Source organism: Coloeus monedula, assembly GCF_965178545.1.
Source record: "Coloeus monedula genome assembly, chromosome: 5".
Taxonomy (NCBI): Eukaryota; Metazoa; Chordata; class Aves; order Passeriformes; family Corvidae; genus Coloeus; species Coloeus monedula.
In genome coordinates, this window is record NC_138785.1 from 60170067 (window position 1) to 60283134 (window position 113068).

General features: G+C 38.4%; 3 protein-coding genes across 4 annotated transcripts in view; 1 reads left to right on the forward strand and 2 right to left on the reverse strand.

Moving 5' to 3' along the window:
- Positions 1-11913, reverse strand: part of LOC309572791 (ADP-ribosyl cyclase/cyclic ADP-ribose hydrolase 2-like) — a 15802-nt gene extending 3889 nt beyond the window's left edge. The window contains exons 1-8 of the mRNA XM_082281257.1: positions 11729-11913; positions 7981-8110; positions 6834-6969; positions 6267-6349; positions 5600-5676; positions 3026-3118; positions 1498-1584; positions 951-1010 (exon numbers count right to left, since the gene is read on the reverse strand). Coding sequence (XP_082137383.1) covers positions 951-1010; positions 1498-1584; positions 3026-3118; positions 5600-5676; positions 6267-6349; positions 6834-6969; positions 7981-8110; positions 11729-11895 — 833 coding nt within the window. The 5' untranslated portion in view covers positions 11896-11913. The remainder of the gene's footprint in view (positions 1-950; positions 1011-1497; positions 1585-3025; positions 3119-5599; positions 5677-6266; positions 6350-6833; positions 6970-7980; positions 8111-11728) is intronic.
- Positions 11914-16449: 4536 nt separating this feature from the next.
- On the forward strand, positions 16450-50389 carry FBXL5 (F-box and leucine rich repeat protein 5). 2 transcript variants are annotated; one of them, XM_082282351.1, is made up of 11 exons: positions 16450-16600; positions 27856-28071; positions 29859-29954; positions 30748-30931; positions 33188-33370; positions 35729-35854; positions 36352-36500; positions 36685-36767; positions 38469-39191; positions 41997-42145; positions 49742-50389. In XM_082282351.1, the coding sequence occupies exons 1-11, from the start codon at positions 16463-16465 to the stop codon at positions 49816-49818; spliced, it is 2124 nt and encodes a 707-aa protein (XP_082138477.1). In that variant the 5' UTR covers positions 16450-16462; the 3' UTR covers positions 49819-50389. The 2 variants fall into 2 exon arrangements, with proteins under 2 accessions (XP_082138477.1, XP_082138478.1); XM_082282352.1 differs by lacking the exon at positions 33188-33370.
- A 2526-nt stretch (positions 50390-52915) lies between these two features.
- CC2D2A (coiled-coil and C2 domain containing 2A) lies at positions 52916-106351 on the reverse strand (the record flags this gene model as incomplete). Its single annotated transcript, XM_082281998.1, has 34 exons — positions 52916-53362; positions 54352-54529; positions 54981-55039; positions 55657-55779; positions 57558-57692; positions 59140-59253; positions 60043-60132; positions 61570-61773; positions 63638-63814; positions 66376-66474; positions 67729-67825; positions 67945-68054; positions 69426-69531; positions 70891-71058; positions 72785-72876; positions 74681-74773; positions 78130-78333; positions 79290-79428; positions 81448-81595; positions 82700-82856; positions 84055-84232; positions 85150-85382; positions 87403-87559; positions 87980-88120; positions 90947-91047; positions 93105-93314; positions 95160-95291; positions 96496-96632; positions 97991-98141; positions 98315-98491; positions 99283-99384; positions 101160-101261; positions 101766-101854; positions 106174-106351. 34 exons carry the CDS (start codon positions 106349-106351, stop codon positions 53174-53176), a joined length of 4770 nt encoding a protein of 1589 aa, XP_082138124.1. The 3' UTR covers positions 52916-53173.
- Positions 106352-113068: the final 6717 nt, after the last annotated feature.

Consider the following 113068-nt stretch of genomic DNA (forward strand, 5'->3'; position numbering starts at 1 on the left):
CATTACCAGGGACAGCAAATCAAGACTTTCATAGCAAAGTTATCATTGCAATATCACATAGGTATTAACAAACAAAAATTTGCGTGTGCTTGAATAGGGAAGAAAGGACAGTAAGAAATACAGCATGCATTATCCATAAAAATAATATAAATAGGAATCAGTGTTTATATATCTATATATGCTACAAAATTCCAAACAGTGAGTAAGTTCTCATTCAAATGTTCAAGTATCTTATGTGTACCTATATATGCAACAGCATATAGATTAAGAAACAAAGTCAGAATTGAAAACAGTAATCTTTACTGTGAATTCACCGAAATACATAATAAATTAATTTAATGCTCCTTATATAATAAAGATAAATGTGGATAAGTAGGGACTTTGGGACTAATGCCTGCTAATTAAGAAGTTGTGTCTTGGACGTTATCTGCATTCTTTGTAGATAACTCACTGGCCCAAGCTAAATACATTAAGATATAGAGATTAAGTTTTGCACAAAATAGAAGATTAAAAGGAAACTTCCTCAAAATTTAGAATTGAAAATTCCAGTAGCTGGAGAAATGTCCTTTAAATCTGTTGCCATTTGATCTATAGTTTGATTATTCAAGAAATGATATTAATGAAAGCAACTTCAAATTTGTAATAGATTTTATATCAGAACAGTGATATGTACAAACTTCACATCAACAATGATATACAGTGTTACTGTGTGATCAATGAGAACCCATTAACACCTAATTTTGAACAGCAGGTGCTCGCAGACAGCTGTGCAATTTGTGACTAGAAACTGCTAACTCAATCCACAGTAAGTAACAAATTCAAGAACACTGTGTATTGCATATGGCTGATATATAACAGGTGGCAGAGGTGGGATCTGTTGAACTGTTGCCTTCTGCATAATCTATTCAGTTGTTATGACACTGAGGACAGGTTGAACTTCTCTTACTTACGATGCAAGGGCACACTTAGAATTATCAGGATTATCCAGGCAGAGTAAGAACATTACAGACCTGTGAAAATACCATTTTATTTAGTACCTTTCAGGCGGACAACTGACAAAAAAAACTCAACCAAAACCATGAAAAAATGAAACAAATTCACAGTATTATCATGTTTAAACCTTCACTTCATTAAATTTATCTTACAATCTATGGGAATGACTAGAGCTGTGAAACCCATTGTGAATAACTGGTAATTCTGCAGACATTCAATAGTGTTTTTAACTGTTGTTTAGATTTTGAATCCAAATATATGAGGCCATCTTCTGTCCGACATTGTGTAAGTACAATGTTCCACTCAATCATACAGTAAGATGTAGTGTTTTGCTCAATTCATAACCAAAAAATGCCAAGTCTGAAAAATGTGACATCATCCCTCCAACATATCAGTCCTTCCTGAAGACACGACACTAATGGCACTTCAGTATTGAACAGTAAGAATCAAGATAGATAAGGTTCTTCTGCAAACACAACATATTCATTAAAGGTTTTCACTTACTTGTTATTGTCAGTGCAAATGACATCATAACCAAGAGTTTTCAGCCTGGTTTCTAATATCTTTACACTACGAATTCCACAGGAATCTCTGTGAGGAAGGATTTCAATATTAGTGCAAGTCTTTTGTTATATAATTTCACTGAATTTGATGGAATCAGTAAAGTAAATCCCCATTACATTGCCTCTTCTGTATTCCATAACACCTCCAGAAGAAGAGTGTACATTGCTATTTATGCTTCATTTGCTTACATTACAGTTGTTTCACAACTTATCCTTAGTTTACAGAATCTGGAAGATCAGCTTCAGCCAGTGTAGTATTTTCAGATTCTATTAACCAATAATCCCACATTTAATATTTGACTAGACAGAAAAAGACCAATTTTGTAAGTGTTTTGTTTGTAATATTCTTTGGCAACTATTTAGGTAGTGGTAAAGTTGATGTTACCTGTCCTTACAGAGTAAGTTTGTTATAAAAAATGAGAATTATACTTGTTTTTAGAAGCTTGTTCTCTCTCTGGAATGTTGAATAACAGAAAAACAAAACACAAAGAGAGAGAAAAAACCCAGAAACAGTCCTAAACACAGCTCCTGTTTCTAGCACTGATTTTTTAATTTGTAGTCCAAATAGCAAAGAAAGTTTAGCATATTGCAGAACCCACTGAGACCTCTAAACTTGTACCAACATAAAGTATTAAGGCCAGTGCTACTTATCTGCTGGGCAGTAAATACCCATGACTAAAGAAGCATAAGGAGACAAACAAAATAATTGTAGAAAAAAATTAATAAAAATACACAAATATTCCCATGCATCCATTAACTGAAAGATAAATTAACATTCAGTGCTTATCTTAACTTCTTTTTGTAATAAGGCCAACTTTTGCAAAGATGAGCTGTATGGCTTTTTTTCCTCCCAGAGGGTATGATTCTTTGATTTAGAGAGACAGGCTGAGAAATGCGAATCTGAACTATGCTATGTAGACTCCACAGCATTGTGGCAAAATACACAACAGACTATTCTGTTTGGACTGATCAGTTTTGTTACATTTGTTTATTACTTATTTTTTGTTTGCTTTAATTAAATTACCAGCAAATTTAAGACACTTTTAAAGCCTACAATTTATTACTGGATTAATTATTGAGAGAAAAGAACCCCCTGTTGGTATTTGTCTGCTTCTACAAATTTTTAAGCAGTTAAGATGGGTGAAAATGAAAAGAATGCATATGGCAAGGTGAAAGAAATATCACTCATCAGCACTTAATCTGAAATTCAGATTGACTCTTAGTAAAACTGTTCATGCTCTCTCTTCATTCAAGGTCTGAGATCCACACACACATCTAACCAAGAGCTGGCTCCAGATCTAATATTAGAATTTATTTCTATGGCAGGTTGTATCTTCTTTGTTTATGAAAGCACCTAAAACACTTTAATTTAAGTAGTATGCAAATATAATCAAACAGAAAGATACAGTGAAATTTTAAAGACAGGTCCAAAAGGGAGAAACTAATTGTTTTTTGAAGATGTAACTTACATATCTGGTCCTTCAATATCATCCACAACCCAAATGACAACTTGTGAGATTCTGTCTTTCTGGAGATTAGGTATTTCATAATCTGCAAAAAAACTGATTCAAGAAAAAAAAATTAGAACTATAAAGAACACGAAAATTAAATTTAATGAATTCACCTAAAAGTGAACCAGAATGAACTTTTAAAAATGCAAAAACAAAACAAAGAGCATATGATACTTCTTCATAATATCTAATCTAAGAAGATATGAAATCCAAAGGCTGATTTTAATGTCTGTAGATTGATTTTTTTGCTGAGATGCTGGCATTTCAAAGCCAGAGATTTCTAACCCTTTCAGCAAGATGAAATGTAATGATTTCCAACCTTTTAGGTTTTTTTCCTCAGAAAGCTTATAAGGGCGGTGTCCTCACTGAATGCCTAGCCCAAGTCTGGGCCTAGGTCTCTCCTCTAATTTGCTATTTGCCTATCAAGTGTCTTCTTAAATGTCTATATCAGCACTACAGCATCTCTTAGCCCTTTTAAATCTTCTGAGATCTCCACAGAGAAGAAGGGACTGTCAGTTGCCACTTCCTGGATGAGACCAGCAGTGACAATGTGGGTTTGTCCTCCCAGTGCCTTCAGGTGAACTACCAGGGCTCTGACATGGAAGCACAGGACATGTATTGCTTGCCAGTGTCTGTTGGTTCATGAAGTCAGCAAGTTATTTTAAATTTCTGGAGAAGTGGAACAGGAGGATGCAGATACCAAGAGTTGCTTTCTCTGGTCAAATCTGGTACAGTGGTGGCTGACCAGAGACCAGTAGCAGCAACAGCAGGTTTACCATCTGTCCAAGGTGTCCAAGCCTGTCCAACACACAGTGAAAATACGACAAAAAATAAAGATTCCAACTCATTTACTCATTCATGCATATGTCATTGCCAGAAAAAAAGAAGCTTGCTCCCAAATTTGGAGAAATCTTTAACTAGAGGAGTCAGAAACCGTGGAGGAACAATGTACAGCTGACTTCAGTAAAATCCATTTTTGAACTGGCGACTATTATTAAAGAAATCTGCCAACTAAATTCATACTGTGTGAATGAGAAAAGTTATTTTTCCATGAAATGAGAAATAAATCTTAATCAAAATAATATCATGTGACTTAATGATGATTTAAGTGTACAAACTTTATAACTGGATAAACTTTGAAAGTGGCTTTGAAGTACTTGAAAACAGACCAGAGAGATGGTTAGGAAGACAGGCAGATCTCTCAGATTACCTTCTGCTATTAATTATTCAACTTCCAGCCTCTTTCTAACAGGAGCTCTTTAAACAAATTCAGTCATAAATGGACCAGAAGATACACAGCAAAGAAAACAGACAGAGTAACTGACTTTGTTTTCTCCTTGGCAGGCTGTGTTTCAGTGCTGATTTCACTGGTTAAAATACCACCAGACTGGCAACCCAGGGAACTGGTGGAATTAATTTGTGTGTAAGATGTTTCTGAAAAAAGGAATCTGTAAATTAACAGAAATAAGGAATCCATTTCTGAAATAAGGAATCCATACTAGATTCTGGGTATTGGCCTGCTGACAGGTATTACCATCTGCAGAAGATTTGATCCCAGCTGACCACCTGATCAACCCAAGGAGACTGTATGTCTTTGCGATTAGCTGAAAGCTGTGTACAGAGATGGACGTTTTGGGGGACAGAGTAAGAACTTAGTAGGTGTTTTGGAAAAGACAGTTCTTGTTTCTCTCCTATCCAGGGATAAAATGGCCTTTTCAATGGTCATTTTTAGTCCTCAGTGAACACACAGGAGGAGGATCTCTTCTATGGGTTTTTAAAAGATGTAACTTTTTGATCTGCCTTGGACAGGACAGTTGCTGAGGTAATGAAAGATGTATTTTTTACCACAGGTAAGTAGTCACTACAGACACATAGTAAAAGTTCTAAAGGGTGTACTTTTACAATAAATTTTGAATGTAAGCTTAGATGAATTTCTGCATGGTGTACATTCGTGAATCAGGAAAAATACACCTGTACTTAATCTAAAAGGAGCTAAGGAGAAGAGGAAGCTCATCTTTGCTATTGTTCTCCTCAACAAGCTTTTTTTATTGCTTCCTGAAACCATAACAGGTTTCAAACTACTTCCAGTCTTGGTCATGGAGAAATACTTTCCCTTTAGAATTTACCAAGTTTGCTCCTAGGCCTGACAAAAGGTATACTCCTTGTAACAATATCCTCTACTTGGACATGTCCCTGAAGAGAAATTTTGTTAACACTCAGCTTTTTGAAGACATACACATTTTGCCACAGTATATTGACTGACTTAAAGGCAGCTTTCAAAGAGCATTCACCCTGCTTGCCACAGCAGTTTTTAAAATGCAGGAGTTGAAAGGATTGTTTCCATCCACTACACATTAATTCCTTCAGCTAGGGACAATTAACAGTTGTCCCCACAACTCGGCAGACTTTGATGCAACAGTTTCTTTCAGCTACACTTCCCATGCTTTGTGCAGCAGAAGACCCAAACAACTGGCTGATTTTCTTTTTTCTAGTCATCAGACTCTGTACAGATAAATCAGCCAGTTTTCTTACCCGGGCTGTGGATAAGCTCCTCCGTCTGCAGAACCATTCAACAAGACATGTATCACCCCAGAGCTGTGTTGTGCATACTGCAATAGATAACAGTGCTTTTCAGATCTCACAGATTTGTCACATGACTTGGTATTTTATTGCAAACAACACTGACCAAGGAAAGAATTTTGCCACGAAGAATATCAGAACTGCAAAAATGATACTAGACTAGCACCCTAGCAGGTCATTGCAGTAAAAAGGACAGGAACTAAACAGACCATGGTTAAAGTCAATGATTCTACATTCTCATATCTATAAGTAGTTTCTTCAGCACAAGAAGAAAGCATTTTGGCATTCTGTGTTGAGTTTGATCTGTGAGTAAAGCGTTTCCAGCAAGGCTGTCAAATGTCACTTAGGACCTGCAATCAGTAGACACAATGTGCTTACTGTGCTTAGTATATGCTTTATATTAACAAAGCTAACAGAATTTTAACACATTATCTAGCTAAGGTTAAAGTTATGTTCTTCTTACTACAACATTGTTGCCAGTCTAAAACAGTGTATTTGTACCAGAGGAAATAATCCAGCAGAGTTACAGGTTTAAATCTGTTTTGAACTGACAATGTTTTCCTGAACCACCCCGGACACACTCGCAGATGTATGAACTCAGCAGTAATACACTATTTACAGTGATTGAGGCCATCCTCCAGAAAGATTCCACCGCATTGTTTTCACATTCCATCGTGGTAGGGCAGGATTCATAGTCCAGTCCTGTAGGAAGGCATGTGATTTGTGGTATCAAAGAGATGATAACGACTATAAAAAGTGACTTTAGAAAGCAACTAAATATATTTGTGCATTTCTCACTGAACCCACAAGATCGTTTGACATAGCATGGAAAGCTGACTGTTGTATTTTTTTCAATAACTTTCCATCCTTCGTAGTTTACACAGTGACATTCTGTGGATTCAGTAATTTGGCTGAAGTGGTTCTAACTCTGTTCCTGCGATGCCGAGAGCTCCAGGTTCGGGTAACTGAGAAAGAGGTTTATCTCCACTACAGCACCATTTAGATTTCACTGTGTGCTCCCCTGACTGCAGTGTTAAATATTCACACAACACAAGCGAGAACGAGACAAGGAAGCTATCCCTGATTTTTCATGGGGTAAGAGGAAATTTAGTTTCTCCAGAACAAAGCAGTCGGTCTCCATTGTGGTTTTACAGACAAATGTTTAACACAGCACTCATTGTCTTACCAGGGCTGTCTGCCTGCCCACACCAGTTTAGAAAATCTCCAAAGAAGCCAAACAGAGTATCACCCAGAGACATGTAGCGACGTCCTCTGTCAGCAAAGCGATTGACTAGTAGCTGATTATTTTCCCAGAAGAGAGACTAGGAAAAAAAACATAGAGAAGAAATGTACCAACATCTGGGTGTGGACACAATGAGATTATGGGGTACTGAAAACAGTTTAAAACATGTCTTGGTCTTTCTTTCAAAATCAAGCTAATAATCAGAAATGTTAGCTATCTTTTTAAAGGAACAAAGTTGTTTATTTTAGAGAGGCATAAATTCTGATCACAAGTGACTTGAGGGACAGTACTAGTTTGATGAGAAGGGATACAGACCTGTTTTAAATATGGTTAGGCCTAGCTTTGTCTGTCTCAGCAGACAGATTTAGGGGAAGGAGAAAAAAGGAAGATATTTATAAGCCAGATATACGTTACCAGAAATCTCTCACGTTGCTCTGTTGGCTTATGGTGTGAAGAAAATCATATGTCTAGATGTTATTTCTGTGTTTGTGGAACTCCTCATGAATTAAGCTGACAGTAGTATTTGTTGGTTTAGCTTGTATCATTTAGAAATGAGGATTAATTGTGCTAGAGGAAAAACTGCTTTAAAGCACAACACGCCTTTTGCACTGACACACTTCTTTGTAACTGCCAGCACATCAAACCCTTACTGCCTTCTGGCATAGAACAATGTCCTCTCTCATTTCTGCTTTTGCTTGTTCAGTATGTCAATGTTTAACATGTAATTGTCATGAGACTTAGCTGTGAGGAATAAAAGCAAAAGATGATAGCAGGCACAGCATTTGCAGCCAGAGCATCTAACTTAAGGAACAGTAGGAAGTTCAGGGACCATGGCACAGCTCCAAGCACAGAAGGAAAAATGGGGGATCTCTGTAATATGAAAAGAGAGACATTGCTGAGAAGTTACTGCATGAAATAAATGGAGCCAAACACATTGAAACACGCTATCAATCCTGAGTCTAGTTTATAAACTACAGACGGGTCAAAAAGAATGACTCACAAGTCAGCCACAGAATGACTCGTCAATTTTGAACTGTGTCATGTAAAATCTGTTGTACATCACAGGGCAGTTAACATAAAAAATTATTACCTTGTTAGGTGGAATTGTGTGCAATGACAGGTTGATAAATAATTCATAATCCTTAGGCAGAATGCTGCAAGGATCCTTGTTAATAAATGCATTTTTAAATGCTTCCCATATCTGTGAACAATTCTTCTCACTGTAATCATTGAAACAAACAAATAGCAAAATGGTTTTTTCAAAGCTGAACAACAAAATTATTTGCTCTTAACTCCTTCATATACCCAAATTAAAATCCGTATAAGATTAAGGCAGAAAACTGAAGTCAGGGTGGTAAAAAACTTGTAGCTCAGGAAGAGCATAGAGATCTTGTCTTCTGAGTCATAACTGCAGCAGATAAGGAAGAAGTAGCAAGGAAAATATTAACATTTACAGTGTGGAATTAGGAAAACATTATGATTCAACAAAAATCTTAGTAGGTATGGTATACACAGTGAGTTTGCTATCCAGCACTGTAGAAATACTGAAGAAAAAGCTTTCTTTGAAATTTTCTAGATTCAAAAAGCCATTTCAAATAAACTATAGCTAAATATCCAACAGTGCTGGAAGGCAATATTACTCTTAAAATGTCAGATTCAAGTGTAGGATGAGTTGTGGATACAAAAATGCTGCTAGCAAGGATTTTCTTGCTATTTTCTAAGCCCGTGAGAGACTTTTCTCTCTCACAGAAGAGGTAGCAGAGCTATGTAAACAACCAAACACCTGCAGCCTTGAAAAGTCTTGTTTATGGTACAGTAGAAAAATATTTTGACAATGGATGTTTTAGGATTCTAGCCAATCACCCCCAAGGGATGGCTGATCCTTTGTCCAATTAGACTATGAAGAAAAAAGTCTATAAAAAAGTTTGTAAAATAATTAAATAAATCAATCTTGCTGCACAATTCCTTCCTGCTGGATCTTCTTCTCCCTGCGGCTGTGGGACATGGTAATATACCCTAGGGCATTATTTTTTTTTAATAATCAGTTGCTAAAAAGTTTCAGTGGTAGAATAATGATTGTGACACAGATGCTTTCTTAACATGAGTAGCTCTCATTGCAAAGCTCTAGCTTGAGCAATAGTAGTCCTGATAAGTAAACCAAACTTTGCCATTACAGTGTTTTGCTCATTTAGCATCATCCATAGACAGCACGGTTTCTGCTGGTACAGGTGCTCTAGGGAGCTGCTTTGTGACACTGAATGTCACAGACACTTTAAAGGATCTCTTGCGATGAGCTATGCAGGAAACAGACTACAGACTTTCTTACAGTAAACTCTGGTCATGCTTCCGTATCTACTGTAAGCAGATGTGGATCCTGACCTGAAAATTTTCAGTGATGCAATATGATCCTTGATCAGCCCTTTCAAGGTTTGGATAGATTTACTTAATAAAAGGATTTGCACGCAATTTCTGATTTCAAGCAGTTATACTTTAGCTTCTGACAATTGTGTATACTTAGGGCTCATTTTGCTAAAGAGCTTTCTACTTGAAGCACTTATGTTAGTATTTGTAAGTTATGATCAACTGAACTTTTAACATCTTTCTTGACACTTGAAGCCATCAGTAATTTTCTGGTTAATTTGCATATTGCTTTTTTTTTTCATGACTTCTCATTCAGGATTGAACAGCTTGTAAATCAAAAGGATTATTCTGCTCTGATAGTCAAAACTTCTTAGCTGGCAAAAACACTTTTTGAAACTACAGGGTGGGGAAGGACTGCAGTTCAGGACAACTCCTTCTAATCTTAGTAGACACTTGTCAGATTAATGTCATACTAGTTAGTTAAAAAAATTGTTTTCGAAACTTCCATGATATCCTACAAATAAACAAATACGGAGGAAAAGCACTACAGGAACATTTGTGTTATTTAGGGTACTCCTGTTAGGAAATGTCAAATATAATCTTCATTCAAATTCCTCACTTCTACATGACCATAGCATTTTGTAAAATGCCTCTTTTAACTGCCATTTTGCATATTCTGTTTCAACACATAGGAAAGTTTTTCTTATGTTCCTATAAACATCTTTATGTTTTAACTATGCTGCAGTGTAAGGACAAGTTTTGCTAGCTTCCTTTATGTTAGCAAAGTATTTTTAGAAAATTTGCACATAAATTCAGGAGCAAAACCTATCCAGGTGGTCATGTCTCTCTAAAAGCTAGCCAGGGGGCAACTAAGAAACACCCAATGAACAGAAAGGACTATAAATAATTAGAATATCTGTTTTGCACTTGTGCAATATGAAATTTCCATTTTGTTTGGATTACATTATTTGCTTATAGATCTAAGGGAAAGAGAAATATGCCCACATTATATGAAATCAATTGTGTAGCTCTTCTTTTAATAATGCCATTTCTGGTCTAAATTCAGGAAAGTGGTCCTAATGTCCTGCCTGGCTTCATGCTATCCTGAGCAAGAATATTCTGATGAACGTGTTAAAACTTCTCAATTTTAAAATCATACTGTGAAAATGTCACCAGAATTAATTAGATCACAAAACTATCATAAACACAAGCCATATATAAATGCTTTCCAGAATATTGCATTTACATGTCTAAAAGTCCAAATCAGTTAAGGATAGAGTTAAAATTTCTACAGTAACTGTCCTTTATGTTGCTCATTTTAGCATTTTCTGTATTATTATTCATGTCCTGTTTCAGATATAAATGAAGTGACATCTGTTAAGTCCTACAGGAGCTCTACCTATCTAGAGACTACTGCAAAAGCAGATTACCTACACAACTGTTAACTAAGTTCACGTATTTTATATTACATATTATATTGTAGAAATGTAGAAATCTACACTTAAAAGTTTACTTCCACCTTCCATTGTGACATGTTTATAAATCTGTCAAGATTTAACTGTTCCACTGAAATTCAAGCACTGTGTTATCGGCATTAGGATGATCTTTTCCCTTCATAAGAAGATTGAAAGAGAACACTTCTGAAAAGTTAAGAGTGTTATTGTGCAGAAATATATTGTTTTGCCATTGTTAAAAGCAAAAAAAATTGCTTTAAGCCCTTTATCTTCCTCTTCTGCAACAGGAACTGAAAATGGGAAGTTGGGGAAATGAGGTGATATCTGCAACATAAGCTAATCCTGTTTAAGACAGCAACTCAATGCTACAGGAACCCAGGCAGGGCACCTCTGCAAATACCTCTTCACACTATTAGGACAACTTTTTAGTGGCAGAATAAAGGGCTGAACTCCACGACATTGTCCTTCTTGCTTTCTTCCTTTTTACTGAAGCCCTTACAATGCAAGGAAGACAGAAAAGTGCTCACTTCAGTGAAGTGTGTCATCTACCCCCAATTCTGTGTAATTAGCACAGCCAATGAAAGCTCACAGGTAATCCTACTTGAGCAGTTGATTACTACTTGATTTTTCAGGTGGATGAGCTAAACAGTCTCCTTCAGTACCACAGGACAGCTATAAAGTGAGGTGTTCCCCTTCGTACATGCCCTCACATACAGGCAGGAAAAGCAAAGCTGCTCTTCCCAGGAATGCTGTCAGATTTGGTACTTCTCCTTACAAAAGGTAAGGGGGGGAGGGGCAAGAAATGTGAAATAAAAACCTGAAGGATTAAAAATCTTGCCTTAGTTACACTGCTTTACTTAAAATATTACATCCACCAAAGTTATTTTGTTATTTCCAGACAGCTAAAAGAATGTTGGCTTCAACAGGATCACTTTCATGGCTAGAAGCATAACATCAGGCTTCTGATTAATAACCATTTTGTACAGAACATAAAAAACTAATCCAGACACAAACAAAACTTACCCAACAGCAGGGTTCACAATTCTAATATAATCATAGCATCTTCCAATCACAATATTTTCCAGGTTTTTAGTAGTACCTTCACCTTTCCATTTCCTTCCCTGCACTCCTGAGAAGCTGTTCATAAACAGAACAGAGACAAATAAAAGAGGGAAAAAAAGGCTCATCATGAATTCTTGACAATCCAAATTCTTAAAAGAAAGAAAAAAAAAAAGTAGAGTTCAATGATACAATTTAAATGGAAACCTGCAGTTTCATATTTTCAGTACTAGCTACAGCTCAGTACACAAAAGACACAGGCGGAAAAATAAACCTTGCTGAGAACTATAACCCAGCTATTTCCTGGAATGATTGCAGCACAGGGATACATCACTTCCTCATGTCTAAACTATTCCCCACTTCAGAAAAACAAGCGACTTTTAAGGCCACCTGGTGATAACTGAGGAGAATTGCAGTATATTTCTTGAAGGAAAAAAAAATCCTTACCACTTGAATACTTCGGATGCCTTTGGTTCGCTTAATACTCATTGCTGTGCTACACCTTCCTAAGCCATAAACAAATGCTAGCGAGAAAAAAAAAAAAAAAAAAAATCTAAAATATGCAGGTACAGCAGTGATAGCGTAAATATCCAAGTCGTCAAGTTATCTTGTATCACACATGGGGTAACATTAGCCAGCTCTTTTTCCATCTCTCCCCTGGATCGTGACAGTGACATTTTGGTGTGATGATATGTGCATCATATCTCCGTGAAAAAAACTGCCTTGCAGTCATGAATCAATCTTAACGAGAAACATAAGGATTAAGACTTGCATCCTGTGCAACAAACAAATGTCTTCAACTTCTGCTGTCATTCTCCTCCAGGTTCTCTTCCCTAAGTACTCTGTTAGAACATCAAATGGCAACAATCAATCTAATCTTCAGAATAAATACTCTCTGGTATGCACTGCTGCAAATACAACCACATTATTTTTTTCCCTTCAAAAAATAAAAAATAATGTTTCAACCTCCAAGTATTTTGTTTATGGACTCACACCTCTGAGGAGCATGCTGGTTCTTTTCTTTCTTTCTATTAAGTATCTGTGCCTCAGTGAATATAAAACTCTTTATTTTTTTGTGTATTTATTTATCTCATGTCATGTTTCCATTGATGCACTGGTGCTCAGTGGGTGGATTTTACTGAGGGAAAAATCTTGCTAGTCATTGAGTAAATTGCTGATGATGGATGCTGTAAATGTGACAGAAAAATAACCAAATGATTTGCTACGTGCAGCAGAGTCTTCATGAAAGCCAGATTTACTCAGAAATGGATATGCAATTTTGTGCCTGATATGGTAGAGACACAGGAAATTATGTACTTTACTCCTTTTGCTTCTCTAATGCTTTTTCTTCTTATTTCTCTTCCTAGCCTCTCTATGTCCATGCTGATAGGGCACCAGCACATTAATCAAATGGTTTCAAGCCACTACCTTGGATTCAGGATTAGAGAGTGCAATAGTCCATGGAAGAACATTTTCTTTTATTTTCAACTTTGCTGCAATGAAATTTTGCTCAGTAATTTCAGCGTCTAACAGAAATGAGAGGCATCACTGTTGTGGTCTTCTATACAGAAGCGTGCAGAAACTGTCACTGATTTTTGCATCAAAGCTAAAACTTTTGCTTAAAATACACAATATAAGAAGTCATAAAGACAGATACTGAGTATATCTCCAAGTACACACTAGGTTAAGACACAGTATCTTGGGGAAGAAGATGTGGGTTTCCAAAAAGATAGACAATCTGTCATAACATCCCAGAGGAATTGGATACAAGAGTTGCTGGGATCTGCATTTCAACCCTTGTCGAGCTTCCTCTCCTCACTGGCAACTTCTAGAAACACAACATCAGGCCAGAAGGGCCTCTGATCTGACTCAGCACAGCCATTTTTAATTCATGTTCCTAGTGTTTTCTAAATACTTCACATGATGGCTAAACTAACAACCGCCAGGGTTCCACTAGTTTGACAGCCTTGAGAGTAAAACCTTAGCTCTGGCCTGAACTTGTCTACTTTTAGCTTCCAGTTACTGAATCTCATGATATTTTTTTCTGTTCCATTAATGAAGAAACCATCCTCAGAATTTTCTCCCAATATAAATTCATGAAAAAATTACCAATTCTACCCTCAAACTGGTCCATGAAAATTCAATATTTTAATCCCATTATCAGGTAATTTCTCTTGTAGTATTGTAATTCACTGCCACGAACTGGCTGCCCATCTTGCCTCCCAAGGTCTGTCAATTCATGGTGGATACAGATCACTGTTCCTTGCTCTCTGTCCCTCTCTCTCCTAAAAGATGCTATCGCCCATGAAGGAGAGTCAGAAAATTGGCAGCATATCTGCTCTGGAGATACTGTAGTTCACAAACTGAATATTAACATAACCAACCATGAAATTCAGCATATGTTTACATTCTGAAGCCCCAGAAGATGAGGAACCAACATGTTCTCTATTTCTATCAGACGGGAGTGGTGAGTTCCAGCAGCAGGAAGGTGTAACAGGTAGGAACGTTAATCCTCTGTTACTACGCAAGCACGAATTTCTGGCAGAATAACCTCAATTCTATATGACTATGTGCTTTAGGCCTGGAAACAGGACCTTGAAACAGCTCATGTTCACAAGCTCCTCTGTAAGCAATGAACTTCAAACATTGTTTCTCAAGGGTTTGTAGTGCAAAAGTCTGCCTACAGCAGTAACACAAGGTCTTGCCTGCTCCCTTGTGCGCCAGGGCACACTCTCTGTGAAAGACAGGCTGAAGCCCAAACCCAGAGCTCTGCTTATTAGCCAAGCAGTAAATACAACCATGTGCTGGCTAGCCAGCTGCAAAACACCTGTGCTTCACCTGCTTCACCTTCCTTTCTTCCCTCGTGAGTAACTGCTTTTTTTTTCCCACCCTGAAGTTGTAAGAATTTAACCTTTCAAGGTTTGTACATATTTGCAAATACAGATAAGTTGGTCAGTGTGTTCAAAAGTTCTTTGAGGTGGAAATGATTCATGGAAAAGGAAACACCAAATACTGGAATTGCTTAAGCCTCATTTCCTTAGATAAAGAGGTAAAATGATTACTGTGGACAGTGTCAGCTAGATAACACTTGTAACATGATCTCTTCTGCTCAGTTCACTATTTACTACTTTTACCAGCATTTTATTCCCAAGCGTTAGTATGTCGAGAACTAAAAACTCACGTGACCTTGCTCAGAATTTCAACATGTTTACAATGAATTGCTTGCACCTATGAACTAGCTAGCTGTAGTACATTTAATATCTGCAACATAGATTTTGTACAGTAATAGTTTTCAGTCAGAAAGGCCTGTTGCATCTATTGGGTGTTTGACAATGTATTTTGGTGACATTTACTGAACATCATGATGCTGGTCAACAGTTTTACTATACTACATGTTGGCTGACTGTTACACTTTTTGCCAAATTGATGTGCATCCTCAATTCTTCCCAGTGTTCCTGTTTACTTTAAAGTGTTCCACAAGCAGATCAGTATGACAGGCAGGCGTTTCTGGTCCATTTGCCTTGGATATTAAACAAACACAACTTTACTTGTTCGGCACAAATGCTGCAAAAGGTTGGGTGCAGATTCCCTGCTGCAGCCCAGTTTAGGACCCATCATTCATCTTCCCTCACAAACACCAATTCATCGGCCCACATCTGCATTATTCCTGATGTTGTCACTTCCTCAGCATATTTCAAGTGTTTTCTTTACTTCATGTAAATGCACATTTTCAGTGCAGTCTCTGTAACCACTGTGTTTTATAGCATAGTATGCTTTTTTCAGCACCTAGCTTCCCATGGTTTCCTTGCTGGGTAAGCAGGAGATCTCTGTCTCTCTTGCTGCAAAATACAAATAAAATTGTCCTTTAGAAATGTGGTCTCAATATCAGCAAAATGGTACTGTAAATTTTATACCGCCGTATACACAAAAAAGCTTTCTTTCCTAGGACCTTTCTTGAGAAGGTCACACCGCAAATCCTGTGCCCAGTTCTGGACCCCTCAATTCAGGAAGGACATTGAGCTGCTGGAACATGTCCAGAGAAAGACAACAGAGCTCAAGCCCTGTGAGGAGTAGCTGAGGGAGCTTGGAGGAGACTCAAGGAGGACCTTACTGCTCTCTACAAACACCCGAGAGGAGGCTGTAGCCCCGTGAGGGACAGTCTTTTCTCCCAGGCAAACAACAATAGGACAAAAGGACACAGTCTTTAACTGCTCCAGGGAAAGTGTAGGTTGCACATTAGGAAGAAGCTCCCCACAGGAAGGGTGGTTAGACATTGGAATGGGTTGCCCAGGGAAGTGGTGGAGTCACGACTCCTGGAGTGTTTAAGGAAAGACTGGGAGTGGCACTCGGTGCCACGATCTAGCAGACAATGTGCTCAGTCACAGGTTAAACTCCATGACCTCAGAGGTCTTTTCCAATCTAACTGATTCTGTAAATTGCTTTCTACATCCACAAGCTACTACCTTAGCGTTGCCAAAGCATCGGCTTTCAAGTCGTGCAATACGGCAGCTCACTTGAACGGACCTAAGGCTGTAACTCGAAGGGGAAACTCCACGCACTCCCCGGAACTCCACAGCAGGAGCCGCCCGAGCCAAGGCGGGCGCGGGGCCGCCGCTGCCCGCGGGAAGGGGCGGGGCCAGGCGCGCATGCGCGGGGCGGCGGGCGCGGTCACGCGGGGCGGGCGCACGCGCGGTGCGGATGCTCGCGCCGCCGTTCGCGCCGCCGTTCGCGGCGCGGCTCCATGGGGAGAACATGGCTCCCTTCCCCGAGGAGGTGGACGTGTTCTCCGCCCCGCACTGGCGCATGAAGCAGCTCGTGGGCCTCTACTGCGACAAGGTAGCGGGCCGGGGCGGCCCCCGCGCCGCTGCCCCGGGGCGGGCGGGAGGGTTTGGGGAGTGCGCAGCTGTCAGCGCCCCGGCCCCGCCGTTAACTTCTGCGCTGCGCTGCCGCGGGGCTCCCGGGCCCCTCCCGGGCTGCCGCTGCCGCTCCCCGGCTGCGCCGAGCCGGGGCTGCCCTCGCTGCCGTGCCGGGCCGGCCGGCGGGCGCCGTGTTCCGCTCCGCCCGGCGCTGAGGGGCGGCGGTGCCGCGCAGGGAGCGCGCAGGGAGCGCGCCGCCCGCCCCGCCGCTCCGGGCAGCCCGGCAGAGCCGCCCGCGGGCCTGGCGCTCCCGGGGAGGGCGGCGCGGCCCGGCCGGGTTTGTCGATCAGCGGGGCTGGGCACGGGCGCGGGGCGTGCTGCCCGCTCACGGTCTGCCAGGGACCGTGCTTGCGGTTCTGTGCACAGCGTTCAGCTGGTGAGCGGCTTAAAGATACTCTAGGTATGTTCTTTTATTTTGCTCGTGGGCAAAAGTAGTTTTTATTCTTGCATCAGGGTAGTTAAGTAATCAAGGCTGGTGTGTCACCTGAAAGGCAAACTTCTCTGCAGCAGCTTTGAGTGTTGTGGGAGGGTTTTGGGCAAATACTTCACAGCCAGCACTCCTACTGAAAGAAGTTGTGCCTCCCATCTTCGGGCATAAATGCCTGTTTGGAGAACCAGATTGGCTACAGACATTTAAAAGAGGGGTGAAGTTACATGAGAGGCAGTTATAATAGCTTACTGTTGCTAGCAGCATGGGAAAGTTCATGCTTCCTTCCCGATTTCCACATGCTACCTTTCGCTGTTCTGGGATTCACCAGGTCCTTTTGTGAGCCTGTTCCATTTGCTAATAGTTAAAGAAGACCTAGAGTTGTTCTTCGCGTGCTTTGCTAACTGAACAGGCTGAGCACAGGATCTAGGGGGAGGAGAAGGGGAGACCTTGTGTAGTTTCTTTCACTTTGCCTTTCATCTGAGCGTACATTTGCCATCAGCTTAATCTGTGGCGGCAGAAAAATTTGTGATCTCATAACAGAGCGGATTTTATTTGAATGGAAACAAACACCTGGGGCTCCCCACTGACCCCTGGTAGCCGTTTCAGCATGTTGTAGACAGCAGCTGAACAAGTTTCATTTAAACCTCCAGATCTTGTAGTCATTCGGGTTTTATTCCTAGAGAGGCATTTTTGTCACTTTTATTGAGCCTCCCACAAAGTTTTGACCAAATTTACCATGCCTGATAAAACTACGTAGGGAGCAATTACTGTTTTTCCTAAGTATTAGAAAATTTGATTAAAACTACCTAGTTTGTAATGTTCATAACCTTTCATTTTCTAGCAGTTTTTATACAGGAATTTGCTTGCTCTCTTTTTCCTTTGAAGAAGTGCAAGAATGAAGGAATGGTACTTTTTTTTAAAGCATTCAATTTTGCATGCTTTAACCCTGTTTCAGAACTTGAGGTCTGTGACTTTTATAATGGTAGCTTTGCACCAGAAAAACTTCCAGATTGTTTTTGAATTTTCTTCTTGTATGATTGAGATGCTGTAATTAGATAAGACTGTAGTTCTGCTTACATGGCAAATATAATCTCCAAAGCCATGCTCTTTATAAGTTTAGTTTGACCTTGAGGGTTCTTTAATTTTGTGAATTGCATGTTACCTGTGTTCATCGGGTTCCCTGTACACTGTAGTTGCTGCTAGTGTCTGAATTAAGTAAATTCCGCCACATCTTAGCGAGGGTGAAATGGGCTCATCCGTGCTTTGCTTCTCAGGAGAACGATTCCAATGTTTCCAATGGATAAAGTATGTAGACACTTAAATAATCCTTTAGGACAGAGACACACAGTTTAGTTTGTTCTTCCAGGACTTCGTGTGAGACAGAACAGTAAGTTGGACATTAAAGCTGTTTGTTGCTTTAGGAAGGTTATCTTACTTTTTTAGCTGTTGCTAGCAAAGGTCTCACTGTACCTTTGCTGTGTTCTTAAATGGCATTTTTACCTGTGTTGTATACAGTGCCCTGGACTTGGATAATAACAGTAAGTAGAATTATGTTTAGTAAGGAAATCCACACTGTTATCAAATCTGTCTCCTACTCTGATGATAAGAAAATTCGTTAAGTGCTCTGAGGATGTCCCCCCTGTAGGTAGTGGAGTGCTACAGCAGACAGTCTTTATAGCTAAAATGCTTGTCCTGATGCCTGACGTCATCTTTGCTACAAATAGAGCAGATTCTGTTTTCCCATCTCTAGTGAACCTCTTCGTTTTCAGAAAGATCCTCTGCTGATTTGCAATTGTAGCCGTGTCCTCCATCTTAGTTCTGTGTTCTCTGGCTTAAGCAAACAGATTCATTTTACTTCATTATGTGGGTCACGCTTGCTGTACCTCAGCGTACTTGTTGCTTTTGTCAGGACTAAGCTGCCATTCTCTTACAGTTTAAGCCATCTGACTGCTGCTGTTACGGCTGCCTGCCTCTCTTGCTCCCATCAGCGCTTGAAGTGACTCACAAAGGCTCTAAACCGGCAGAAAACATTTTTTTTTGAAGCGGGGTAGGTTTTCTGTTGATGTAGTGCTGCCAGCACTGGTCAGATCAGTACTAAAGCCAGTGGGAGGCAGAGAGTGGGACTGTGACAGCCAGCAACTAGATTGACTGAAGCTACGGTGAAACCTCAGCCTAATTATGTCTGTGTTTTCCTGAAATCTTGTGCAGAATGGGACAATGCTGGTACCGAGTAGAGCAGATTTGTTGTTCTGCAGTCTTTTTTTAACAGCAGCATATTCTCTTTGGGCTTCTCTAATCCCATGCTTCTCTGAGGACTGATGCTTGAATTCCCTTTCATTTTTGTCATTAGACTCCTATCCTATATGTAGCAGTATGCACTGTCCAAGTCAGTATGCTGATGTCCAGTGAGGCAGTTCCTGTTGTCGCATTATGGTCTTGTGTTTTCTGCACTCGAGAATGTGCTACTTGTGTATTACCAGCTTTTCTAGCTGTGCCTGAAAGTGTTGTATGTGTTATGAACAAGGCAACACAGATTTCAGCTAATAATGAAAATGCCATTTTGGTTTGGCTGGACACTGGTAGCTTGGGCTTGAGAGCACTGTTTGCAAGTGCTTGAGCTACCCTGCAATTTCCTGCAGACTCAGTTAGTTTGCTATAAGCCAAAACAGTACCAAAAACTGTAGAGAAATCATGATCTGTAACATGTATCATTTTCCTTTTAAGTAGTTTGGTTATCAAAAGGAAATCAGATTCTTTTTTCTAAACAAATCTGTGCTGGCCAATTGTTACTTCTTAGAGTTTCAGGATCGGGACTACTCAAGTAACAAGACTGTGGGCTTATGTACAGACTGCGATTAAATTTTGGCTAGGCCTTCCCCAGAAACAAGACACCTGATCTTTTAGAGTGGGATTTCAAACTTCCTGTTCTCTTGTGGAGTTACTGCAGCCAAGGCATGTTTTCAAATCTTTGTGTTACAGAATTGCCTAGCAAGTTTAGAGTGCATTAGGAACCAGAAAAATGGCTGCACTCTTAAATGCTGTAATGCAGTTAGTTATCTGTGTTTGATGACTTGTTCTCATGTCTTTGTCTGCCTCTCAAAAGTAGTGTGAGACTTCATACTGTGACTGAGTGGATGTAGTAACTGGCTGCTGCTGGAAGGGTTAATTGCTGATGATATCGTTTGTGCTTGTCTGGCACCTTGATGAGCAGCTAGTTCATCTAAAGAACTGAATCGAAAGGTGATTCAGTAGAACTGGCTCACTAAGAGGTCAAACAAGCTCCAGAACCAGATTGTCAGTATGGGAGAAGGGAACAGGACGAACCGTGGCAGGGGGGAACAGCTGCCTTAATAGCTCAGCGTTATTGTGAAACCTTTGCGTGTTTGAGCAAAAACATCTAAGGTCCTTCTTTTGTTTGCCTGATTTCAGTCTCCTGTGATCTCATCTTTCTACAAAAGATTTCTGCAGTTATTTCTCATGGTTCAGTAATTTGGCTGGTTCTTCTTGGAAATTTGGATCAATTTTTTCATATTCTACTTACTTGAACACATTGAACTTGCATAAATATTTAACTAGTATTTTTCTTTTCTAGTCCACACTTCTGACTCTTTGCTGAAAATTAATTGCCATAAATACTTTTCCTAATTAATTATTTCATGAAGACTTGAGCAAAGGAGACATTATTTTGCTGTTGTCATCTGCCTTTCCTGTTAAATAGTTGGCTGAAAGTATCACTTTTCTTCTCTTATAGTCTGTGTTCTCTGTCCTCCTAGTTTGAAATCTAAATGCTGTTCTGTTCAACTTAGCTGCAGTCAAGTGTTCTTGTTTTTTGGGTGGGTTTTTTGGGGGCTTTTTGTAGGATTCTTTTCAAAACTTCCGTACACCTAGAAAGTATCTTTTGATAACCTGCATTTCTCTTTAATCTTTGTTGATTCTCTTCCTTGCATTCTTTGGCTTCTGCTGAAGAGAATTTTCTTGTGTTAAATTGGTGATTTTCTTATGTCATTTGTAGTATGATGAACTGTTTAGGAGTGAAAAACACTCCCGAGTGAAGTTGTTTTGGCATTGTAAAGCATTGGACATTATATGACCACGTTAAGATCACACTTTTTGTGGCAGCCAGGGGGACTGATATCTGAGAAACTGGACCAATTATTAACTTAGGACTTACTGTTTCAAAGTGAAATGTTTTTCCCTTGATGCCCTTGAGAACAGAAAATGCCTGTTCCAAGAAGATAAGTGTATCTGTGTTTCTAATAAAAAAAATGCTGTTAAAGCATTCATTCTTCTCTTGAAATCCCTTTTCAATATTTCAGTACAGTGCCAGTGTTGTTTCAAATAAGTGTGTGTTGATTTAGAAATTCACAGTATTTGGTTATTCCCAATTAATGTTCTGTAGCATTGAGCATCTGCCTTCACCTATGTTTAGAATGAAAGAGCTACTTGAGATGTTTAGTCCTAGTAAGTCTGCAAACGGTGGGCTATGCTGTTACTGCAGGCTAAAGATGGAAGGAAATTTCTTCCTTGTGTGGAAGGAAATTAAATCTCCTCATTAGCATCCTGAAATAGGCAAGCAATTTGTTGTCCATGTCTTATTTCATCAAGGGCCGTACCAGTTATCTTTCCATCTTGCGTTATGGATGCTGAATATGTGCTTTAAATATCTACATTTTAAAATAAATGTATTTTAAGTGCCACAGGAGGTCTGAAATGGGGGACAACAGTGATAAAATGTGTTTGGAGTTTTATTGAGGCTCTTCAGACCTGCATAGCAATTTCACTCCCTTTTTCAGGACACTCTTAGCACTTGTTGCTGTCTTCTCACCATTTCTTTAATTTTGTCTATTGAAACACCTATTTTTTCTTACTTACCAGATGCTTTTATATCTTTTTTGCCTTCATAAGAAAAACCTGAAGGTATTTTCTTGTGCCAGACATGGTAGCAGTTTTTTCTCCAAGTAATTGCTCATTAACTGTTTTTGCCCTTGCATTGTATGAAAAAAGTTTTCTGTTCACCCTTCACATAGTGCTCTGATCTTTCATCCTCTCTCCCAGTCTGCTCTGGAGAGCAGAAACAACCCACCTTTGTCCTTCTCTGCTTTAAGAAACAATTTATTCTCTCACATTCAGTGTTAAAAAAAAAAAAAAAGAAAGAAATTGACCCCTTCTAAAAATCCGGGAACTGTAATCAGAGTGTATCAGTGTTAGTACAGGTTTTGAGGTTTTGTGCAGCTATCCAAGAATATGCTTTAACTGATTAAATAGTGCAAGCTGTAATTCTTGAGAGACTTGGCTTTTTGCTTTTGCAGTTAGTGCCCAATATGAGTTAAACTGGGGTGGTGAATTTTTCCAATGTCTACCTTTGTGTTAGGAAATTGTAGTGAGACTGATACAAAGGTGCAAAGACATTTTTGCTGTGGTTCTGTTTAATGAGTTACTGCAGTGGGAGATTTCTCTTTTGGGACTTCAGGTACGACCTCACAGAAGGCTGGAAGACCAGGTCTTAGTAGGAGCCTGTATCCTTGAGGATATAAAACAGGAAAGGGGTCTTCCATGGCATCTAGAATAGTGTGACACAGATAGATAAATAACAGCATAATTGCAAGTGTTCATCATGCTTTTATTCAAGGCCCTCATAGCTCATCTATTTAGTAGATTTTTAATTGGTTTTAAATTTTTTATTATTTCTGTTTCTTCTCTACAGACCTGGTGACAGCCTTTGTTCTTCTATCCTTGGTAGACTTCTACCTGTGGAAGTCACATGGTGGAGGAGGCTTAGCTAATTTTATCAGTGCTTCCTGAGCTGTGCTTTCTACTGTGAACCCCAAGGGGATCTGACACTTGTAGCAATTGCATCACTGAAAATCTTGATTGAGTTAGTCCCATGTTGTTATTCATATCTCATTGTGAAATGCTCTTCATGATTCAAAACCTCATCTATAGGTGTTCATTAGACAAAATTGACTGTGGCTGTAGTACAAGACAGTAATATGGAAGACACCAGTAAAAATGGAAATACAATAGGTTTTTTTCTTTGTTCCCTTATGCTTGGCATTTATCAGCTTCATGTTAACCTTTGAAAATAGAATATGAGGTTTTACCTTCCCTGTTGCTAGTGTTCTTTGAAAACAAAATAATTTTGTGTGTCTGAATCTTTGAGTTAGTATAGTGTTTGTTGATTGGTTTTGGTTTGTGCTTTGTTTGTTTGTTTTGTTTGATTAGTTGGGTTTTTTGAAAAGCTATTTCAAGATTTTAGTGATGCTGCAAAACAACTGAGAAGATTACACAGGACAGGGTTGGTTAGGGAAGACAACAGAAAGAAGGGCATTTGAAAGCTTTGAATTTCTTGTTGAGTTCTGCCATATCCTGTCCTTCCTGCCTAACTAATTGCTATTATTTTGGGTTGACCCATTTCCAGGAAAAGTGCCCAGGGTGGAAAACTGATTCTCCCCTGATTTAGGCTTCATACACATGAACAGGGAGTGTGAAGCAGTTTAGTTAGTTCCCTTAATGTTCACCTCATATACCTTTACGTATGAGAGCAAGCCAAGGAGAGGTGACACTGAGGACGGTCATTCTCTTGGCTAGGCTACCTTGGCACCCGAGTTCTTCCTTGGGGACAGTATAAACTGAGCTTCTTGTGGGTTCCTAAATAAGACATGGCTTGTAACTGGGCATTAGTAGTGCTCCAGCCAGGTGAAAAATGAGCCCAGTAAAAGGCATAGCTCCTCCCTGGATTAGTACACCAGATGGGTTCATCTTGCAGCTGCATAATTGCTACCACATATTCCAGGGAAGCAGCAGGAATGTACAGTTAGAGGCAGGGCTGCTCCTTCTGTGTGTTTCCTCCTCCATCCCCATGCCCTAATTTCCAAGCAGATTAAGTACAACATGAAACTGCATGCTCTTGGTGTTGACACAGGCGCACCTTGTTATGGTCTTTGTTCCTCCATTTTCTTGTGCCTGAAATTGAGATAATACCTCTGCAGAGTCCGGGTTTGTCCTTTGAATTTTAGTGCTATTGCATATGCGGAGTGCTAATACATAAAAATGTAACTGGGAGAATACATAGCTGACTAGTAATGCCTGCTGCTTTTTTTTCCTGGTGCTGTTCTATTCTAAAAAATCATTTGGTTTATTTTATGGAATCATAGACTGTATTGAGTCAGAAGGGACCCATCAGGATCATCGAGTCTAACTCCTGTCCCCGTGCAAGAATTCCAACCCGGAGAGTCACACCATGTGCCTTACAGTATTGTCCAAAAGCTTCTTGAGCTCTGTCAGGTTTGGTTTTGTGACCACTTCCTTGTGGAGCCTGTTCCAGTTGCCAACCACCTTGTTGGTGAAAAACTCTTTTCTGATATTTATCCTGGTGTCTTTTTTCTTTTAATCAGAACGGTCTACCAGCTACATAATGAAAAGTATTTTACTATTTTTTAAATTTGTTTTAAATCTGCTGAGTTAACTGGTAGTAGAAATCGACATTGATTATCAGGAATATTATGTCTTTTATTTCACATCCTGTTGCTGTCGGCTGATTGTATAAGTCTTAATGTGGTTATACATGGAAAGCAGAATATAGAGGAATGGTCTGTCAAAAATGTTACTTGTGATGACACATGAAAAAGAACATCAACTAATCAAGAAGACCAGGAAGAAAAAAATGTCTTCAGTTCTTTTTAGATTCCAGACTGAATTTTTAACGCTAGTGGTTGTTCAGAATTCAGGTGCTGATAGGGAAAACCTTCATTTCAAATTAAGCGGTTTGTGAATTTGTAGCCACATTAAACTTTTAAACCTTGAGAAATTACTCCATTTTAAATTTGTGAAATCTGTGGGGAGAGTAGAAAAATCAAATTTTCCTCTCCTATTCTCCTTCCTCATATTTTGTAGTTTTCCAGCTTGTAGTTGGGAATAGAGATACTTGTAACTGGGAAAGTTAGCAAGCAGCATAGACTTTGCTTACTGCTGTGGTAGTCTGATAAGGGCAGTGTACTTTTTCTTTATTCCTCTTTGCTGCTTTCTCCTTGTTGGTTCATAGTATGCTTGGATATTTTTAAGGAAGAAGCAAACATTTTTCACTCATTAAATGTATTTTTGGCATAGTTAGTAGGAAAAAACTGTTTCAGTTTACTCACCGTAAACTAACGTTACTGGAAAATTAATTTTCTTCTTCTAAGAAGATATTTTTCCACATTGACACATGTGTAAAACACTTCCAGAAACCAAATTAAATACTATGTTTTGATTGGTGATTTAATTAGCAGTCTTGAGCTTCCTTATTTATTCACAACCGTGTGGATAGAAATGTCTCTGTCTTCATCAGACAGGAAGTTTTCATTTCTTTAATGAAAGCGCTGAAGGCACAAGGGAGATGGAAGAGTTGAATGTGGAGTTTTTTCAGTTGAGTGTCATGAACGTGAAACACTGTCTAAATAGCAGTTGCTGTTAATATTGCTCTTAAAGCACAAAAATTAAGCAGTATCTTTCAGTAAGGAAAGATGGGTATTTGCTACAAGTCTGTACATTCATCTTGACAATGTTAATGGCTCTGTTATAGTCCAGTGAGTTAGAGACTCAACTAAAACTGGCATGTGATTGTCTGACCTACAAAGATTTTTCATGCCTGGCTATGCTTTAATTGCATCATTTATTTTCTTTTAATAAAGGTTTAATAAATAAAGTTAGTACTCCATTTAAAAGCTCCTGGCTACTTCTAGACTATGCCTGCATCAGCCATAGGTCTCTGAAATGTTTCAAACAGACTTTACAATACAAAGGACTGACTGTTGTCTGGACAGTTGCTCAGGCTGTTTGGATTATGAATAATTCTTAAATTTCAGGAGCCACCAAAACTGTTGCTCTTGTGGTACTGCTCCTCAATTAGAGTTTGCATTCCAAACACAGAACCAATTGTACTGTAATGTACAGCTGTTTAAATGTAATGTCTTCAGAAGCGCAGAAAGCTCCCAAGTATCTTGAGCGCTGGTGGCTGTGGTTTAGCGTGGTGTATTTTAAGCCTGTTCAGGGGTCTCACGTGCACTGTGCTTTATATTTTTGATGAGTCAACAAAATTCCATAATACAGCCCATTTCCTCCCCCTTGCCATTCTTTGAGTTTGGGGGTGTGTGGTTTTCTTCTTGCACTACTAAACTCCTGCACTAGTTTTCCTTGTTATAGAGCTGGTGAAAAGTGGACCTCAGAATGGAGTAGCTGCTGTCTGTTAATAGTTGTTAATGTCTTGGTCCCCCATCATGAGACTTCATCAGTCCTGGTAATGAAATTACAGATCTGACCAAGTGGCTTTGTTGCTAGGCTACCTGTCCTCTAAAAACCAGTTGTTCTCAGCTTTGGCTGACCTTTTTGATACAGTGATTTCTGATTCAAGTATAGTTACTTAACTTCAGTATCCTCTCCACAGTTCCTAGTCTGTTGGGTATCTGCTGGAAGCCTCAGTAGCAGAGGTGAATATACAAGTGTTTCATGTTACAGTGGCTTCTATAACAATCCATTCCTAACGGATGTTCTTAAATTGCATACACAAAGAGTGTAGGGTAGAAATGGCCTTTGGAGCCAAGATCTTTTCCCGTTAGGGATACGTGACAATGTATGCCTCAAATCCTAACAGTGGGTTACAGACTTCAGTTTTTTCTGACTTCTGTCAGTAGTTGGTCTGAAGTGTATTGGAAAAAAAACCCAAAAAGCCCTCTTAAACTTCGCCCTGTTTTCTCTCTCTTCTGAGGCTAAGCAAATTTGTCTTTCATAATGAGAGTCAGGGTGCTCATATATACAGCATGTAATGTACAGTATGTACAGCTGACTTGGAGTTGCATAAGGACTTGGCAGGTGTCCAGCGTGTTTCAGTTGGATTTTGCTGGTGGCTGCCAGGAAGTGGCAATGCAATGTCACAATGAATAAGTACATTTGGGGGTTTTTAATGAAAAAATGTTTTACATATCTCAATTTGTAGTTGTTTTTGATGTATTATGTATGAATATGTATGTCTCAGATTCCTATTTCTTTTAAAACCTATAGATTCCAGAGTCTTCGTAGCTAAGCCATTTCTGAATATTCCGGTAGCTTGTTTTCTGAGTTGAAGTCTACTTTTAGAATGCTTGGTCTTGTATACTGCTGTAGATTGTGGTTCTTGAAGCTGCACATGGAGTAAAGCGTAAGAATGGAAAAAGACCCTGTTTTTCTACATTCACCAAAGGAAAATACAGTTTTAAAATGTATTGTTGCCAGCGGTGACTGTACACATGTAAAAATCGCACTGTTGTATTACCTGGAACTTTGTCTTGATTTGTTAGGTTTTGCTCCATTGTAAACCTTCTCTAACTGCTGATGCAGTTTGTATTCGCTGGTAGGACTCAGTATTCCTTGTGCATAATACATCCCTAAAGATGGGCTCAGAGGCCTATGTTAATGGCTTTTTCGTATGGACAAGAATGTGTATCTGGGAAAGGGGCTGAGCCTTTCAGTAATCTGCCAGGCTGGGGAGATTGCATTGACTTCTGCCCGGAAATCGATCTACATTTGTTTACCTCAGTGTTTCACAAGATTTGGTGTATGTTGCTTAAATACAACTTGATTTTACTGGCTTCATTTTATGTAAAAAGCTGAAGGTGTTTAGCTTTTATAATTAAGGGGAGCGATGAATCCCTGGAGCTAATACCTGTTCTAAGGATTTCACTTGAGTTTGACATGATTTTCATTGGTTTTTTATGAACTTTTCTTTCTCCTAGCTTTCCAAGACCAACTTCTCCAACAACAATGATTTTCGGGCTCTGCTGCAATCCCTTTATGCCACATTCAAGGAATTTAAAATGCATGAGCAGATTGAAAATGAGTGTATCATTGGTTTGCTTCAGCAGCGTAGCCGGACAGTGTACAATGTGCACTCGGACAACAAACTCTCAGAGATGCTTAGCCTTTTTGAGAAAGGGTTAAAGAATGTAAAGGTAAGTAGACTATAAGAGAGATTTGTGACCTGAGGGAAACATGCTGTGATTACGTATTAGTTTGCCTTGACTCATCTTAATATTCTCTGTGAATAAACTAAGGAGGAAGAAGAAACACGTATGTTTTTTTGATACTTTCTAGTCTGAAACACAAATTCTTTTGCCATTCACCACAGTTACTAAATTTCTAGTAAAAATTCTTTTCAGAGATGTGTTTTGTGACAGATGCTCATCACTGTGTAATTGGAAGTGTTTTGGAGAGACAGCATGGAAGTTTCAAATATAAAGGCTGTTTTGCTAACTGATCAGACGTTTCTGGCTATAGAAATAATGGGATTTTACTTTGTTAGGAAACCTTGAGGTTTTTTTTTTTGTGGTGCACAGTTTTGTATTATTGTCAGAAATGGAGTTGATTCCCAGACTTGCAAAACCAGCATTGTTTTATTCTGTGAGTCATGTACTCCTTCCAGTAATCTGTAGGTCAGCAGTCCTGTTAATGATCCAGTCATCAAGGAACTCTAAATATTTTTTCTCCAGCTGGCTTTTTTGACAGTGACTTAGATATAAGTTCTTCTCCAGTAGAAGTCTTCTTGAATTCTTCCATGTCTTTCTCTTGGGGTACCCAGCTCAACTCCCTCTTCCTGCCCCTAACAACTAGAGTCTCCAGTAGTCATTTGACATCCCATGTTGCATTTCTAGTATGTGTGGTCCAGATTTTCAGTAAGGAAAATACCAAATGTGCAGTTGATTGACTCCATTTTACCATCTACACTTGGTTTTGACCTAGGAACGTTACAAATAATTTTTTCCCTATGCATAATAAACCTTAAATTTTATCTTGTGCCCATTAATGAATCAAGAAATGAAGGAAAGTGAAAGAGGGCAATTTAACACTTGGCTTTGTGTTACACCTTCTCTGATAGGATGCTAGTATTATTCTGTTACTTCATTTTTTAAGTGTGCAAAACCAGATTTCTTTAGTTCTCTTTAGATATGTTAACTTTAGTTAATGTTTACCTATTTTTAGTTTAATTTAAACTGATGGCTTAAGCTTGTCTCGGTAGTAGTCAGGGTTTCTTGATGATGTAGAAGTTTGAAAAGAAAAACAACATTTACAGTAAGAGTTAGGAGGAACTTCAATATGTTGCAATTACTGGGCAGATTTCAGAACCAGCTTCTTATTGCTAACTCAGAGAATAAGCTAACAAATTGTTACATGAGGTTGGTTTAACTTGAATGTTTAAATGTCAGTTACATCTTTATTATTTAAGAGTTCCTTTCAATTTCCAAAGTAAAAATCTCTACAGCATGTCTGACTATAAATTCTGTTTCTAATTTGGAATTTAGAATTTTAGAATAACTAAGGTAAAATGCATTCAGTTAAAAGATGAAGTAGAACTGTTGTATCCTAGAATACTTCATATACAAACCATACAAATACTTAAATTAGTCTGTTACTACTTTGTACTTTGTGTGAGATTGTAGATTGGCAGATTTCAGTCTTTGCTCCAAAGTAAAAATAGGATTAGATAAATGAATTCATATATGCTAAGAAAATAAGTTGGAATCAGGCAGGAAGGGAATGCTTTTCTCTGCCTGTTAACAGGCCAGTACAGAATGTCAGCGTCATTAAGTAAACACGTTCTTACCATGAAAGAGAGCAAACCTGCTGCATGCATGGGAAGGGCATAATGGGCTTTCCTTTGAACCACTGCTTTATTGGACAGTTCAATCCTTGAATGACTGGATGAGATCGGGTAACCATTTAGTCTTTGCTTTCTTCTCAGAATGAATATGAACAGCTAAACTATGCGAAACAGCTGAAGGAGAGATTGGAAGCCTTTACCAGGGATTTCCTTCCTCATATGAAAGAGGAAGAGGAGGTAGGTAAAAATTTTCTTCAGATGTGATGGTGATCTTCCTTGGGGTTTGGAATGACTAAATAGGGACAAATGGCTTAGAGGTTCATTGGTTTTTAAATTATATGTTTTTATTGCTATGCTAATTTGCATTCAGGACTATTGTGTCCTTGTTCGGTTCTCTGACTGGAAAGTGATGTGTTCTGAAACTGAATATGTTGGAAGTTTATGATGAAATTCTGATTCTTGAAAAAATTGATAACAAAAGTCCACTGTGGCTGGGATTTGTTTGCATCAAGTGGTTAAAATGGATATGTAGCAAAACTTAAATGAGAAAAGAGAGGTCCTGTAAACCAGTGCTTCATGACTCCAACTGACACTCCCAAACATCTTCTGACCTATATTTGAAACACAGACTAGTACTGCCAGTCTGATGATTTATGGGTATCCGAAAACTGGGAAGCATCTTCTGAAGTCTGTCCAAGGGAAATCTTTTCTCATGTTTTTGTTCCTTGCTACTTTGCCTTCCGTGTGAGTACCTTGATAAGTTATATAGATTGAGCGACTTGAATCCCTTCCCTTTTCTGGTGGGGAAAGCAATTAAAACAGCTTGCCTGATGCCGGCAGTGATCTGTTAGAAAGTAGAGGGTAAGAATTCAAAACTTCCATGGTCCTGTCCTTAGGTTCACTTACTGTGTGACACGTTTTACTTCGATAGAATTTGAAATGGGAAATTCTGTGTTGGCAGGTCTATGTAGCATTATTGACTATTTCTGTCAGCACCAGTTCTTCTTTTTTCCCCTTTTTCCTTTGTTAGGTTTTTCAGCCAATGTTGATGGAATACTTTACTTATGAAGAGCTGAAAGATATTAAGAAGAAAGTAATTGCACAGCACTGCTCACAGAAAGAGGCTGCAGAATTCAGAGGTCTCAGTAAGTGGAATCAAGCAGAAGAGCTTCAGAAGGTCTTTAAGTATTCTGTGGATGAGAAGGCAGATCAAGGTGAAGCATCTAATTAAAGTAACTTTCAAACGGCAGTTTTTATCTAAAAAGCCACACTAGTGGCATACCTAAAGTTACGTACAGGCAGAGCAGTTATTTTAAAATGGGCATATCTGCAAACCAGTTTTGAAACTGGTTTCAGAAACTTTACTGTTTGATATGGGCATCTTGGCAGGTTGTAATGTAGATAGTACTTCACTGTTTACCTATTCTCAACCTTCTTCTGCTTCCTTCCCTCCCATGCTAATATTTGATACAGTAAACAGATGGAAATTGTAATTAACTTCTAATTTCACCCTTCCATTGAAATGATATTTTCTATTTGCAGACTCTGCATTTCATTCTTGGTTTTCAGGACAGCCTTGTAATCTTTTCCTGTTGATGTTTTAATAGCACAGAATAGTTAGCCAAGTGACAATATTTCAAATTAAAAGCATTCACCTTCCCAGCTCCATTCTCCAACTTTCCTGGGCCTCTCAGGAATGAGAAAGGAACTGTGAGTGTGGAGTAATGGAAGGAAATGAATCTGTGCAGCATGTGAATAGGTGAGATGAAATGTGTGTTCTGAAAGTGGATATTTATTTTGCATTTATCTCTAACTACCTTTTCTGGTGAAACTTAGAATAAATGGATAACTAATAAAGTACACTTCAGGCTTGTTTTATGACTGCTGAGTCAGCCTAAGCTGTCAGTATTTACAGTTTTCACTATTTAAAAAAAAAAAATATTGATGCCCCAAGGAAGAGGAGTTACTGTACCAAAAGTGTAATGCTGGGGTGTGAGTCTGATACGTAGAGCGAGCTCTCATGACCTGAGTTTGTGATGTTGATAAGATGTGCTGCTCCTTTTAGAAAAACTTGACAAATTGCTCTGTAATCAGATTTTTTGGATGAAACTTGACTTCTCTGAACTACTCAGCTGGTCATTTTCTGCCCTCCAGGTGAAACCTTCAGAAAAGATCATGGTCCATTCTGTGAAACAGTACTGAGTCTTAACAGATGTATGTGACAGACGTAGCTTTGTGGCATTACTTACTTGCTGTTAAATCCAGCTGGAATAGCTGGAATAGTTTTGGAGCAGTAGTAATTCTGCAATCATTGTGTTTTAGACTTGGGGAGAGGAGAATATGTTGTGTCTTGCATTCATTTTTTAGAAAGGAAAGAAAATAACATAGCTTGCAGTCCTGTGCAGGCTTAACTGCATTTTCATGCAAAATTCTCTGTAACTTATGCAGCAACATGCTAGTTGTACAAATAAATACATTGATTCATCAAGTAAAACTGTAATTATATTTTTTGAAGTAGCAATAGCGTATCACATGGTTAAGTTTACATTATGCTCACTTTTGAAGCTTCTTTGCACAAAAAAGAATCTGATGCTTCTCTCTCTGTGAAAGTTTTAGGTACTTTAGAAATAAAACCCCACTATTAGTAAAACCTGCTATTTCGAAGGACTCCTGAAAACTACTTCAGAAGTATTTTTTTTCAAGGAAATTGTTCTGAAACAAAACATTAAAAATCTCTTAAAACAGCAAAAGGCCTCACTAACCAAAGCTCTGAATTTCTTATTTTATATAGTTGGCAGCTCTCTTTGCAATATGGCATTTAGGGGGAGCTATTGGAATAGTTCCTACTGCTGTCTGTTGAAGTATTAATTATAGTGGTCAAATTTTAGTCTCTAATCTAGTACTTAGTATTACTTTACAACTTGAATGGCTCATCATCATTCAGAAGTTAAAATTATCAATGCTAGTAGCTAAAGCTAGAAATAAAATTCAAGACAGCTGCAAGGAGTTGAGCATGAACTTTTCCGTGTCCCAGTCAAGAGGCTGAGCGCTTCCAGCGAGAGTGGTCCCAGCTGGTAGGTTCCACGTGCTAGTACTATTTCCTGGGAATGTGGCAAACCAGGTACAGATACCATCTGCAACAGAAGGCATTTTTCTTAAAGCATTTCATTTATAGCAGGTACTGCTTTCATCTTTCTGTAGTTGAGTAGCATTAGTTTCCTTTTTTTTTTTGAATGAATGAGCCAGATGAGAAAGTGGGAAACAGAAAACTGAGCTGGTTTGTTGTTGTTGTTATTCAAGGTGTTGTTACAGTGAAAGCCTTTTAAAGCCAAACTATTACCTATCTTTAACAGCCGTTAAAATTTTTTCAGACACGTTCTTTTCATTGTTCTCATCAAAATGGGAGTTCCACTACTGTTATTAAAGCTGTGAGGCTGTGCTTCACTTAACACACACTTTCTGTATTTCAGAAACCGAAATAACAGGGCACACCACAAACATTACTAATCTCCCTCCTGAAGTAATGGTGACCATTTTCAGTTACCTTAACCCCCAAGAGTTATGTCAGTGTAGTCAAGTAAGCACTGAATGGTCACAGTTGGCTAAAACTGGATCTCTGTGGAAACATCTTTACCCTGTTCGCTGGGCCAGAGGTAAGTTCCATTTAGCTCCTTTGAAAGCACATCAATTATCAGAATTTTTGAGCCTCCTAAAAAAGAGTGTTTTAGTATAGGTTGTCATATACAGTGAGCCTGACAGCTGAGCATGTGAGGTGTACCCTTCTGACAAGGATAGTGTCCTGAAACTTGATTAAATGTTAAAAATCCCTAAAACATACTTCCATCTTGTAGAAGTTGTCTTGGTTGAAACTCATGAGTAGATTTTGTATCCAAACAGTTACCTAGTTTTACTGAGGTAAAAACCCCCTTTTTTTGCTTGTATGAATGCTAATACTATGTTCACTAATACAATATCTGAATTATTTAAGAATCTAAGGAGTTTTGAATTATAAATGCTGCTGTTACACCTATAGTAAAATAATTTTCTTAGGTTACTAGGTAGAAATAAAATGCATAACTGCAGGAAGGAAGTTTAAAATTAGTGGAGTTCTAATGTTCTCTCACAATCTAGTCTTTTTATATTCAAGCTTCAAAGAAAACAGAATGCATCTTTAGTTTTAGTATTGATTCTTTAGGTATATTACTTCAATAACTTCTTCTGCAGTAAGTGTTTTTTTATAACTTTTTTCCCCTCAAACTCTCCTGTTAATTAGAATTTCCTATTGAGAAGTGTGACTTTTGCAAAAGTACCTGTTCAAAAGACAAAATACTCTCTATTCCAATGAGTGGAATAGTCATCAGAGTGTATTTGTTTGTAGCTTTATGTCCATATTTATGTGAGTATTAAAGAATCACTGGAGTATGGCACTGCAGGCTTCACAATGCTGCCACGTCAGTGTAGTTCAGTAAAAGGAGAAACTGTGCTGTTCAATAAGTTTTTGTGTGCCTTTACGATTTTAAGAGAGAAAGCTGTGTTTATATAACTTAGCTTTAGAGATACATAAAAACTAAAAACGTCTTTCTGGCCAAACCTTAATGGCTTCTAAAATTTGTACAAGGTAGAGAGGAATCAAATAACTTTCTGGTCTGAATTACTTCCTTTTGTTTGGGTAAATCTTCCTGAAAACAATAGTGTGGTTCCAGAGCTTCCAAAGACTGAGTAGAGAGGCTTCAAAATTCAAGTTCTTAAATTTTCATTTGAAACATCATTGTCTTGATAATTCAGTGCTGCACACACACCAAAAAAAGATAATTGGCAACTGCTTAAAATAAGTGCTTCAAACCTGGTTTGGCACAACAGGAATCTGGTCTTATGACATACTGTTTGTACTACTACAGTTGTTTGTGCAGAAGTGCTCTAAACTGGATGGAAGCTTCTCAGGTGGGATTAACTGCCACAGGGAGGGGAAAAGAACTGTAGTTTTATGTAGGCTTAGTTAAATTTTTAACTTTTTTTCCCCTCCTAGTACACAGAAGGCTTCTGAGGCTTCTTACGTAATATGAAGATATTAAAGACAATGAGAAATGTTACCAAACACTTTTATGCCACAGTTGACAATGTTAGGATTTCATTGTCATTGTGTTATTCATATAAGAAACCTTGTTCTTTTAGATACTACTCAACAGAGGTTGTTCTTGCTTTAGGAGGAGTAGGGTTCCCCCCTGTGAGGTAGTAGAATAAGGTGGTTTGTTTTTCAGCATGTCTACATTGAGGGAGGCGGCAGAGCTGCTTATCCTGAGCCCAGCACTGCAGTATACCCAAACTAGAAGTAAATTAGTGACTGTGCAGTAACCTTCAGGGGGAGGGCGTGCTCCACCAGCTAAAACAGCAGAGCTGTTGCTGATCTTCTGGTTCATCCAGATGTTCTGAAAAATGGTTGTGTGTTGATTTGAGTCATATGTATGTTGTCAAGTACTGTGTAGTACTTAAGTAGGGTACCTACGGAATTTGGTTTTTGCGATCTCGGAGTTGTCGTGTGCAGGGACTAAAACCAGGCTGGTTAACTGTTTATTTGTGATATTCCAGAGGAAAAGAGAGATGTCTGCAACCAAGTATTAACCCTAAAAGCTGCTGATTAATTTATTTACCAGAAAGAACTTGATCACCTAGACAGTCCAAGTATTCCATGATTTTAACTTATTTTTGTGATTATATTGGTCTCTACTAAGTTAATAAGGACAGCCGGTGTATCTCAGAGAGGCATAATAGGCTATGAGTTCTGGGATGGTACTGAAACTGTTGCAAGAATCTTTTGAAGCTCAAGGATAAAGTTCAGACAAAGAATTATGTTAAAGTTTAGTCCAGCCTTAGTTGAGATGAATTCAGAATTCATTTATGTCTCTTAAATCAGGTCACAGTATACTGAAAACTTATCAGTGCTGGTTTCTGCTGTACTGAAAAATTTTTATTAACTTTTTTTCCTTCTTTTTTTGGGGGGTGGTGGTGAGTAGGTGATTGGTATAGTGGTCCTGCAGCAGATACTGAGACTGAACCTGATGAGGAATGGGTGAAAAATAGAAAAGATGAAAGTCGTGCTTTCCAGGAATGGGATGAAGATGCTGACATAGATGAATCTGGTAGGTAAAATTGATTTTGGTGAATTGTTTGGTTTTTTTTTTCCTGAAGATGCCATAGCTATAAGGAGCAAGCTGAGTGGAAAAAAAAGGGGGATGGAGGTTGGCAGGAGAGAAGCAGGCATCTGATTTTACTGACTGGAATTAATTTGTCTAGGAAAGAGCAAACGTGAGGGCAGGTTAGAAAAGAGTTACAGGGATGTGTCTGGAAGTAAAGGCTAGGCTTCAATCTCTTCAGAAAGTTTGAATCATCTTGCATCCACTCCTAGGCTTGACTTAAAATTTGTCTTAAGCTGTTAAATCACAGATACATACATATATATATATATATATATATATATATATATATATGAAATGCCCTGTGAGATAGTATTTTGATACCTAAAACAAGTTGGTGGAAACAGCTGCGCTGGGCAGCCCTGTGCTCTACATAATATGTAGTAAATATTTTTCCAAGTCCTTTAATGATTTTAAGTGTTTCTCTCTGGCTTTATTTGCAGAAGAAGCAGCTGAAGATTCACTTGCCATTAATATAGCACAAATGGAAAAACGTTTACTTCATGGCCTAATTCATCATGTCCTCCCGGTTGTAGGCTCCTCAGTGAAGACACTGGTATTGGCCTACAGTTCTGCAGTGTCCAGCAAAATGGTTTGTAATTTGAAACTTGCATTTAATAATTGTGGCTATGCAATCTTTAATTAATAACTGACGTGCTTGGCTAGTGTAAGTGGGTTGCAATCTAAAAGAGTATTAATTTGCAGGTTGTCTCTAGACACTGTGTGCAACCTTACTGACTTGTAACTTTACTGATTATTTTCCTTTCTTTTTTCAGGTTAGACAGATCTTGGAGCTTTGCCCCAACTTGGAGTATTTGGATCTCACTCAAACTGATGTTTCAGACTCTGTATTTGAAAGGTTAGATAATTGTTGTTTCCTTTAAATCCAGCTTTTTAAGTGGGGGGGGGGGAAACATTCAAACATTTCTTAGTCCATTGCCAATAATGAAAGAAAGAGAACTCAGGTTGTGAACTCCCATGTGACTTATGACTAAGAACTAAACCAGAGTAACAAGTCATTGAAATACCAAGTGAAACAGGTAACTTTGTAGTGGCCTTTTAAAATTCTCTGTCTTCACTATTGGATGCTTTTTACCTATCAGTGTGTAGCTATTCATAACAATAGTTGTGTTTTGCTGTGGTATTAGCAACTTGTCCATAGATTTTTATGGAGTTGCTCAGTTAAGGAAGTTCCTTGGTCTGCTACAGCTGGTAGGGTGTGGAATACTGCTATTTCAGACACTCAAATAAATACAGTAGGCAAAGCTCTAAGGCTTAGGTATATTGACTATGGATTCCTGAGTTTTACTGAGGCCTGCAGGAATGTCCTTGATGTCAGTGGGATGGTGTGTGGATGCAGAGCCTGCACCGATGGGTCCCTACTGTGGTATTGAAACTCAGCAGGTATTTCAGTGTTCTGCATTTACATCATGTGGTGCTTTCAGGGAGTGTGAACACCGCAGAAAATATTGCCAGCATGGATGCTGGTAGCAACACTCTCCAGCTTGTACAAGAAGTTTATTTGAAATAAAAGCTTTAAGAATTTCCAGGGCTCAGAAATCAATCTTTGTGAGCTTTTGTCAGTATCTAGTAAAATTTACCTTATTTACCACTCCTCATATATCTGTATTTACAACACTCCAATTTGTAACTCAGAAAATGAGTTCGTCTTGCTCTAAATATAGATAATTACTTACAGAAAGTAAATGATGGTAACATTAACTATGGATAGGTAAAGATCAGTTAAATCCCTTATATACTTTTATAGGTAATAATGTAAAAATATTACTGTAGATAAAATTTCAATTTCACTTGAAAAAGATAAGACTGAGGGAGTAACCTCTTGTTAAAATGAAAAAGTTTGTTTTCTAATTAATGATGGAATAATTAATATTGTATGCAGGAGCTGTTTCAGGACTCCATCTAGAATTCCTGAGAGAAATAGGAAAGGACAGGAGGACATATGATCTAAGTACACTGGCATTTCAGTATGTGTAAACTGCTAAGCTTGAGAAACTCAAAGTACTAGAAATTAACAACTCTTGCAATACTTTGAACTGAATATTGAATCTCAGATACATTTTTTCGGGGGGTGGGTGTGGGTGAAATTTGCTAGTTCAGTATTTTCAGCCTTTTGAGAAGTTAACTGTTTAGATGTCTCTTGGTAGCTTCTGTTGAGAGTAATGCGGTTGCTTTTTGAAAATGTTATGTGTGTATTTGGTGCTTGCAATCTGATCTATTATTAAAACATTTGTTCAGTTTATAGCAAAGTCAGATTTCTTTTAAGTCTCAGTATATGGAGAAATACAAATTGTTACTGATTCATGAGTGATTTCACATTTCTCTAGACATGATTTTTCTAGGCATATATAGAGCACTTGGAGTATCAAATCTAATCTGTCTGGGGTAGCTTCTTTGAATATTTTGTGAATTAATACTTGTGAATTTACTTGTGAAATGTTCTTTCATATATTTAGCCTTAACAGCTATTTCTGAGCAAAAACTTAAAAAACTGAACCACCAACAAACCAAACCACTTCTTTTTTTCCCCTGATTTCAGTTGGTGTTCGGTTGGGTATTGTCAAAATCTACGCCACCTTGATCTGTCTGGATGTGAAAAAATTACAGATGTGGCTATAGAGAGGATTTCCAGAGCACTGGGTATCATATCAACCCATCATAACAGAGGTGTTCTGAAAAGCTGCAGAAACAGGAATGCTAAGACTTTGTGGAAAAACAGAGAGATTACTCTGCAGTCCAACCAGAAATATAATTGTTTGCATGAAGTCAGCAATGAAAACCTCATTCAAGGAGGAGATGGTGAGCAGCACTGGACTAAACCTGATGGCTCAGAAAACTTCAATTCTGCTTATGTGTGGATGCTAGATGCAGATGATTTAGCTGACATTGAAGATGCTGCAGAGTGGAGACACAGAAATGTTGAAGGATTTTGTCTTATGGAACCAACATCCCATATTAATTGTTCTGCATCGTGCTACAGTAGAGACATTTATGGATTAAGGACTAGAGGGTGGCAGCAGCACTGTGCTTCTACTGACTTGATTTACTGCGGTCACTCGTTTTGTTGTGCTGGGACAGGACTAAGAACTATTCGAGCACTTCCAGAGTCCTCTGCACTGTGTAAAAAACCAATAAGGACTAAGCAGTCAGAGAAAAAAGACTCTGTGTACTCTGGGAGTGAAAAAACAGATGAAGAGACTGCACGAGTTCTTCAGTTTCTCAGTCTGTCAGGCTGTTACCAGATAACAGACCGTGCTCTCAGGTGAGGAGATATTTTCAAGCTATTTTGCTGCAAGATGTTTTTTCTGGTTTTATTTGTTGGGCCATTCTGGAATGACTCTGCCTCATTTCAGTAGAAACATTTTTATTGAAGAAACTTTGGTAAGTTTTAAGTGGTCTTTGCTTCTTAAATAGTTACAGTACTAGACTTGAAAACTTCTTCTAGCTTTTCTTTCAGAGATAACAGTAAAATCTTTTATATCTATCTTCTGAAGTTAAGTATTACTGTGAATTTGTTGTTCCAGACAGTATTAATGCTTTTAGATTTGAGCTTTAGTGATTTCTTGTTAAGAAATTGTGTTGATTCACCAGTTTTTTCATAATGCCTGCCAATATGCTTGAAACTTCGTAAAACTGGAGTAGCATCTTGATTAACCTGTCTGGATAATGACATAATTTATGGACAGGCTGCCTCAATGGGCTGAGGCCAATTGGCTGTTCAATGAGATGAAGTGCCAGGTCCTGCCCTTGGGTGACAACCCCAGTGCTACAGACTGGGGACAGAGTGGCTGGAAAGCTGCCTGGTGAAAAAGGACTTGGGGGTGTTGTTTGGCAGTGACTGAACATGAGCCAGTGTGTGCCCAGGTGGCACCTGGCCTGTATCAGCAGTAGTGTGCCCAGCAGCACCAGGGCAGTTCTTGGGCCATGCCTCAAATCCTGTGTTCAGTTTTGGGCCCCTCACTGCAAGAAAGACATTGAGGCACTGGACTGCAAGAAAGACACTGAGGCACCCAGAGAAGGGCAGTGGAGCTGGGGAAGGGTCTGGAACACAGGTCTGGTAAGGAGTGGCTGAGGGAGCTGGCCAGGCTCAGCCTGGAGAAAAGGAGGCTCAGGGGAGATCTTCCCACTCTTCAGCCCCCCTTTCAGGTGGTTTTATAGCCCAGTGGGGGTCAGTCTCTTCCCTCATGTAACAGGAGGAAATGGCCTCAAGTTGCATCAGAGGATGTTTAGATTGGCCATTAGGAAAAATTTCTTCACTGAAAGGGTTTTCAAGCATCGGAAGAGGCTGCCATGGGAAGCGGCATACCTGGAGGTATTTAAAGGATGTGACACTTGGTGATGTGATTTAGTGGTGGATTTGGCAGTGCTGGGTTAACGGTTGGATGTGATTATATCAAGTCTTCGGCCCAAATGATTCTATGATGATTCTGTATGTGCAGAACAACATGTTAAATATGACCCCATATAACAGTTAAAGGAGGAGAAAAAAATGTTTGACTTGAACACTGAGATGGCTTCATGAGTTAACAGAATTTTCTGTTTGCTATTTGCCACTGATACTTTGTATTGTCAGAAAAATGTAGTTACTACTTCATATGAAAATGGGATGGGGCTGAGGTACTTGCAGCCTCCTGCTCAGGTGTGCTGCAGCATTTAAGACTAATTAAAGCTTCTTGGAGTGGGAATACTTCATGCATACCTGTGCTCTTTGCTGTAGTAAACTGAGGAATAGTGTGAGGTGCTGCTGGCACTGATTTTTCTCTCCTGAGGTTTTGTCCCCATTTGATGTTCATGTGTACCAGCTGTTCAGATGTCTCCTTTGGTTTTTCTGACACTTTAACTCACCAGTGTTACTGTTCCTCAGGGTGTTGTTCAGGTATCTGGGCTTTGTGTAGGTGCTTGTTTCTCTTGGATTGTTGCAGTGGACTTGTCCTGATGAGTTTTGTTAGGTGCTGATGAGGTTGTGCTGTGCGTATTTTATTTTAGTACTGGTTTGGTTTTGCATGACTCAGTAATGTGGGAGCAAAGGGAGATTTGGTCACTGAGTCATGGCAAGGGTTTAGTTGTGTTGTTGATTTCCCATTGGTGCTTTTTGGGTGAAAGTATTTAGGAGCTGAGAGTGTGTTGCAACAAGTGCTTCTTGTAGTCACAAGAGTACCTGGAGTCCCTGAGGAAAGGGAGTGAAACCCCCTAACAGAAACACATACCAGTTCATTTATTTCATAGAAGTTGTTACCTAATAGCTGGTTTTGTGGCCAGCAGTTCTACTTCTGCCTGCTGACAAGAGAAACTTGTACAGTGATGCTCTGAAGTCATCTTCAGTTTTATGTCCTGGCTTGAATCTGCAGTTTGGTGATTCAAGCCTGGTGGTTTTTTTCAGGTGAGTGAGCTTGTTTCTGCTTGAACTTGGGCTGGCTTTTCTGAGCTCACAGAGAAGCGAGCAGGGTCACATGGAGTAATTGCTCAGGTGCAGTACATCCGTGTGCCTGTTGCAGCAGCAGCCAAATTGTCTAGCACTCAGAAGAAAGCTAGAGAATTCCATCTGAATAATAAGATAGTGCATTGGCAGAGAGAAGCTCTGCTGTCAGTCCTAGGAAAACACAAATTTGGAGACCAAAGTAAGTTTAAGAAAAAAAAGAGTCAAACTTTGGGAAGTATAGTGCACCAAACTTGGGAGTGTCATGTTTTAGCGTGAGATGAGGAATATACTTCACCTTGGAAGAGCTGCCAAAATCAGTGGTATTTTGAAGAATGGCTTTGTAGTTCTTTGAAATAGTTGGTCATCTCTGGTGTCATCCATAAAAAAGGTTGTTTCCCGCTTGAAGTCTGTCTACAGGAATTGTTAGTTTATGTAGAAATCTGTTGATTTTCCAGGTCTCTTGGATGGCTTCAGGGGTGATCCCCCTTTAAAAGAGGGTCTGGAACTGCCAGGTTTAAAACTCCGTGGTTCATTAGAGCTGTGTTTGTTGTATGAGGTGCAGTGGGTCTGTGACAGGGTGATGCAGTGGGGCACTTGCCAGTGCCGGGCCATGCGGGCTCCTAACGCGTCTCTTCTGTGTGTCCACAGGGCACTGACTCTGGGAGGAGGACTGCCGCATCTGGAACACCTGAACCTCTCGGGGTGTCTCACTGTAACTGGTGCAGGCCTGCAGGAGTTAGTTTCTGCATGCCCCTCTCTAAAAGATGAACACTTTTACTACTGTGACAACATTAACGGTAATGTCTTTTTATGAAGATGCGATGCTTTTCTGGGGAGTGATATTCGGTGTAAGGATTTTTTGAAAAAAAAAAAAAAAAAACCAACAAAAAACCAAAAACCACCAAAACCACACCTTTTTTTAAATGTCTGTGCAGCACTGTGTTTCACAGATTAATTACAAAATGATAACTGTTAAATCAGGTTTTCCTCATTTTTTGGGGTTTTTTTTTTGGCATGACACTACTACAGTTCTGTATTACATAGGAAAGCATTTTTAGTGCCTGTATCTCTTAACTTAGTTTAGCATAACTAATAGGGGTAGAAAGTAAGTCTCCATATAGCTGCTGATACATGCTTGTCCTGTTCCTATCTCCACTGTAAACCATGCAGTTGTATGTTTTCTCTATGGTCATAACCTCAGACAGAGGCTTTATTAGGTTGGTACCAAAACAGGGATTTTTAGGAAACGAGTGATGTGTGTTTTGCCATGCAAACCTCTCCTATTGCACTAGTTTTGGTATAGGATATTTTTGATCCTACCATCACGTGTCCTTATGGAAAATATAATTCAGCTTTTTTTCTGGTTTTGCTTGAGTGAGTAACTTAGGGATGGATCTAAGTTGGAGAAGGATCTGGATAAATGCATAAGATCTGTTCATGGTGTGAGTCTTTTCAGTGTTTACCACACTGAAATTCAGTCTGTTATGTTAGGTCCAATAAGCATTCCTAGCATTAGAGATGGGAACCATAGTGTGACTTGTATTCCATGTGTGAATTTAAAACAGGTAAGTGCAACAGAAGGCAAGGGAAAAAAAGGGTAATCACTGAGTTCAGAGGATTGTGCAAGCTAATCGTGTGTAAAACAAAATTGTATTACCTGGAAGTTTGTGGTGTCCAGCTGAATAATTTGCATCCGTATTGAGATGCAGCTCCAGCCTGGGTACCAGCTGCCAGAGCTTTGGTACTGCAAGTAAATGTGTACTGATATTTGGATATCAATCCATTGAAATTGATACAAGATGGTGCGCTTGGATTGGATTATAATATTAGAAGTGAAAGTATTAAGTCATATTTTGTTTCTATAATTTTTGCACTTTATTGACGCTTTTTTTTTCTTTTGAGACATTTGCTTTTTGTTACTTCCTTCCATTCCATCTGGACTACAGCATTTAAAAAGCTATTTTCTGTTGTCTTTCATTTCTACCTGAAAATTTTAAGGTTCTCTTTTTAAAATCCTTCACTGACTCTTACCTGCATTATGTTGAGTTTCAAAGATGTCTTCAAAGACCAGTTAGAAGCCTTTTCCTTTTACGTCTGATTGCTTGCAAGATCCTCTGCTTATACTTCTGTCTGTAATACTAGACATAATTTGTCCTCAGACATATCTGGTTTTCATCTTGTCCCTATAAAATACACCATAAGGTCTTTGTATTAGTTTACAATGCCCAAAGCTGTGTGTGAGTCCATCACTTTTAAAGCTTGGCTGTTCCATAGTATTCTCAAGAGATTATTTAAACAGAATATTTTTGAATTATTCTGTAAAGTTGTCTGATACTCTTCTGTTTATTTCCTTCCTTCTACTGCCTGCTGGTTCTGCTTGGTTCTCTAAAGCATCATGCATGCCTTTGGATCAACAGCTACTCCAGTAGAGAGAAATGCACAGGACAGTGAGGCTGTAATGGTCTGACTTCTTACATATGTTGAGAAATAGTGTCATCTCAGAAGTTATGGCTTTATGGAAAATAGCCTTTATAAATTAATCCCCTGCAGTTTTATCTGGATTTTGTTCCTTGTATTTTCAAACTTCATTGTGATAGGGCTATTCAGTGTGAAACTGATGCCTTATCCCATTCTGTGGGCAGCAGGATTCCTACAACAGCTGTTTCTGTATCATTTGGCATTTCTAAAGTAACTAGGGAAAGCAATAGCTGTTTCATTTAAACCAATCCATATCTGAAGCCATTTTTAGATTGTATTACTAACTGCTATACAAAGCTTACTGATCTGTTAGCATGTACAGAATAATATCATAATTCTCTTTGCCCACCAGCTTATCAGTGACTGTTTTCAGGGAAGCAGGTGTATTTTGGGATCAGAGGTTGGAAAACTTACTGGTCTTGCAGAAAAAAAAATGGAGCCAACAGCATGGAATTTAGCCATCCATGAATAATAAAGATACAACTTTGTCATCTGCTAAGGAATAGGGGGCTTTACTTTTACCTGTGGTTTATTTTCAGATTTTTTTTTTCTATAAACACTGAGCCTGATGGGACTGTTCACACACAAGCCAGCTTCATTGGAATTTCTTTGTGGAGGGCTTCATGCATGTTTTGCACAACATAGGTAGGCACTCTGGTTGCAGTTTTTATGTTTTCAACAGCTGCTGTTCTGTCTTTTTAGTAGAGCAAGACTAGAAAGGGGGAGAGCAGCTGTGGTGAGGTAGTTGGGTCTGAATCTGACTGCTGTTGCACACCAGTAACATGGTACCGTTTTTATGACCAGAAACCATGAATTTGCACATACTTCAGATCTATTTTCTGTTTGTTTACTGTTAGTTCGACTTCAGTTTTGGGTTTGCATACTAATACTTAGGATCTCTTCTGTTTTTCACAATGCTGGAGTTAGATAACCTTCAACTGCAGCTGAAAACAAATCTGTCAATATGCATCCCTTCTAATGGCTGATGTAATTTGTCTAGAACAAATTTGGTTGTGGATCACACTGAACTCAGCAAGAAGAGTTTAATGTTCGAGTTACATCTTGCCCCTGAGTTCTTGTTTTCCTAAGGCTGTTTTGTCCAGCTGTGTCCATTCTTCTGACTGTATTCTTAGTTTCAAAGCCTGGAGTGCTTTGAGCTTTGGGATTAGAAAAATGGGGCTCCGTAATTTCTGCAACAGTACCTCTTTGCAGCATTTAAGTATGATTCAGTTTCTAGTTGTTTTTTTTTAATTATGTAGTCCTCAGGTGCTGTAATTAAAGAAATAGGGCATTAATGAAATAAAGTTGTCATTCTAATGATTCAGTCTTCTGGCATTTAGAGTCCCACTGGTCATAGTTGATCTGTCTTTCAGCAGTGGAGCCAAGACTTTGCAAGTTCTTTTAAGATGTGTGGACTACTGCATGCAGACTTATGTGGGAACACAGTGTTCTAAGAGTTAGGTCTCAGTCTAAATTCTACAGATTACCAATGTACTCAAAAATCTCTGAAAGGGTATGGTATGATGGTGGCAGCCAGTTGCCCTGGCAGGAGTGGTTCTTTTACCATAGTCTTGGTCTGTGTTGTCAGGTATTCTTGGTGGAATGCCAAACTTCTTCCTAGGGAATTCTGACTAATTTTTGTTCTGCTAGTACATGTAACAAAATGGAGTAATCAAATAGCTCTGCTCCTCTCTTACAGTACCAAACGTGTTTGTACGTTCACCACAAGTAAACAGACTTCACCTCTATTCTGAGTCCACTAAGCATCTGAGTAATCAGATATGCATGTAAAGAGCATTACAATAATCCAGTTTAGAAGTAACTAAATCAGTAACATAGACTGTGGCAGGTTAGATGAGAATCTGATTAACTTTGCTTTCCCAGGTGAACCCAAAACACATTTCATTTAGCACTTCACTGGTAGCACTTACTAAGCCTTCACAGTCAGAGGGACCTTTGTGAAATACAGTTCTCTGGATGATCCACTGCATGTGCTGTTCCTTCCCCACACTTCTGTCACATGTTGTTTTAAAAGGCTACATTTTGGGCTCCTTGTTAAGTCCAGCAGTGATGGTAACTGGCTCATCATCCCTGTCAAGATGTCTTATTACAGGAGCCAGAACCTGACACTGCAAACAGCCACTGGTTTCTTGCTCTACCTGCCCATCAAAACTGTCAAAGTTCAGTCAAAATCATCAGCTGGTCCTCAAAACACGTGTGGAGCAGTGTCCTCATAGATACACAGTGCATTGCTAACTGGGCTGTGCCAAAAGCAGTAGTGGGCAAAATGCAAATGGGAGATAGTGGAACAGGTTGCCCAAAAAGGTTGTGCAAGACCTATCCCTGGATGCATTTGGCTTCAGGCTGAAAGGCGCTCTGAGCAACCTAGCTGAAGATGTCCCTGATTATTGCAAGGGGATTGGAACAAGATGACCTTTAAAGGTCCTTTCCAACCCAAACCATTCTGTGATTCATCCCCGCTGTTAGGTTGAAATGATCATCATACTGGACAATATGAAAGTTATGCAGTTAACCAGATGGCTTAACCTAATGCATCAGTGAGGTGAGAGGAATTGGAGACCTTGTATAGAGATTCCAAAGGAAACAGAAGACAGTGTTTTTTGGCAAGATTAAAGAGGCCATTTGAACTTAGAGAGAATTCAAAAACAAAGTCTAGTCCAAATGAGGTCAATAGCAAAGACTGGGGAGGTCAGAGGTTACGAAGCCAAAGAGGTGTAGCCAAAGGTCAGTGGTAGTAAATAAAGTCAGGGAAACAAACCCAGCATTTGAATTTTGCTGTCTGTTTCAAATGTCAAAAAGAACAAACTAAGGAGCACTAGGGCTTTTATAGAGGAGATAAATGACCTGTGATGGAGGAGATCAACTGACAGCCTTCCTGTTAAAACAACAATTAATGGCACTTACTACCTTGTTATAATAAGAGCATAAAATACCCTCCAGATTATGGGAATTACCTGTATATGCTAAGAAAGAATACAGGGGAGGGCAGATTTCAGATGATGTGCTTGAACCCTGAATATTTCATTTTATCAGAATTCTTTATCACAGGCTATAAATGAAAGTTAGTGATGGTGTTAGGATTAGACATGGGGCAAGAAATGCAATGTGGGAAGAAGGGTGAAATTTCACTGTCGTATGCTTAATGTCATTTGTAAGTCAGTGCCTAATAAATTGGGAAATGAACATATAAGCTTTTCAGATGATCCAATTTACTCAGAAATATCCAAGTTTTTGGGATCTTAAGTTGCTGGAAGAATGGTTTAAATTTAAAAACTGAAAGCTAACTAAAGGATAGGAAGAAAGGGAAGGGCTTAATGGTCACTGTTCAGGGGAGGAACCTGAGGGGTGACAGCTTTCTCCCTGTTCCCCTCCCAAGAGTTATGTGGTGAGATCAGTCTTACTCAGCATTTCCCTTGTGTTGTGGTGTAAGAAATGCACACAGTAATTTCCAAGTTTTTGAGTGCTGCTGTGTGGTCTTCAAGTAATGATACTGATGCTGATGATTTCCAGAAGGACTGCTAAGAAGCCTCACTACAGCCGTTATGTGTGGTTAAAGGTCTGGGCGGTTGGGAATGATCAAACTGTGATTTTATGAAACTGAATTCAGAGCTGGCAGTTGCAGTGTGGAGATAATGATTTCAGAGAGCTGTTGGTGCTAATTCTGAGATCTTTCCTATTTGCAGCAGCAGCCAAAAAAGCCACCAATGTTACCATCGTCAGGGTGGTGAGAGCAAGATAGAGGGTGCTGTGCATGGTCCTGGAAGCCTTGGGGCACTCACTTGTGGAGCACTGCATGCGGGTTTGGTCTCCCCATCCTGAGGAGAGTGTGTAACGGAGTTACAGAAGATACAGAAGAGGCCTACTAAAAAGTTAGGGAACTGAACACAAAAGGCTGGAATGTTTCAATCTGGGAATGAGATGGCTGAAAAGGGGGCATGACTGTTTACAGAACTGGGAAAGCAGTAGATGAGGCAAATGTGCAGTGATAATTCTCCAAATTTTGCAGTATTAGAGTTCATGGGCATTGGATGAAGCTGGTAGGTGATTTAAAGCAGATGCACAGTGTAATGAGCTTCTGGAACTTGGCCCTGTGGGGAATTGTGGAAGGAGATAGTCTCACGAGGTTTAGAAAGAGGTTAAAAAACCCACATGCACAACTGAGCCATAAACAAATACTGAAGGAAATGGATTTTCAGTGTCCCTGCTGCAGTAGTTGGGGTTGCTGGAAAAACACAAAAGGTGTGCATGATAGGTTTATATCATGTCCCTAGATAACATTTGCTGTTGCCAGTGGTGAAGGTAGTGCTAGATGGAGCATTGGTTGGACCTAGAAGTCTGTATGTTCCAGTTAGGAGCATGAGGAATAGCATCCTTAAAATGAGCAAGAAAAGGATGGAAAGCAATACTGAATTATACTGAGTATTCCGTTCCTTGGGATGCTGTGGTTCTGTACATTTTGTCAACAAGCAGTTTGCTAGAAATGTGACAGTTGCTTCAGAATCGCTGCTGTGCTGCGTAGCTGTGGCAGTGCTGGGGAAGGTCAGCTACGACTTGGAAAATGCCGCTGCACAGAACATGCTCTGCTAAACCAGCTGTTCAGAAGCACCGAGTCTCCTTTCTAAAGGACTTACGAAGAAGCTTTCAAACTCTAGCTCGTAAGTGACGTGGAGGATCAAAATTTAGTTCAGGTGAATGAAAAGATTTGAAAAGGAAAATGAGTTTATTGACCAATGAAAAGTTCACTATACTGTAACTGTTGTCCTTCATTATAGTTTTAGGTTTGTTTTATTCAGTCTCATGCATCTTAACTTAATTACAGTATAGAGTATTGCTTACTGGTATGTGACATGAAGTAGGAAGCTGGTTTTAAGACACCAGGTTCTTGGAAATTAATTGAATTATGACTTTACTGTTGAAGGGGGGGAAAAAAAAGCCAGACATGGCATGGTGCCCTAGTTCATTACAAGATTTTGTTGGTATTTCTAAATACATTAAAAACACCTGAAATACTTGTTGTTTCTTATACAAATGGGGAACATTTGTGTTGTCCTGGTTAGGTCTTTACCAGCTTGAGTTGGCTCGGCAACCCACTTCCAGTTTCTGTTGCGTGCCAGAGTTCAGCCAATTGAGTGTAAATGTTTCTCAAAGCAGGCATATGGCTGCAGGAAATAAAATCCTGTTTGAATAAATACAATAATTTCTTATCTCATGGTCACTTTAACATTTTAAATGAAAGGGGTAAGTGAAGGTAAGTGGAGGTGGGTCAAGTTACAGTGTTGGTTTGTACTGTCTGTGCCTGCAACTCGTTCTTTCTTTCTGAATGGCTCATTTTTAGCCTTACAGCTTCTGATGACTGCAGCGATACTAAGGTGATTCTCTCTTTAGTTTTCGAATTTCCAGTCAAGAGTATGTGAGAGTCTGGCCAACGATGAAGGTGTTCAGGGAGAAAAAAAGAACCTTCCAGACTAAAAAACTGTTTCTATTATCATAGACATAGTTTTAGAGGTTATGGTTTCTTTGGTTATGTCACGATGTCATCGTCTGAATTTAAAAAATGGGAATTAAAAATGCATTGTCAAAAATGCTCAGTTCTGAAAGCTGACTGTGACAAGCTTAAAGTTGCTCTTTTAGTGTTGCTCATGGTACTTCTGTGTCATTTTAGATGTGTTATCTTCATGGGACTAAGCTATGGAGCAAAAATTTCTTGAAAAATACCTGTTCCAAGTGAGGTTTTTACACCGTGATAGTACTGGCAGCGTTTCGGACTTCACGGTGCTGAATGAAGTGTGGTGCATTGTAAAAAATGAGACATTTTTGAATCACCAGGTTATGAGAATTATGAGTCTAAGTAAGTGGCCTTTTCTTCTTTTCACATTTCTTTTGTTTTTGTGCAGGTCCTCATGCTGAAACCGCCAGTGGATGCCAGAATTTGCAGTGTGGTTTTCGGGCCTGCTGCCGCTCTGGCGAATGACCGCTGACTTCTGATCTTTCAGTCTACTTCATTTAGCTGAGCAGGCTTCCTCTCATGCACTTTACTTACAGTTCGCATCTTGTGTTAACAATCCTTGGAGTGAGACTTGTTATACTAGCCTGACCCTGCCCACAACTTCAAAATCTTAATTATGAGTGTACTGTACAGTGTTGTAACAATCTCACAACCTCATTTGGCTTGAAGGGTGTTGGGTATTATTTTACATAATTTGGGGAAGATGGGAAAATCTTCAGATTTTTTTTAATGCCACTTTATTCAAATTTTGGCACTTAAATATACTTTACTGAATTATTTTGTGTTAGGTGACTTTCTTTTTTTAATTTTGAATCCGTAAGTACAATATAAACCTCTGCAGAGAATTTGAATTGTATTGTTTGCATTTGGGTAACAATTATACATCTTTAGGATCCTTTTTTCTTCCCCTTTCCTCTCATCCTGAAGTCGTTCTTTATATTGCAAAATTAGGGAAATTGCCACCTTCCTTTTGCATTTGGTTTTGTATTTGGGCTTGAAAGATGTACTCAAATAAAACATTCCCACCAATAAAAAAGTGTATGCAGCAGTTGAATATCTATGCTTTTAAGGTATAAAGTGCCATGCCAGAAGGCTGCAGAGGTTGGGGTGGGTGGGTGTTGTCATGGTTACAGAGCTGTAACTGTCCAGTATGTGTGGGGCTTTTGGTTTGTTTTTATGGTTCCCATAACTGTGCTAAGTTGCATTTTTGAAACAGCTTCCAAGAAAGTCAGGTTTCATTAATCTGAACTACATGAAAGACAGCAATGCATTTTCCCCCTTGCTTTGATAGTTAAAAAGATTCCTCTCTGGACAGTAGAGACTGGCAGGGAGCAGAGAATATGTTGTGATGAGTGAAACGTGTGCTAGGAAGAGAGGAGTCGTATATGAGTAGTGTGTGTGCACTGTGTGAGGGATGAGTAACAGAGCTCAGGGCAAGTTGTAAAGTTCAATGGCCACCTGCTCATGAGTGGCACAGTTGCAGGCTGGTTTTTTTCTCCAGCAGAGGAGGGGCAGGTGGCTGCTTTTCTAGAACGCAGACAGGTTTTTCTTTTCTCCTGCCTAATTTTTAGGACTTACAATACAGAAAGTAATTTTTACCTGTTTTCCTAATTGGATAAATTTTTTTGAGTAGTATTTATTTAGAACAGCAGTCATGGTGACATAGTAGCTTTCAAGATTCTTGGTGTCTGGGAAGTTGGTGTGTGGGCAGAGCTGGAGATTACAATAAACTGTAAGTTTTGGCACCATCTTGGTCACGCTAAACTGAAGAGTAAAGTAAGAAAACACCAGTGAGTTTAGACTTACTGTGGAGTCAGCTGGTGGTGGTTAACACTGACTGTGGGCCAGAAGCAGAATGTTCAGTGCTCAGTTGAAGCCTACAGAAGGACACCACTGATCCAGCAACTTACCTTCAGGGAAGCTGCATTGAATGTGCCCAAAGGTTGATGGATCGCCATTTTTGTGAGGCTGGCTGAGACTGTTGGTAACAATGTACGCAGTGGGCTTGCTTGTATCTATTTCCAGAACTTTCCTTTCTGAGGCTGGCAAGGTGCAGCCAGAGGTGCTTCTACTGACTGCTGGGTGGTTATTTTCTGTGCAGACTGGTAGAGACACAACTGAGGTTGGAGAGAACTGCAGGTACACTGCAGACGAAACCTGGGAGATGTCATCAGTGTTCAGCAAAGCATTATGTAATGACAGTGTACTTTCTAGTGGGGTCTGTAGAAGGGGAGGGAACCTGTGGCAGCAACCCCTGACTCTCAACTAGTCCATGAGTGCTGAGAGCTGGCCAACACTATAGTGAGGCCACTCATGATCATCTTTGAAAGGTCATGGAGATCAGGAGAGGTGGCTGAGGACTGCAAGAAAGCAAATGTCACCCTGGACTTCAAAGGAAAATTCAGGGAATGACTGGCCAGTCAGCATCACCCCTATCCGTGAAAGGTAATGGAGTATCTCTGGAGGCCATCTCTATTTGCATGGATGACAAAGGGATCAGGAATAGTCAGGATGGATTCACTGTTTGACCAACCCTCTTTCCCTCTATGATGAAACAACTGCCTGGCCAGATGAGGGGAGAGCAGTGGATACTGTCAACCCCGACTTCAGCAAAGCTTTCAACACTGTATCCCACACCGTCCTTATGGGCAGACTCAGAAGTGTGGGTTGGATGAGTGGACAGTGAGGTGAATTGAGAACTGGGGCTGAACAGCAGATCCTAGAAGGCTGCCTGTCATTAGTGGTGTCCCCCAGGGTTCAATACTGGGCTCACTTATTATTTATTCATCAGTGACTTGGATGAAGCCCAGATGCCTCCTCAGCAAGTTCACTGACAACACAAAGCTGAGAGGAGTTCTGGGCTGATCCCCTTGAGTGCTGTGCAGCCCTTCAGAAGGACCTGGGCAGGTTGGAGAGATGGCAGAAAGGAACCATCTGAAATTCAACAAAGGCAAGTTCAGGGTCCTGATGAATGCTCTTCCTAAGCTCAACCCACTGTCATTTTCATTTGGAAGAGTTTGATTAGCAAGATAACAGCAGGAAAAGGATATGTATTTATATCAGTATTAATAGCACAACTACTTACATACTAATAAGTGAATTTGATTTTTAGTAAATATTCTTTTGATAATCTTTTACTTGCAAGTGTGCTAACTTGCAGACAAGCATTTCCTACTCCTAGGTAATTTAATCAAATTCTTCTATAAAAGGAATGAGCTTCTGCTTAGGGTTTGGTATAAATATTTATTAAATCTTTCATCTTTAAATTCTTAAGAAAATTTCTTACACCTCTAAATGGTGCTGGCATTATACAGATATAAAATATAGAGTAGGATATGAAGCAGCCTCTTAAAAATTGAAGTATGGCCTTTACTGATGGCTCTTTGGTACATGAAATTTATTCATAGATAAAAATTCAGAAACTGAGGTACAGGAGAATTTTTTTATTTACAAGTGTATTTGAAGAGGAAGAAGGGCTGTAGATAAACTGACTAGCTAAAAATACTCTTGAAGAGGTGCCAAGGAAACATTTTACTCTGCACTGTCACTTATATGTGGGCATGTGTAATGCTTTTAAGAGTGTGAGGTTCCACAGGGAGCTATAAAAGACTATATAAAAATCACCTATTAGTACTGGAAATTTAAGCTGTCTGTCTCTTCCTTAGCAGTAATTAGTATCTTCAGTGGTTTTAGGGCAAATAGCTACTAAAAATCATGTTCTCATTTGATTTTTAAATACTTGGAACAGTTCAGCAGTAAGAGAAATCTTGTATTTACACCTATATAAGCAAAATTCTTGCAGGATTCTGACTGGTCTATACTACCTATTTCGCACAAGTGAAGCAACATAAATCCATATAGAGAGAACATTTTGGGGATAAGCGTGAACATACACAGCTAGAGCAAATTCAACGTTGGAAACATCAATGGTGTGAACTCCCGTGCTGTGTACAGCTTCTATTAAAGGTCTCACTTCAGAATATGGCATATGAATAGGAAAGCCAGAGACCTGGGAAAAAGAAAGAGGAAAAAAAAATGTAAGAAGAAAAGGTGAAGGCACCTGAATAAATACATAGTTTAAAGAAGTTTACATGCTGAGTAATACAGATTATCTTCTCTATTGCCAGCCTGAGGAGATGCAAGAGAAGAAACTATGTTTGTATTTTGCTAACACCTCCCTCTTTCACACACTCCAGGCAAGCTTCTGACATTTTTCCTCTTTAATTTGGTTTAAGTTCAAAGTGAAGTTATTTAGAATCCGCTAGAATAAAGTTACATTAATAAATACACAGCAGAACTTCACTGCTTTTTTGTCTTGTGGTTTTAAGTCACTGTGTTCTCCTGGCTGGGGACTTGAGCAAATGTCTCCTGCCCAACAGAATTGAAACCTCAACTCATTTTGGGGCTGGCCAGAGTTGCCAGTACTGCCACAGGTGTTCCATGTGGGAAACAGAAGGCCCTTCCAACAGCCTGGAGGAAGAATGCACCAGGCACATCAGTGGCTGCAGTAAACACATCAGTCAATTCTCTTCTGTCTTTAGAGAGTGAAGACTGAAGAAAAGCATATTGTGTGGGTTCCTGGAAGTAGACTGTGTAGCACTACTCAGCACCAGTACCAGGTTCCTACTGACCCTGAGAGCTGCTGCACCAATCAGCCCCATAGCAGCTGCTGCTGGGAGACTGCACTCGTGCGTATGTATTGGCAGTAGTGGCTATTGTGCAGCAATAAAACAACACTGCACCCAATTAACTTCACATTCTTATGTTCAGCAGAAACTTTTTATCTTCAACATTACAAATGAAATAAACCAGATCATCACTGCTTCACTCTATAAATATTACAATGGTTTATCTTTGGTATAAAATCTCTTGTGAATTTTGATAGTAGAAGAAATAACCAGCCTAGGACACTCTTCTATACCATGGAGTGGCAATACTAAATCCTAGGGATTTCACTTATTGCTTCTATGCACAAGCCGTTTATGTTCACAGGTGTACCCTGTAATCTCCCAGCTGTTTCTGCAGCTCTGCCTGATGGTCATTTTCTACATCTCTGCCTTGGTTTTGTTCCAGCAGCGGCAAAAAGTTACGGAGGGTGGAGGTGCAGTATCTGTTCCAACGTGTTGGGCGCATTGGTCTCCATTCCATAATCTTATCTTTTAGTATTTTTTCAATCCTGCAATAAGATAAGACTGGTTATTACAATTCTAGTATTAGATATCTGAACTAATCTCCCTTGGCAGACAGTACAGATTCTGAGAACCTCAGTTAAACTTACTGCTCACTAAAAGTGCAGAGAAGCCAACAAAGCTGTGTAGTAATGTTTGCATTGTCAGTGCCTGCATGGAAGGCCATGGGCTTACAATCCTCTTTTAGTTTACACCCTCTCCTCTCATCCCCCCCACAACATTTTGCTTTTTGGGAAATGGTAGAGCAATGATTGATTAGTTCTTTCTATCTCGCAATCTCTATTGAAGAAAGACAATTTTAAAAAGCCCTGAAACAATAGCTTCTGATTTTTTGGGCCGTTCTCCTGGCATTCAGAGCAGGTTTTTAGGTCTAGGCATGACTACCTAGGATTGCTTTGGTATCGGCACTGATGGCACTTGTTTTGGAGGTAGAAGTACCTGCTCTGTAGTTCCAGTGCAGCTGCCATATCTGAATGCTCATAAGTTAATTCTTCAGGCTAGCAATAAATAAAACAAATATTAAAACATGCAATCTCTTCTAGACATATAACAATGTAACTTCAGAAGTTTCTGCCTTGATGATGCTCACAGGAATTTACAATTATGCTAAAATAATATATTCCTTAACAGAGACATGATAAAAGTTTAACTAGATATTTGTGTGTAATGCTGGGGTTTTTTTCCCCCCAGTAAATTTCAACTGCTTACACCTTTGATAACTGTACAGAAATTTATGGCCTTTTACTTAGGATGTTCATACAGCTTGAAAAAATGCCTTCTTAGCCATGAGACAAAAGTCGACATTTTCTTTATAATATCAAGCTCCTACTGTAGATACATTTTTGTTAAAGATACGTCCCATTTACTTCACTGTTGTCCTGAGATCTTACATAGACAGAGGGCAAAAGCATTAATTCTGTATAAAATCAGCTTTTTGCAGTACTCCTGCTTTCATTTTTTTAAAGGAGGAAGTGGGAAATCTTTTTTAAAAACCAGTGCTATTACATAAATATACTTAACTAAAGAAGTCCAAGGAACTTAGTATCTGCTTCTTTCTACCAAGTCTGTGATGTCTCAACCCCTCAAATTGAGTTGGCAATAGATCCATCAATACCTGAATGCTGCGGAGACCAGGGAATGGCAAACTTCTTGAAAAGAAAGGCTTCCAATGTTTTGGTTTGCTGATATCAAAATTTATCCTTCCTGGGGAGTCATATTCTTGCACATTAAACCAAATCTACAAGGAAAGCAAAGCTGGTTTAGCTGTCAGCATATAATCACACCTACAGAACACATTCCACTTACATAGCAATAAAATAACTATACAATGTTAACCTCCTGTAGCAATTCTTTCTCCTGTTCTGAGCTGCATTTCTACCCCTCTGGACTGCTGCACGAGTCTTTTCTGAATTCTGATTAAATTCTTCCAAAAGCCCAGCCCAGTGCAGCTGTGGCTGTGATGCCTGGTAGCTGCTGCACCCTGGCGCCACTGCTCTTTTAAGTGTATCTTGCAGAATACAAGCAGAGGTTGCAGACACACAAGACACAGCTCCTGTGTAGATTTTGTCAGCAGGTGGAACCCATATCTCACACTCCCCTTCTTTACAGACATTCATTTTGGCCTCTGCTCCTAGTCTGGGGCGTGCAAGCACTGTAGCATTCTTGTTCAACCAACCTTTAAATGACTATTGCTAAGGCTGCAAGGTGTACCAGCAATTACTATGTAAATGTGCTAATCATGTGTGCGACCCTTTGTAACTGAGGTTCTGTGTAGATGCTTCCAGGACAGCTGGTTCTGCCCCAGTTGGATGTGAGGTGGTGTGGCTGTGGTGCAGCACACCTGCTCAGTCTCACTGAGACTGGAATTAGTTGCCTTGAAAGATACCGTGCTCTGCAGTTCAAGTCAGTGCTCAAGTCCTTAGTTGCTTCTTCCAGCAATTAACAATCGAGTTACAGTTTTCTTAACTGTAGGTTTAGTACTGCTTAAAAAACCCCCAACCAAACAACTCTGCCACTCCTCAAAATGCTTTTAGTGAAAGAACTGACTACTTTTAAAATAAATGTGCTTTAGAATATTAAATTCTCATCTAAAGTCATGATCTGTGTTTTGAATAGAACATAGAAAATTAAGTAACAAAACTCATAATGTGTGGCATTCCAAAAAACTGAGGAGCAAACTTTTAAACTCAACTTCCAGCTTCCATTCAAATAAACCCTAGGGTTCTTTTTGTAAGTTTGCCCTGTTTGCTCATTTTCAGACTTTCACACATCTTTCTACCTCATTATCCTGTCCCTATTTGTATCCCCAGAACATGTGAGATCTGGCTTCCAACCGAGTCAGGGAATGCTGCTGGCAGGGTTTCTGACCCTCCCACCACAGGCTCAACTCCCAGTCTGTGGCCTCTCCTTCACCTCCCCAGAGCAGCACAGCTCTTACAATCTCTCCGCGCACTATCTCGGAGAGTCTACAGCCACACAATGAATAATATATCATGAACATGCACTAGTATTACCTGTGTATTTGCAAATAAATGGGAAGACTTGATGCCAGGCAGAAAATCTGTATTGTTTTTGTGCCCTGAGGTGCCAGCTCTGTGTTGTGCACATTGATCCATTCAAGCTGTGCCCAGTGTCACATGGGCAACTTAAGTGACTCCTTTATACTTTGTTTCTTATTTTTCAGTCACATTTCACCTACAAACTATTATCTTTGGGGAATGACTACTCCTCAACTAAGCAGCTCTAATCTTAGGCCATCCACTCTGGGAAGCATGTAAGTAAAACTCAGTAATGAAAAATATTAACAGATCTTTTGATCCACCTAAATGCTGATTAAAAAATCTTTATTTTAAGTATCTAAAGTAGCTGAAAAACCTACTTAAGATTGAATAATATTGCTAATAAATTATAGCCTAAATATAGTTACAATGATGAACAAATGATGCCAAAGGTTAAAAAAAATCAAGTTATTGACCCTTACATGTATAGAAATGTGACAAGACGGGGCAAACTTACATTATCACAGCTGATCAGACAGTACACATTTTGTAAGGGGCAGAAAGTATCATACTGCCCATAAAAACATCCAGTACTGGGATTCCAAATTACATACTGACTTTGTTCCAAAGTTAATACATATGCAGTTGGTCCCTAGGAAAGAAAAAAATAAAGAATGTGAAAGATGTCTGAAAACTGGTTACAAGGACAATATGCTTTGTATTCTTTGGAATACTAAATTTTTACTATTGAAATTGATAGTGGTTTTTAGGGCAAACTGCTTGGAAGAATTTACAGGTTCATTACAGTTCAACACTTACATAATAATGTGGCAGAGAAATGTCAGACGTACAGAGCTCTGAGCTATTCTTAACATATAGGCTCTGAAAGTTGTCTTGTTTCAGCTACAAACAGATGTGAAATTCCACATACAGGAATGTTTACCAGATGCTGCTTCAGTACCAACACGTCCTACTTGGCTACTGCCACAGCTCTCATCCATGGGCAATCTCCGAACTGAAGGACTTGGGCAACGCACTCTGTGCCTCAGCCATCAGCCTTCCTCACAGGCATGTAAGGAATTTCCCAGCTCTCTACATTCTCTGCCAGGAATCCCTAAACTGCTCTTCCATGTTCTTGTCATCTCCTATATTGTTAAGGTATCTTGAAATACCTGGAATAAATCCCCTCCTTACAAAATGCTTTATTAATGACTAGCATCTCCATCAGACTTTGAGGGGAAGGAATGTATCTGAGTACCTGTTCCTGTCACTGCAGTATCTCAGAATGTGCTTAAAAAAACAGCTTGGACAGAAATTTTTACCAAAATTCTCTGCAGCAAAACTTTCACATGTACATAGAAATTTGCATAATAAACAGTTACCACCTTTTTGAAAAGAGCAGTATTGGTTACTTGGAAATCTGAGTGCTTCCCTGAGAACAAAGGCATCTCCCAAGGGGCAAAACAACCTCAGTGTTTCAGTTCTGGGCCAGTCTGAGACAAACTGCTGCCACAGTGGCTCCCAGCAGCCCAAGGCAGAGCAGACACTGCCTGCATTACAGTGGGCAGAGGGAGAGGGACTTGTCCAGCCTGAACCAATCTATCTTTGCTATTGCTGCAGCTCTGCCATCAGCCAGAGAGAGAATCAGCATATGTGTGTGACCATTAACAATCCCTGGCCTGCCCCTAGCCCTCTCCTATAATCTCTGAACCTGTACCAAATCCCACACAAACTCTGTCACAGTCCTTGTATCCATGACTGAGCCACTATGAAGGGACTGTCTCCATCAATTTGTCCTGGATGCACCATTTATACAAGCCAAAATCAAATCAAGGGTTACAGATACCTGGTACTGTATTATGATGACAACTACTACGAGTTTAAGCATGGAAACAGAGGTCCAGGAAAAAACCCAGACATATACTAAAATATACTTTCAATTTTTTATTTGCTTCTCTAAAAAGAATCAGTTCTCAGCACCAATGTTTAGATAATATCCTGGAAAAACATCCCAGCAATAAACAACTATCCATTGCTGAGGGCCAAAGACTTCACAGAATAAAAGTTAATACTTAGGCCAAATGAAAGAATCTTCTTACCTCAGGAATAGCATTTCCAATGATAAGCCAGGCTTTTTTCCCCATACCAAGAAAATAATTACACAAGAGCACGGCGTGTTCTTCCTCATCTCCCGCCAGAAGATAAAGAAATTGCTAATTGAGGTATTAAGAAAAAAAAAAAAAAAAGGTCTTTCTAAGCAGTTACCAACTTAGAACATTTGATAATGTTTCTTAACACATCTGAAGCAAGGAGTCCTCTCAGATCTTTGCAACTTATCTTTACTGTTTATTGGTCACTGCTTCAACACACAGGATGAAGAGTTAATGGTGTGAGAACCCATGAGACCTGAGATTTTATTACAAGAACCAGGGTCTTTGTCTTTTTTAGAAAGACAATTTTTCAGGAAAGTTCTGAGATGATAAAAACTTCAACTGTGATCAACAATGTCTGCCGTTATTCTCTAAATGACAGGATTTATGTGACAGGGAAGGCTAAACATCCCATTATTGCTGACACTACATGCAATGTCTTTTTTGCAGTTCCTTGGAATGACAATGATCCATTTTAAGTCTAGTTGTAAAGTCTCCATCAATCAGCATCCCTTCACTTGCACAGGACTATGACATTATGGACTGGTTTATAACAGAAAAAACGGGAGATGCTTTAAAGCCCTAAGGTATTCTTAGCTACTTTCAACCTATCAAAGATAACAGTTTTGGCTCAGATCAGAATGAGCAACTTTTTTCAAACTTTGGTCCTTATTCTTTGAAATAAATGTCTCAAAGAAAAATAGTCCTCACACTAACAGAATCACAGAATAATTTAGGTCTGAAGGGACCTCAAGAGCTAATCTACTACAACCTCCCCCCAAAAACAGTGGCCACTAGGATGCTACATCACATTCAAGAGGATAAAGAACTTCTGTTTAATGCGTTGCTTACATCTGATGTACTCCATAAATCACAAATTCCAGCAAATGACACACTATCTGGCAAAAAAGGAATCAAAGCAACATATCGAGCCACCAGTTCCTGCAAGAAAACAAAACAGAGCAAGTCATCCTTTAATTCATAATATTCTGGTGTTATTATACTAGATGTGAAGAATATTGCTGTTTCCACTCAATAACAAAACACTGAATAACCTCATTACAGTAGCAGTTAGCTGTCAGAGACTGAAATATTATAGTTTATGACTTAAACATTTTCTTAAAGGACTTTTAAAACTTTATTACAAAAGCTGCAAAGAAGACTATCACACCCTGACCGAGGCCTTACACTGCTCACTGATGAAGATAAGATAAAGTAACAGGGGCTGGGGACATTCACAAAGCACAGGCTTAACACCTCCAAGGTGGAGAGACCACAGCCCCAGGGCTATCAGCTGCCAGGCTCACACAGACCCTCCACCAACGTGTGGGGGGAGGAGAGGCTCTGGGTATCTGGGAAAAGCCTGTGGTCAGAGGTGCAGTGACTGCCCATCCTCCCCTGTGCAGGGGAGCCCAGCTGAGGGGTCCTCACGGGGGGGGAAGCTTATCCACAGCAGAAGGGGTGACATGGCCCATCACAGGGGCCCCCCTCAAAGGGGTCCCCAGACCCCGCACCAGAGCACCAGAGATGATGCAACAGAGCCTCAGTGTTGCAAGGGACAGTGTCAAGCCAGCCCCTGCAAGAGGAGGCACGTGGGTGTTCCCACCTGGCCCAAAGTGTACATTAATCCACGAGGTTCTGCACTCTTTGGCGTGTGGTGTGCTGGCGTGTGGCGGCGTGGCGGAGCCTGTGGCGGCGTGGCCACGGCAGCGACGGGGGACCCTCACCCCAGCAGAGCAGATGGAGGGGAGCAACGAGACATCATTGGGACCCTTGGATGCTTCCACCTAACCCCTGTCACCTCTCCCTGTCCCCCCATCCCCCACGCACACTTCTTTTCCTTCTCTCTTTCTTTTCTCTTCCCTTCTCTTTGCCTCTTTTACTATTAAATAAAATACATCCATTTTTTGGCATCAACATCTAACCTCGTTTGGTTTTAATCACATTTCTGGGAATATTTTGAACCTTCTAAGTTCTTTCCGGTTTATGCACAGAGACTTAGCTTTCTTTGCTTTTCTGGGTTTAAACTGGATCGTAACATTAGCTCATTTTAGAACTTGTATCAAAGACTGATATGATTAACTGCCATTGAGGTTTGGCATAATTCTTTGTCTTTTAAAGGATAATACTCATTAATATATTTACTTTTTTCCCCGAGAAGACAAATAGTATTTTACAGTATCATTGCAGTTGGATTTACCGTGTATTACACATAGTCACTCTACTTTATTTTGTACTGTAGTTTTTCCTTTGCAAAAGGTGTAGCTGTACAGGAGAGACACAAAGCTGGGATTTGCTTATGTGCACATGCACAGGCAAACAAACAAACATCTTGAAAGCTGTATCCCAGAGACTTTACAAGCTTTTCTCAGTACTTACTGCTGCTGTTTGAGATCTATTTGGGACAGCATCAAGAAGCTCCTGTGGTGGATTCAGAGGTTTGATATATCTGGTAATAAAAACTGTTTTCCCATCAAGGTCAATTACAGTTGTTAGGCACTGGCGGGTTGGAAACTTTGATGTACATTCAGCTTCATATTTTTCTGCTGCCTGGAGCAGTTTCTCATCTTCTTGGGTATCAAGCTTCAAAAGACAGTAGAATTTATACAAAAGCAGTTTTATTTATAGTTTGGACTTAAGCCTTTACTATATTTGGCCATATTTCACCACTTAAATTCTTTCCTAATAGCATTTTTAACTTGCCTTGTAGTAAAAAGTTTTACTTACAGACATGTAAGAAAGGTCAAGGCAATGGAAAATCACGTAATTTGCATTTACTTATGAATGCCCATAATGATCTATACGTATAAGCTGGCTTTATTAAAGCACTGAAAAATGCAGTGAAAGTTATGGCCAAGTAACACTGTGGGGATAAGGATGTACCACCACATATTAAGTCAAAAGGAAACAATTATGGTTAGGTACTAATCCTATGTGCTATTCCCATAGCACTCCATTAAAACCACAATTGACATCATGCATAAAATCCCAGTGATTATTATATAAATAATACTGCAACAACTCTGCTCAATGCCAAAATATTTGCAGAGAAGGTTCAAGTGATTTTCAGATGAATCCTTTTAATTCAGAGGTGTCTAAAATTTCCACATTTTTTAAATGAGATTTTTCAGAAGCAAGTGTAGGACTCAAAAGCACATATTAATTATAAAACAATGACAATTATTTTGTCATGTTACCTAAGATGTCATCTTTTAAAGGTATTAGGATTGGTCAAAATTATCTACTTAGAATTCCTTGTATACTTCTAGTGGTGCAGACAATTAAAGTTCATCCTTCATAATATTTTTGTTTAAAATAAGCCACTTTTGTCATTTGTTACTCTTCTCAAACTAACCTGAGGTGGAACAGCTGGGCGCTGGCCTGCAGCTAGACCTCCAAGATAGCAGAGAAGTCACACAGTGGTGATTCTTTCAACCACAATTAACAGCAGAAAAGTACAGCCTCTGGCACATTATAAATTTAAATATAGCAATTTACTGCAAATATTACTGGCAAATAAACAATTACTATGTCACAGTCAAGTAACACAAACTGCAAAAAGGTTGCTGAATGGCACAACCCCAAGCTAAATCTTAACCTGGGAACAACACGAATATCTCAACTGATTTGTTAATATTGTACCTTCTTAAGCATTTCATTCATCTATATAGAGGTTCAGGAAGGACAGCAGAAAAGAGAGGAAAAATAAGTAAAGAAACAAAAAAGATATAATAAAATTAAAGTAAAATTATGCTTAGCATCCTAAAACACTACACAAGCATTTCAAATTATCTGCAGGCCAGGAATAGGAAGAAAGGATGGCAAATTATTTAGTTAGTTATTTTCATTTTACGGCAAATGCTTTCTATAATAAGTGCACGTGTTGCATCTGGAGAGCTGCAGCAAAGAATTGTAACAACTATTGTTGTTAGTCTATGGCACTTCTGGTTTACTAATGAAACTGAAAAAAATAGCAGCTGCTGTTTAGAAATTATCTTCAAGATCTGGAGGCATGCGTGAAGCCATAAATAATAAATGCTCATTTGAACAGTATAAACACAGAAGCAAGAAAATACTCTTTGCACCTGCCATCTCCTTTTTGTTCACTGTTCACAAATACTCACATGAATGCCTTGCTGTTTACAAAAGTACAGGGAAAAACTACCTGCTCACAGATATGAATGCAAATTTGCTTTCTCTTAAGACTAAAATTAGATACCTGAGCAAAGTTATTTCTCATGCATTAAGTGCACATCTCACTTAATGGTGCATCTAATTAAATTGAACTGAGATAAAAAATCTGAAATAAACCACTCCAAATTTGTATGAAGGTCCTGTACTTGCATTCATCTGCTTTGGTACTCTAAGGAGACCTATTAATATGCATCTCAAGAACTGCACCACTGGAAACAATGAGCAAGAGTATGATGAATTACTGATTAGTTACCTTCTCTCTGACAGACTCTCCGGGGATGAGCTGTGGTTCAGTGGTAATAAACAGTGTTATATATGAGCCCTCGCTCAGATTTCGCACAGAATCATAACCTCTCTCCATTCCCAGGTTCTTTTCTTTGCTGTAGCCAAGGAGGACTGGAGGAATATTGACCTTAAATGTACCATCAATCTACAATAGATATAGAGAAATATTTCTCATTAAAAGCAGAAGTTCCCTCTCACATAAATTTGCTACTTGTGTCCACATATTTTCTTCCTTTGATTGTTATTTTAAGCTACAAAATAATAAAATGAGAGAATATGATATTTATGTTGATTAACTGTGGGGAAAACACGAGATATCATATTGTTAAATATATTAATCACAACTTGATTTCAGCCTCTCTTGCATATTATGAACACTAATATTCAATAAAATGGAAATCATATACACTAGTTCACAGAGAAAGAAAAGAGTGCCAGCCTTTCACTATTTTTCTTTCAAACAGCAAACTCTACATAGCTCTATTTACCTGGAAAAATGAAAAATTGGCAAAATATGGGTTGCAGGACTGTGCTTCTCAAGGCAGTAGCAGACCAAGGGGTCTTTGCCTATGAGTGACATGGGAATGATTTCCAGCATCTCAGAGATGGAACCCCCTTCCATGCAGAACCTATTGATGCTTCTTGGGTGGAACTGGAACTGGGCCCATTTTTCCAGCTTCCCCACAGAAGTACCCTGACAGACTCACCAGCCCTTTGCAGCTCCCTCTGCCACCACAAACAGAGAATAAGGTCTTTCTGAAGGGCTGGGTGAGACAAGAGATGGCAGGCTGCGCACTTGCTTGGGCAGGTTTCAACAGTGAAAGTACCCAGTTTTAGGAGAAAAAAATTAAGCTCCTGATTCAGACACAGTTAAGGCAACTGCCACCAGAAAGGGTATCTTCAGTGGATGTGGAAAATGAACAGATGACTCACTGGCATGGCTCATCAAACATTTAAGAACAAAATTAAGTTTTGATGAGGAGAAAACGAAATATATCACTCAAAATTTCTGCTGCAGTATATTAGAACAGGATGATAAAATGCTTCATTTGCTACTGAAATTTAATTGCTAGATGCACCTTGATACAACCACTGTGCTGATCAGGCTTTTTCAAATTCCATATGAAATCCTGTTCAAGTGCAAAGAATCTCTACTGCTGGAAAGATCTATGCAAGCACTCACACTATGCTTAGGCAATCACAAACTCCAACACCTCCTCAAAGGAGTCAGAAGTGTATCTGACAGGAATTCTGGAGCTACTCTGGTTCTACAACAGAACGACCAAGAAGAAGTATGAAGAACAGAGGCTGACATCAGTATGGGAAATCCTTAGAGATGTATTGTGGATGGTGGTTGTGTCCTTCAATACATATTGGTAAGCAGTCTGTTAAAATGTTAAGTCTGCCCATTAAATCTCACACTTCTCAGGTGAATTTCATTCATTCAACATGGAACAATTCCCTAAAAATGAGCATCGGATCTTGTTGTTTCTTGTTTGTTGACCTATAGCAATGGTGGTCACATTACGTGACATTGTCTGCACAGGATGGCCAAGGACTCATGAAAAGAGGATCAGACCTTACTACTTACACCTTCTTTAAAATCAGTGTGAGCTTCATTATATGGGGAACCACAACCCTCAAAGAGATAAATTAACTGATTAACCTCCCAAGCTGAAGAGAGCATATTATTAATGATCTAGCAGAAACAAGTGGACTAAGCCTGGTTAGACATACACTGTCCAAAATTCCTCAGCAATGAAAAGAATCCCATGCTTTCCTGAATCCCACGACAATTACGTTGTTATGCCTTGCAGACAGCCCAAGAAAACCACTTTGATCACCAAGCACTGCACTTAAATTAAATGAGACTCCTCTAGATTTACCCTCCACCCAAAGAATCTGGGAGGCTCTTGAAGTCCTTAAGGTTCTGAGAAGTGCCCCATACAGCCAGAAAAGAGCAAATGAATGTGTTGTTAGGAATGCAACTGATGTCTCAGTTTCTTACTTCATGAAGATTCTGACTTTTGTGAGAAGATGATTTGATCTACACATAAAAGCACCTGCCACGCAGAGGAAGTCCTACAGCACTATTACAATGGAATAGGACTATCAATGGAAAGAATTAGTTTCCTTATACTCAGCCCAGGATGAGCGGCTGGACAAAAAAAGTCTTTCCTCTGTGAAGAAGTGAATGTTTTACTATTACTCCCATGACTAACTGTTGCTATTTCTTGAAGAAAGCTTCCCTTTAAAAGTTCTAAAAATAGAAGAAAGAAGGGATTGGGAGAGGCAAAGGTGAAAATCTGGTGATTCATGAGAAGTGTGAAAAAAAAGTTTGGTCAGATTTCCTCACCTACCTAGGTGATTCTATTCCTAGTTCATCTGTCAGAGTTGTGCAGTACTAGAGACCTCAAAAGCCACTGCGTCTTAAAAATCTGTGCTTTTAACCTTGCTACTGAAGGAAGCCAGGCTGCAGTGTCACTGTTGAGTACATTTTGTTTATCCCTTCTCCCTTCAAAACCTTGAACTACTGGCAAATACTCACCAAATCTGTCAAAAAAATCCCAGTGGTTTCAAAGACATCTTCAAACAATTCCATAAAAATAAACTAACAATTACAAAGAATATAATTAAATCCGACATTCCATTTCCAGCCCTTTTCCATTCTCAGTTCTGTATTTTACTTCAAGTAAAATCACTTACCCTTGCTTGAAAATATATGGTAGTAAACGGAATCTTAACACATCCCAGCCAGTGTCTCTCAATACGAGTGTGGATTTCACTTCCTCTTTCACGATCATCCTATTAAAAAGTTGCCCAACATAACACTTTGTAAGACAGCTTCACTTCCTTTAATTCAATCAACAATTTAATCAAGGCATTAATAAAAATTCTGTATTAAAAATTTTCTGTAAGTATCAGTTCCATTATTAGTGCAGCAGAATTATTCTGCACACCTTTCAGGCACACCAGATGCTGAAAACGTAAGCACATCACAGTCCATAATACAATGTGCTTGCACTTGAGGGTTCAAGTCCTCTATAACCTGATGAAGAACTTAAAAAGTCTGACAAGGAGTCCACAAGAGTCTTCTCAGACAAAGTAAATGAAGCTCTGGTCTTCTAATGCAGTATTTTACTTGTATTTAGTAAAGCTTTTTGAAGTTAAAATGGTATGAAAATCTAACTAAACCCTGTGAAATGGAAAAACTGTTTTCATGTGTACTGCCTATCAGAGATTTCCAAATCTTGTATGATCAGCCCAGAACTTATTTTAAGAAAAAAACCTCTAGAATGACATCCAAATTTCAAGAGTGTAGCTTTCTTCCTTCTGCTTCATCAAGTATCATTTCAGTTTTGAGGACAGAATTCTGTTCTCAGTGAAATGTGTGCATTATTTATTTTTGGGTTATGTTTTCAAGATTTTTGAGTGCTGCTATTTTTGTATATGCTGAATTGACTAGGAAAGCTTTGATTGGATTCAACAGGGGAAGGAGTTATGCCCACACTGAGAGCTTACAAAAATTTCTTGTTACTAGTACTTGCAATTTTTGTCTCATTCAAATCAATTAATGCATACAACCAATAGACGGTTTGGGGTTTTTTTATTATTTCACCAAAGAGCTTGTAAAACAAGATGAGACAAAGTGTAACAAAATAGTTAGTAAAAAATACAAGAACTGGATCACTCATATGGAATGAAGTAAAAAGTTCTGATTAAGGTTAAGAACAGAATTCCGATTACAATTCATGATGCCTCTCAATTTTAGGATCTCCAATTCCATTAAATATCAGTAAAGCATACTACATACATGTGTTCAACTCTAGCAGCATTTTACGTGGTACAAGCTGAATATGTACAAAGGTTAGCACTGTAAAAATTTCTCCCTCTACAACCTTGCAGTATTGACTAGATATAAAATCATAAGGAATGATAAAAGAGAGAAGAGAGAAGGACAAGAGGGGGAAAGTTATTACATGGAAAAGTCTTGTTCTGTCAACTTCAAAAAGCTCACAATGTTCTGTAATGTACAGTGTCCTTCAATTATGAACTCACCTCTACAGCATCATGAAGTACTTCATCAAAAACATTAATGAAGACTTCGTCTTTTACTGACTGCAAACTGTGGGTGCTGTAGTCACCATCAGGAGCTCTGAAGAGGTTAAAGAAATCAAAAAAGTGATTTGAACAGTACAGGAAAATGTGGATAAATTTGCATGCTCAAATTAAGTTATTATTAATCAGAAATAATTTGGTTTCATTTTGCCATACCTAAATGGAAGCTCAAGTTCCTCATTCCAGCTGGGGCTTGGACCTTCTGCTGTTGTTGTGCGACAGACTGTTCGCTGAAAAGAAACTTCTACAAAAGGACGGACCAAAACCTATAAACAGGTATCGAAACAAAGGAAACAGACCTCTGTGGAAATTCATAAGAGCACATTAAATTACATATTTAATGTATTTAGAAAAATATAATTTTTGGTGATCAGGCTGGTCTAGCCCAGATATAACTTTATACACCTTAAATATTGCATTTCATGGACTTCTAAGCATTTATGAAGCTTTTAAAAATATTTTATACACTACCATTTCCAAAAGTTTATGTGTACTCAGAATACTTGACGTATTTATATGCACTGACAAAACCACATTTTCTCCTGAGAATGAAAAAGCCACAGGCTATCTAATCAAGGAAAGTAACTGAAACAGAACATGTGATGCAGCCACCAGTGGAAAAAAGCACACTCGTATCCTCTTATCTGTAATCCAAGAAGCCTACAGCCACAATCCTGGCTGTCCCTGAAACTGGCTCCTATGCCAGATAAGCAACTTCATTTAGACAAAGCAAACCCCTAATGTGATTAAAAATGCCTTCATTAACATTCAAATTCATATGCCAGAACCTTTTCTACATTTCAAAAAGCTGTAATTTTGAAGGAAAATCATAAGAAAACGAGGAAAAAACCCTGAAGGTCTTTCATCTTCATTCAGAAGGATGCTGAATTTAGTTCTAAATAGCAAGCAATTGTAGTTTTAGTGTCAGCCATAAGAATGGCTGTGCTGGTTTAGACTACGAGTGTACTGGACCCAAAGTGAAAACAGCCAGCAGCCAACATATACAGAAGAGTAAGAACTGAGCAAGCATAGATGATATTTTCTCCTATTACTCTCCCAGACCTCAAACATTTTCAGATGAAAGACTTTTCTAAATTTGTAATGATTTTTCTATTAAGTAACTCCCAATGGATCACTCTTCCAAATACTTGTTTAATACCCACTTCAGCACAAACAAACCTCTTTCATCTGCAATACATGTAAGCAACTTCTCTGGGCACCAACCAGCTGCTGAATGAAGAACCACAACCTTCTTTTGAAGCTTGGTTTTGAATCTAACTCCTACCAGCTTCCTTTGCCCATCACTCACATTTGTACTTGTAGTGCCAGGAAGTAGTCAATCCCTATCCAGTGTCTACATGATTCGTGATTTTGTGCCTTTCTACCATATTCCTTCTCCTCCACTTGCAGTTACGGGTGTTCTGGCTGAAAGCCCCACTATTTTTCACTGGGCAGTAGCTGTTCCATGTATCTGACATCACCTTCTCTGAACCTTTTGCAGCTTTACTCTCTTTTTGGAGATCAAGGAGTGGGCAAGGCAACCTTGCCAATAGGTATGTTTCTGAGGGTGAATGCTACTGTCTGTGGAAAAGAGGAATGCTCACAGCTTCACAGAATATGTCCATTTTGTAATATACCTGGTTGAATGCCCAATCTGGGCTATTAGGTGGGCTTTGAGCTGACGGAGAAGCTGCAAACATCTCATTAAAGGACCTTGAAGATTTCGATGGCTGTTGAAGTTTGCTGCAAGAGGAAACAGACAACAACCAGGGAAGACAGAAAATTCATTACAAAATATGAATCCCTCACATTCTCTAATAGCCATACAGAATTTTGGAAATACTCCTGATGGTTTTGTTACAATTTTAAGCTTTGGAAGATATTTATTTGATCAAATAATACAAATAAAATGCCAGAAAGGGCTACCGAGTATATACTTCTTACAAGCCTCGTTGCAGAAGAGTACTTTGTGCCCGGAGGCTCTCTTTTCTGAAGTGCTTATCAACTGCAGACTTTTTTTTGCCTACCCCGCACAATCTCTTTGAGCTACAGGTTTTTAAGTTCAAGTAGCTGAATCCCTGCAGAATTTGTGAACAGTGTAGATCTTATGGTATTCAGGCACAGCCTCTATGGCAAAAAAGAATCCATATGAATACTACGGTTTCGTCGACCCATGTGTGAAGTAAAAGAAAATAAATGTTAAAACATTTATTTTTATAGTACATCCACATAACTTTTTTTGTGATAACATCACATTACAGACTATAAAAGAGTAACTATTCATGTAGAAGCAGCTTGAATTTTTAATCTTCTTTTTCCTGTCAGTGAATTGCTTTTCTCAGTATCAACTTATTAACAGGAACAACAGAACCTGTAATACAGTAAGAGATAGAACAGCTGATGATGCTAAATTCTGTAACTGGCCAGCTTGGAAATACCTCTGAATTAAATGCAAGGTGTATTCATTTGAGGGGAGAGAGAGAGAACACTGCACTAATACATTGCTTCTGGAACTGAAACAGACTGTTCAGTGTCTCTACATGACCCACCATCATACAGTGCAGGCATTGTCTTAATGTGCCTGAATGGAAAGGCCACCTTTAAAATTAGAGCCACATTAGGCTCGGACTATTAACTTAAATAGTTCATCAAGAAGAAGACCAACATGCTACACTCAGGAGGAAAATATAGCATCCCACAATGAAGAACCGGATTTTTTAATATTTGGTTTTGGTATTTAATTAAGATACTATGAAATAAAATTTCCCTGAGTTTTATCAGGAGGCTAGCTGAAGGTATAATTCATCTGATATTACCAGAGTTACAATGCTGTCAAAGCTGTAACTTATCTTTCAGACAGTTTCTGTTAAAACATGTCTTGAATTTCACAGCTACTGAAAAACTATTATATTAATCTACAAACTCACAAAATATCAGTTATTTATCATCATTAATAAAAAGATAAGTGTATATATGTATGTTTTTATTATGAGAATCAAAACAACACACATGGCTGCATTGCAACATCCGTTCCTTCATCCATCCTCAAAACAGCAGAAGACAGAAAATGAATCTGTACTGGAAACAAGCATTTAAACATACCTCATCACTGGTTTTCTCACTGGAATATCATAGGCTCTAATGATGTTCACTAACAGTTTGATGTCTCCATCTGATAAATTCTGTGCTGTGACCTTCTTCCTTTCTTTTCTTCTTGGCCTTAACGGTCGTTTTGGCTCTGCCAGTTTAAAGAGGCTGAGTCCCAAAATGCTAATAATCATAAACCAGATATTTAGTCAGTTTTGCATAGAATCCAGCATTCTAGTGTTACCGTGACACATGAAAATTATGCACTAACATAAAAAGGAAATATTTGCTCCTGCTAGTGCCAAACAAAACTCTCTGAAATGTCAAAATGTTGCAATTGTTTAGCACTGCACAATCCAGTTCTGTCTTATATTTCAGGAATTATAACTTCAATGTGCAAAAAAGTTTGGCTATTTTGGGTGTTTTTTCCCCAAAACTGTGTAAGATGCAAACAAGACAATTACACAGCTTCAAGATAGATCTAAACTACAGTGCTGTAAACAAGGGATCTAGGAGATTACGATAACCTCTGTACGAAGAGGCAAAGCATCTAACTACACAGCTATGTACACTGAACGAGAGGCTACAGAAAGGAAGCAGAATCAATATACCACAACATACCCGGGACCCTCAGAACTTATAACCCAAGGCAAAGCAGAACCAAAGGAAAAAAGAAAACAAATAGGAAAACAAGAAAATGAAGATGCATGTTTTGTTTATGCAGATGTGTGTAATGTTTACATCATTGATATCAACTGCAGACATTCAAAAATCACATTTAAAACCTGATAGCCGATGGCATTTCTTCCTTATATATAATAAATCCCCCTCAGTAATTACTTTTAAAATAACACAAAATCATGAGTTACTGAAATATCTCACTAAGTAAATATTAAACAAACTACTGTTTATTTGGAATTCAGTAACCATAAAACTTTGCAAATAGAATCAAATACGAATTAGGATTCATGATGAGAAAATACAAATGAAGCATCTTATTTTAAACAAAAAGCTAATTGTAGTCCTGTTCAGATTTTTCTCTACTGTGATGTGAAAACATCAACTAAGACTAAGCATGAAGTCTTTTGTAAGAGAGCAAGTCTCTGTATCTCCAGCAGATGGGACTGTTTAGATTTATACAGCTGGCTGAAAAACACTTCGACTGTATTATAAGGGTGCTTTGTTTATAGTGAACAGAAGCAACTTCTACATGAAAGAAAAAAATAACTTCCACAACTTGTTTACTTGCACAGATTTTAAGTGAGCAGAGTCATCTATGTTGTGATGACTGATACATGTGAAAATCGACAGGTATGGGATTTGAAACAAAAATCCAAAGAAAGTGCTCAAGTAATAAATGAAACAATAATCTTAGAAGAAAAAAAGCAGTAATTTCCAAACTTGGTATCTTTTTTGAGCATAAACAGCATATGACAACATTCAGCATCAGAAGTACATGGGAAGTAAAATAAAGAAAATGACAGTTAAAACTCTACTGCACATTATTTGCAGGGTATAGGCACTGGCTGTAAGTAGGCATCACCTACAGAACGAGTACTAATGATACTAACTCTGACACTTGCCTGATAATTGGAAATATTCAATCTGGCACCAGCTGGACAATGATCAGCTCATCAGAAATGCACTATATCCTGTTAAATCTTATTTACACACTGTCACTTTATTTCTGTCAAAAGCAGACTTTTTCTTAAAAAAGTTTTTACACACTTTGTTTATCAATACATTGTACTGGCACAGGTATACACAGTGATTGGAAGTTTATCTATTATACTAAACACAAAATCACATCAGTTTGTCACATCAACACACTCTGCAAAAGAGAAATAAAAAAAGCTGGTGGTTTTACATTAATTTTTTTATTTGCAAAAAATAAGGATAGCTCTCTTACCCCAGGCTTGGAATCTCCTCTTCATTGACAAGGTCAGAGAGAACAAAATGGTGTTTTGCTATGAGGAAACGGTTGATTACTGATTCTCGAACCTGTGAATGGGGAGGGAGAAGAGACAAAAGTGCATTTCTAATCCAAACCACTGCCAATATTTGCATTCTGTCTGTTAAACACAAACAGAACATCCACATACAAATTCTTCATTTTTCCCAATTCTAAGAGGGTCACAGTTGAAGAAAAAACTCCTTCCCACCAGCCATTTCTTTAGAATGTAAAAGCAGCTCATTTTACCAATATAATGCTTCTCTAGAAACATACTGGCTAGATTCATAGACGAATATATGAAAACATACAATCAAAAAATTATGTCTTCATCTGCTTACAACCTACCATCAGAAACAATTACAACAATAAATGACACTAACAGACATCTCTTTTCAGTATCTAAATGAAGTTGCAAAAAAGGTTGTAGAGAAATCTATATGGTACCGGTTATGTGGATCAAAGAAATTCTCTGGACTACAGAACTATGAAGCCTGTATTACAAATACTGTGATTCCAAATAAATGTTTAAAATTCTTAGTTCCTTTCATTTCTTTGCTGAGGTCGTAGAGTGAAGCACAAAGATGAAAGTCTTCCCTCTTCTCCCAACAACTGCGTGGAAGCAGACTGAAAGAATATTGCCTTTGTCCTTTTTTCCTACCACTAATGCTAGTAATGCCTTTATACTCTGTGCTAGTACAACATCAGAAGCGATACACATACAAAGATCACATTTCAGAGTGAACTGAATTTCATTTCTGATATAAGCAATCTAATTTTCTAGCCCATCTGACAATTTATAAAAGTGAAAACCTGTTTTAAAAAGGCTACTGGTATTTAATCTATGAAGAGAGGCAAACAAAGGTACTATAATGTATGCTATTCTGTACTACTTCACTACTACTCAGTGTGCTACAAAACCCATATGTTCAATGCCATGCAAAACATACGGGGCTGACAAAGATATGACAGCTTTGTCAAAAATAATTTTTTTATACTATCATACTGAATCTGGACTTTGGCACTTGCCTGGAAGATTTAAACATTTTTTTCTCTATGGTTCTTTCATGAAGTATTCTTTCTAACCAACAATTTGTTTTGTCCTACTTTAATTCAACCTTATCATCATACTTCATGTTTTGCTGGCAGGCTAGAATTTGATACATTTTTTGATATTTACACAACTGGTAAGAAACTGGTAGCCATGTTTTGCACTTGCTACTCTGCCAATCTGAAATTGTAAACTTTTCTTGGTTAGATGATTAATGTTTTCCTTCTTTTTCCCTAAGGATTAAAGAGAATATCATCTTAATGTAATGAAAACTAGAAGAATAAATTAAATCGATGTAAGGGGAAGATGTTACTCTAATACCACAATGAAGGTAAATGTGATGGAAAATATGCCCTCTGCCTCAGGCTGCAGGACAAGACACTGTGTATTACATTAAATGATTTTTAGAAGTGATTCAGGCTGCTTTCATGGAGATAATTAAGTTCTTAGCATCACAGCCTACAACAAGGAAAACAGGGAGGAGAGAGAAATCACTGAATTCCTGGGACTCAACAGTACAAATCTCTGGGACACCAGAGCAAAGAAGAATTGACAGAACTGACAGAAATATCCAGAATGGCTGGTCATTTTGTATATTGCATCTTTCTCAATAGCATTATATAACACAGACCTCCATTTGTTCAGTTACACCAGTTTCAGGCCTAACTTGGAATTTTAAAGATGTCTGTAGGTCATATTTAGAGATGAATCAGGTTTTAGTATTCATGGAAATAAAGTACCCAAGTACAGAAGCAATGTACAGCCTACAGGAATATGGTGGGTCCATATATTTAGCATCTTACCTTCTGTAGGTAGTTGGCAACAACTGCTCTGTGTGCATCTAGGTAATTTTTGCTGTCAATCACATCCCTCTCTTTCACTCTCTTCTCATAGTCCTAAAGATATTTATTACAGTTTGTGATTCAATATATGTTCAGTGCTTTATCACATATTAAGAAAAATGCTAAGTATTTCATTAATAATAATGTATGGACCACAGTAAACCACAGCAGATGCGAGAAGTTTGAAAAGCTATTTTTAATGCTAGTTTATACAATATATGCTAAACTTCCATGAATAGAGAAATAGAGACAAGAATTCCATTCAGTTACAAGATTCATGTGGTTTAAATTACAACAAATAAATTGAAGATTTCCCTCTCTTCTTTTAAAGCTGAACTTTGACCTGCTGTTATAAACTGAAATTCCATTTGAACTGGAAGTGGAGTCACTTATTGCAGCTTCAACAGGAAGAGTATAAGCAGAAATGACGCAGTATTCTTGGAAGATGGTCTGAACTGTGTTTTAATACTAGTGAGTACTTTTCCAAATAATTAGTAACTACTTTTCATAGGATGTAAAACTCACTTGGTGAGTAGAACTGCACTTGGTTCTTGGGGAGAAGTATGTTGATGGGATATCTCTCAGGGTTGTGGTTACTATTCTGATGGACCACAGGGAAAGCTCTACTGACAGATGCAACTTTTATTCACGAGTTTAGGAAAGTGGCTTATAAATTAAGAAAAGGCTAGAGCTGACACTCAGCTTCCAAGCAAAAACCAGAACTTACAAGTCAAGAGGACCTCCCAGGATCTGCAGGTTTAATGGCAGTCTGCAAATCACACTGGCTTTAGAACCACAGCTAGTTATGTAAAAGTACTCAGTAAAATTAATCTTCATGTCTGAGCTCTAACAGTAAGGATGAACAGCTCAATGTCTAGTTAGTGTGCTCTAAATAGCAAAGTGCCCCTGGAATTGATTATAGGCCAGCATTATTCAGTTTCTTCACAAATGACCTGGATGAAGAAACTCAATGCACCGCCAGCAATTTAGGCAAGGATACGTGATTAGGAAGAGTGGTTAATATGAGTGACTGAACCATAGTTCAGAGGGCTCTTGCTAACTTAAGACTGTGACAACTGAAGCCTCAATAAAGGCAAAATTCTGTATTGAGGGTGGAATAATTTCATGCACTGGCACAGCCATACAGAAATAAATGTGGGTTTAATGACAACCAAAGACGTGTTCTTTTGGCAAAAGGCAAACCATAGGATACATAAGGATCAGCATGTCCTACAGACAAAGGGAAATTAGCAGCCTGACTCCTGTCTCCAGCCTGACACTTGAGGGGACATACATGAAATACTGCAGCCAGTTTGCAGCTGCCGGTTCAAGAGGCAGGTGGAGACACTGGATGGGATCCACTAAAGTGCTACTAAGACAGGCAGAGGCCTACAGAACATGACCTACAAGAAGAGGTTAGAATCTTAGAATAATTTCGGTTTGAAGAAACTACTGGTGGTCATCTGATCCGAACTCTCAGAGTCGGAACAACTCCAATCAGAATGCTCAGGGCCTTGGACAGTTTTATTTTCAGTATCTCTAGAGATGGCAATTCTACAAACTTGATGGACAATACATTCTAGAACTTGAATACCGTTCTTTGTGAAAAATGTTTTCATTATATTTAACTGGAATGTCTCTTGGAGCAACTTGTATCTATCATCATCTCACCTCTAAGATGAATCTCTGTTTTCTCTGCACTGCTGGGTACCTGAAGGATGCAATAAGAAACCCCCTCAGCCTTGCCTGCTTAGGCAAAAACCACCTTAGTCCTTTCTGCCTCTCCTTGTGGGTCATGTGCTTCAGCCCTGCACATATTCTGGCAGCTCTCTACTGGACTTATTCCAGTATTTCAGAGTCTTTCTTGCACTGGGCAAGGTGTTCCAATTCATCAGTCTGGTGAAGAAGAGATTAATGAGCAATGCAGTATCTGCCCACAACTTTTCGAGGGGCAGTTACAAAGAACAAGGTGCCAAAATTGTCTCTCTAGTTCCAGACAGTACAACAAGGGAAAGCAGCCATTAAATACAACTTGGAAGGCTCAGGTTGGATGTGACTTTTTTTTCTTTTTTTGAACAATCTCTGGAAGGATAGCGAAGCACTCGAACAGGTTATCCTAAAACGCAGTGGAGTCTCCCATTTAGAGGTTTCAAGACTTGGCTAGACAAATAAACAGCTGACCTCATCTAGTGCTGGCAACAGTACCACCACTTCAGTAGAAAGCAGGATCAGATGATCTCCAGACAGTATTTTCCAAACAGTATTTCCATGATTCTATGAATTTACAGACTTTTTTGCCAAATAGCTAGTAAACCAACTAGGAAATACAGTATCACTAGAAACTTAGTTTTGAAGACCACAGCATAGAAAATAAACTTGGAATGGGTAATCATGGGTTTATCCAATTTAACCTTAATGGAAAAAAAAACAACAACCCCCATCAAAATAATTCTTCAACTATGGTTTTCATATTTTGAATGGTAACATGAAATGAATGAAAATAGTCCATAAAATAAACTGGATCAGAAAGGTACACCAAAGATGTGGTACGTCTTTAAATAAAAGATACAAAACTAACCTCAAATGTAAAAATTAATAATATTTATTGCAAAGAGACAGATATGAGTGCATTAATAAATATATTTTTTAAAAACATATCATCCAATAGAAAGGAAGAAAGGAGTTTTTCAAATAAATCTATGTCAGAAGAAGTAGGGATGAGACAGCAGTTGCCAGAATCTGAGATGATTCTGATCCTGCTAAGGCAATGAACATGCTAAAATGCTCCTTAGCTACATGAATTGCTAAGAACAAAAAAATGCATGACTTTACACTAATAACAGAGTTGAGATAAAAATAATTGAAGTATAACCCAAATAAAAAAAACCGCACACATTGCATTTCAATAAGGCAATTAACAGACAGGAAAGGACAGGGTAAGGTAATTGGAGCAACATACTAAAACAGATATATCTGTAACATAGGCTCTAATAAAACAAAAAAAGGTTTTAATTCTTGTTAGAGTCATTGCTTCTAACAGTCCCCTCAAAAAGAGCTCAAAAGCTAATAAGCCTAAGCCTGAATTATCTCTGAATTATCTTCCTATATCTGAAATCAGTTTTAAAAAAAAGTCTCTCAACTTTAACGAAAACTATCTTATAACATTTGTGTCCACAGCAGTGTTTCTGTGTTATTTACCTCTTAACACAATGTAGTTATGGAAATATTGCCCTGGAAGGAAGCTATTTCAACTAGATGAAAATAACACTAGAAAAGACTGAAGGACTAAAATTCTCAATTTTTTCATGTCACCATAGCTTTACATTCTTTAAAGGACCACTTGACGTAACTGCAAGTCAAATATTCTAAGCACTTAAACTAGAAAAGAAGTATTTCAGAAAACATTCTACCTGGAAGATTTTCTCACTGATTTCTCGTTCATGTAAAGGGACTTGCTTATAGTTTCGGAATTCTGCCACCTCCTCGTTTCTGAGCTGCAAGAGTCGGAATCTTTTTGATCTATTAAACTCCTCATCAGAAACAAAATTAAATTCTTGCTGCAACTGTTCCAATCTGAAGAAATCAGGAACATGTGCCTCTCCGCTTGTACTAATCTAAATTAGTAACAAAAATATTAACCTTTTCATACAGAGTGACAAAAATCTATAAAACAGCTTTTCTAAGTTGTACATGCATATTGCAAGAATGTTCATTTTAAGCAAAAGCAATAAAAATGGATCACACAGACTGAAACACCAAGTATTTTATAGTTGGGTTTTGCTGAGCAAAGCATATGAGATTATATGTTACAGAATACAATAAAATTCTATTTCCTTGTATCATAAACAAAAGATTAGAGAGTATGAAAACTGTAAAACGTCAGAGTAACCTAGGAAGCTGTACTGTAAAGGAGATCCATTTACAGAACTTCAGCTTTGTAAATAGCTATGTAAATTAAACAGCTATGTAAATTAAACAGCTATGTAAATAAACAGCCATGTAAATAAACAGCCATGTAAATAAACAGCCATGTAAATAAACAGCCATGTAAATTAAGCAGCCATGTAAATTAAGCAGCCATGTAAATTAAGCAGCCATGTAAATTAAGCAGCCATGTAAATAGCTCCTCAATTTGTTGTTTAGAAAAGTTGAAGCTTCTACAACACCCACAATCTCTTTGTGCAATCCTCACTAATGAGCAGCTTTTTATCTACTACCACACAAGCACACTGGAAATTCCCCTGCACTTTAAGGAAAAAACAAACACAAAATCTGTATTTTGTTTTTAATTTATTAACTGATCTGTAGGCACATTCCCTTCTACCTATTTTTTGCCACTAGTGAATGGATTAATAAATCATATTCATTAATATGTAAACAACCCACTACTATATGGATTAATAAATCATATTTTAGTAGATATTTTGCTTCTTAACATTCACACAAGTATGTCCATCACAAATTCAAATGCTGCTACCTCCCTGGCATGCATGCAGATTGCCTGGGGAGATCCTGGTGACTGGGAGTTTAACAGCTGCATTAGCCCTTCACCTCTGTAAACATCACTTACCATGATCAGCTGCATCAGAGCTGCATTGTTTGGGTCATTTGGATCGAGTTTTGCTTCAGCTGCCCACTTAGCTAGTTTCTTCATATCAGTTAAGCCAGATGTACCGATGGATGCAATAGCATCAATATTTTTTAAAGCACTAAAAAGACAGAATTGACAGAACTTACACCTAAACCACATTTGATTTAGCAATCTAAAGAAAGTATTTAAAACAATCTTAGAAAAACCCAAAAAGCTCCCCACAACCTGAATAGTAAATTCCAGTACACAGTTCTTAGTTGTAGCTATGGAACTGAGGGAATGATCCATTGCAAAGTCAAGGTGAAATATGAAGGAGCTGGTGGAAGACAACTTTTATACAAAGTAATAAGGTGCTTATTGATACATTTCTGATACACCTACGCTATTCCACATTGCATACTAGCAAGTAAGAAGATAAACTGCCTCACACTGTGAAAGGTAACATAAAAGTTTTGACAAAGAACTTCTAAAACATACAGTCCTTGCTAGTGCTGTATCTTAGCTCCTGTCTTTGACCTGTCTCCTGGATGGTGCTTTCAGACCTGCATTGTAGCCCTCATCTCTGCCCCTCCTTGCTGTTTCTGCATAGGCCCTTGGGCCTGAATCATCCTCTCACCATGTCTGGGACCGCTGCCAGCACTCTGCTCTGCCTGTCATGTCCAGACTGCATGGCGGCTGAAGAGGACACTGCCTGTGCTTGGGAAACCCTTGCAGCCTTCTCTCTTGTGATGCAGCACTGCTTATGCTCCTTCCTGTAAGAAGTCCCAAGTCTTTATCCTCTGGATGCTCCTGCTCACTTTCTTGTATTCTCAAGAAAGGAAGTATGGTAGGTAGTCTGGAGGCCATTTATACACTGCCCTGATCACCAGGCTTCTGGCTTCTCACAGAAGCCACCTCTGAAGCCCCCCTGCTACTCAAACCTTGACACGTAAGCCCAAAACACCAGGACATGTGAGTTATTAGCCAAATACCACAGGAGTGGATGCTGCCCCTTCTCTTGTTAGGGATGCTAGTTTGAGTCTTTGTTCTCTATTTACTTGAGTATTTTCAAGAAACCTTTAAAAACTTACAGATCTGTCTTGTGCTTGGTTAGAATCAGCCAAATATCCAGCAGTTACTGGAGCAGCAGATAAAGCAGTAACATCAAGTTTACCTTTAGGCACCAGTCTTGAACAAATGCCAACCGAATCACAATTGTGCTAAAAAGCTCATGGGTAGCAAAAGCTAACATTAGTCACGAAAATCTGTCTCCAGCCTTCCCAACAGACAATGGAAAACCACAGAGAGCTGTTCAACCAGAAGGTGTTTCAGAGAAGAGTGTTTCACAGATTAACTTCCTTCTGAAAGTCTTCATTTTTCCATTTATTACAGTGATTAGTCTCCAGAGTTTAAAGTTAGCCATTGGGAATGCATCTTTAGATTTTAATCTCAAGTTATTCTAGTCTCACTGAAGTCAGCAGAATACTGGTATGTTGATCAGCAAGTACTTGAATGGCTGCAGCTTGGTCAACAATAGTAAGAGAGTGATTTGTAAGCCAATGTCTAGCCTCTAAATAAATAAAAAGCTGGCAAACTGATCAGCTGGAAGAAGTATTAATACTTGCTCAATATTAATGACTATGGAAAAATTCTTAATGGTTTACAGTGAAGGTACCTAAGGACATTACAAAAGCAGCCTTTATGTATCATCTCCTTGACTTTATGGAATTATACAAAAGCAACGGAATGGACAAATAATCTACAATAACCAACTTTCAGCCTCAGGGCAAATTATATAGCTTCTCCAAATGCACTCCAGAAAAGAAAGAGCTGGAGTTTCTGCTCTTAGCAAAATGATTACAGGAAGGTTCCTTGACAATATATTCACTTTCTATTAGAAAATCACAAAATTGAATTAATCAGCTTGAATTGAACTTTGATGCTGTCTAGAAATAATATGTTAAAGGTAAAATTTCTAACAAAAAGATATTTACCACAAATATGTACCCTAAGTTATCAGCAGAGGGTTATAGCAGACAGTAAAACATCTAACTTTAAGGAAAAAGATAATGAAAATTCTTGACTATGAAAGTGCATTTTTTTTAAATACTAATATAACCAGTTTCCCATGAATCACTGAAAATTCTTATCTTATTACCTTGGAATGCCTGTGTTTTGCTGAGATACCGGAGGAATTAAGGGGATTCCTTTTTCTCCAACTGCCCAAGAGACACTGTTGGATATTTTCCCCGAGGTCATTAAACTCATTTTGTTGCTACCATCAGCTTCAAATGAAAAGGACACACCTATAAAGGGGGAAAAATCCAAAGTAGTATATTTATGCATTCAAACATATCTTAACATTTCTAAAAATACTTCCAGAAAATGACTAGTCAAATAACCTGTGTCTTTATATAAAAATGTTAATGTGAAACAATGATTCTGCTGCATGCTGTGGGGAAGAACTCTGTTCTACAACAATGAGTGAAAGATTCCATTACACCTACAGAAATGCTTTCCATTTGAGTTGGAAGGAAAGGCTATGACAAAGGCTCTTTTTTTTTCTCCACAGATGCACACCATTTAATATTTCTGGTAGTTTTCAGATTCAGCATACTTTTATAACCAAAACAGAAATTCAGACTCAAAATAATTATGTATGATTAAAAAGTCAGTCCTAAAGCTTTTGACACACAGTTTTAATTTGGTCATCATAGTCAGTGACATTTACACATGCTGTAATGATTTTTTTACCCTGTTTTTTTCCTCCTCAGTTTTTTATCTATTCTGCTCTAGCTTTATCTGTATTTTTATATAAAGCAAATTTATGCAAGTCAGTCATCTCACAATGCTGTTCAAATTCATTATACAAACTTGGAAGTTCCATATGCTACTCTGTATTCTTCTTGTTTCCCCTTTTCCTATCTCTCCCTTGTTTCATCTTTAGCCTAAAGCCCCAGGGAAAAGGTGTGTGCAGGTTGTCAACAAAGCAAATAGGAGGACAAAAAATTACTCTGCATATACACTTCTACAAACAGTTTTTCAGTGATTTAAAGCATTAAAATCACTGGAGCTACAACGATTGATATCTGCTTGCTCTGCAGTGTCAGAGGCCTGATTAACTCAAATGCTCAAAAAACCCCAAACATCTTCTATAGGTCGTAAAGCTCCACTAATACAACAAGACAAATAATAAATAGACACATTTTTATTATTCAGAGCTTAAAAGTAGTAAGAGACAAAAATTCAATAGCAAACTTCAATAATAAGAATCATTATTATTATGGAAGACTGTTACAGAACCTGTAAAGGCTCTTAGCAGAAATTTACTCTGAAACCTCCAACCTCTTACTGCTACATGGTTTCAGCAAAATAAAAAATGCTGAACTGAGGAAGACAAGAGTGCCTACCACTGCCAACTCCTTCATGGTCCAACATCACACGCTGATCACTGCTGAACTCTATTTCTTCCAGAGGAGCACTGCCTGTCAGAACTGCAGTCTCAGGAACAGGTAAGAACACTTCAGCCAACAAGGTGGTACTGCTGATACCTGTAGTTTCATAAATCTAGAAAAAAACCATGATGACAGACAGAAGAAAAAATTTACATGTGCATTCCTGACAAGTTGAAAACATATTGCAGGGTACTGAGAGAAAAGGTTTTACTATGGCTGAAACATGAAATAAGTAATTTAGGGCAATTGTATTAATTCCCTTTCTAAAATACTCAATTAGCAGATATTTCAGCTATCAGTGGCTTACTTGATCTGAATTCTTCCTAAAAGTCTATCCTATTCACTTTTCTAATGCCCCTAACACGAGTATGACAAGCTCTAGGCTTTAAAGAGAATCACTGTATAATATGCAACTGCTTGTGACACAGTCACCGGGATCAGGTGAAGATTCTTGGAGGGATTCTGCCTCACTTATTCTCCCTTACCATGAAAGGCACGGTATGGCACACAGTCCCCATTCTGGCAGCACTGCAGGTTGCTTCTCTCTTTCCTAGCCAGCTGCAGGCTCAGAGTGATGTGAGTGATTCCTCCATTCAGACATTTTTAATCCAGGCAAATGGTATTCCTTCTCCTTTTCAATTTGTGTGTTAAATAAATAAGCAGACAAGGGGTTTTTACACCCTCCCCTGAACTACCAGTGTTACCTAACCAGAGGAATCTTATAAAGGGAGAAGTAGGATCCTGATTCTGCTTCCCCTAAATAGATTTTGTATTAACTTTGAAAAGTATTCATGTGAATCATTTATTAATTCATACTTGGAATGGGGAGTGGTAGTGGCTTGATTTAACTGCACTGGTGATCAAGTCAAGCGGAGTTATGGACATTACTACAAATTATTTTTTTTTCTTATTCCCCTCCAGTAAACATTATGATGGTTTTACTGTGTGGAAAAGAATGTTTGAATAAAACATTAGCAATTTGATCTGCAACCTAAATCAGTTTTTCCAAAGTTAAGAGGCCAATCCATTAACATATTTAATCACAAGTGCCAATTATTTAATTTCTCCCATCCAATATATAGTTTTGTTCTAGATATATCTAGAAAGCATAAGCATCAAAAACATAGCAGCAAAGTTAAAAGTTTGTGACTAGAGAAGCAAGGAAGGAGCTTAAGATTGATGATTTACAAAGGGTCTTTCACAGGTTTTTCAGTCTTTATGACACTATCGCAGAGCAAAACACAAGCATTACAGGAGTAATTACATTTTATATCATATTTTAAAAGTTATTGCGATAAATCATCATCTACCTGTAGTTTCAAACTCTCTGGCCAATTGATTATTTGTAAATTGAAAATCTGTCCAAAGTGAACTCTAAAATCAGAACTTATTGGTCGGGTAACAGTCCTTGACACTTCTTTGGAGTTGAAAAGGACTTTTATAAATGCTGAGCGTTTCTTCACGTCTTCTCGTCGCAAAACTTCTGCTCTGTAAATATGTCAAACAAGCCGTCATATAATTTTTAATAACATTTTTATTATTTTGTTTTTTAATGAAAATCTGACTTCTCATGGGGAGACAGAACCCACCTAAATAAAGATGGTATTCCTCCAAAAATATCACTACACAGGAATGACTTCAGAACTATTATTTAACAATTGTTTTATCTTCTTGTGACTATAAAATTATTTTTAAATGACCAAGTCAAACTTTGGATCCACTAAAGCTAACTCCATAGAAAAGAAGTTATCCAGGAAAAAAAAATTCCCTTCCACTCTGTTCCTCCAAAGCACAACAAATGATATCAAATTGAGTACAAATTTTTGAAGTTTTTAGTCACTGGGAGTACAACAGCCAAGCAGCATTCCCTGATGAGGCTATCTGTGAACTAAGTACAAAACAAAGCAGTTTTTAAATTATTGAAGTCCAGCAGATGTATTTTAAATTGTGTGTGCAAATGTGGAAAGTAAAACAAAACAAATACATTTATTTCTTTTATCCAGAGTGAAATCTCTGGTTTATTACACAATTTCTTTCTTTTCCCTTTGTTATCTACAGCACAGACCTAGTATAAAGGACTAACCAGTGAGAGTGGTACTGCCAGCAGTGACCTAGACTCTACACTGAAACCAGCTTCTTTGTATCTATACCACTGTTCTGTGCAGATGCTCAAGGAGTATCAGAAGGTTCAACGGGAATGTGCAGACATTAAGTTTTTAAGGGCACTATGTACAAGGTTATATGTGACTTGAAAATGAATTAAGTTATATCACCTTCAGAAGCAGAAGTTTCATCACTAGGCTAAACAGAATGGTGAGTTCATGCTTCTGAAGTTGTATAAACAAGCAATTAAAAATAACAGAAAATCACAAATAAGGTAATTTGTTGGCCAACATTTATCTTACCGAGGACACTGCTCAGTTGGAGTTACGCTTCCTGAGAGAGTCAGCTCAGGAACTAGAATCGGCTCGCCAGGTTTCCTTCTGCAGTTGTCAGCTTTTTGTCTAACCTGCTGCTCTATTTCAAGGTTATTGGCCATTTTAGGTGGGATGGGTTTTATACGTTCCTCACCAAACTCATACTCTTCTGATTCTTCATCTACATGAGTATCTTTTTTCTTCTTTTTCTTCTTGGACTTCTGCATATAAAAACAGTAATGTTCTTTCTGAACTCATTTCAATCTCTGCAATTTTTTCTCTTGCTCTCTTGATTCACAAGTGCTAAAACACAGATGGTATATGTACAGTAAAACGACAGTATAATTTTAGCATTACACACACCCAAAAGATTTTTCTCATTGTAAAGAACTACATCACATTCAGTATTCAGCAATACATTCCATTCATATGCTTCAAAACCATCATGTGCTCCAAGAAAAACATTTACTTAATCTTCTCTACCACCTTTCAAAACCAGCATGTTTCTTCAACATTCTGGCTAGATGCTGAGTTCTCATTTGCCTGAGTTACCATGTACATTCTGTTAGGATTACAGGAAGGTTACTCAGCCAGTAGACACAGTTGTTTGAGATGCACAAACTTTGGAGCACAAGTTTTTTAGCTTAGCAGTATCTTTAGCATGAGCAGAATGATCCCTTCCCTTCCTTATGCCAAACAAGGATAAACAAACAGAACATGCCTTTCAGCATCTCCTAAATTGCAGAACTCCAGTGTTTATGTGCATGTTCAGCTTTAAACAACTGCAAAACAGCTCCTCCTTCCACAGACATTTAGATTACTTGGAAGTACAGCTTGCCTGGAAGCACTGGCCACTTCACGACTTAAGACATCATAAACAAAATAATAGGAAAGAAAGCAAACAGATTCTCCTCATTAACTAAAGTAGTAAGCCAAACAACTTGTTAATATATTTTTCTTACGAAATATTCTTTCTTTGCCTAATTTTATGTTATCTTTCTTGCTCTTGTATTTGCTTTTAAATGTATTTAATCTCATGTACCTCTAGTGTCTTTGATTCATGTGATCTGTACTAGTAAGAAACCAACAACAGTGACAAAGCTAAAAAGTACTTTGAGTAAAATAAAATAAAGCACTTCTGGGTATGACAGAGAGATAATTTCTCTAAAAGGAAAGAACCACAGTCTTCTCAGTCTCAAGATAGTTTGTAACTAGCACAATAAAAAGATGCCACAATGGTATTTGTGAAGGCATAACCGGTGGATGAACAGTTTGCATTAGGATCAATGTTCATGACTACCTGCCTTCATTTCACGGTTTACATTTATTCATCTTATCCTACAAGTGAACCAACATGATGGTAATGGGTCATGTGCCCACTTGAAATCCCACAGGAATTTCCAATTCCTGCATATCGGCTTCTTCTCAAATATTTTAAATGCCTTCCATAGCAGTTGCATGTACATAAAAAAACTCTCCATGAAAGTATCAGCAGACACACTAGATTCCTGAAAACTGTATTTGAAGCATTTCCTTAGGCTTTATTTTGCTTTGGTATCCAAAAACCCAGGATGTTCAAGCTGGGCAATAATTATAATCAAGTATAATCACCATTACCCTGAGGTATCCAGTACATTGCCACCTAACTATGAAAGCAAACCTGGTTTTCACAGTCTGTTTCAGAGATCATCCTGTTGCAGTGTGTTGCTGTAGCATCTGTATTTCTCAATATCCCCTTAAAGCACAACTGAGACCTTAACTACAGTACACATTATTAGCAATAAAGCTTTTCAGAGGTGAAAGGCTAGAATATTAATTAAATCATTCAGTCAGACATTCCTGAACATAGTGAGACATTCCCAAACATAGATTTACATGAGATGACATCAACTGCTTGTTCATTAGAAACACCCCACTCACACGCACAAAATTCATCCATGTTTTTTCTTTGCAAGAAAGGCATGAAATTAACAGGAATCCTGCAAAAGTAACAAACTGAAAGAAAGAATTGAAGTGCTGAAAATCAATAGCAGAAAAACAATGCTGCACAAAAACCTAATACATTTTAATTTTTTAATTAAGAATTACCTGAACAACAAATTCTAAGTAGACAGAATGTACCTGAACATTATAAAACTTATGCATAACTTTCCTGAATTTTTTTTTTCTGTATTAGGACAAATTTTTGACACATTAAGTAATAATTTTATTTTTCTGTGAAATTGAATGATTTAAACAAACCTGTGTCTTCTTCCAGGATTTCCAGTCTTGTAACTCAGTTTTATGCTCTTCCATTTTCTTTTCATATTCTTCCATACATTCTTCTAGTAATTCCTTTATTTCAGCCTGAATTTCTGCTTCATATGCTTTTTCATCTGATTTCTGATCAACCTCTTCCCTTCAAAACAACAATTACCAGCATGTTGCATAGAATTACATAAGGGTTACAATTAAGTCTGTAATATATAACAGAAATCTACTTCTCCATGAATAGTTTCATTATATCAGAAGTGTGTTTTATTTAAAAAGACTAGCATGGGTACTCTAAGAGTTGATAGCAGATAGAGTAATTATGTTAATTCTGGATAGTAACTTTCTTTACTCATTAGTCTGTAGAAAATCCTTTCTGCCACAGTAATTACTTATTTTAACCTTCCATCTTGCCCAGACTCAAAAGGAATAGTGGCAGGCTCAACAGTGCCAGCACTGCTCAAAAGTCTTACTTCTGCGTATCAGAATTCTAAGTTTCCAAATTAACTAATCCTGTTACAACTCTACTGTTAGCAAATAAAGTACAAAAAGTGTTATCAAGACATACTTCCTCAAATAAAGTTTCATGGGTGTGTTAGTAAACTTCTGAAAGTCCCGGAGGGATTTAATTTGTTTCCAAACTTTGATAATGGTCTTAAGCAACGTTCTATCTTTTTCTTGCTCAGCATCACGAAGTCTTCTGGTTTCTCTAGAAATACACATACATAGCACATGATTAACTGGAATTGTCTAACTCAGTGGGACAACAGATTGAAAAATTGAGATACCAAAAGCCAAGTGATGGGGGTTTCAGGTTGATTGATGGCTGCAGTGGTTTAAATCCAAGGAGCATAAAACCCAGACTTGAAGATTGCAGGATTTGATTTCCTACTATATTCCAGTCTCTTTCATTTTGAACAATCTGACTTCAATTAAGTCTGTTCTTTAGAGATCTCAAAGTTTTCGGAAATGCTTATTACAGCTGTACATAATTAAAAACACTTTAAAGTAAATTCATGTAAACAACAGCCCAGGAAACCTACACTGCTGCTATGAAGTAATGCTTAGTGCACGTGTACATTACAAAAGATGTTTTAAACTTCATGTGCTTCTAGTGCCAGTAAAAAAGGACTTGCAGAGATGAAGTAACATAGTAAGTCCTTTGACAGATATACAAGATTCTTAATACAAACAAAATTATCACAGCCTTTCTTTTGTCTCAGAATAGGTATTTCACATTTCCACCCTCTTATCTGATTGTAAAAGAGCTGTTCATTAGCATGTTTAATGACCATCACACACTTCCAATGTACATGTCCATGCAGCACAAGCACAGGCTGTTTCCACTACTATCTTGGTAGAAAAACAAGTCTGTGATTAAAAAAAAGACGTAAACTAACGTATTAGGACTTGTAATATTTAGAGAATGTGGGAGACAGAGGCTGGATTAGAGCTGAGAGAAGACATCATACATCATTTAACAGCATAAGCCAATTTAGTGAAAACAGTAAACAAAGAAGAAATGCAGACTTTTCAGAAAGCAACATGAGTAACTTCTCCACTTCATCAGCTAGCAGTTCGAGTATTACTTATCCATGTAGCAACCTTTTCTTTTTCGTCTACCAGATGATGCTAGAAGATGAAACTTAAAAGGCAGGAGGAACATACAGATCAGTAATCACACTTATCTAATGTATTGGATTTGGAAGCAGGACCTTTCAGTAGAGAATCATCTCTGCTAAAATACATCACCCACAAGAACCTGAATCATAGAATCCACAGCACACGTTGGCTTCCTACTTCAGGAAATGAAGACAGTAGGGCTGAAATTACTAATGTGCAAAAGTTTTCTGTATTGAGACCACATTTCTTTCTCAAGCCAATGGAAAACTACAGCTCTGATCTTCAGAATGCAAAGCATATACATCTGTCATGTAATTGGAGGGTGGAGGAAACAATTAGATTATTGTCCATGCTACATGTCTGTAATTTCTCATGAGTATTCTATATTGACCATCAGGAAAATGCAGTGTTGAAAGAGAGACAAGGCAGGTCAGATGATTTTACCAACATAAGTGGTCCAAGTTAGTACTGAATATCATGACAGCAAAAAATTCCAGAGCCCATCTGAACTTCATATGTGTAACAGCTTCCAGTAACAGAGATGTAGCCAGAAAGAAATACAGATATGAAAAGCCCTAGAATAATACCAGCCAAACTCATTTCATGTTACTTAGGCAACACTGATCTCACTGATTTCAGCTGAGTTTCTCCAGATTCATAACAGCATGAAACTAAACTAAAGCACTCAAGATCTAGAAAAACACGTCAGATACATAGAAGGCATATTCTTTCTAATTGGAATTTCTATCAAGCAAGCCTCCACATTGATGCCAAAATCCAAGAATCTGATTCCCACAGTGAATCTTCCCATCACCATTCTCATGCTTTCTCTGGTGAGAGCTCCTGTCTCTGAGGTACTGTATGGTAACTGCACACCTCCTGCTCCCTGCAGATATGTTAATAAGATACTGCCAAAAGCTATTCCGTTTTCAATGGAAGGAAGTCTGTGTCCTTCAGTATAAAATAATGAATTATAAACTACTTTATGTTCTGTACAGATACCAATGTATTACAAGACAGTGTACATGAAGAACGAAAATCTGAAGAAATAATTCCCAATGTAAGAGGAGTGTGTGGATGCATAAGTTTAGCAGATGTAAATTTCAAGGCTGAAAGTAGAATTGTTATTAAATTTTTTTTTTTCCTATTATGTTATCATGTGACCCATTACATCACTTTATACGTCTGTTTCTTTAAAAGAATACATTACTGCCTACTTTTAGATTGTGCAAATGTTCCAAACTTTTATTATCTACTAGTTAAAAGGCTGTTCAGCACGGATGTCCAAAATAACTTCTTGTTTATCATACTGCTAACACTTACAGTTCATCACTGTCCACCTGCCAAAAATAATACAAACTGTCACTACTGAGCCAAAAACTGTTATGTATTTTTACTACCCAGCTTTTGTCCAAGAACAATAACTGTAATCTTGTAAAACAAAATTCTACCACTTTATTTGTATTAAGCCATTGGCAAAAACATGGCCAAAATACCTAAGAATGGGAAGCAAATCAAGAACACTTGTGTAATGAGGAAGAGGATGGAAAAAACTAGGGGTCTGTTCAAAAAATTATGTTGCATTGTAAAAACTTAGTGCATCCAGCTGAAGTCTACTGAAACTTTATTTTAATTAAATTTAATTATACAAATATACCAGTAAGTAGCTACCAAGAAATTAACAAAAGTAATCAAATTAGACCACTTTTGAATGAAAATTTCAGCCTAAACTGTATTTTCTTCATAATGTTTTATGCTACTTATCAGTGACAACTCTTAAATCCTCAAAATTCTTCTAGAGCTATTTATAATAGAATTTAAAAGTCTGACATGAATCATACTCTGTAGCAACATGTAAAGGAAAAAAGGAATATAATTTAAAAAAACAACAATTTAATGAATTCATACTCACCTGATTTCCATTTTGTATTCAGATATGCTTTGTTGAGTGACAGGAACACCATCACCACCACCTTCTATACTGCATTGCACAGCACTCCTCAAAGCATGCAGCTTGAACAAACAAACAAAAAAGTAATTAACAGATGGCTTAACAAGTCATCCAGTGTAATGCACCTTGACAGGAAAGAGCTAGTTACTAAGGACAGAAAACCCTGAACTGTCCTGATTCTGTGTTTACAGGGTTTTGCCATGTCTGTGAGGTGATTCTTCAGCATGACATTTTAATTAGGATCCCTGGATATATGAGGGAGATTTACCAACTTTGATCACTGTAACAGATCTCATCAAGGGGAAAGACTGATCTAGGGAGTATTCTGAAAGCCAGGAATCAAAGGTGCATGTGAAAAAAGACCTCAAGTCAGCAAAAAACCCCACCTTTCACAAAAGCCTTTTTTGGGACTAGGAAGGGCCACTAAAGGTAGTTCTAGAAAATCCCAGAATCGCAGAATCATTAAGGCTGAAAAAGACCTCCCAGATTGTCAAGTGAATTTGACAGAACGCCACCATGTCAACTAAACCACAGCACTAAGTCCAGTCATTTCTTGACCTTCCTGGGATGGTGACTTCACTGCTTCCCTGGGCAGCCCATTCCAATATCTAATCCCCATTTCAGTGAAGAAATTCTTCCTGATGCACAGTTTAACCTTCCCTGGCACAGCTTCTTGCTATGTCCTCTTGACTTGTCTCTGGTTGCCTGGGAGAAGAGACTGACCCCCACCTGGCTACAGCCTCCTTTCAGGCAGCTGTAGGGAGCAATAAGGACCACCATGAGCATCCTTTTCTCCAGGTTAAACCACCCCTGAAAGGAGGCTGCAGACAGATGTTGGTCTCTCCTGTAAATAACAAGTGATAGGACAAGAGGAAATGGCTTCAAGTTCCAGGGAGGCTAGACTGGATCTCGGGAAAAAATTTCTTCACTGAAAGGTTTGTCAAGCACTGGAACAGGCTGTGCAGGGACATCCACCATCCCTGGAGGTATTTAAAAGATGTGCAGATTGGCACATGGGGACATGGCTTAGTGATAGACTTGGCAGTGCTGGGTTAATGGTTAAACTTGATGAGCTTAGAGGTCTTTTCCAACCTTAATGATTCTATGGTTTTATAGGTTCCTCTAATGAGGACATGGATAGCCCTAATGTCCTGTTTCACAGAGCACTAAGGCAAATCCTTCAAAAGTATGAACAGAACAAAGTATACCAAGGAATTACTTTGAGACACGGTATGAAATACCTGTCCATCATTAGAACTACAGCCTAATGCTTAATTTAAAAATTCCGAAGTGTCTGTACACCACCTACTGATCCTCATTACACTAATATAAAAATGAGCTTGTATACAATGATTATTTTTCCCTTATAGTAGTTCTTTAATGTAGAAAATCATCACCTTTAATTTATGGAAATCTGAATGTATATGTACTTATAATCCAACTAATTTTTAACAGACAAGTATTCTTGTGTGCCCTGATGACATCAGAATTGTACTGACAATGCCTAATGTTCATGTACACATTTACACCAGAGAAGACCACTACCATTACTTCCAATGTACAGAGGGAGGAAGACTGGTGGTACACAGAGCATGAGCAGCCCAGTCAAGCTCACCCAGCAATAGAGCCAGAAACAGAGGAGTCCACAAGAGTGGCACAGGAAATGTGGCAGCAGTATGCATTTAAAACACAGCATCTGTCACAGATACATGCCTGGAAATGGGTTCTACTTTTGTAAAACTTGGTGAAATTAAACTGATACCTTTCACTTTGATTTGATAACTGAAACTAAACTTCACTAACTTCCCTCCATCACTGAATAATATCTTTTGCTGTCTCCCTATCAGAGCTGCTATATACAATCCTGTAATGTCTGACCTGTCACTCACTGGAAAACATTTTAGATACTCTAAGGAATACTATGCAAATGTTACTGTATTCCTTTTACTTCAGAGTTAATTCAAAACCGAAGCTCAAAGAAATTCTTAATCTCAAAAATGCAGTTCTGCACTGAACACACAGCAACCTCATTTAGGTTTTTAACTTCTGACAAATTCCGCTTTTACCTAAAACTGTCACATCATTGTCTCAATAAGATTCAAAGACAGAACAGAAATACCTTGTCTGTGAGAAGTTTGGTAAGATTCTTCTGTTTTCTTGCTAAATACTGATCATATAACTGAGCCAGTTTAGCTGCTAACACATGCTCACGGCTAAAACAGGGATGATGGGTGAATATCAGTCCAGAAATATCAATATCCAATTGAAACAGGCCCTGAAAATCTCCAGGTCCAACAAAATACTGATTAGAAGATGTCATTTTTATTGCCTGAAAGAAAAAAAGAATAAACTGGATTTACAGACGCTGACAACAGTATCTTTCAAAGATTTTGTCAGAAAATGACCCATTTAGCACTACCTACATTTAAATGCTGAGCCTTAAACTGTGTTAACCTTCTGCTTCATTGATGAGTGGGTGGCACAAAACTACCATGGATATTCTACACAACAGAATTTTTATAGCCTACATGAGGCTGAAGTCATCTTCCTGTACTGAAGGTTTTGCTGAGCAAGGAAGGCAATGACACTGGATTAGAAAAATCTCAGCCTGCTAGTTCTCTTTTGACACATTTGTTTAGTATTGCTTTATCTCCTCCTAGAATTGAGCTCTGGGATAAACAGTGCAGCTCTCACAGAACAGCTCTCCTTGTAGACCATACAGATTGTGTACATTAGGAAATACATTACTTGCTTCCCCATTCTAACGCCAGGGAAATTCACACCAATGAAGGCCAACAAAAGCTTTCAGCAGCAAAGCTTAAAAAGTCTGCTTCAACCCTCTGCAACCAAAAGACATCCATGGCTTACATCCTCAAGTTACTGAAATCAGAAGAGAATTAGCACTGCTTCCAGCCTGACTACTTCTGCTCCCTTATTAGGTATCCTTCACAAGAGATTCATCAGAGATATTCTGGTACCATAGAAGATGAAGCTGTTACTTACACAGTGTTTGTTGCAGTCCCTTCCCGAGAAAAGGAAAAAGAGGGATTTGGAGGGAAATTTAACTGTTGCACAGCTCTTTTATAGGACTGATATAATGGGCCAAGAAACACGCTTGAGTCCACCTGATCCTTCCACATTCTGTTTCTCATCAAAATGTTTAATAAGATACAATCTGTCATAAAAATGACAACTTTGAATTCCTTATGCTTTATTTTGCTGCCTATAAAGGACCCTTTAAGCTCAGTACTTTACCACAGTGATTTAGATATTTCTATGTCACTGTCCATGTAAACATGGTGTTCTTGAAACATAAGCGCTCTTGGCCTATCTTTACAGGATCAAAACAGTAAATTTCTCCTGCCTGCAAAAGCTCCCTGCATAGATCGATCTGTGGTACTGGATGCAGCTTGTGGATTTCATATTTATCACCATCATCAAGTAAAGGGCCACATTTAAATCTGTATCAACAGCAACAGTCAGAAACATTTCCATGTCCCAAAAGTGCACTCTATTAAAAGTCTTAAAAAGTCAGCTGTTCCAAGAGGGTAATAGAGTTCTAACAAGCAGAACAATTAAAGCTTGCTTCAAGCTTGCTGAATGGTTTTAATTGAAACTTATTTTGATTTGTACTGATTGTACATTGAAACTGCTGTTCGCCAGGGTAGGTATGCTGTGACTAAGGAAAAAACAACCACAAAAAACCCTGCAAACAAAACAAAACAAACAAGAAAAACAACAACAACCAAAAAAATCTCAGAGCCTCCCAAAAATATCTGAATTGATGCTACATAACTCAAAATTAGTTGCTGTCTACATGAGTAAACTTTATATATACACTAATATAGGAACTACCCTACTTCAGCATGAGAATATCCAAGGGTGCCTCACAATGATCCTAGTGACAGACTTAAAGGTGTTTGTCATGGACTGATACTTTACTATTTCAACCAGCACCATCAGCTAAACTCTTCATCCTTTTGTATGCATTTTTACAGGAAAAAACAAATGTATACTTGAAAAAGTAGAGCTCATTTAAAGAACAGATATGGAATCACAAAAAGTAGACAATAGTCATGGTTCTTAGCACAAAACCCTTCAGGTTACTGGAGTTTCTGGTGCAGAAGAACTGGGATACTGGGTCTCAGGAATCACATATATGAAATATGCTTACCTTTCTATACACTGTTTCAAGTTCTGGTGCAATGCCTTCTTCAAATGAGAATATTGGAGGCCTAGTAGAAGACTGTTTAATTGGATTAGGCAATGCTAAGATTTTGCCATCATCACCAAACCACTCTCTCCCCTACAAAGGAAAACAAAATTATATATTGCTTCTTACTTTATAAAGAACTTACTTGCAAAATTATAATTCTTACAAAAAATACAGAATAAAAGGTGACTATGAATTTTTTGTGACTGAAATAAGCAAAACTTTCCTAATACAACAAAATGAAATCCTCAAATATACCAGAAGTAAGTTTTGAAATTAAAAAAAACAAGATGCTGCTCACATTTTGATTATACTGGTTTTTCTTTCAACGTGCAGTGTTACACATTTAAAAGAAAAAAAAAATCAACACATCAATTATTTAAATGTTATTTTCTTAAATCACTGAAATTGAAAGAATTATAAGACTTGTTTTACACAAGAGCTAAATGGCAGGTCAGATAATTTAATAAAGCATCTCTCAAATCTTCTATTCCACAACCTGAACTACTTAAACAACATCTATGAAAGCAGATTAGGTAAGTATTTTACACACCAATTGCTATCCATGGCTTCAGATGTTTGACATTGTCCTAATTCCTCCCTCTGTTCTCATTACCTGGATTCATATATAGGTTAAACCAGTGCAGTTGTCAAAGGATGCTGTCCTACCCTGTTAATTCCATACCTGCTTTAATCTGACCCGAGAGCCATATGTCGATGTGGTAACACCATGAAGTCAACCAGAAAACTAACGGGGTTGAAACTGGCCATTCAAAAATTTTAGATCCAAATGTTCCCAATCTGATTCACAAAAGCACATGAAGAATCATAAAAAAATATAATATAAAGGGCAGCTGCTGCTCAGGAGTTTAAGTCTATACTGAACAATACACACCTTACTGTGTATAGGAAGATAATACAGTAGGACAAAATATATCCAAGCCACTTTCACATGTCTTTCCATAAGACATTCTTAAAAATCTGAAAGGATTCTAAAATCTCTGTGATAATCTTAGCCTTACAGACTGATCAGTGATCTGTTCTCCAGCAGGCTACAAGCAGAGCCAGGAAAGGAAACCAGTTTTTTAAGACCCAGCCTCGTGTTCTGACAATGGGGTTACACTAAAAAAGCACTGTACAATAATCTGTATTTCCCAACATCTGATGCTGCCAAACATTTTGAAGATGAAAGCCCCATATCATAATGACCATCCACTTGCTTAACTATAACAAAAATAATATAAAGATAAATAAAATACTGATAAAAGTTACAACTAAAACAGTAGCAGTGACTTACTTGGTCCTGTCTGAGTATTCTGTTTTCTAAAATATTTTGATTAGACTGTGATACAAAGGGCCTTTCTCCTATGTAAAGACCTTCATCCTCAAGGTACCTGGGCTGCATATTTCCAGGTATCTTCTCAGAAGTAGGCACTAATGAGAAATTAAAGAGAAAACCATGTAAAATATCTTGTAACTGTAGTTTTAGTTTGTTAACTCTTAAAACAAATAGCACTGCATATTAAGTATGCAGTCAGCAGTATTTTTCTGCATAGGAAAAAAAGAAATAAATACAGAATTAAAACAGGTCCTTTTTTAAATCAAGACAGATCTCTCATAAAAGTGTCACGAAGTGTCACAATTCTAATAAACCGATAATTAAAAAATTTCCTCATCAAAAAATACTTCAAGTCACTTAGTGGAGTTTAGTATTAATGGTTGCTTGCACAACAGTGTAAAAAACCTTGAGTAGCAACTGAGCATTTCGAAGCCTTTCCAAAGGAAAGTGAAAATTTCAGATTAATCAGACCTCCTGTTAATAAATAGTTTCCTTAAGCTAGTCTCATACAAAATACAGAACATGCATAAAGAGTTATGTTAGCCAAATAACAGCAGGTGGAATTCTTTTTAAAGGCCTGCCTGCAAGGCTGTTTCACGGTGTGTATGGACTCAGTATTTTTCAAGAAGCAATCTCAAAACAGGGAGGGATTATACTGAGGGTTACAATAAAAGTTATCCCCTAAATCAAAACACAGTGGATCACACAGGAAGTAGCCAAAACTAAATTACAAGACATGAAAAAATAGAGGCACACAATGTCAAATACTTTGACACTGCACTGCAAGCTGTACTGGTACCATTCTGGTATATGCCACTGGGAGACTTGTTTCTGTTTCTTCCAGTTCAAATATTAAATATCAAGTGATATTATAAAGCAATTTTTTTGGACTTTGTAGTTCTGTGGGAATAAGGAAAAAAGGTCAGAGATATGATCAATATTGACTAATTCACAAACTCAGATTTTGCAAAAATGGCTCCTTGAACCCCAAAAATCTTTGTTAGTTGCATGACTCATGACAAACTCGCCACAAGGAATAAGCTGCAGATGTAGCCAAGTGAATAAATAGTCTAAGTTACAATGTACAGTGCATGAGCCATCCTTAGTAGGTAGATGTGTGTACCTGTAACCTGCTGCATACACTAAATAGCAGCAGAAGAGAGGCCAGCACCTTGCACTTTCTACAGCCAGCAGTGAGGAAGTTACCCCTGAGCAACTGAGGTGCCCTGAGTATGCTTGCCAGTGTAGCAGGTGATGACCTGCTGAGGTGTGCATGTTCCCAGCTAACCCATCCTGTCAGACCTTTTCACACTTGACTGGATGATTAGTGTCAGCTGCAATTAAACATCTCTCTGCTGCCAGAGACAGTTGATGCAAGATTTATTCAGCAGATCAAAGGGTGCCATGCTATACAAAAATCCAGGAACTAAATGGAAAAGCACAGTCTTCATACCTGCTAACATGCTGGGAATGAAGAGAAATTCTTTTTCCCTTTTCAGTTGCTCAGAGTAGCTTTCACAATCAACAGGTTTCATTACCAGAAGATCTTCATCTGTCTGCCCTATGAATAAATCATCATCTTTAACTAGGCACACGTCTTCATCCTGTAGGTTAAGTGCAAACATCTCTTTAGTTAGTTCATCTGTTTCTTAAGAAAGTCTCTTGAGAAAGTACACTTTGAGAATTTTTTAGGAAACTCAAGATGCCATTATGTATAGACTAATAAAATTAACAGAACTCTGAAAAAATATATGAACATTTATCCTATAGTTCTCACCATTTCATCCTCCTCTTGTTCATCTTCATGAGTTTCAACACATTCCTCTTCTACCTCCTCTTCTTCATTTAATCCATTCCTTTTCCTGGCTCCAACTTTGATTTTCTCTGGTATGGCATCAAAATTGAACGTAAAGAAATTATATGCTTCTTCCTCAGAAGGAAAATCATTCTGGAACTAAAAAAAGAAGACAAAGATACTTTATTATGGCAGTTATAAGAAAACTAGGGCAAGTGAATAAATATTTCCATTAATAATATGAACCAGCAGCATGTATAAACATTCGTTACAAGATAATAATTATCTCAAACAGAACTCACTCAAATGCTGAAGCTAACTGAAATTTGTCAATGATACATGGAACATATACTTTACTGAATATTTCTTGCAAAATGTTATTTAAAAGGTTACCTGGTCTAATTTTAACATGCTTGTTGTTTTAAATATAAACCAGAATCAGAAACACCAAAGTTTAAATTCTGGCCATACAGCAGATACCCAGGTAATGATACGAAGAGAAATTTCTAATGGCCTTTTGTCTCTGAAGGACCCAGGACCCTTTAGCTTTAGGATGAATCCCTAAGAAAAGAATTAACAGTAGTACTTTGTGGCTAATATCAATATACTAGTCTGTAAAATGCTTTAACTGCCAAGTGGTAGCATTCTATAAAAAGGATTTAAACAGAAGACATATTTTTCCTGCAAACTCCAGTAATTGTGTCCAGATGGATAGTTTACTAGTTTTTTTGGTTTTTTAATCAAATGATCCAAAGCCATTCTTATATTTGATGAAGGTTCCTTTTATATACTTCAATTATTGGCATATACTGCTTGTGAATTTGTAAATTAAATAAAACCTCCACTGCTTAAGAATGAATTCTGTCTGCTTCTTCAAACAGAATCATGAAGCCACATAAAGGTTAAATTAAATTAATAATCGTTATTGAAATGGAGGAATTGGTACTTACTGTTGACTTTTGCTTAAGCTTTTTTACAGTATCACCAAACTTTACTTTTGATGGTAAGTGTGACTCATCCTCTTGCATCTCCCTGAATTTATCATTATCAGACTGCATAAAAACATATACATACATTTAGTGAATTATAAAAAAATACAGTTGACTACAGTTATAAGATATTGCATTTTTACAGAAAAAAAATAACAAAAGAGAAACATTGCCACTGTGGTAACAAACTGATTACATATTTATTTTAAAATATACATCTGATTACTATTTAATTCCTTTGGGTCAAGAAATAGCCTGTGGAGTATGAAGAGATGGTTCATTGCCTAAATGACAGTAGCTATCTTCACTGCTGACTGGATCATTGCTTCTGCACTCCTGAACAAAAGCAATCAATCACATGCTAATGTCCAAAGGGAGAGAAAGGAGGCAGCAACGCAAACCCTTCCCTCGGCCAGGCAGCCCCAGCTGGGCAGAAGTGTCAGGGGTGCTGCTGGCAGGGGCTGCAGCCCAGGTAAGGGAATCAGGGAGCTTCTCAGACAACCCCTGCTGCCATCAGGAAAACTCTCTTTGGTATTGTTTAGGAAATGTGGTGTTCATTGCTTGGGTGTTGAAATACACGCTTGATAATTTATTTTATTCTCTCAAACATTTATTGCTAGGCTACCCTCTAACTCCATGGGTGACACTCCCCTGCCTTTTCAAGCAAGGAGGTATCATGTTTATCCATTCCCAGTTCTCTGAAGCCTTATCTGTCCCTACACACAGGCCACTGTAAAGGTCACTGGCTCTGAAGCTGCTTCAGCAAGTTCATTTAAGTGCTTCAAAGAGATTTTCATCAGGCTCAACCAACCTAAACACATCTACCATTCTATCTGTTCTTCCTCTTGTGGCCTGAATTGTTAGATTGATGGAAGACACTGCTCAAATTTACCTCTATTACACCTATACTTCAAAATAATAATATCAGAAAGAAAATCTCAAACTCTGTCAATCTGATGGCCATTGTTTAACAACAGAACACCTCCCGTGTGTGTAAGTACAAGAAACAAAACCAACATGTGGAAGGTTTCACATATACTTTATATGAAATTAATAAACAACTCTAATAAGGGTATCACTTCTGCATTTTCCTACTACGAATACATTAAACCAGTATTACTTTAACTGAAAGCTGTAATAATTACTTATTATAAGATAACATTGCCAAAAATCTTCCTACAATGTACATGAAATGGCAATTCTCCCCTAGACAAGCAATTTAGCCAGGCTAAACCATATTGTTTGGAATTCCATATAAAGGCATTACTGGTATATGCTGTTATTTCTTGGGAATAACAAATTCTTTGGAACGTATTTTCTACAGGCAAGCAGTCTCTTTGTGAATTCTGAAGAATATGAGCGCCAGTTCTGCACAGGCAGAGCCTCTGTTGTTTTTTTAAAACAAAATTCATTTTCTAACAAAGAACACGCTTATACAAAAAAACCTCAATACAAAATAGTAACAAGGAAATACAACACAATGACATAAAGTTAATAGCCAGCATTTAGCAATTGCACTGTGCACATTTATATAAAGCTGTATTACAGTGGTCCTTTCTGTTACTGTAAATTTTAAATACTTAAAGGCATCTTAAGCAACAGCAGTCATGAACCTCTAAATGACAGAAGTTTCACATGATGTCTATACTACAATGTAAGCAAATTATTACTGTTAAATATATACAATAAAAACAATAATCAGAACAGTTCCTTCCCAAACAGTAGTATAATTCTGATAAAAGAAATTCATCTTCAAGAGTGTGCAGTCTTTGATTTTCTTCATGTTTCACATTCACTTTCTTATTATAAGAACAGCAAGACACAATGCACTTTTCTACCGTTTTATCCAGTCTGACTTCTGGTTTTCTTTCTCTGATGCCTTTTAAACGCCTTGGTTGTGGACTGGGGTCTTCTTGCAATAAAGTAATTTCAGCTTTTGTCTAAGCAAACAAATGGAAAAAATGTTTAGCTGCAACAGAAATAGAAATAGATCAAAGCTACAGTAATTCCCAGGAACTCAACACTTACTTATGTTTGTGTTTGAGACAGAATCTTTTAATTATAAAATCAGCTTAAGTGATTTTCCAGATCCATATATTAATAGGCCTTATTAAATTGTACAGTAAACATACAAAGAAACCATTGCTTTCAAACTAGTGTAAGAAATTTTTTGACAAACAGCACAGAAGGAACTTGTACTGATTGTATCATTTGAATTATGAAACAACAATACCTTTTATGTTTTTACAAACAAATTAAAGTTTAGAAAAAAAATATAGCAATACAGAACATAACTGTACTGATGAACTGAGTACACTTTCGGCTTCAGAAATAAAAAAGCAGATATCCCAACTCGAATTCACATAGCACAGAGCAAATAAAATGAAGTGGGTGTTACTTATAAGACTGAGGTCAATCAAACAGGACTTCTGAAGGATTCCCACCTTTGCTGCTTTTAGTTTCTCTCTCATTCGCTGCCTAACAGAAAGCTCTGCAAAGCTTGTCCTTGATGTAGAAGGAACAGGTGGCAACTCTGAAACAGAGAAAAAATGGTAACATGTTTAAAATTAAGTATTTTCTGAAAGAAATTTATGGAAAATGAAACCATTTATACCAGAGTCCCATGTTCCAACAGAAAGAACTTGCATGAGAAAATTTGAGTGAATGAAACATTTCTCGGAATCCAGTCCTTACAAAGTATCACTTAAAGGCCTTTAAACTGCAACAGATCTACCTTTCATTATATACTATGAACCACTGTAAGAAACGCTTAAGGACACTTTTAGTCCACCATCATTTAGAAAAGAAAAACACATTAAGATAAACCACACTACTACTGATTCTACTCAGAATCATCAAGAGATTTGGGAGAATTCTAATACTTCCAAACTATACAATTTAGTACCTGTATTTGTAGAGAAGAAACATTCATTGCATTTGGAAACTTTCAAAAGAATGAACAAGGTGCAAAGTGCAAACCCCCTATTTTGCAGGAATTTTTAGGGTCTGCCTCAATCTAACAGCTCTAAAACATTTCTTAATGATTTGAATGGCGCAATAGTGTTTATATGTGTACAGATCATACAGGCAAGAATTCTTGGAAAGTCACATTTGTTCAAATATGGCCTTTGAAAAGTTTTTGGAATCGAGAAAAAACTTCCAACTTTTAAAACTTCAGGCTCATGAAAGACTGTGGCACACAGAAGAAAGGCTCTGTCTGCAGGAGATGGAAATCATGAACTTTAATTGCAATGTGAAAGGTGGGTACACACTGGAAAAAAAAATTAACTTTTGGGGTATTCTAGCACTGGAACTGAGTCCCTTAAACAGTTATGGAACCTTCACTAGTGCAAGCTTTTAAGTTAAAAAACAAAAACAAACAAACCAACAACCCCCAATCCTCAAAGAAACTCCATCAACCTAAAAAAAACCCCACCAAACCCAAGTATCAAGACTTAGAAAAGATCTTTCAACAAAGAAGCTGGTCTAGAGTTACCTTTTGATTTTCCTCTTGTGAATTTTTTCTACCATTTTATCCTGTGCAGTTAGCATGCAAAAACATATTCTATTTCATTGCAGCAAATGTGTCATTTCAATTCCATTCTGATAAATGAAAACTAGAAAGCAACAGATTAGATGATCTTCTAAAATCCTTTACAATTGTCTGTAGACATTTCCAGACATGCCAGGTGAACACTGTAAACGTGCAAAATTAGGACAGAAACAATCTGCTGCTACTGTAAGCACCTCATAAAGTATTGGAACTCATGCTCTGTATGCAGAATTCTTTATGAATTAATCAGTTCATTGAGACAACAGGGTCATTATCTTTTCTATATATAATGAACACCATTTTAACGCTTTGGTAGTTGCAGTAATTTAATGCATCAAATACTGTGAGATACTGTGGTTTTTTGAAAAAATGACCACATTAAAAAAAAAAAAAGGTTTTGTTACTTTATTTCTCTGGACATAAACTTCTGCTCTGCTTATGTGAATGTGCTCTACAGCCAACTAAATTGTGCCTAACTTCAAAATATATTTTTGAAGTGAACAAACTAAAACTAATATCCATGAAAATACTACTTTGCAAGATCACCATTACAAGCCTGTATGAAAAAAAAACCACACCATGTTTTGCATTGGAAGTGTCATTATCCTACAGTGGCTCTGTGTTTTATGTCAGTCAGATCTAACAAGTTTGCTGGACAGTCAAACTGAAACTAAACCTGAGAACTTGAAAATGTCATCTAGTAAGTGTTCTCCCTTGATTTCATCTGCACTCAGAGAGGCTCAAACCCATTAGATCTCTGTGTGGCTTCAAAGTTCTCTGCACTGACAGACTCAGAACTTCTGCACGTTATCTCAAAGCATGCAGAAACCAGGAACAAGACAGACATTAATGCTGTGACCAAGCATCAGTTACTTGAATGAAAATAAGGAATGGTAACTTCCAGCATAGATCCTAGAAACACTGCTGTATTTTTCATGGATATAACAACTGCATAAGTACATAGTAAGACACAAACCCAACAATGAAGAAAAAGATACAGCAACACTGCAGTTGTGCTGGCTTCACAAGGTAATAACTATCAGACATGGGCTTCTTATTTAAAGCAATTCTTCTTTTGAAACTCTCATTTACTAGTCTGACTAGTGGACTGACATATAACCATGTCGTTCCATTTAAGAAAGATAAAAAGGCATTAAGCACACATATAATTGGATTAGAGTAAAATATTGAATTTCTGCAAACAGATCGCATTAAAAAATAGTAGAGACAGACTGAATGCTTGAAAGACTAGTACGGAGATTATGCTGAATATTAAGTGAAGAAGTTGATGGACATGTTTCAGTAAAAACTTGCCATAGTGGGCCGAGAATGATAATCATTCCATGCTAGAAGAAAATAAACCAGCTATTTGAGGGATGTGACAAATTGATAAAAAACGTTATCTACTTCCCCCTTGTGTTAAAATACAGTTCGCTTCTCATAAAAAAAAGCAGTGTGGGGGTGGGTATACTTTTAACACCACAAATTTAACATAATACGGTGACAACTATGACAAACTAAAAAGGCCTCAGAATAGAGGCGATGTGTTATCACAGGCATTACAGATAAAGATAGTGGAGCAAACAGACAATGTAGAACTTTTCAATGGCACCTGGAAGACTGCAGGGGAATATTACTTTTATTTTTTAAATGGTTAGTTATCACTTGGCAAGAAAATGATAATCAGAAATTCATACACAGATCATCACTCTAAAAAAGGAGTGAGAAACTCAAATCTACTTTTACTTTATAAATGGGCAACACAGTAGTTCACAGCACTGTCAGCATATTCAAAACTATAATATACAGAACATAGTAATTGAAATTATTTATAAATCTGTCAAACTGAATCCTGGAGGGGGGGGAAATTGAAATAAGTTTTGAATAGATACATGAAGGCTTCAGCTCAAGGTATAGTCTCTCTCAAAATGTGAAATGCAATTTTAAAAAACCCAACCAAACAGATGGATAAATTATACTGCAATTAGGTAAACCAATGTTACAGTCTATCCAGAATACCACATGCTGTACTTTTCACTTGATCAAACAAAATTTGCAAAATTACAGGTATTTCAGAAGCGGAATATGTAACAGAGCAAAATACTTAGGAAATCAAAACATTTATCACACAGGGAAGTGAGAGGCTAGTTTTCTTCTCAAGAGTACTGCTGAGCTATTCTGTTTATTCTTGGAAAATGAGCTTCTGTAAAAGAAAAGAACCATCACTAGAGGGTGTCTCTTGATTTCCCCATGCAATCAATTCTGAAAATTATTTGGAATCCATCTGTCAACAGCATATCACTTCCTAGCACAAGCTGGCACAGTGAGACTCAAAAAAACATTCAGAAGAAAAGTACACAGACCTTGAAGAGCCAGAAACATCCCTAAATTGTAAATGTCTTTAAAAATTTTGCCTGTACCATATTTTGTTAAAATGTGTTTAAGGACAATACATATATTTTATTTTGGTAAAACTTGACACTGATGAAAAACTAAGTATTTTTATACTTCACTAGATTTTCATTCTACTGATTTTTTAATATCCTACTCTTAATTAGATCTTTTATGTACCCTATTTAAGTAAACCATAAACCCATTCAGTAAGATTAGACATGCAGTTCTAGCAATTTCCCACCACTACATCACTCTTACACTCTCCTGCTTTGCAAGTGGAATATTTCATGTGTGACAGTAAAAATAGCACATCAGTAAATCTATACATCTTCATACCCATGAGAAACACTTCAAGCACAAATTATGAGGTTCACAGTATCATTAGGGTTGGAAGGCACCCCTGGATATCATCCAGTCCAACCCCCATGGCAAGATAGGGTCACCTAGAGCAGCTTACACAGGAACGTGGCCTGGTGGGTTTTGAGTATCTCCAGAGCAGGAGACCTCCCTGGGCAGCATTTTCCAGAGCTCTGCCACTCTCTATATAAAAAAGTTATTTCTCATGTTGAAGTGAAACTTTTGTTTTAGTTTATGACCATTGCTCCTTGTCCTGTCGCTGGGCACCACTAAAAAGTCTATCCTCTTGGCACCTGTATTAATGAGATCCTCTCTCAGTCTTCTCCAGACTAAACAGGCACAGCTCCCACAGGCTATTCTCAGAGGAGAAACAGGCCAGACCCCTCAGCATCTTCATGGCCCTCCACTGGACCTTCTCCAGTAGCTCCATGTCTTTTTTGCACTGAGGAGCCCACAGCTGGACACAGCACTCCAGAAGTGGCCTCATTAGGGCCAAGCAGTGGGGGAGGACCTGCTGGCCACACTATTCCTGATGCACCCCAGGATACCACCAGCCTGCTGGCCACAAGGGCACTGCTGTCTCATGAACAGCTTGTCACCCACCAAGACTCCCAGGTCCTTTTCAGCAGAAATGCTCTTTCGTACGTCAGTCTGCAGCCTGTGCTGGTACTTGCGCTTATTCCTCCCCAGGTGCAGGACCCTACACTGGCCCCTGTTGAATCTCATTAAGTTTCCCTCTGCCCAACTCTCCAGCCAATCAAGGTCCCACTGAATGGCAGCACAGCCTTCAGGTGTATCAGCCACTCCCCCAGGTTTGTACCACCAGAAAACCTGCTAAGGTTCTATCCCATTTTCCAGGTCGTTGATAACCAAACTGAGTAAGACTGGACCCACTATGGATCCCCAGGGAACGCCATGGACTACAGGACTCCTACTCCGCTGATCACAACCCTCTGAGCTCTGTCATTCAGCCAGTTCTCGATCCACCCCACGCTCCATTCATCTATCCCACATTTCCTGAGCTTACCTGCAAGGATACCGTGGGAGACAGTGTCAAAACCCTTGTGAAGTCAAGACAGACAACACCCATTGCTCTCCCCTCATTGACCCATGCTGCCGTGCCGTGATAGGCAGCTATCAGATTGATTTCCCCACGGTAGATCCATGCTGACCACTCCAGATGACCTTGTTTTACATGCTTGGTGATGACCTCTGGAATGATCTGTTCCACCACCTTCCCAGGGATGGAGACAAGGATGACTGGCCAGTTCACGTTCAACTATATAAATACTGCACGTCTACACTAATATATCTGAAAAACGTACGGGCATTTCATAATCTAACCATATTTAAATACGACAGGAGCATATCTTTCGAGTGCAGCGCTGCCTGTCCGCTCAAAGCCCGACCTGACTCGGTACTGACAAACACAGACACCCGTCCATCCCTCGGATGCCAGCAGGGCCTGAGGAAGCCCCGCGAGGAGCAGAGCGGGGCTCCCCACGCTCCTCCCGCGGCAGCGCTGCCGTTCGAGCGCCGCAGGGAACCTCGGAGCGGAGACACAGCCCAAGGAACAGCGCCGGCACGGACGGCCCGCGGCCCCGGGACTCGGCACCGCCGGGCGGGCAGCCGCAGCCCGGCGCACCCGCGCCCCGCCCCGGCCCGCCCCGCCGCTGCGAGTCACTCACCGCGCACCGCCGGGGGGGCGTCGCTGGGCCGTGCTGCCGACATGGTGGTGCTGCGCTGCGCCCGCGGCCCGGCGGGACCCGCAGCCTCCGGCGGCTGCAGCGGGAAGGGAAAGGCGATGGCGGCGTCAGCGCGGCCGGGCCTGGAGCGAGAGCCGGCCCTCAGCGGGGCAGAGCCAGCGCGCGTGCGCGGGGTGCCGCCGGTGCGCGCGGGCCGGGAGCGCGCGTCAGGGAGCTGGCCGGGGACAGACCGACAGGGGGACAGACCGACAGGGGGACAGCCGGCTGCACGGGCTTTACACAAACATACATATATAGATATATATATATCTCCATTTTTTTTTTTTTTTGTCTGTGTATAGATACATACATATATATAGGATATATATACACGTATTTATCTCTTGAATATATCTGCTACACCTATCTATATATATGTCCTGTATCTATCTAGATATACATACATGCATATATATATCTCTACATATCTCCTGTGTGTGTATATGAATATATATATAGGGGATATATCTATTTCTTCTCTGTGTGTGTATAATATACAGGATCTATCTGTCTCCTGTATATATATCCATCTCCCGTGTATGCACACATACATATATAAACATATGTATCCCACTGATGGCACTACCAGGCTACAGTCCCAACACCACCCAAACTTGGCACACACTGCTGGCTGGTAGCTAGATTAAAGCCTACTGATGCCCCAAAAGCATCTTGCCTTATCTTTACTGTTAATCTCCTCATACCATAGGAGTTTTGGGTTTCTTTTCCCCTTCTGACATTTTACTGCTTAAACACAATTACCTCTGTTCTGCAGATGAGAATAAAAAGCTGTTCTGCAGATGAGGAAACAGGATAACCTCGTGGTTTTACAACCTACACAAGACTAAATGTATTTAGCAATAATTTGAAGATAATTTAATCAACTAAGTGTGGCTCAATATGAAATAGAATTTTAAAAAATACAAATCCAAAACACATTAAGGGTGCCTGCTTCCAGCAGTGGTACTTATAGTTGCAGTATATTTGTACAGAAATTAATTATGCAAATCTGTATTAACTAGAATGGTACTGACAGATGAGAAGAGCTTAAAAGAGAGTCTTGGGTTACTTATTCCACTTTTCACAGCTGTGCATATGAAAGATTCCTGTATCAAATTTAAACAGTCTTTCCTCAAGGCACATGTAAATGGAGAACACTGACAACATTGAAGAAGTGCTTTATGGCAGCTTTCTTTAACAATTTGGTAGCATTTCTTGAAGTTAAGTACTGTAACAGACACTTTAAAATGTAGTAAACAACTGGATGCAAGAACTGTAAAGCTCTCCACTAGCTCAGAGGTGGTTTCCAAGCCCTGAAAACTAACAACAGAAACACAGAGAAGTTTCTCTCACTTCTCTTTAAAAAAAATTATTACATCAATACTACCTAGAAAATAATTTTGAGGATTTTGGGTTACTTAAATCTGTCTCATTCATGAAAATGCAGTGACACTGAAACAGAGCTTAAGGAAAATGTTTGCTTCCTACCTGGGTTTTCTTATACAGCAACTCTTGGATCACAGACAAGAGCCAAACATCACACTCCCTGTAAAAGCAGTGCCTCGGCTCTGCTTTTAAAGAGAAAGAGTCAGATTTCCTGCTTAAACCACTAAAACACTTCTGGCAAACTTCTTTTTGTAAACAATTTCATCTACACTAAAAGGGAAATCATAAATAAAACATGGAGAGGATGCAGCTCCAGCAGACCATTGCCGTTACTGCAGTGATTTTAAAAAGCAAATATCCACGGTATATTTTTACAGGGTCAAGGATGGTTATTTCAGGCTGAAGTACAATAAAATAGTCCCTCATCCTAACTTTGAGTATCCAAATTTTCTAAATTATCTGGCTTAATTTCCATGTACTTCTTCTAAAGTAAGTAAGGGAGCGGCACAGACCTTCTTGGGACTCGTATGAAACAGAGCAGTGATTCCTAAATACCGATCATTTATAAAAGAGACTGATTCACTCTGTTGACTAAAGAGAGGTGTTAAACCTCTAATTCAGACCTTATGAAACATTCCAGTAAGTATTTTTTTTAGTTTAGTTTAGAAACACTTAGCTCCACTTTGAAAAAAATCCCTGAAAACTTCATGTAGGGATAAATCCTTGAAGTGGACAGTTAGTAGCCAGTTGTTTTTCTAGTGCCTGCTGTGTTCCAATGCAGTAAAGTACTTGGAGTAATTACTGGAGCTGCATCAGGGGACAACGGTGCATTATTCTTTACAGGTGACCTTTACAAATCAGCATCAGCCTCAGCAAACTTCTTAGCTTGTCATTTGGGGGAAAAATTACAGGAAACATAGCAGAGTTAAAAAAGATACCATCTCTCAGAAGCTGTTATTGGCAAACAGGCTTTTTGCCACCCCAGGCTTAAAAAATGTATCAGTAAATGCTCGGAGTAACAAGTAAGACAAATCATAACTTTATAGAGTTATCAATATGCCTTTATACTTCTGTAGCATAAAAAAAAAGGAAAAAATAAGGATATGAAGGCTATGATAGTTGTTTTAGAGCCTGCTTAAAGGGAATCACACTTGAAGCCCTTGGTGGAGAAGTAGAGGAGGGATAGGTTATCTTCCTGTTAAATGCTCACAGTCAGCTTATGCAGATAGTAGGAATGGCAGAAATGTCAGCACTGTGAGATGGTTTGTAGAAATGTGGATTGTCTTATATACCATTCCTTACTTTTGTAGCTACAAAGGGATTTATAACTTTCCTGTCAAGTCTAGAGAGGGGTCTTTTCTGCTGCACTGAATTGTCAACAAAATAATCCTTATGTTAACATGTGTATGAATATCTCTAGTATGATCAGAATAAACAAAATTGTGAATACTAAATTGAGTTATTAGACCTATTTATAATTGTCTGTATATAAACAGTCCCTATAACAGCTGAAGGTCTATAATTGCAAAGTTTTAGTGGTTGGAATCACCTGAAAAGAGATGGATAAATTACTTCTCCTTTCTGAATACTATCCTAAGAAGGAGACCACGTGAAGAAGTAACCATAGTAGTTAAAAGAGATTAGGAGTATGCATTTTTAGTTGTGGAAGAGGAACTGTCATAGCCTAGAAACATCTGACATGACAACAGCTTTCAGGAATGGGAAAGATATGTAATAGGAGGACAGGTTTCTTAGGGTAACATGCACAGCACACATCTATTATCTGCTAAGAATCATTTCATGTGGGACTGTGGAAATGATCAAGTGGGTGAAACTTCATACAAAATTTTGGCAAGAGCTCAGGTTTAACATCTTGTTTTGCTAATAGGTCTGTGTCCCAAAATATACTCCAGTATCAGAAACAGTTGTACAAACAGTTTAAATAATGGACAAATATGAACAGCATTTATGTGAGGAACATTACTATGAGAACCTAAAGGAGCAGTCAGGAACCTTTGCTTAACAGGATGGAAAGCTGCTTAAAAACACGTCAGTACAATGACTTTGCTCACAGGAGACACACAGAATTTGAACCACATATGTTTCCTGGGGTGGATAACAACTCATTTATCTTGGTCAGCACTATAAAACAGAGGCCAGCCTAATGCCATTGATTACACAGGGCAGCAGACTCAGTGATCCACATAAGATGGTGTGAGCTGCTCTGCTCTGCTAGATGTGACATCACACTTGGCAATTAATCGCTGTTTTGTCAATGATGGTCAAGGCTGGCTTTAAGAACAGGCAGAGTAGATGGCAGCTTATAGTGCCCTTAATGTAGGATGCTCCAGGAGCGGGCAGTGGCATCATAGGCCCCTAGTTCAGAGTTAAAACAGTTTAAAACTCAACAGGGGACAATGAACAATGGAGTTATTTCTCAGGCTTTGAGGATAATATTAAGCTTGCTTTGCCATATACACTTCTTATTGCCTGCCTAGAATCAAAGTCAAAATTTGTAAAATCAACAGGAGGGAAACAGCAAATGTTATAAGCCACATGCAGCATTTACAGAATAAGAGTACATGTTGCTCTGTTCTTAGAATAGGATTTAGGTACTATGTGCAACTCTACAGTGATCCCAGTTTCAGGGAGGTTACAAACGAGAAAGAAAAACTCAGCTCTTCCTAATTATTTTTAAACTGTTTGCATCTGACTCCAATATGACAGAAATCACAAATAACATTTCCTGTAATTTGTCACATGCAGTTTGGAAGTCCGTGTTCACACATCAGAACATCTGACAAAATCTGTATGAATGCAGGTAGTGCATGGAAGGGAAATCAGCATCAGTGGTAGGCAAGTTCTCAGATGATGAAAGAGATTGTTGTTTAGCTCAAAATTTTAAGTCCTTTTCACTTTCTTCTGAGCCTAGAGATAACACTTCATTGAAAGTAGTGAAAGAAAAATCACTGCTGGTACATTTCCTTCGGGCAATTCACTCATTTCTAGAAATCCCACCTTCTTGCAAAACAATCACTTTAGAGCCCACTGAGAACCATGGTTCGTTTATATTTTTCAAGAATTCAGTATTTTTTGTCCTTTTGTTAAGATGGCATAAACAAGGTTATTCTACCAGAGAGATGATTTTACAAATTTTGTATTGGATTTAGTATTTAGGACAGGTGCTTTAAAGTTGAAAAGAAACAAATTTATTATTTATTACTTTGGTGTAACTAGAATCACTCCAGGATTCATTTCAGTACCCTCAAAAAATTCAATATTTTATGTATACTTAAGTGTATTGAATTTGGAGGCATGAGAGGATGGCTAGCCCATTTTAATAAATTGCAAAATTTTCTGGAGACTAGCCAAGTTACTTCAATTGAAGTCGTCCCAGGAGGAACTTGAGCAATACTTTATGGAAGATCTGCCGAGAGGTCACTTCCATCATTATCAGGGTACTTCTCTGTTCTCATCAATCCACATCTCTTCTCTAATTTTGAGACATATAAATTACCAAATTAAATTATGCCAATTTTTCTACTTAGCAGATTGTTCTTGAAGAGCAGTCATCTTATTTAACTTTTGCCATCTTAAAGTTAAAGGGTAACCTAAATTAGTAACTTAGATACAGGTAATATGAAGACATGGGTACTTCCTGATTCTTTCTTTCTTAATAAAAGTCTCTAATACAGGGTCATCCAAACAGAGATTTACCCCACCTATTTCTTTGCACTGATGACAGGAGAGCCAACAACTAATTTAACCTTCACAATGATCTTTGAACTTTTATAGAGATTGAAGTCAGGTAAGAGAAATTTTATACTTATACTTGCTGCTGCAAGAACAGTCTGCATAGAGGAAAAATCTGCTTACACCTCTTCCCGCAGGTAGTTGCCAAAATTATACTCAGAATTGAGGAATATCCAAATGCTAAATAATCCAAGGCACCTTTCTCTTTGTGAATATTTGCTATTAAAAGATATGTGTATAATTATGGCAGCTGGTGTGGGGTCAGTAGCTCTGACCGAGGAAGAGGTGACCAGACCGGAGAGATGGTCCCAAAAGAGATCGTCTTCCCAAGGTCTGGTGTCTTCCATCAGCTGCTGGCCGGGAGGGCCCGTGCAGAGGCTGTCAGCTCTTCAGTGATTGTCAGCTCGTGATTCCAGCTCAGCTCTGCAGGGCAGCCTCCAGGCCGGACCAGGGAGAGAGGAGAGGCTCGTGTGGCTGCTTCCGCACGAGGCAGCTTTATTGTTGGCCCGTATTCCGGCGAAGGAGAGGCTAGGGACGAGAGCTCTCTCCTTGCAGAGGG

Coding starts and splice junctions, on each gene's coding strand:
- FBXL5 (XM_082282351.1), top strand. CDS start 16,463: ATGCTCGCGCCGCCGTTCGCGCCGCCGTTCGCGGCGCGGCTCCATGGG. Junction 30,932..33,187: donor GGATGAGAAGGCAGATCAAG/GTGAAGCATCTA, acceptor TCTGTATTTCAG/AAACCGAAATAACAGGGCAC. Junction 36,501..36,684: donor CTGCAGTGTCCAGCAAAATG/GTTTGTAATTTG, acceptor TTCTTTTTTCAG/GTTAGACAGATCTTGGAGCT.